This window comes from Bos mutus, chromosome 3 (assembly GCF_027580195.1).
Source record: "Bos mutus isolate GX-2022 chromosome 3, NWIPB_WYAK_1.1, whole genome shotgun sequence".
Classification (NCBI taxonomy): Eukaryota; Metazoa; Chordata; class Mammalia; order Artiodactyla; family Bovidae; genus Bos; species Bos mutus.
Window position 1 is genome coordinate 52,741,990 of NC_091619.1, and position 115,231 is coordinate 52,857,220.

Genomic DNA, 115,231 nt, shown 5'->3' on the forward strand with positions numbered 1-115,231 from the left:
ATTATGTATCTTTCAGGGTTGGGGACTCTGGTGGAGGCCTACGTAGATGCCATCAACAGTGGAGGAGTTCCCTGTTTGGAGAACGCAGTAATAACTCTGGCTGAGCATGAGAACTCAGCAGCCGTGCAGAAGGCAGCTGATCACTACAGTGAGCAGATGACCCAGCGACTGAACCTTCCCACAGACACGCTCCAGGAGCTGCTGGAGGTGCATGCAGCCTGTGAGAAGGAAGCCATTGCCATCTTCATGGAGTGCTCCTTCAAGGATGACAAGTGGATGTTCCAGAAGAAGCTCGTGGTAATGTGTCCTAGAATATATGCTTCCTGATTCCTTTCTTCTGGAATGATATTGAGACTCCCCCTTTTTGACAAAATGGTTCCTGTGCTTCTTATCATAAAAGGAGTTTAGATTCTAATGAGTGATAGGGCTCACAGGCTACAGGTCATCACTTTTCTAAAAATTGGGCTTCTTCTTTTCTGTTGTCGGAGAAGGAAATGGCACCCCACTCCAGTACTCTTGCCTGGAAAATCCCACAGACAGGGGAGCCTGGAAGGCTGCAGTCCATGGGGTCGCTGAAAGTTGGGCATGACTGAGCGACTTCACTTTCACTTTTCACTTTCGTGCATTGGAGAAGGAAATGGCAACCCACTCCAGTGTTCTTGCCTGGAGAATCCCAGGGATGGGGACAGAGTCGGACACGACTGAAGTGACTTAGCATAGCATAGCATAGCATTTTCTGTTGTGGCAAAACAAATTACTCTGCTCTTAGCAGCTTGAAACAACACACATCTATTAGGTTATCATTCCTCAGGTCAGATCCCACCCAGGGTCTGTGGGTATTCTGCTTGGTATACCATAGCTAAAAACAAGGTTCACATTGACTTGGTATCCACATGGACGTTTTGGAGAACTCCCCTCCGTCTTCAACGCAGCAATGGTGCACTGTTTTCTTCTTCTATTTCTAATCTCTCAGACTACCACTTCTGCTACCAACTAGAGAAGAATAACATGTAAAGTGCAAGTGTGACCAGGAAATATCCACCTGAGTAATCTCCATTTTGTAAAGTCAACATGTTCCATGCAATATAGTCTGTACACAGAATAATTGTTCATCATATTCACAAGTCCAGGGACTAGTAGAGTGTGGACCCTGGGAAAGAGAATTCTTAGAGATCACAATTCTGCTTACCATTAGCACCTTCACTGAAAGTCTGACTTTCAGTCTTGCTTTTATCATCATGTTACAAAAATCTCTTACTTCATATTGAGAAAACAAGCCTGATTGGAATTTATAAATACAAGCAAAAATTTCTTTTCCTATATTTTCACACACTCAAATTCTCAATGAAATGAGAATATAAGAAAAGTTGAAAATTCTAATTGGTGTGGTGTTGTTTCACTAAGTCACGTCTCACTCTGAGATCCCATGGATTATAGCCCCCCAGGCACCTTTGTCCACAGAATTTTCCAGGCAAGAATACTGGAGTGAGCTGCCATTTCCTACTTCAGGGGTTCTTCCCAACCCGAGGACTGAACCAGCATCTGTTGCGTGTCCTGCACTGGCATGCGGATTCTTTACCACTGTGTCACCTGGGAAGCCCTGCTCAGTGTATAGTTAATTCATTAGTAGGAACTTGATTTCCTATGTATGTATGTTTTATCCTTACCACCCAAGTTGGCAGAAGAAGCCCTACTTTCAGTCATGATTGTCTTTTCGTTGTTCATTGGTGATGGATAGATCACTATTAATGCTAATGCTGTTAAAGTAGTACTTTGCTTCTGCCAACCTGTTCATTGCACAGATATTGACACTGAGCCCAGGGAATTTAGGGGACTTCATACAAGTCACACAAAGAGTTGGTCAGAACTGGGACTACAACTGAGGCCTGACTCCATGTCTATTATTCTGAGTCTCATGTGCCCTGATGCTGTCAGACTGCTTCTTCCAAGGGAGCACAGCTGGCACACCATCCTGTCTAACAACTTCTTTCTATTGAATTTTCCCTTATTTCCTTGGCAGGACATCATGGAGAAAACAAAGGACAGTTTCATGATCCAGAATGAAGAGGCTTCTGTCAAATATTATGAGGCTGAGCTTAAGCAGCTTTCAGAATCCTTGATGAAAAGTATTTCAGGAGGCACATTCTTTGTCCCTGGAGGACACAGTCTCTATTTAGAAGCAAAGAACAAGTTTGAACAAGACTATAAACTGGTTCCCAGGAAAGGAGTTAAGGTGAGGAGTAATGGGATTGGGAAAGAGCAGCAGATTAGAGTCAGAGGGTCTTTGTTGGTTCATTTGGTTGCCAGATCCTGATTTGCACAGAGGCAGCTGGTCATGAGGAGGCTGACTTGGAACCCCAGGAGGGTTCTGAGTCTAGTGCTTTTTCTGATGAGTTGAGTAAGAGTCCAGGAGATCCCAGGTCTGTTGCTGCCCACTGGTGGGTGAGCCAGGTCCTAGGCCTAGTAACACCCTACTGGAGGAGAGAGCCACATCCTGGGGATGGGTGCAGGGTCCAGGGTTCCAGAGCATGTGTTGACAATGGTAGAGCTGTTAGGCTCCTGGATCTGGGGGATTTTGAAGATTCTGTTGGCCTGATATTGGTCCAGGTGGTCTTGAACCCAGCTGATCCCAGGAATGACATGGCCTGCTAGTGAGTGGACTGGCCCTGCAGACTGAGAAACTGAGGTCTTTTGCACCTGGTATCTTTCCCTGATGTGTCCCAGGGTCTCTGGCTGGAGGGTGCTGGGGTTTCAGGTCTCGTGCTTATGTCCTAGTGAATGGGACTGGATCCCTGGCCCTCTGATAGACATAGCCATGTCCAGAGGCAGCTGTGGGCTCAGGAGATCTGCTGGTGGATGGAGCTGCATGCATGTCTAGTCCGTTGCTTGGCCTGAGGCCTCCCAGTACTGGCATCTGCAGACCATTGCATTAGGGCAGGGCTGGGTCTTGGGGCTAATAAGATTGGGGGAAGATTCCAAAATGGTGCTCGCCAAAACCACTGTCCAAGTGGTAGAATAAGAAGCTCCAGTTGCCTCCAGCCAATCTGGGAGACTCTCCAGGGTCAGCAGGTAGGTCTGACCCAGGCTCCTATCAAGTTAGTGTTTATTCTCTGGGTCCTGGGACACGTGAGATTTAGTGTGCACTGTGTAAGGGCTAGACTCTTATTTACCCAACCACTGCTCATGGGTGTTTGTAGACATGCACATAATTCTCAGGTCTGTAACCATTTTCCAAGCAAATAGTCTTTGCTCCTTGTTGTTTCCTCAGGCAAACCAGGTCCTCCAGAGCTTCCTGCAGTCACAGGCAGGAGTAGAGGAAGCCATCCTGCAGGCAGACCAGGCCCTCACTGATGGGGACAAGGCCATGGCAGGTACAGGGAGGACTGAGCTCTCAGAGGGGAAGGTGGCTCCTGTGCTGCCCTTTGGCAGGTGTGGGAACAAACACTTCCTGACACCAGAGCTTCCTCTTCTTCCATGGAACCTCTCTGCTACATGTGGAAATAAACGGGGGAGTTTGGGTTTTATGTACATCCAATCAGTGCTTCTACATCATATGCTAAAGCATGTTGTCTGATGTGGTAGCAGGAACAGTCAGACTCCTTCCCACAATATTAAAGGCACTTTATCTCTGAGCAAAGGAGGTGACAGCTCAGCATAAGTCTGTTCTCCCTCTTTAAAACTCTTGTGAAACAGCTGAGTGTACCAAAAGGATGCAGCTAAGAGGGAACAGGAGCTGCTAAGAGAGAAACAGAATGAAGAGGAACAAAAAATGGAGGCACAAGAGAGAAGCTTCAAAGAAAAGCTGGCCCAACTGCAAGAGAAGATGGATAGGGAAAGAGAAAACCTTCTGAGAGAGCACAAAAAATGATGCTGGAGCACAAGCTGAAGGTAAGTCTAGATGGGCCTGGGCGGGGCCTGATGGGGAAACCCTAACTCCTCAGGAATAAAGGGACAGGAATTTGACCTTAAGTCAGATCCCAGAGGGAAATACAAAAACATAGGATTCACTGTAACATCAAAGAGATGTGAATCTTGCTGAAGGTTTACCTCTGAAAGACTCAGCACCTTCTGTAGTGTTAGGGTTTGAATGGGACAAATAACATGGCCCAGGCTCCTGGACTGCTGTTCATGGTGATTACAGCATCACATTTGTTCCCAAGTGAATAGGACCTCAGTCTTAGAGTCCTTAGAATTTGGGGACAACCATCAGAGACCTGGAATAGTTCCATCTGCTCTTGAAGGTATCAGATTGTGCCTGGTATGAAATACAGGATACTAAAGCTGTAAAATTTACTACATTTGTTTCCATGTCTGCCTGATTCATTTTATACACCTAGAGTAAATGCATTCTTTGTTTGTCTGGAGTTTGATGGCCAGAGTTCTAAAGCAAGTCAGCAGTGCCATTTTGGTGACATGTGTGTGGTCATTCTACCTCAGTGAAACTGACAAATATTTAGAACTCACTCACATATTCTCCCAAAGTGTATTCTTAGGGCTGGAACCCCTCCTGGGGTAGTTTTCAGGCATGACCTAGACCCAAGTCTTCTGTGCCCAGAAAGATGGTCTTGAAGGAACATGGGAAGCTCTAAACCCTGGATATTCTCTCTTCCCTAGTGCAAATGTTTGCAAATATTAGACTAATATAAAAAAGCATCTAAGGTATTAGAGAAATAGATGCACATGCATATCACCTGTAACTGTTTGATACAAAATGCTAATTTGGGGCATTTTCAAAAAGGGAATCTCCTTTTTACAGATGCAAAAAGAAATACTTACAGAAGGATTTAAAAAGGAAGCTGAGGAGCTAACTAAAGAGATAGATTAGCTAAAAGAAGATATTGAAACAACTGAAAAAAGTCCTTCAACATTTCAAATGTCCTTGATATGGCTGAGCATGGCATTAATTGCAGTACTCCTGGGGCTTATAAAGCACTTGGTCTGGGACTAAAACTTCTCAGTGATCGTATGAAAGGGGCTGAGAAACCCTACTAAGTATATTTTGAAAGGCTTCTTATGTTTTAGTAGTGTAACACTACAGTTCATTTTTAAAATATGTATATCATTATAGTTTTGTTCAGGAGGAGCTTAAAAATAAAAACTACCAAAAAATTACTAATGTTATTACAAAAGTGATTACCAGGGCCTGATATGCAAAAAAAAAAAAATTTTTTGATTAAATTAGTTAATTTTAAAAATGGAAAACAACTTGTAAGATAATGATTAATTCTAGAAAAGTGTTAAGAAAAGCAAGAAACAAATGAGAAGAGGAAGAACATTTGCAGTCTTTAATACAGTCTTGGAGATCAATTCTTTAAGTTATAATGAGCCCTTATAAATCAGTGAGGAAAAAGCAACAAAGACATTTTTAAATGGGCAGAAATATACAAGAAGAACTGTTTTTAACTTTACTGATTATAAATGATGTACAAGGTAAAATTAGAGGGATTTCTGTCACCTCCCAGATGGTCCAGAAAGAAGAGTTTGGACAGGATACTGGCTGGCAAGGGTACCAGGGAATGGGGGTCTCTGATAAATGCTAGGGAGAGTGAAAATTGGTGCAAATATGTACCAAAGATTTAAATGCAAATACTGCTGATACAGAAGTCCACGTTTAGCAATTTATCTTGCAGGTTTATTTACCCAAGTTGAAAATGACATATGTAGCAGTATATTTGCTGCAGGATTGTTGTAATTCCAGAAGAGGAAACAACTTTAAAGTCCCTCTGTCATACAGTAGTGAGATAAATCCTGAGACACACTTACACAGGAATACTCTACAGTCACTGAAATGAAAAGGAAACTCTATTTGTGCTAACATGAGAAAACCTCAAGATGCAGAAAGTGTGTATAGTTGTATTACTGAATGAAAAAATAATGAATATGTGCATATATTATCATCTATCTTTGGAAAATACAAAAGAAATTGGTATCCATGAGCACAATAGGAATGGACTATATTTGATGTAAAACATGAGAGGATAACTAACTTTGCATGACACATTCCTCTGTGACTTTTATACTTTGTAGAAATTCTTACTTATTGAAACATAAATACAGTTATTAAAATTAAAAACAGAAGCTTAACACACAGATTGGAAAAGAGACTTCTCTTCAAGAATATGGGAAATAGCTTCTTAAGGAAGCAGGACTAGGAAGAAAGTGTCAAGTAGAGTCCTTTGGTCTCCTCAGGCTCAGATTTTTTTTCTGTTAATTGTGTGAGCATTGAGTGTAACACAGGCAAGAACATTTAAACAACCAATCTGCAGTCTGGGGAAGCCCTGCTCTATGAAGCAAACACCTGGTCCATGGTTACCAGTTATGGCAGGTCCTCTGGCCTTGAAGTTCTATCAAGGGCTGGTCTTCTCTGGGATGCGGTTAATAAGAGCAGTAGAAGGGAGCCTTGGAACAGCACAGCTGGCAGGAGCCATGGCCCTTCCTACCTTATGTCCTGTTGTGCAAGAGGATTGGGACCTGCTCAGTTTCCCAACATATCACATGTCTTAAGCAACACTGATTTCATTATTACTATTGGCTCTTATGCCCCTTAACAGACTCTTTTTCTTAATTCAAAAAAGACTTCCTGTACAAAAATCACCTTTTCTAAAATGTTACATTCTAGATTTGGTCAATTCACATTCTATTAACCACCCTATGGGTATTAATTGAAGTCAGCATCTAAACATACACAGCACACTACTATTTGAAATATTTTAATGTTAATTACCACATGGAGGAAATACCTTTTTCAGTTACAATCTGCCATTGACTTGAATATTTGTCTCTTACTTGCTCACTAGAATCAAACATCATTATTATACCTGGAACTTCATTACTTGCCCCTGGTTTCTGTCCAAACCAAAAGGACAAATAAAATCCCTCATTGAAGCCTCCTCTTTATGGAGGCAATTTTATTAAGATAATTCATCCATATACATTGGACATGCTATACGACAGGTATTGTGTGATGTCATTAATACTTACCTAGCAAATATATATGTATTGGATTCCAATACATATCACCTAGCAAAAAATTTTCTTTTGAAATAAACGATTTCTCATTTTCAAAGGAAAAGTAGTTTCCAGTTGTGTGTGTTCTTCTATGATTCTACTATGATTATAAAGGAATCAAACTCATGGAAAAATATTCACTATTGACAAAAAAGTATAAAAATAATAAACTGCAACTCTAACAATGAGCTAGAAATGCTTGTTATAATGGAATACATAATTTTCAAGATTCTCAGGTGTTTATTATTGATGTATAAATGTTTTCATAAAAGAACAGTTTTGTTCCTATTATGAATTGAGATATTCACAATCAACATGCCAAAATTTCTCTACAGAGAGTAACCTTGGTCATCTGAAAAGAGGTGTGAAATGTAGGGGAAAATTCCATGCCTTCATATTCTATAGAAAACTATAAAACACTGGTGAAAGAAATCAAAGAGGACACTAATAGATAGAGAAATATACCATGTTCATGGATCAGAAGAATCAATATAGTGAAAATGAGTATACTACCCAAAGCAATTTATAGATTCAATGCAATCCCTATCAAGCTACCAACGGTATTTTTCACAGAGCTAGAACAAATAATTTCACAATTTGTATGGAAATACAAAAAACCTCAAATAGCCAAAGCAATCTTGAGAAAGAAGAATGGAACTGGAGGAATCAACCTGCCCGACTTCAGGCTCTACTACAAAGCCACAGTCATCAAGACAGTATGGTACTGGCACAAGACAGAAATATAGATCAATGGAACAAAATAGAAAGCCCAGAGATAAATCCAGGCACCTATGGACACCTTATCTTTGACAAAGGAGGCAAGAATATACAATGGAGAAAAGACAATCTCTTTAACAAGTGGTGCTGGGAAAACTGGTCAACCACTTGTAAAAGAATGAAACTAGAACACTTTATGACACCATACACAAAAATAAACTCAAAATGGATTAAAGATCTAAACGTAAGACCAGAAACTATAAAACTCCTAGACGAGAACATAGGTAAAACACCCTCCGACATACATCACAGCAGGATCCTCTATGACCCACCTCCCAGAATATTGGAAATAAAAGAAAAACTAAACAAATGGGACCTAATTAAAATTAAAAGCTTCTGCACAACAAGGAAACTCTAGGAAGGTGAAAAGACAGCCTTCAGAATGGGAGAAAATAATAGCAACTGACAAAGAACTAATCTCAGAAATATACAAGCAACTCCTGCAGCTCAATTCCAGAAAAATAAATGACCCAATAAAAAAATGGGCCAAAGAACTAACAGACATTTTTCCAAAGAAGACATACAGATGGCTTGAAACACATGAAAATATGCTCAACATCACTCATTATCAGACAGATGAAAATCAAAACCACAATGAGGTACCATCTCATGCCAGTAAGAATGGCTGCTATCCAAAAGTCTACAAGCAATAAATGCTGGAGAGGGTGTGAAAAAAAGGAACCCTCTTACACTATTGGTGGGAATGCAAACTAGCACAGCCACTATGGAGAACAGTGTGGAGAGTCCTTAAGAAACTGGAAATAGAACTGCCTTATGACCCAGCAATCCCACTGCTGGGCATACACACTGAGGAAACCAGAATTGAAAGAGACACATGTACCCCAGTATTCATTGCAGCACTGTTTATAATTGCCAGGACATGGAAGCAACCTAGATGTCCATCAGCAGATGAATGGATAAGAAAGCTGTGGTACATATACACAATGGAGTATTACTCAGCCATTAAAAGAATACATTTGAATCAGATCTAATGAGGTGGATGAAACTGGAGCCTATTATACAGAGTGAAGTAAGCCAGAAAGAAAAACACCAATACAGTATACTAACGCATATATATGGAATTTAGAAAGATGATAACGATAACCCTGTATGCGAGACAGCAAAAGAGACACAGAAGTATAGAACAGTCTTTTGGACTCTGTGGGAGAGGGAGAGGTGGGATGATTTGGGAGAAGGGCATTGAAACATGTATAATATCATATAAGAAACGAATTGCCAGTCCAGGTTTGATGCATGATACAGGATGCTTGGGGCTGGTGCACTAGGATGACCCAGAGGGATGGTATGGGGGGGGAGGTGGGGGTGTGGGGTTCAGGATGCAGAACACGTGTACATCCATGGCGGATTCATGTTGATGTATGGCAAAACCAATACAATATTGTAAAGTAACTAGCCTCCAGTTAAAATAAATAAATTTATATTAAAAAAAAAAAATATGAGAAGGTTTGTAGGTCTGTTCATTTCCGCATTGTTTGTAATTGCAAAATATTGAAAGCAATCTAAATGGCCATACATAGAAAAGTGGTTAAACTCTGGCATATTGCATCATTACACAAGAACCAGTTTGAAAAAGCTCTAAATGAACAAATATAGTACATATTCAGCAAAAAAAAAAAAAGTGATAATATGGCATCACCAACTCAATGGACATGAGTTTGAGAAAAACTCCAGGAGATGATGAAGAACAGGAAGGAGGAAGCATGGTGAAGTGTTGCAGTCCACAGGGTCACAAAGAATAGGACACAATTTAGTGACTGAACAACAAGAGAATTTAACGTCATTATCCAACATATGAGTTTACATGATACTGGATGCTTGGGGCTAGAATATGGGTCACAAAGGGTTGAATTAAGACAGGGCAATTAAAAGGCAGATTCATTTTGGGCAAAAAATACAATATTTTTAAAAAAAAAAAATGATCCAGGGCAACATTTTTCCTATGATCCTCATTGTCCAAGCTCTGTTCACAGAAGAACCAGTGTTTGTAGGAAGACAGTACATAACACATTTAGATGACCTTGGATTCAGATCACACTGTGGATCCCAGATGGAAACCAGCAAGGGAAGAGAAGTTCACAAAAACAGTGAGTGACAGCAGGTAGTCCAGGTTGCCCAGAACCTAAAGGAGTTAAACTTGCAAGAAATTAAGGGCCCAACAGGAAGAGATATTACTTTCATTTCAACAGACAATCCAAACTTTATACATATAAAATACTGTCTCAAGAAACATTCTCTGTCCGTTATTCACCACATATCTTGATAAGCTAAACTCCATATGTTATAGAATTGATGCAACTTCTATTAACCTATATATTTTTATCAGACTCCCAAGAGGAAAAGTATGCATTCATAAGCAGAATTTGTGAGAAGGCTGAGATGAGAACTCTACATTCCTATTCATGAACATGTAGCACTTCCTTTTCTTACTTCTGTCCATGTGAAGAGGAGGAAAATTAAATGGAGAAGATATCAACATAGGTATCATATCATCATTGAGCTGCCACCTGAGTTAAGTTCTGAAAAAGATTCCCAGTAGCAGAGTAGAGAGGACTGAGTCTTGAAACATAGTTTCTGAATCCATAATGAGACCTTGAATGCCCAGAGAAATAGGCAGGATTTGTTAAGACAGGAAAGTTATTTATGTTTTAATGATGCCCATATGAGGCATGAGAGGAGTTACCCCACATTCTATGAAGACCTACAAGACCTTTTAGAACTAATACCCAAAGCAATAAATGCTGGAGAGGATGTGGAGAAAAAACCCTCCGCAGCACTGTTTATAATAGCCAGGCCATGGAAGCAACCTAGATGTCCATCAGCAGATGAATGGATAAGAAAGCTGTGGTACATATACACAGTGGAGTATTACTCAGCCACTAAAAAGAATACATTTGAATCAGTTCTAATGAGGTGGATGAAACTGGAGCCTATTATACAGACTGAAGTAAGCCAGAAAGAAAAACACCAATACAGTATACTAATGCATATATATGGAATTTAGAAAGGTGGTAAAAACAACCTTGTATGCGAGACAGCAAAACAGACACAGATGTATAGAACAGTCTTTTGAACTCTGTGGGAGAGGGAGAGGGGGGATGATTTGGGAGAATGGCATTAAAACATGTATAATATCATATAAGAAACGAATCACCAGTCCAGGTTCGATGCAGGATACAGGAAGCTTGGGGCTGGCGCACTGGGATGACCCAGAAGGATGGTATGGGGAGGGAGGTGGGAGGGGGGTTCAGGATTGGGAACATGTATACACCCGTGGCAGATGCATGTTGATGTATGGCAAAACCAATACAATATTGTAAAGTAAAAAAAATAATAATAAAAAGAAAAAAAAATAAAGAACTAATACCCAAAAAAGATGTCCTTTTCATTATAGGGGACTGGAATGCAAAAGTAGGAAGTCAAGAAACACCTGGGGTAACAGGCAAATTTGGCTTTGGAGTACAGAATGAAGCAGGGCAAAGGCTAATAGAGTTTTGCCAAGAGAACACACTGGTCATAGCAAACACCCTCTTCCAACAACACCAGAGAAGACTCTACACAGGAACATCACCAGATGGTCAACACCGAAATCAGATTGATTATATTCTTTGCAGCCAAAGATGGAAAAGCTCTATACAGTCAGGAAAAACAAGACTGGGAGGTGACTGTGGCTCAGATCATGAACTCTTTATTGCCAAATTCAGACTTAAATTGAAGAAAGTAGGGAAAACCACTAGACCATTCAGGTATGACCTAAATCAAATCCCTGTGAAAAGAAGAGAAGCAAAGGAGAAAAGGAAAGATATTCCCATTTGAATGCAGAGTTCCAAAGAATAGCAAGGAGACATAAGAAAGCCTTCTTCAGTGATCAATGCAAAGAAATAGAGGAAAACAACAGAATGGGAAAGACTAGAGATCTCTTCAAGAAAATTGGAGATACCAAGGGAACATTTCATGCAAAGATGGGCTCAATAAAGGACAGAAATGGTATGGACCTAACAGAAGCAGAAGATATTAAGAAGAGGTGTCAAGAATACATAGAAGAACTGTACAAAAAAGATCTTCACGACCCAGATAATCATGATGGTGTGATCACTAGCCTAGAGCCAGAATCCTGGAATGTGAAGTCAAGTGGGCCTTAGAAAGCATCACTACGAACAAAGCTAGTGGAGGTGATGGAATTCCAGTTGAGCTATTTCAAATCCTAAAAGATGATGCTGTGAAAGTGCTGCACTCAATATGCCAGCAAATTTGGAAAACTCAGCAGTGGCCACGGGACTGGAAAAGGTCAGTTTTCATTCCAATCCCAAAGAAAGGCAATGCCAAAGAATGCTCAAACTACCACACAATTGCACTCATCTCACATGCTAGTGAAGTAATACTCAAAATTCTCGAACCAGGCTTCAGCAGTACATGAACTGTGAACTTCCAGATGTCCAATCTGGTTTTAGAAAAGGCAGAGGAACCAGAGATCAAATTGCCAACATCTGCTGGATCATCAAAAAAAGCAAGAGAGTTCCAGAAAAACATCTATTTCTGCTTTATTGACTATGCCAAAGCCTTTGACTGTGTGGATCACAATAAACTGTGGAAAATTCTGAAAGAGATGGGAATACCAGACCACCTGACCTGGATTCCTGAGAAATCTGTATGCAGGTCAGGAAGCAACAGTTAGAACTGGACATAGAACAACAGACTGGTTCCAAATAGGAAAAGGAATATGTCAAAGCTGTATATTGTCACCCTGCTTATTTAACTTATATGCAGAGTACATCATGAGAAATGCTGGGCTGGAAGAAGGACAAGCTGGAATCAAGATTGCCAGGAGAAATATCAATAACCTCAGATATGAGGATGACACCACCCTCATGGTGGAAAGTGAAGAGGAACTAAAAAGCCTCTTGATGAAAGTCAAGCAGGAGAGTGAAAAAGTTGGCTTAAAGCTCAACATTCAGAAAACTAAGATCATGGCATTCGGTCCCATCACTTCATGGCAAATAGATGAGAAAACAGTGGAAACAGTGTTAGACTTTATTTTTTTGGTCTCCAAAATCACTGCAGATGGTGATTGTAGCCATGAAATTAAAAGACACTTACTCCTTGGAAGGAAAGTTTTGACCAACCTAGATAGCATATTAAAAAGCAGAGACATTACTTTGCCAACAAAGGTCCGTCTAGTCAAGGCTATGGTTTTTCCAGTAGTCATGTATGGATGTGAGAGTTGGACTGTGAAGAAAGCTGAGCACTGAAGAATTGATGCTTTTGAACTGTGGTGTTGAAGAAGACTCTTGAGAGTCCCTTGGACTGCAAGGAGATCCAACCAGTCCATCCTAAAGGAGATCAGTAGTGGGTGTTCATTGGAAGGACTAATGTTGAAGCTGAAACTCCAATACTTTGGCCACCTCATGTGAAGAGTTGACTCATGCAAAGACCCTGATGCTGGGAAGGATTTGGGGCAGAAGACGAAGGGGATGACAGAAGATGAGATGCCTGGATGGCATCACCGACTCAATGGATGTGAGTTTGAGTGAACTCCGGGAGTTGGTGATGGACAAGGAGGCCTGGCATGTTGCAATTCATGGGGTCGCAGAGTCAGACATGACTAGCAACTGAACTAACTAATAGGATGCATATAATGAAGAGAATGAGAAAGCGAAGGGTATATGATGGGGCCTTGAGAACACGACATCTCAGGGGTGAGCAAAGGCAGGATGTGACATGAAGGAGATGAGAGTAGAGTCAGAAAATCCTCTAGGAGTTTCAAGACACCATGATGTCTCAATAATGCAACAAATATGTGTGGAATACCTACACATACTATGCATTGTTCTAAGTGCTCAGTGTCCAGAAGTGAACAAAGTGGATAAAACCCATGCCCCATGCAGCTCTAGTCTAGGGTCAGGCAGATGATTAATAAAACAAAAACAGTCAAAGTCCATATATGTGTTAGATGATGGTAAGTGGTCTGGAGAAAAATAAGCAACAAATAAAATTATCAGGAATTGGGATAGAGATTGTTGTGCATTAAATTATAAATAGTGTATTCTAAGAAAGAGTCGAGATGAAGCTGATCAGCAACCTTGGTGAGGACAGGTTTAGTGAGATGAGAAGGGAACAGGAGACAGATTGGATAGTGGAGTGACTGGCAAAGGAAGGAAAAAGATAAAAAATGTAGTGTGTCTCCACATGGAAGTGAAAGAGCTGCAATGTGTATAGGTAAAGATATGTATCCAGGATTAATTTATTTAATTGGAATAAAAAGACAGTTCTTGTTTATAGATTGACAAGAAGAGAGAAGATAATGAAGGTGACTGAGGATCTCTCAGGTGGGACAAGAGTCTTGCATCTGAGGGAGGCTATTTTAATCAAAAAAGCAAAATGGCTGTCTGAGGAGGCCTTATAAATAGCTGTGAAAAAAAGAGAAGTGAAAAGCAAAGGAGGAAAGGAAAGATATACCTGTTTGAATGCAGAGTTCCAAGGAAAGATAAGAAAGCCTTCCTCAGCAATCAGTGCAAAGAAACAGAGGAAAACAATAGAATGCAAAGGACTAGAGATAACTTTGAGAAAATTAGAGATACCAAGGGAACATTTCAGGCAAAGATTGGCACAATAAAGGACAGAAATGGTATGGATCTAACAGAAACAGAAGATATTAGAAAGATTTGGCAAGAATATACAGAATAACTATACAAAAAAGATCTTCATTACCCAGATAATCATGATGATGTGATCACTCACCTAGAGCCAGACATCCTGGAATGTGAAGTCAAGTGGGCCTTAGAAAGCATCACTACAAACAAAGCTAGTAGAGGTGATGGAATTCCAGTTGAGCTATTTCAAATCCTGAAAGATGATGCTTTGAAAGTGCTGCACTCAATATGCCAGCAAATTTGGAAAACTCAGCAGTGGCCACAGGACTGGAACAGGTCAGTTTTAGTTCCAACCCCAAAGAAACGAAATGCCAAAGAATGCTGAAAACTACCACACAACTGCACTCATCTCACATTGCATTCATCTCACATGCTAGTCCTGGAGTAGGAAATGATGACCCACTCCAGTATTCTTGCTTGGAGAATCCCGTTGACAGAGAAGCCTGGTGGACTACAGTCCATGGGGTCACAAAGAGTCGGACATGACTGAGCGACTGAACACACACATACATACATAAAGTATGCTCAAACTTCTCCAAGCCAGGCTTCAGCAGTACGTGAACTGTGAACTTCCAGATGTTCAAGCTGAATTTAGAAAAGGCAGAGGAACCAGAGATCAAATTGCCAACATCCACTGGATCATCGAAAAAGCAGGAAAGTTCCAGAAAAACATCTGCTTCATTGACTATGCCAAAGCCTTTGACTGTGTAGATCACAATAAACTGTGGAAAATTCTGAAAGAGATGGAATACCAGACCACCTGACCTGCCTTCTGAGAAACCTGTATGCAGGTCAGGAAACAACAATTAGAACTGAACATGCAACAATGGACTTGTTCCAATTAGGGAAAGGAGTACATCAAGGCGGTATACTGTCATCCTTCTTATTTAACTTATATGCAGAGTACATCATGAGAAACGCTGGGCTGGATGAAGCACAAGCTGGAATCAAGATTGCCTGGAGAAATATCAATAACCTCAGATACTGATGACAGTAGATGACACCACCCTTATGGCAGAAAGTGAAGAAGAACTAAAGAACCTCTTGATGAAAGTGAAAGAGGAGAATGAAAAAGTTGGCTTAAAACTCAACATTCAGAAAACTAAGATCATGGCATCTAGTCCCATCACTTCATGACAAATAGATGGGGAAACAGTGGAAACAGTAAAAGACTTTATTTTGGGGGGCTCCAAAATCACTGCAGATGGTGACTGCAGCCATGAAATTAAAAAACTCTTACTCCTTGCAAGAAAAGCTATGACCAACCTAGACAGCATATTAAAAAGCAGAGACATTACTTTGCCAACAAAGTCTGTCTAGTCAAAGCTATGGTTTTTCCAGTAGTCATGTATGGATGTGAGAGTTGGACTATAAAGAAGGCTGAGCGCTGAAGAATCCATGCCATTGCACTCTGTGTTGGAGAAGACTCTTGAGAGTCCTTTCGACTGCAAGGAGATCCAACCAGTCCATCCTAAAGGAAATCAGTCCTGAATATTCATTGGAAGGACTGATCTGAAGCTGAAACTCCAATACTTTGGCCACCTGATGTGAAGAACTGACTCACTGGAAAAGACCCTGATGCTGGGAAAGATTGAAGGTGGGAGGAGAAGGGGACAACAGAGAATGAGATAGTTGGACAGAATCACTGACTCAATGGACATGAGTTTGAGTAAACTCCGGGAGTTCGTGATGGACAGGGAGGCCTGGCATGCCGCAATTTACGGGTAACAAACAGTTGGACGTGACTGAGAGACTGAACTGAACTGTACTGACTTTCATCTCAATGAGTGGGACATTTCATGACATCAGGAGACAGAAGGCAAAGAGCTTGATGCTCTTAAAGACAGTGCTATTCAGCATTCATACATTCCCACATTTCATTCCAGTCTTTTGCCTAAGGTGGGGTAACTTTTGTTGTTGTTCAGTCACTCAGTTGTGTCCGACTCCTTACGACCCCATGGACTGCAGCTCACCTGGCTTCCCTTTCCATCACCAACTCCTGGAGCCTACTCAAACTCATGTCCATCGCATCAGTGATTCCATCCAACCATCTCATCCTCTGCCTTCCCCTTCTCATCCTGACTTCAGTCTTTCCCAGCATCAGGGTCTTTTCAAATGAGTCCACTCTTTGCATCAGATGGCCAAAGTTTGGAGCTTCAGCCTCAGCGTCTGTCCTTCCAATGAATATTCAGAATTGATTTCCATTAGTATTGACTGGTTTGATGTCCTTGCAGTCCTGGGACTCTCAAGAGTCTTCTCCAACATTACAGGTCAAAAGCATCAATTCTTCAGCACTCAGCCTTCTTTATGGTCCAACTCTCACATCCATACATGACTACTAGAAAAACCATAGCTTTGACTATATGGACCTTTGTTGGCTTTATAGTAATGTAAAAAGTAATGTCTCTGCTTTTAATATGCTGTCTAGGTTTGTCATGGCTTTAGACAGTCATTCAGGCCATCCTGGAGCCCATGTCAGAGGAGCTGTCTTGTCCAAAGGTGCCCCATGGAAAGATCTATTTATATTTATAAAACTATGATTTTATAGTTCAAAATAATCACTATCACTTAGAGGCTTATTTTCCATTTTTTTCCCTGGGATGAATGCAGACTTGGGGGACCAGGATTTGTGTATTTGGGGAGTTCACTTTCAGTGATGCATAAATAAAGACTCAAACTGAATCATGTCACTGTACAGTAGAAATTAACACACTGTAAATCAACCTTACTTCAATATCTTATTTTTAAAAAATAGAATAATTTAAAAATGAATATTTAAGTTTCTGAAATCTGTCAAATCTTCAAACATTTTCCTCTCAGCTTTCAGTTTTTCTTCTTCTGATAATCACTGAATGTTAGCATGAGCAATAATTTTGGAGAAACTAAAACTGTAGGAATGTAAGACACTCCTCTGTGTTGAACTAGTGAACTAGGATTGCACAATCCAATTACTCTTTTACTACATCTGTTGTCTTCTGGATGGTCATAGATGGGAACTGTGCCATGGAATCTCTGTGCACTTTGGATCATCAACCACTTTGCCCAGAATATTCTGAGTGGATGACAAGACATTAAAAGTGTTAATTCCATTTTCAGCAGTATCTTGGTATAAAGTTGACTCTTTGGCAATGGCATAATATGAACCAACACTTAAATATTAGAGATTCATTTTTTGTAAAACTGTCAAAAATAGAGTCTTAAAATGACAGATGAATCAAGAAAGATTTTGACCTATGGCCAATTCATATTGATGTTTGGCAGAAACCTACAAAATTTCTGTAAAGCAATTATCCTTCAGTTAAAAAATAAATAAAGTAATAAAAAAATCTTGACATGGAGAAAATTCAGGAACCAAATTTCTAATTTAAAAAATTAAATATACCCATTTCCTTTGGCATGTGATGACATGCAACCAACCACATTTTTTATGGAAAATCTGTCTCTTAATATGAGTTCATATCCTCTCCTTCCCAATTTGAAGTATTAAAATATATTCTTCTTTTAAGATATCATGGTGAAATTAGAGGATCCATATTTTAAACAGGGGTATTCAAGGTGGGACGTGCCGCGGCTTTCCTGCAACACACCTGCGTATGTTTTACTGGGATCTGTAAACCAAGGGAGTAGGAGGGGAATAAGCAAATAGACAGAGGTGGGATTCTAGGGGTCAGCCCTAATCTGCTGTAGTCATCTAGCAGCTTGTGGAGAAAGAGTTTGAAAGATGTGCTGGGACATGAGTCATGGACTTCAAGACAGGTAGAGTCTTAAAGGTTATTATTAGGCTTGACCAGAGCTGTGCTAGAGGACCATCTCTCTGATGGCAGGAGGAGAGAATAAAGTGGATATTAGAGATAGAGATCAAAAGGCTGTTGCTATGGATTAGAAGGCATGATTGATATAGTTCTAACACTGAAGGCTTATGTGAAAGGGTCATTCAGGGATTCAATTTTCTTTCAGTTTGATATCCTGTACCCACTAAGATATTTTGCTTACCTACAAGGTCAGAACTTGACTACTGTGAAATCTGTAATTCAGACAATAAGAAGGGAAACACAGGTTGGCCAAGTATAGGCTCAGCATTCTACAGCTCCATTCCACAAAGACACACATGTGCTTCTGCTCATATTCCACTTTCAAACTTAGTCATGTCCAGATGTAGCTGTGAAGTGCTGGAAAAATATAATCTCTGCTATTTTTCCATTAGCTCACTTGTAGAACAGAATCACACAATATTTAGAGCTGAAAGGTATACAACAATGCATGTGTGTGCTCAGTTGCTCAGTTGTGTCCAACTCTTGGCCACCCCATGGACTGTAGCTCACCAGGCTCCTCTGTCCCTGGAATTTTCCAGGCAAGAATTTTGGAGTGGGGTGCCATTTCCTCCTCTAGGGGATCTTCCCAACCCAGGGATCAAACCCACATCTCTTGCATCTCCTCTGGTGGCAGTCAGATTCCTTACTACTAGCACCACCTGGGAAGCCCCATATATGAGCATGGCCACTATTAAAAAATAGGAAATAACAAATATTGATGATCATATGAAGAAATTGGAGCTCTTGTGAATTGTGAGTGGAAATGAAAAATTATGCAGTTCCTATGGAAAACTGTACAGTGAGTCCTCAAACAATTAGAGTTATTGTATGAGCCAGAAATTCCTCTACTGGGTACATGTCCAAAAGAATTAAAAGCAGTATCTCAAAGAGAATTATTCACACTGAGCATTTTTCACAATAGTCAATGGGTGAAAATAAACCATATGCCCGTATCCACAGATGAATGGGTAAAAAATTGCTGTAGATACACACAAGGAAAATGTTAGCTTTAAAAAAGAAAAATCTTGCCACATGCTATAACATGGGTTGACCATGAAACCATTATTTTAATTAAAATAGCCCAGCTACAAAAGCGAGCAATACTTTCTGATTCCACTTACATGAAGTATGTTAGATAGTCCAAACTCATATAAACAGAAGGTGAGATGGTGGTTGTGAAGGGCTAGGGTAAGAGGGTAATGGGAAGCTGTTCAGTGGGTATAGAGTTTTGGTTTTGCAAGATAAATAAGCTCTGGAGATCTGTTCCACAATGATGTGAATATAATTAACATTTAAATATATTTAATTTGTACACTTAAAACAGTGTAAAATTTGTTATTTTTAATTACAAATAAACAGGAAAAATAATAAGGCAAATTCTAATTTGAATTTGAAAAGAATGACAGAAAACTACACAATAATACTGAAAGACTAAAAAATGGTTTTAAATCAAGTAGTGATCCATACTCAAATATAAAAACAATTAACTAAAAATAGTATTTATAAGTCATTTGTATTTTCCTGTTATATGTGACATAATCCCAATTATGGAGGAATTTCACAGTGATCTTAATTTTCACTAATAATTTGTGGGTAAGACCAAAACACATATGCCAAAGAATTCACTAAATTATTGAAACAACATATAAATGATGATTATTTGAAGTGTTTTACTGAGTTTACTAGGATGAACAGGCAGGACAGAATAGATGGTCGAGAAATAAAGTTAAATATTAATTAGAACTATCAGGCTATTTTAAAAAATACTTAAAATTCAATCTATTTCCTATAACTAACCTAAAAATAAATTCCTCATGGGGTAAAGCTTTAAGTGTTCTAATCTGAGATCTTGAGACCACTATGTGGATAATAGTGCTCCTCCCTCCTATCCTTTCCATTTCTTTCTTTTTATTATTTGAGTACAAGTCAATCTCACCCACTAGATTAAGCTGTATTTAGGGCTATGACTATGTCTAATTGATCTTTACACACCCATCTGCACCTAGCACAGGTGCACACAAGTACATATGTTTCCTACACATACACATATATTGCAGACTATTTTCTCATGTGCTGTCTTGATTCCTTTGTATATGAGACTTAGTGCCTCCAGCTGAATAACATCCCTGGTATTGAGTACACTAGAACAGGCCACATGAAGTTTTTCACATGTCAAGCACTTTAATATAAAAACATTCCAAACCTAAAATTCAGAGTCTGTTTTATGGAAACTAAAATTTGGACAGCATTTGAAAACATTAAGCATTTATACACATACAAAGTTTAATGCAATAATACTAACCTGCAAATTAACTTGATCTGTGGCTATTTTTAGAATAATGTAAATATTCTAGAGACTGCAACTCCACATATACAGGAAAGTGAGGAATTACAGCTTCCTCCTAGCCAGCATTTAGAAAAAAATGTCCCTAGGAAATATTTCAAGCAGCTTGAGAGACACACACGCACACACACACACACACACAAAAACAAACACAAAACTGCACGTAACCCATTGTGCTAATCAGGAAGGAGCTGGTTTCCTAACATCTAGTCCATTTCTGAGAAACTAAGCTTGCTTTTGCTTTTGACTGGCATGTGTTCAATAGAACAGTTGCAAGCTGGCCTTAACTGACAGAAGAAAGTGCTGTCTCATAAGAAAAAGTAGAGGAGAGTCAGAGACATTTTACTTTATAACATCACTACTCGGAATGTCACAGTTAGTATAGTGAGTGAGGCCACAGCACCACAGTGTTTCAGTGCACTTTTGCAAATACAGAGCCATGGCAGGCAAAGGGTGAGGGGGATTGAGTTACAAACCTCCGTTTATATAATGCATAAACCACAGTAATGTAATATACTGAATAAGCTGTATGGTCAATGATACTTTAATAACTTTGCAAGGGGACTGATGGTTACAGATTTATTGTGATGATCATTCCATAATGTAGCATATGTCAAGTTATTATGTAGTACACTTGAAACTAATGTAATATTGTATATCAACTATATTTCAATCAAAAAGTTATTTTATAAAATGTAAGAAAAATATATCAGCATTCAGTTCAGTTGAGTCACTTAGTTGTGCCCAACTCTTTGTGACCCCATTGACTACAGCTTGCCTGGCCTCCCTGTCCATCACCAACTCCCAGAGTTTACTCAAACTCATGTCCATTGAGTCGGTGATGCCATCCAACCATCTCATCCTGTCTCGTCCCCTTCTCCTCCCGCCTTCAATCTTTCCAAGCATCAGGGTCTTTTCCAGTGAGTCAGTTCTTCACATCAGGTGGCTAAAATATTGGAGTTTCAGCTTCAGAATCAGTCCTTCCAATGAATATTCAGGACTGATTTCCTTTAGGATGGACTGGTTGGATCTCCTTGTAGTCCAAGGGACTCTCAAGAGTCTTCTCCAACACCACAGTTCAAAAGCATCAATTCTTCAGCACTCAGCTTTCTTTAGAGTCCAACTCTCACATCCATACATGATTACTGGAAAAACCATAGCCTTGACTAGACGGACCTTTGTCAGCAAAGTAATGTCTCTGCTTTTTAATATGCTGTCTAGGTTGGTCATAACTTTCCTTCCAAGGAGTAAGCGTCTTTTAATTTCATGGCTGCAGTTACCATCTGCAGTGATTTTGGAGCCCAAAAAAGTAAAGTCTGTCACTGTTTCTACTGTTTCCCCATCTATTTGCCATGAAGTGATGGGACCAGATGCCATGATCTTAGTTTTCTGAATGTTGAGTTTTAAGCCAACTTTTTCACTCTCCTCTTTCACTTTCATCAAAAGGCTCTTTACTTCTTTGTTTCTGCCATAAGGATGGTGTTATCTGCATATATGAGGTTATTGATATTTCTCCCGGCAATCTTGATTCCAGCTTGTGCTTCTTCCAGCCCAGAGTTTCTCATGATGTACTGTGCATAGAAGTTAAATAAGCAGGGTGACAATATACAGTACTCCTTGACGTACTCCTTTCCCTATTTGGAACCAATCCGTTGTTCCATGGTCCAGTTCTAACTGTTGCTTCCTGACCAGCAAACGGATTTCTCAGGAGGCAGGTCAGGTGGTCTGGTATTCCCATCGCGTGAAGAATTTTCCATAGTTTGTTGTGATGTACACAAAGGCTTTGGCATAGTCAATGAAGCAGAAGTAGATTTACATATACATAAAATATAAAATATATAATTTTAAAATGTAAGTAAATTAACAAATAAATGCTTTACATAAGCATTTTAATATTTCTTCTACACTTCAAGTTAGCAAATGGTGTTGTTACTCTCATATTTGAAATTGTTTTATACTTAGTCACATATAATACCCATTGAGCTTATACTGTCAGTCAAACTGTGTTTTAAGTGCTGGAGATACAACAGTTGACACAAGGAGTCAATGCTTTTATGAACCTGAATTTCAGGTAGTCATCAGTTCAGTTCAGTTCAGTTCAGTCGCTCAGTCACGTCCGACTCTTTGCGACCCCATGAATTGCAGCACACCAGGCCTCCCTGTCCATCACCAACTCCCGGAGTTCACTCAGACTCACGTCCATCGAGTCAGTGATGCCATCCAGGCATCTCATCCTCTGTCGTCCCCTTCTCCTCCTGCCCTCAATCCCTCAGGTAGTCATAGGGAAAAGTAAAAAAAAAAAAAAAAAAAAAAAACAGGATGATAGGATGGAGATTAGCAATCATGGAAGACCTCCATGAGAAGATACTATTTAGCTGAGACCAGTAGAACAAGAAGGAACCAGTCTTGCCAAGACCTAGCATAAGACAGGTTCACATGCAGCAAATTGTTATACACAGATTGCTAAGACAAGAGCAACCTGAGTGTGTTCCAACAAGTGAAAGTGCAAGTGTTAGTCACTCAGTTGTGTCTGACTCTTTGTGACTCCGTGAACTGTAGCCCACCGGGCTCCTCTGTCCATGTGATTCTCCAGGCAAGAATACTGGAGTGGGTAACTATTCACTTCTCCAGGGGATCTTCCAGAGCCAGGGATCGAACCGAGGTCTTCCACATTGCAGGCAGTTTCTTTACCATCTGAGCCACCAGGGAAGCCCTTCCAGCAAATGGAAGACCCAGATAAATCATATTTTTCAAAGCAAGTTGAAGTACTTCTTACCCAGAGACACTTTAAAAGATAATAGCAAAGAAGAAAAGAAAATAATTTAACAATAGAATTATTTGTTAAATAATAATAAAACAAAATAATTAAAACAAATAATTCTATTTGTTAAACTTCAGACACTGGCTTCCAGGTGGGGAGAAACACCAATGTACCATGAGATCAGAAGAACTTATAAATATTTCCCTTCCTCCTTGAATATCTCCCTTCCTCCTCACTTTCCTATTCCCTCCTTCAGAAACCCTGTTGAAGAGGAGAAAAAGAAGAGTTTAAGGGCAAATACAGTTTCAACTTCACATCCCACCTCTACAATGTGCTTAGTGAATTTGACCAGGCATATTATTTACCCTCCCTCAAGGCTTCTTGTTTTTTCACTGTGAGATGGAGACAAGACCACTTATTTTGCATGATTATACTCAGGACTGAATTAGACTTGTAAAATGTGTGCCCTTAGAACAATCAAGAAATAAAGCTGTTACTTCTACTGCTATTCACTGAACAGACAAGGAAAGGCAATATATTGAAGAGGTTAATCAGGAGGGGTTGGAAACAAGAATGATTTGGTTCAGATTATTTACAGTGCTCTAATATGAGACAAGATATTAAATATTTCTGTGTCTCAGTTTCTATAAAATGGTAGGGAAATGTCTGTTATGAGATATCAATATTTAACCCATGTAGAGCCATCAGCACAGCGCATGGAACATGTGTGCAACACAGGGAACTCCTTTCTGCCTGGGCAGTTGGTATTAAGTTCCAGGGGCTGTGTGTTCATAAATATGTAAGATGTGTCTTTTTCTTCACTTATGGCATGTATAAATGAGGAGACAGGTCCACTGTGTGTCCATTATTTAAGAAAATTAAACCTAAAAATTAATATGCTTCCTCTTCTAGGTTTCCTAAACTGATCCCCAATTCTGAGACACATTCCATTATACTTAAGTATCTAATAGACACTTTTCAAAATATTAAATGATCTCTAAGATGTCTTTCAAAAAAATAATGTGAAGGTTCTAGTTGAGAAATTATGTGAAACCCATCTTCCCTCATACTAGGATAGCTGCCAAAAATTCCTTTTATGGTTGTTGAGTCATTGCTTTGCTTTCAGTACAGTGCTTTCAGTTTCATATTACTCTAAAGCTGTTAAAGAGTTGCTTTACTTCTGTCTGGTTGCTGAAGGAAAGCAAGCAAGGTCTAGGATACGAGCGGGTGAAACAGAAGTCTAAACATCTAGTGAGAGACAGAGAAGTTGCAGAACCACTCCAACTAAGCTGAGAAAAAAACAGGTAAGAAGTTAATTTTTTCCTCAGAGCATCTTTCTCTCCTGTGCTAAAGGAGCCCTGCTCTGGGAGAAGGAGACCATGATAAGATTAATGCAGGGATGGGAAGGGATCTGCAAGAGTTCATTAGTTTTCTAAAAAATGATCAGCATCGAATAATGCAGGGAACCCAAAGTTGGTGCTCTGTGAGGACCTAGAGGGTTTGGATGGGGAGGTAGGTGGGAGGACAACTTGGCAGCAGAGGGTATGTATACTTATGGCTGATTCATACTTATGTATGGCAGAAACCATCACAATATTGTAGAGTAATTTTCCTCTAATTAAAAATAAAATAAAAATTTTTAAATGAACAGCATCAAGACAGGCTGCAGCTCATCCTGACATGAGACACAAGGTTGGATGACATCCTGGTGTTATCAAGTGGCAGCATGTCCTGGGTCGTGACTGTGCTTGTGTGGAATTATTGGGCTAATCTGATAGCTTGAAATGAATGAGTATTGCCCTTCTCTTTGCTGATGTCGTCTGTGTTGACTGGGGCACAGTTATATTACCAATGTCTTTATTATATTTGTTCAATACTGATTTGACTGCAGTTAAGAAATTGACAGGGTGACAAATATGTTATTTTCATGAGAAGGAAATAATAATAAATGAGATGTAGTGGTAACAGCCACCTGACACTCTGAAGACAGAGAAAATCCTGAAAATCAAAGTGAAAGATACAGACTCATGAAGACACCATATTCTTCAGCCCTACTTGTGAACTTTGTTTCAAAGTGGACTTCTTACTTTAGAAATACCACAGGTTTCACTACATTCAATTTCTTGGTGCCAACTCGAGGATGTCTTATGTCTTAGGAGCAGAATTCAACCTCACTACTTTACTAAAAAGCTTCCTCTTTAAAGACTTTACCATGGTGCAATGCTAAAGGCACCATCATTGTTTACTTTGCCCTCTCTGGGCTCTCAAGGAGTTATGATCTTGCCTTCTAGAAATTCTTCTGCTGATTTCCTTGACTTGGCACTAGTTCCATTTATCACCTATCCTGACAGCTCTCTCTCTCCTTTTCAGCTTACCCCCTCCCTTTTTGCCTCCCCATCCCTCTCTCCTTACTTCTACCCCTCTTCCTTCTCCACTTCTCTTCCACAACATGGGGAAAAAGAACAAAACAGAAAACTTAGAATTGTATGGCTGGAAATATAGCTAGTTCCTTTCAACAACTTTCTTCTCTAGCTCTCCTGATATGCTTCCTGATCTTTTAATCTTTATTTCATTTTCCTTTTTCCCTTACACACACACACACACACACACACACACACATATATATAAACAATTTTCAGCAACATATAGTATTTGCAGTTGTAAGGTTTACCCCCATGTTGTTGTAGGCTATTTATTCTGAAGGTAATAAATTTTAACTTTCCTATCCCTTGCTTCCACAAGCCCATACCAAGGTTTTGGAAGGGTCTTGAGCCATGTGTTTCACAAGGTTACATATTTTTTATAAAACTTGCTAAAGTAAGTTCCACTTCTAGAATAGCAGTGTGAGAAGTTCTGTGGACACTTATTCCAGTAGAAATAAGGAAAACTCATGAGAAAAACATGCATTTCAAATCATTAGAAATTGTTCAGAGATATATATATCAAGCAATGAACATTTATTCATGAAATTCTTTATTCATAGTAAGAATTAGTGAATAAATAAATAGCAAATCTCTCATACATAGTAAGTACAACAAATCTCTCTGAATCCTATTCTATTTTACACTTATTGTCTAGTATAAATTTTTAAATGAGAATCCAAAAGGAAAGATTTACATGTAAACTAAATGGAAGATTTTGTGCATGAGGGTGGCTGAATGTTGGCTGGTAAGTCATTGTCATATCAATATTTTTAATGGACTACTCTGATTGGACTTCTGTAACTTTCTAAAAGGAGCAGATCTTTCTCTCGTCTCTCTCACTGTTGACAAACAACTTTTGGCCATGTTGGGGGATTCTATGATTCCTCCTTCTGAATGCAAAATAACCTCATGAAAGTTCTTGATCTGTTTAGACTGGAAATTCTAATTCATCCCATATCTTCCCTTGCAGACAAAGGGACATGGCCTCAGAGATCCACATGCCAGGCCCAGAGTGCCTCATTAAGAATATTAATGGGCCACTGCTGGTTAATCCAGAAGCCCTGAAGATCCTGTCTGCCATCAGGCAGCCTGTTGTGGTGGTGGCTATCGTGGGCCTCTACCGCACAGGCAAGTCCTACCTGATGAACAAGCTGGCTGGGAAGAACAAGGGTGAGTGACACCAGCAGAGCCCAGCCAAGTCCCTTCTGTCCACCCACACTCCCAGCGTGCAGCACAGTGATGTGAGGAGAGGAAGTGAGAGACCCGGAAGGAATATTGAAAGCTAACTTTCAGTCCACAGTTATGTTCTTATCATCACTATGACCTGAAAGAATCAGCTCACCACTCTTTACACTTTGCCTTAGTTTCTGTTTTAAAAGCATAAATTGTTCCTTTCCTAGAAAGACTAATGTGGTAATAAAAATAGGTAATGTATATAACAATAAACTACAAGACTCTTACAAAGATATTCATATAGTAAGAACATTTTCCACTGATTTTTAAGATTTAAAAAAATGTTTAAATTTGTATTGGCTATCCTTTTTTTTTCTTTCCTTCAACTGTTGTAAGATATATATAACATAAAACTTACCACAAAATTTATCACTGTAACTGTTTTTAAAAATTCTGTGGTATTAAGTTAATTCACACTGTTGTGTAAACATCATCAACATCCATCTCCATAAACTTCCTCCAACAGGAATTCTGTATCCCAATAAACAATAATGCCCCAACCACCTTAACAACCACTCGTCTATATTGTATATAAATTTGACTGGTCTCATACAAGAGGAATTAGACATGAGTGTCCTTTAACGATTGGCTTATTTCACTGAAGATTATGTCTTCAAGGTCCAACAATGTTGTAGCATGTATCAAATTCTCTTCCTTTTAAAGGCTGAATAATTGTATGTGATACTAATTTGTTTATCCAATCATCTAGTTGATGGACATTTGGACTGTTTCCTTGTTTTGGCTACTGTGAATAATGTTACTAAGAACATGGGTACACAAACATCTGTTCATGTCCTCACTTTCACTTTCTTTATACACCAAGAAGTGGAACTGCTGGATCATATGACAATTCAGTGCTCATTTTTTAAAGAAATGGCCAGACTGTTTTCCACAGAAAAGTGAAAGTGGAAGTCATTTAGCCATGTCCAACTCTTTGGGACCCCATGGATTGTAGCCTGCCAGGCTCCTCTGTCCATGGAATTCTCCAGGCAAGAATATTGGAGTGGGTAGCTGTTCCCTTCTCCAGCAAATCTTCCCAACCCAAGAATCAAACCCTGTTCCCTTCTCCAGCAAATCTTCCCAACCCAAGAATCAAACCCAGGTCTCCAGCATTGCAGGCAGATTCTCTACCAGCTGAGCCACAAGGGAAGTCCCATTCTGGTGCTTACATTCTGATGGAAATGTAAAACTATACCATTTTACATTCCCACCAGAAACACACAATGGTTCTAATTTCTCCATGTTCTCATCAACACTTGTTATTTTCTGGATTTTTCATAGTGGCCATCCCAAAGGGCATAAATTAGTATTTCATTGTGGGTTTTTTAAAATAAAAATTATTTAATATTGTCAAATTCATTCAGTGTTAAATTTTCCAACTTTCTTATAAATATTAGTCAACTTTCAGGATTCACTAAGATCTACACTAGTGCTTTTTTTTAAAGTACAATTGATTTACAATATTGTGTTAATTTCAGGTGTATAGCAAAGTGACTCAATTATATCTATACATGTTTCTGATTGCTTTCCAATATTGGTTGTTACAAGACACTGTGGTTTTGCTTGGTACATCTCTAATGACTAGGAATGTTGAGCATGTTTTCATGTTTATTGATCACTTGAATAATTTCTTTGGAGAAACGTATATTCAAGTCCTCTGCTCATTCTTTTATTTGGGATGATCTTTGGTTTGCTTATTTGTGTTGCATTGTAGGACTTCTTTATATATTCTGGATATCAATCCCTTATCAGATTCATAACTAGCAAATATTTTCTCCCATTCTGAGTTATGTACCTAAATCTGTAAAAAGTGTCCTTTGATACACAAAAGTTTTAATTTTGATCAAGTCCAACTTCTGTATTTTCATTTTGCTATTTATGTTTTGGGTATCATATCCAAGAAATCATTGCCAAATCCAAAATCGTGAAGTTCTTCTGTGTGTTTTAGCTCTAACATGTAGGTCTTTAAGGGCTTCCCTGGTGGCTCAGAGGTTAAAGCGTCTGCCTGCAATGTGGGAGACCTGGGTTCAATCCCTGGGTTGGGAAGATCCCCTGGAGAAGGAAATGGCAACCCACTCCAGTACTCTTGCCTGGAAAATCCCATGGATGGAGAAGCCTGGTGGGCTACAGTTCATGGGGTCGCAAAGAGTCGGACACTACTGAGCGACTTCACTTTCACTTTCATTTTCTTGTAGGTCTTTGGTTAATTTTGGTTAATTTTTGTGGAAGGGATGATTTCTGTCTTTCACCATTCAATATAATGTTGGCTGTATCTTTTTTTAATACAATCATTATTATTATTATTTACTATGTTGAGATCATTTCCTTTTATTTCTAGCTTGTTGATTGCTTTTATCATGAAAAGTATTTAATCTTTTCATGTATTCAACATTCTAATTGCCCTATTTCTCTGATTGTAAGTAAGATTAATACTTGTTGTGGTTTCAGTTCTCCTAAACTTGATTTAAGAGATGTTTTAGGACTTGTTAACTGTCATCTCAACTTCCAGAACCACCTAATATTAAAACTCTACCCTCTCTTTTCCCCATGCCCCCTTGCAGGCTTCTCTCTGGGCTCCACAGTGCAGTCTCACACGAAGGGCATCTGGATGTGGTGTGTGCCTCATCCCAAGAAGCCAAACCGTACTCTAGTTCTGCTTGATACTGAGGGCCTGGGGGATGTGGAGAAGGTAAGGAATGAGGTTCCAATTTGGACTAAACCCTCATGTCTGTGTATTTTCTACACTATTTAATTTTCCTTTAAATAAGACCTTTACTTGTCCATGTTTTTTCATTTCTGTTTACATGTCATGAAACCAAGTTTAGCAACCAGGGGTCAGGAAAATATTCATAAGGCAGAATCCTAGAAGAAGAGCATGGTGGTCTATAGACAGTGTTCTAATTAATAAAAGGCTATAACCTGAGCCATATAACCCAGATGCATAATGGTAGAACAAATAAATTCAATGTAATGAATAAAAAATTCAATGTAGTGAAAAAACAAATTCAACCTAATATTATCCTGCAAAGAACTTTAGTTAAGGATTTAGCTTCTGAAGTGCCATACTCATGGATTTAAAGTCTATCAGTACCTCAATGACCTTAGCAAGTTATTCTGATCTATAAAACAGATGTAATAGATCTACACTTGCCTCTGATATTGTTTGGAATATTTAGAAGGTAAGAAGTGGAAGGTGTTAGGTGAACAACAATTGTTTAATGAGATAAATACAATTATTATTGCCCCCATATTAAGACAATTGTCTGTAAAAATAAAGAGAAAAAATTAAATTTGAATTATATTTAAGTCCTTAGAATGTCCACCTGCAATGACTATTTGTTTTGCAACTACCTGCCAATGATCATAAGAGTCCAGTGAGAATCAGGGTAAACCAAAAACACTAATTACAAAACTATTCAAATTTCAAGTCCTATTAACAGTCATTTTTGTTGGATTTAGTTTCTTCTTACAGGTCATTTGTCTAAAAAAAAAAAAATGTCTAGTTACATGAGCATCCTTTTACTACTGCTGATCAGGAAAGTGCCATAAGAATGAAACACAATCCTGGTAAAATATGTTCTGATTTTCAGGGTGACAACCAGAATGACTCCTGGATCTTTGCCCTAGCAATACTCTTGAGCAGCACTTTTGTGTACAATAGTATGGGAACTATCAACCAGCAGGCCATGGACCAACTGCAGTATCCTTTTGGGATCCAACCTACATCAAAATCAGAGGGGAGACCAATATTTAAAAAACAGCTGACTAACTGTGAATCCTGGTGAAACAAACATGAGAAATATAAAAAAGAATTCAATGGCAAGGGGAAAATCCTATAACCTACTGAAGAATTGATACTTGGGATACTTGGGTTAAGAACAAAGGAGAAATAAAGGTTTAGTATGTGGAACTAATATAGGATTGGGGAGGGGTTACTGTTCATTCATGCCAGTTTTCCTTATTTGGCTACTCAGCTATGTGACGGAGCTGACAGATAGAATCAGGGCAAAATCCTCACCTGATGTGGATGGGGTTGAGGATTCAGCTGACTTTGTGAGCTTCTTTCCAGACTTCGTATGGACACTGAGGGATTTCTCCCTAGACTTGGAAGCAGATGGACAGTCCATCACAGCAGACGAGTACCTGGAGAATTCACTCAAGCTGAAGAAAGGTAAAGGGGACTTAGAATTGGTAAACAGATGAAAAAACACTAAAAACTATTGTTCCTTAGTTTTCTGTCAACAGTTGTCTTCTACTTGTAGTTTCTATTTCTTCTCAAGGGGTGATTACTAAGAAGTAATGATTGTTACTAAGAAGTTACTAAGAAGTAATGCTGAACTAATAGATTTGGCTTTAGATTATTTTTCTCCCTGTTCTAAGAATAAATTTCTTTTTCTTTCACCTTTCCCTGTGGTGTGATTAGATTGATATCTCCATGCTTAGGGCTTGTGGTGCTGTAATTAGCCAAAGAGTAGGAGTAGAATGGTCATTTATTTGAAGAAAAGAAATACAAGCACAAACCATGCACAGTTCAGGGCTGGTAAAGGATAGCTACAGGCAAATATTGTCTATTCTAGCCTGCCAGTTGGTTTTGTAAATAAGATTTTATTGGAATAATGTCATACCCATTCATTTATAGTTTCTCTATGACTGCTTTTAGGCTACAATAGAAGATTTGAGTACTCAGAAAAGAGACCATCTGGCTTGCAAAGTCTAAAATATCTATTGTTTGACCCTTTACAGGAAGTGTTTGCAAGACCCTACAGTAGGTAAATTCCTTTTTTCTTCCTCCAGGTACCAGCCCGAAAGATAAAACTTTTAATCTGCCTCGACTCTGTATCCGAAAGTTCTTCCCAAAGAAGAAATGCTTCATCTTTGATCAGCCCACTCATAGGAAGAAATTGGGCCAGCTTGAGGAACTGTGTGACGATGAACTGGACTCCGAATTTGTGCAACAAGCTGTGGTCTTCTGTTCCTACATCTTTAGCAATTCCAAAACTAAAACTCTTTCAGGAGGCATCAAGGTGGATGGACCTCGTGAGTCCTCTTCCCAGTCTTCACTCTCACTGTTAAAACTAGAGGATGGTGTGATAACATCCATGTAGCTTCAACTTTGAAAAATGCACATCTACTGATATTATCGTGATAAATTCTAGATGGCACCAACACTTCTGATAGGTTTTATTAGTCAGACTTCATAATTGAGAAAAGATACATAAGGCAAAAAATAAAAGCTCTGAGAGCGGACAATTGTCCTAGTAAACTGGACCTGCCCTGTCCAACATGGTTTTCACCAGACAAGGGTGCCTATCTAAATTTAAATGTAGCTAATAAAAAAATATAGAAATTTAACATTCTGATCACACAGCCATGTCTCAAGGGCTCACACTACCTGAGGCTAGTGGCTCCCACCCTGGACAGCACACACAGAATACTTCAATCATCACAGAAGATTCTCCTGGACAATGTTCTGCTAGAATAAACAAAATGGAGGACTCATTTTGATTTGCTCCACAAATATTAATCAAATGTTTCCCATGGACTTACCAGGGCTGATGATACAGACATAAATGAGAGAAATATGGTTTCTGGCCTAACAATGCCTGCTGCTAAAGTGAATGCACTGAATGAATGCAGGACTTCACTATCTAGAACAGAGGTTCTCAACCTCTGATATATTTATGCCACTTGAGGATCTTGCCAAAGAGGAGGGTCTAAGTCAGTCAAACTGGGACAGAGGCTGGGAGTCTGCATTTTTAGCAGGTTTTCAGATGCTGCTGAGGCATTGATGCTGTAAGACAAATGGTTGGTAATAGACATTAGAATTCCACAGAAGAGAAAGTTTCCTCACTCTGCATAAAATAAACATCATCATTTGTTCTCAATTGTAGGTCTAGGGACCCTGGTGCAGACCTATGTCAATGCCATCAACAGTGGAGATCTGCCCTGCATGGAGAATGCAGTCCTGGCCTTGGCTGAGATTGAGAACTCAGCCGCAGTACAAAAGGCCATTGTCCACTATGACCAGCAGATGGGCCAGAAGCTGCAGCTGCCCACAGAAACCCTCCAGGAGTTGCTGGACCTGCACAGGGCCACTGAGAAAGAGACCATTGAAGTCTTCATGAGGAGTTCCTTCAAAGATATAGACCAATTATTTCAAAAAAAATTAGCGGTAATTTTTTTCTCAAGTTTATACAGCTTAGGTTCTTAGAAAGTAAAATAATAGAGGAAAATGAGATGGGTGCTTACTTTGAGAAAAGTAATACTCACTAGATATTTAAGTGGTGAAAACCAATCTATGTTACATAAGAAGAACCAGTTTTATTATGATATATCTTATTATGCACTGAAACTTTTTTCTTTCATGAATAAACAAATATTCTTCCCTATAGTTTCATTACATGCATATATAAGTAGCAGAGCTTCTAATCAAATTATATGCTCATTGTTATCAGACTCACTGGATATTTTGGCAATAAAGAAAATGTTAGTTTTAGTTATCACAAGCAGACTTACATTGAGCCACATTAATTTCATATGCAGTCACTGATCCAACGTGAAAAGCCAGAGTTTATCTCCAAAGGTGTACCATATAGCTAGTAATCACTGCTCTGAAGGTTACCCCATGGTGAAAGGGCTTTAGTAGAAAGTCAGACTCTGGAGGAAGGATATGGTCCTGTTGAGTGCCTATAAATCTGTCTAGGGGTCAGAGACCTTTTTACTTTTATTTTTTTGAGAAGCTTTTCCAGAAATTTCAACATCAAGCTAACATCTTTTCACTCCTCTGTTTATTAACACTTCCCATTGTTTTGCATTAAAGGCCCAGCTAGACAAAAAGCGAGATGACTTTTGTGATCAGAATCGTAAAGCATCATCAGATCGTTGCTCTGCTTTACTGAAGGATATTTTCAGTCCTCTAGAAGAAGATGTGAAACAGGGGATTTATTCGAAATCAGGGGGCTATCGCCTCTTCATTGAGAAGATGCAAGAGCTGAAGAAGAAGTATCTTCAGGAGCCCAGGAAGGGCATACAGGTAAGCAAGGTTGATACACTCTCATTCAATAAACACTGCAAGGAGCCTGTTACACCAGGTATAACCTATGTGCTCATCCAAGAGTCTGCACTCAATTAACAACTGAGTTATAAACTGGATTACCAGATGTATCCAAAATTTCAAATAACATCATCATTTATCTCTCTGACTGTGGCTCCCCTCAACCCCACACTTCCCTCCCTCCCATTCTCCATCTACCCCCTTTATTCAGATCCACTTTCTCCCTGATGCCTTTATTCTCCAACAAGCTCATGCCATATGGGACCACAGCACCAACAGCTCCAAAATCAGAGCTCTCAGTCAAAAGAACAGAGGATTACTATTTACATATATATCAGCCTCTTATAAAGGATTCTGCTTGGAAGGGCACCTTGCTTGGCCAGTCTGGAGCACGTGCTCAGCCCAGTGAAAGGGAATCTGATCACCAGGCACACCAGGGCCAAGAGGAGCAGTTCCTAGAGGGAAAGGTGGTGGGCAAACAGGAATAAGTGCTTACAGCCATTTCCTACTACTAACCCCATTTTTTCCGGGTCCCAGGCTGAGGAGATTCTTCAGGAATACTTGAAGTCCAAGGAGTCTGTGACTGATGCAATTCTACAAACAGACCAGACACTTTCAGAGAAGGAAAAGCTGATTGAAGGTGAGGAGCTAGTCAAGAGACTAGAGAGCCCTGAAAGCTCTTAAAAGTTCTAACTAACTCCGCTGGGTGAACCTAGGAGCCTCAAACTGTAGCAACAGGATAAAAGATGCCTCTTACTTGCCAAAGTCATTTCTGAGTAGGGCATATGAAGTCAGTAGCAACAGTGATAGGTAACTTTAGATGGAAGTAAGAAGCAACTTGGTCTCCACATACATTTTTCTTTTTCCTCTTCCTCCTGACAGTGGAACGCATGAGAGCTGAATCTGCACAGGCTGCAGCAAAAATGCTGGAGGAAATGCAAATAAAGAACCAGCAGATGATGGAACAGAAAGAAAAGAGCTATCAGGAACATGTGAAACAGCTGACTGAGAAGATGGAGAGGGATAGAGCCCAGTTACTGGAAGAGCAAGAGAGAACTCTTGCTCTCAAACTGCAGGTATTTAACTGCAACACTGTGTGGTTCCTGTTATTCTGTTTTCCCTCCACACTTCCTGATCACAAACGTGGCCCAGCAGTGAACTTGAAGCCCAGAAGAAAGACCTTGCTTGCTCACTTGTACTTTTCAGTCTTTTTTTGCCTGCCTGAACTGGCCCCTATAATATCTCGTTGTTAAAAGATTTTATTGCAGCTATGTCATACCCAGTCCTTTTTCACTATATCTGTCAATCAGTAATAGCTATTATCTGCCAGGCATTATTTTTTAAAAATGGTCTTATCCGTATCTCTTACTTAGTACTATACGAAGCAAGAACTGTTATGTCTCTATTACTTTGGAAATTAAACAGAGGTTCAGATAAGACTAAATAATTTTATTATGTCACAACGCTTGGAAAGATACCTGAACTGTCTTCACTACTTAGAGGAATCTATAATTTCTTTTCCTGTCACACCTGGGATGAATTTTAGCTCTAAGGGAACCTTCATAAGTAGAAGGATTCCTTAACTTTTACACCACAACTTTTACACCACTGTATCCATCTGTTACTCCTACTTTTTTTCTGTTCCCTGCTTCTAGTATGTGTTAAGTTGGGAATTATGTGGAGAAATTCACTATGGTCAAGTCTGGTACCCTGATACTCCCTCACCTATATTTTGCTCCCACCGCCACCAAATTGTGGAAGCTTAGATCAAATTTCCTGATCTAAGATTCAGACTGCATCAGATTTTTAAAATTCTTCTTTTATTTCTATATTATATGTGTATGTGTGTGTATTTAAAAATCAAAATGCATAGATTTGAAGTCAAACATTTCATTAAGATTGCCCACAAAGCTTGTATACAATTAATGGGAGAAAAAATTAGAAGGATAATTGAGATTCATCACCATATCAGGAGATATGAGTCAAAATATTTCTTAACTCAAGAAGACTCAGGAAAAGTAATCACAGAGCTAGAAGGCTCAAGAGAAAGAATAATGAAAATTAATGATGGAGAAAATTTCAAGAAGACATTAAATTTTTTTTTAATCTATGAAATGTGGAAACTAGACAGAAGTTAAAGATTTTCTTAATGATACATGTTATTCAGTCTCCATTTGTATTTTTTTTAGGAACAGTCCCGACTACTAAAGGAAGGATTCCAAGAGGAGCAGAGACGACTTCAAAATGAAATACAGAATCTCCAGAAGATGATGAAGGAGCCAAGGCACCCATGTGTCCTATGCTAAAGAATTAAAGAATAGAGCTTTCCTGGTAACTCTTATCAAAGGCATTACTCAAGAAGTTTAAAACTAAGAAAAGTGTCACCATATTTGATAATATTTAGGTTTTGCATTTTTATTACACTAAAATTTGCAAAGACATGCCACTCTATAATTGAAATCACATGCATCTTCCTCACAATATTGTCAACTGTGTAACAAGATGCATTTTACCTCTGTGCCAGCACAGGAGACATCATAAACTAATACCATCAGGAACTTCTTCTTCCAGATGACCACTAGTTAGACAAGTGGATATTGAGCAAAGTCTTAGGTCAAAGTCTTGGGACATAGTTGGTCATGACTTTGACCAAATACACAAGAGGTTCCAATATCAGGGACAACCATTCTAGCTTCTTAGAGAAGATAGTATATGGTGTCCCCTTGTTTCCAGACTGCACAGTCTTTCAGCAGTGATGTGATTCCTGGGCCTGGGAGTGGGCAATGCTTAGTGGTGAATTTCAAGCTAAAGTAAATACCTTACATAGTGATCTAGAATCTCTACAAAGTTTTCACAGGAAGACAGAAGAAGCCTTTAGTATGATTATAACTTGGATCATAAATAAATGGGCTAGAGAAGGAAACTTTTCCTTCTTGCTCAATTCACTCAGATTAGAATTTAATGGGACTCTTTAGAATTTTAGGTGACACTAAACATAGTAACAGGATGACAACTATACATTGTGTGTGTTTGTAGCAATTTATAACTTGCAAAGATGAACTTAAAATGATGACAATGTGTTAGAAAACTGAGCTAAATTAATTATTAGATTGTTTATAACCTTAAACTTTAGGCTATCTTTTCCCAATTCTTAAGAGTCATACTTGAAATCCTGCTTATTTTTCCCCAAGACAATATGGGTTGTTTTTTACTTCTTTTGATCAGTAAAATACTGCTCTTGGTATTACTTAGAACTTTATCACAGTTGTCTTTTTTTTTTTTTTTCTTCTAACATAAATTTATTTATTTTAACTGGAGGCTAATTACTTTACAGTATTGTATTGGTTTTGCCATACATCAACATGAATCCACCACGGGTGTACACGTGTTCCCTATCCTGCACCGACCTCCTAGGTATGTGGTTGAAGTTTCTTAAAGCGATGAAGAATTATTTTCAATCTGGAAATAAATTATACTTCACTGAACTTTACATTCCTGATTTTTTAAATTATTTCACCAAGAAAATAATGTTTTACTTTATATAGCCATATATTGGCTAACTTTATTGTAAAAGATGGGATAGTAACTATTCATGACTTTGTGAGCCATATGGTCTCTGACTCAGCTGCTCAACTCTGCCATAAAGCAGTCATCGACCATACATAAATGGATGGCATGGCTATGTTTCAAGAAAATACTGTTTTCAAAAACAGCTGGTACCCATAAGCCATAGTTTGCAGACCCTTGCTTTATGTAATAGAAATACTAGTCAAAATTCTATGAACCTGCCTTATGTTTCTTGCATTTGTAAGGAACATATGAATTAGATCATATATGTGAGCATTGTGAAAAGATTATGCAGTGTTTCAAAATATTACATGATAAGAGAAAAGCAGGGACGCAGCTAATGCCACTGAATCTACATAATAAACCTGCTTGTTTTGGGACTTTTACTCTACTGAATCCCCTTTGTTCCCATCAGGATTGAGAATGCCTCCTTCCATAATTGGGCAAGTTCTGATAAGCAGTACTTCCTTACTCAAATTGCAACTTTATAGGAAACCACATGAGACTCAAAGCATATTAGAAGCAGTATTTATGTAGATAATTCTTTGTACTTTCCAAGCTGAGCTGCAACAATGGAGTAAGTCAAATACATTTTTATTAGTTGAAGAGACTTCATGATAGAAAAGAATAACTGTTCCTTCAAGATCAAATAGTGGTTTCTTTACTAATCATTTAAAAATCAAAAACTAAAGCTAAACTAAATTAGGTAACTTCTTCTCTAGAATGGTAGCAAGAGTTTCTTTAACAGATTCCAAATCATCTAACCTCTGGTTTAACACTTTTTCTATAATATCTCCAGGAACAAAATCCAGCTGTCTTCCCAAGGAGGCATGTTACTTTCACCAGTGGTCCTTAATCTAGCTAGGCATTAAAATAAATGTATTAAATATAAGGATTCTCAGGTCCCTACCCTTCCCCTGACTTTGTGATATAGTAGATCTGATATGGGTCATTGAGAAGTATAATGACAAAGCCACAATTCAAGGTGATACACTTTCAATCTGCCAAAGATACCATATGTTAGAGCCCATATTTGCTGACCCTTATGGGGTTTCTGTGTCAAAATTCTTTTTAGCCTAGAGAAGTATATTTTCTCTAAGTGATACATTATTACTTTTCCTTCTATGAGTTTATATAGGAAATACAAGTTCCACTGATCTAGAGGAAGGGAACATACCATAAAGGGATCCTGGCAAAATATTAACAGCAGAAATCCCTGCCCTACTTTGTCCAGAGTCAATAATCTATTAGGCCAATGAAAATGTATTTACTAAAACACACAAATATAAAGATTTAAGAAATATTTTGAATATTTGATACATAAAGAGATAAATTAAAAAAACATTACCACAATAAATGCATAATTTCAACAACTTGGTTCAGTTCAGTTCAGTTCATTTCGGTCACTGTCATGTCCGACTCTGCAACCCCATGGACCGCAGCACACCTGGCTTACCTGTCCATCACCAACTCCCAGAGCCTACTCAAACTCATGTCCATCGTGTTGGTGATGCCATCCAACCATCTCATCCTCTGTTGTCCCCTTCTCCTCCCGCCTTCAATCTTTCCAAGCATCAGGGTCTTTTCCAGTGAGTCAGTTCTTTGCATCAGGTGGCCAACGTATTGGAGTTTCAGCTTCAACATCAGTCCTTCCAATGAATATTCAGGACTGATTTCTTTAGGATTGACAGGTTGATCTCCTTGCAGCCTAAGGGACTCTCAAGAGTCTTCTCCAACACCACAGTTCAAAAGCATCAATTCTTCGGTGCTCAACTTTCTTTAGAGTCCAACTCTCACATCCATACATGACCACTGGAAAAACCATAGCCTTGACTAGATGGACCTTTGTTGGTAAAGTAATGTCTCTGCTTTTTAATATGCTGTCTACATTGGTCATAGCTTCTCTTCCAAGGAGGAACAACTTAGTGAAACAGACAAATTTCTCAAAAAGCGCCAACTACCAAAACCCACCTAAATTGAAGTAGTTGACCTGAATAATCCTATAGCTTCTAAAGAAGTTTATTTTTATAGTAAAAATTTAAAAACTCTGATGTGATATCAGTAACATAGTGAAATAGGAGAACCTAACCCTTGCTGGGAACATTTTAAAAATGCTATTAGGGCCAAAATACCTTTCTGAGACCTCCAATCAAGAATAATATGCTCCAGAATCAAGTTAAGAATTTGCAACAGCTCAGATGAGCGTAGGAAACTCCCAGGTTGTGCTAATGGTAAAGAATCCACCTGCCAATGCAGGAGTGATAAGGGTTTGATCCTTGGGTTGGGAAGATCCCCTGGGGAAGGGCATGGCAACCCACTCCAGTTGATAAGAGATAAGGGTTTGATCCCTGGGTTGGGAAGATCTCCTGGGGAAGGGCATGGCAACCCACTCCAGTTGATTGGCTGGGTGGATTTTTCTAGGTTCTGAGCTGTTCTGGCTTAGTGGGGAGGCTGATGTTATTAAAGGAAAAATGCTCCTCTTACCTATTTCAGAGAGACTTCTCAGTTTGTGCTCATCTGCATGCTAAGGCAGTTCAATCGTGTCTGACTCTGCAATCCCATGGACAGAGGAAACTGGTGGTCTACGGTCCATGGGGTTGCAAAGAGTTGGACACAACTGAAGCGACTTAGCACGCAGATGAGCACCAACAATAACCTAGAGAAAAGAAGCAGGAGGTTATGGTGGGCTGCACAGCTCTGTGGAATTAGGAGGTGTACAACCCTGCAGTTTCTCCCCCAGGAAAGAGGGAGAGGACAGAAGTGGGTGGTGTCTAACACAACAGTCCATCAGAGCTCTGCTCCAGGGAAAAGGGAAGCCAGCTTACAGGCACTGGCTGGAAAACAATGCTCTGTGAAATAGGAGTGTATATAAAGTTGAAACCGATAGCTTTCAGTGAACTGTGTCGGATTCATGATCTCTGAAAAAGAGGTTCAATTCAGTTCAGTTCAGATCAATCGCTCAGTCGAGTCCAACTGTTTACAACCCCATGGACTGCAGCACACCAGGCTTCCCTGTTCATCACCAACTCCTGAGGCTTGCTCAAACTCATGTCCACTGAGTAGGTGATGCCATCCAAACATCTCATCCTCTCTCGTCCCCTTCCCTCCTGCCTTCAATCTTTCCCAGCATCAGGGTCTTTTCCAATGAGTCAGCTCTTCACATCAGGTGGCCAAAGTATTGGAGTTTCAGCTTCAACATCAGTCCTTCCAAGGAATATTCAACTGATTTCCTTTAGGATGGACTGGTTGGATCTCCTTGCTGTCCAAGGGACTCTTAAGAGTCTTATGGTGTCTCAAGCTTACGGTGTGTGGTTTCGGATTCATGATCTCAGAAGAAGAGATGGGAAGGAGTTTATGAGAGGTGTTGGAAATGTCAACTGTCTTGATTGTAGTGATGGTATCATCAGTATTTGCATATGCACAAACTCATCAAGATTTACACATTAAATGTATGCAGCTCTCTATAGGCCCATTATACCTCAATAAACTTTTGAACTTTATACCTCAATAAACATTTGAAAACTTCTGGGAAACAATTCTATAGGTCCAGATGGTCCCTTAAGAATAGTGAATTTTATCAAGAATTTAAAGAAAAAATAACACCAATTTAAAATGGAAGAGAAAAGATTTCCCAATTTATTTTACAAACAGCATTATTCTGATACCATGATCAGACAAAAACAGTTCAAAAAAGAAAACTACTGACCATTAACCTCATGAAAAGTCAAATCCAGCAATACATAAACATAAGGAGCCTCAATCAAGTGGGGTTTATAATGTGAATGCAAGAGTGGTTCAAAAATCAATTAATGTAATTTGCCATATAACAGTATGAAGAAAGAAAATCACTTAATTATAGAAATAGATGCAGAAAAACCTTGACAAAACACCTATCATGATAAAACTCCCAGCAACCTAGAAGTAAAAATCAACTTCTTCAAACTGATCAAAGCCATCTACAAAAAACCTATTGTTAACATCAGGTTTAATGATGAAAAAACTGAGTGCTTGGCCCCTACTAAAGGATAAGGCAAAGATGTCTGTTCTCACCACTCCAGTTCAATGTTACACTGAAAGTTTTAGCATAATATGGCAAGAGAAAGAAATAAAAGGCATATAGATCAGAAAGAATAAAATAAAATGTCCTTATTCTCAAACAAGATCATCCACATAGAGAGTCCCAGGAAATCAACATCTTAGAACTAATGTGAGTTTATTAACAAGCTTGTAGTATACAAGATCAACACACAAAAATCTATCTTCAACTGTATTTCTACATACAAGCAATGAACACAGAGACCAAAACTGAAAAATTAATGCCATTTATAATAGTTACCAAAAAAAGACACTTAAGGTATAAATCTAACAAAACCTGTACATGTTCTCTGCATTAAAAACAAATCTAATATCAAGAGATTACAGCATAGATTCCATCTACCTAGGAGTTTTTACAATGATCCTTCCACTCACTGCACAGAGAAGGTTTAAGACGCTTTTCTAGAGTCAGCCCTGACAAAAGCATGTGCCTAACACTGGCAGCTAAGTTCCAATGGGCACTAAAAATTGGTCCATTGTTGTGTTGGGCTTTTATCCAAATAAAAAAGGAAAAATATGGGTTAGAACTCAAAATGCCAAATTATTTGCCTGTCATATACAAACACACATACCTTACTCTTCCCATCCCCTGGGGAGGTCTTTGACAGAGAACCATTCATAGAACACAAGACAGGCAAACTCACCCAGTTTTTATCATGGAGATTTTTTCCAACCTAACTCCAAAACAATCTCTCTAGACAGATTTTTTTGACTAACTTTATTTTCTTGGGCTCCAAAATCACTGCAGATGGTGACTGCAGCCATGAAACTATAAGACACTTGCTCCTTGAAAGAAAAGCTATGACAAACCAAGACAGCGTATTAAAAAGCAGAGACATCACTTTGCCAACAAAGGTCCATATAATCAAAGCTATGGTTTTTCTAGTACTCATGTATGGATGTGAGAGCTGGACCATAAAGAAGGCTGAGCACTGAAGAATTGATGCTTTTGACCGCAGTGTTAGAGAAGACTTATGAGAGTCCCTTGGACTGAAAGGACATCAAACCAGTCAATTCCAAAGGAAATCAATCCTGAAAATTCATTGGAGGGACTGATGCTAAGGCTAAAGCTCCAATACTTTGGCCACCTGATGTGAAGAGCTGACTCACTGGGAAAGACCCTGATGCTGGAAAAGAATGAAGGCAGGAGGAGAAGGGGATGACAGAGTATGAGATGATTGCATGGCATCACCAACTCAATGGACATAGGTTTGAGCAAGTTTGGGGAGATGGGGAAAGACAGGAAAGCCTGGGGTGCTGCAGTCCATGGGGTCACAAAGAGTCAGACATGACTGAGCAGTTGAACAACAACAACAAGAAAGTTAGATGACATCATGTGGAAAACAGGAGTTGCTCAGACTATAGGGATTCATCCATTCAAAATATTTGTTGAGGACCTAGCAGGTATGCTGCCAAGGACTGCAAAACACAGTTGAAATTTCTCTCCTAAGGAGAAAACAGTCTAATGGTGAATACAGATATTAAACAAATAAATACAGAAAATTAAATACCCAGGAATTTGAGGGGAGAGGATTTCTATGATTTGAAAGGAGTTGATCTAAACACCTATACCAACATATCTCAGATGATGCCTTCATATGTCTAGTTGATAAGGTTTTCCCTTATCAACTAGAAGGAAAAAATTCAAATTGGGAAGGAGAAATAGAAAGAGAAACAAACTTAGGAAAGAAAGAGTCTATGGATCTTTTCAGTTACTCAGTCTTGTCTGACTCTGCAACTCCATAACACAGTGTGTCATGCCAGGCTTCCTATCTTTTCAGGCACACCCAGAGTGAAACCAAATGTCATCCCCTTCTCCTTCTGCCTTCAAAAGGCAACGAGCCCCATCTAGTGGCCAGTATTTTAAATTTTCTTCTTCATATTTTATCACTCCTGAAACCTCTTAATTTTGTACATATTTATTGCCTAACTCTCTCAGTAAAATATAAGCTCCATGTGGCTTTCTCTATTTTGTTTATTATGGAATCATCAGGATCTAGAAGGCTGTCAAATACATAGTAAACCCTCCCATACAATAAGAATTTTTAAACACATGAATGAATATTTTATACACAGCATTTATCATCCCAACTGCATTTCTGATGTTTTTCCCTGAAAGTTTACCATTTGATTATTTAGCATCATATGGAATGTTTCCAGGCTTTGATAGCCATTTGTATCCTTGTACCATTTAGGAGTGAATCTTCTCCTTCTTTCTCTCCACAAAGGATTTCTTCATTATCCCTTCTTTAGAGACCTAGAGAACTAGGTGTCAGTTTATGTCTGCCATCGCTCTGGGGAACTACCTGGCATAAAGCATGAAGTACTGACTTTGGACCAGCAGCATTGCCAAAAGGACACTGCACACCAGGACAAATTGAGGGGAAAAGGACAGGAGCTGAGAACCTGCCGAGAGCCCTTAAGAGAGGGGCCTCTGAAGGCTGACAAGCTCCAGTGTGATCCAGGAATTCCAGAGGCAAAGTCAGACTGAGAAAGGAAGAAAAACACCATGCTGAGAAAAGCAATTTCTACCAGGGTCTAACACAGTGATACTTGTGTAGCAGCATTTTCTAATATTTTAATTTTTCTTTCATCATGTTTTAGAAGCCACACACCTAACCATATGTCTTGAAGATTATAAAATATTTCTCTACCAGCAATCTTTTTTCTTGTTATACCTTCATCTGGTCCCTCAAATGTTTTGAATGAATTTTAAAAAAAATATTTATTTCTGCCTGTGCTGGGTCTTAATTGCTGTCTTGACAGGCTTTCTTTAGCATCAATTTGGAACCAGTCTTGTATCCTTGTTGCATGTCTGGTTCTTTGTTGTTGCACCTGCACAGATTTCTTTAGGAGCACGGGCTTCAGTAGTTTTGGCATTTAGGCTCATCTCTTGACCATAATTTCCATGTTTGTTGCAATCTTCCCCAACCAGGGATCAAACCTGTGTCCTCTGCATTGGCAGGCAGATTCTCAACCACTGGACCACCACGGAAACCCTGAATGAATTTTTATTACCCAACTGATTTGTAAAGTCACAATTCATTTTTGCTTTTTAAAAATTGTCCACAAATGTGAAGACTTTCTCATCCTCAGTAACCATGTTAATAATTGAATTGTTATTCAGTTCAGTTCAGTTCAGTTGCTCAGGTGTGAGTGGGGACTACGAGTTGTGGTTGCAGGCTTCTCCTTGCAGTGGAACCGTTGTTGCACAGCACAGGCTCTCTGTCCATCACCAACTCCCGGCATTTTAGCTCAAAGTCATGTCCACAGGCTTGATGCCCATGGCATGTGCAATCTTCCCCAAACAGGGATCCTCTGTGTCCTCTCCTCCTGCCCCCAATCCTCCCAACATCAGCCCTTTTCCATTTTTATTACCCAACTGATTTGTAAAGTCACAATTCATTTTTGCTTTTTAAAAATTGTTTACAGCTGTGAAGACTTTCTCATCTTCAGTAACCAATGCTAATAGTTGAATTGCTATAAATCCAGTCAAATGTGTATTTGAAAAGGTTCACAGGTAGACAAACAAATACAAAAAACAGATACATAGTTACACTGGCCAATATTTCTACTACAATTTTTGAAATGCTTAAGCTAATGTTTGTACAACTATCATAATCTGGCATGAAGAACACTAATTTACTGTAATAATATATATGCACACTCAAAGTATTCCATTTAAAATAGCTGCATGAGACTGAAAACTAAATGTAACTCTTTTTTTTTTTTTTATGGATATACTTATATAGAAGCAGACAAGATGGTGATTCCATATACATATACATTGTAGAATGATTAAGGAGATCAAGATAATTAACACATACATCTATCCACAGTTAACATAGTTAATTCCTTGTGTGTGTGTGTGTGTGTGTGTGTTGAAAATGCTTAAGATTTACTCTCAGCAACTTTCAAGAACATAACTCTTTATAGCAGGAGGAATGTAAGATGGGAAAGGTTCTAGAAACTTGCAAACTTAGACTCAGTTGTCATTTTCTCCTGGATCAGGTCCTTCCTAGTAGTGCTCTAGGATTATGAGTAAAAGAAGAATGTTAGTTCTGCCTGCCTGACCCTTAGTACCTACAAGGGACAAATGCCACTTGAGAAGCATTTCCAGATTATAAGGCATTGCTAATATCTTCCACTTTGTTCTCCCCTCTGTTACTCTGTGGTCATCTGGAAGGTCCATGTAAAGTGAAGTGCCTTTGGTCAGCAAACAAGAGGGGTCAATAAACCATCACAGCAGTACTATGACTGCACATCAGGAAACCTATATGAAGGAGTTAAACAAAATTGAGGTTGATTTCTCTCCTATGTCAATATAAGAGGTCTAGAGCTAGAATGGTGGCTTCATGATATTAAAGCTCAGGTTCCTTCTCTCCCACCCATTTTTCTACCATCTTCAAGTTGAAGATTCCACCTCGGTGGTCCAAATAGCCAACATTTCTGACTCAACCTGTCAGAGAAACCACTAATCTAGGGAGTAATAGGAGCGTAAGATCACTTAAGACATTTCCTAGAAACAGCACAGACAGCTTCCACTTATATCCTATGCATCAGCTACAACAGAGACTGGGAATGCAGTCTTTAAGCAAGCATCCAAATACTCTGCTGAAATTTGGGAGTAGTACTGCTACAGAAGAAAAGAACACTAAATATTTGGGCATAACTAGCAGCCCCATCCTAAAGACTCTCTTTCCTTTTATCTTAAGGAACAATTGTACAGAACTTAGGAAAAACAGTTCTAAGTTTTTTTTTTTTTTTTTTTTTTAGGTCTATGGAGTCATTCAATCCTCAAAATAGCACTATAAGTAAAGATTCTATAATCTACATCCTACAGATAAGGAAACTGAAGCATAGAGATATGAAGTAACTCGTCCAAGGTTATACAGCTAGAAAACTGCACAGTTGAGATCTGATCCACACAGTTTGGCTTAACAAGCAGGCTATATTGCCTTCTCTCTGCTGTATCTCAGAATATTTTTAGTCTTCTCTATGAGGCAATGGAAGGAGAAGGCAATGGCACCCCACTCCAGTACTGTTGCCCGGAAAATCCCATGGATGGAGAAGCCTGGTAGGCTGCAGTCCATGGGGTCGCTAAGAGTTGGACACGACCGAGAGACTTCATTTTCACTTTTCACTTTTCACTTTCATGCATTGGAGAAGGAAATGGCAATTCACTCCAGTGTTCTTGCCTGGAGAATCCCATGGACGGAGAAGCCTGGTAGGCTGCAGTCCATGGGATAGCACAGAGTCGGACACGACTGAAGCGACTTAGCAGCAGCAGCAGCAGCAGGAGGCAATGGAAAAGGCTTTATCTCCATAAAGGAGATGAAATAACATGAAGTGAATGTCGTTCAGTCGTATCCAACTCTTTGTGACCCCATGGATTATACAGTTCATGGAATTCTCCAGACAAGAATACTGGAATGGGTAGCCTTTCCCTTCTCCAGGGAATCTTCCCAAAATAGGGATAGAACCCAGGTCTCCTGCATTGTAGGTGGATTTTTTACCAGCTGAGCCACAAGGGAAGCCCTTGGGAGATACTGCCTTTTTATTCAGAAAACAAATGAGCATAAGATATAAGTACACTCATTAGCTATATGTGACTCCTTTCTAGTTCAAAGGAGTAACTTATATAGCTCTTTCAAAAGGCAACATGACTACAAAGAATAATACACGGCTTGCTGCTGCTGCTGCTGCTGCTGCATTGCTTCAGTCGTGTCCGATTCTGTGCGACCCCATAGACGGCAGCCCACCAGGCTCCCCGGTCCCTGGGAGTCTCCAGGCAAGAACACTGGAGTGGGTTGCCATTTCCTTCTCCAGTGCATGAAAGTGAAAAGTGAAAGTGAAGTCGCTCAGTTGTGTCCGACTCTTAGCAACTCCATGGACTGTAGCCCACCAGGCTCCTCCATCCATGGGATATTCCAGGCAAGAGTACTGGAGTAGGGTGCCATTGCCTTCTCCATATACTGCTTAACATATCACAAATATTTGAATGCCCAGCATTTGGTCTTTCAATCACTTAATGAACCTGCATAAAAACCAGTAACAACAAATCAAACATACTTATGCTCCCTCTCTACTTAGTCACTTCAGTCACTCAGTCCTGTCTGACTCTTTGTGACCCCATGGACTGCAGCATGCCAGGCTTCCCTGTCTTTCACCACCTCCTGGAACATACTCAAACTCATGTCCATCAAGTTGGTGATGCCATCCATCCATCTCATCCTCTGTTGGCTGCTTCTCCTCCTGCCTTCAATCTTTCCCAGCATCAGGGTCTTTTCAAATGAGTCAGTTCTTCATATCAGGTGGCCAAAGTATTGGAGTTAAGCTTCAGGATCAGTCCTTCCAATGAATATTCAGGACTGATTTCCTTTAGGATGGACTGGTTGGATCTCCTTGCAGTCCAAGGAATTCTCAAGAGTCTCCTCCAACACCACAGTTCAAAAGCATCAATTCTTCGGTGCTCAGCCTTCTTTATGGTCCAACTCTCATATCCATAAATGACTACTAGAAAAACTATAGCTTTGACTAGACGGACCTTTGTCTGTAAAGTAAAGTCTCTGTTCTTTAATGTGCTATCTAGGTTTGTCATAGCCTTTCCTTTAAGGAGCAAGAGTCTTTTAATTTCATAGTTACAGTCACCATCTGCAGTGATTTTAGAGACCAAAAAAATAAAGTCTCTCACTGTTTCCATTGTTTCCCCATCTATTTGTCATGAAGTGATGGGATTGGATCCCATGGTCTTAGTTTTTTGAAGGCTGAGTTCTAAACCAGCTTTTTCACTCTCCTCTTTCACTTTCATCAAGAGGCTCTTTAGTTCCTCTTCACTCTCTGCCATAAAGACGGTGTCATCTGCATATCCGAGGTTATTGATATTTCTCCCAGCAGTTTTCATTCCAGCTTGTGCTTCATCCAGCCCAGCATTTCACATGATGTACTCTGCATATAAGTTAAATAAGCAAGGTGATGACATACAACCTTGACATACTCCTTTCCCAATTTGGAACCAGTCCCTTGCTCTGTGTCTGGTTCTAACTGTTGCTTCTTGATCTGCATACAGATTTCTCAGGAGGCAGGTCAGGTGGTCTGTTATTCCCATCTCTTGAAGAATTTTCCACAGTTTGTTGAGATCCACACAGTCAAAGGCTTTGGCATAATCAATGAAGCAGAAGTAGATGTTTTTCTGGAGTTTGCTTGCTTTTTCTATGATCCAACGGATGTTGGCAATTTGATCTCTGGTTCCTCTGCCTTTCTAAAGCCAGCTTGAACATCTGGAAGCTCATGGTTCACCTACTGTTAAAGCCTGGCTTGGAGAATTTTGAGCATTACTTTACTAGCGTGTGAGATGAGTGCAATTGTATGGTAGTTTGAACATTCTTTGGCCTTGGAATGAAAACTGACCTTTTCCAGTCCTGTGGCCACTGCTCAAGTTTTCCAAATTTGCTGGCATATTGATTGCAACACTTTCACAGCATCGTCTTTTAGGATTTGAAATAGCTCAACTTGAATTCCATCACCTCCACTAGCTTTGTTCATAGTGATGGTTCCTAAGGCCCACTTGACTTTGCACTCCAGAATATTTGGCTCCAGGTGAGTGATCACACAATCGTGGTTATCTGGTCATGAAGATCTTTTTTGCATAGTTCTTCTGTGTATTTTTGCTATCTCTTCTTAATATCTTCTATCTTAACATCTTAAGATAGATATTAAGATATCTATTATATATAACAGATATATTATATATTAAGATAATATCTTAATATCTGTTAGGTCCATAACATTTCTGTCCTTTATTGTACCCATCTTTGCAAGTTTCCACAAGCCTCATATCCTTACCCATCAGAGGGCAGAAAGAATGGAAACTACAATTATAGAAAACAAACCAAACTGATCACTTGGATCACAGCCTTATCTAACTCAATGAAACTATGAGCCATGCCATGTAAGGCCACCCAAAATGGACAGGTCATGGTGGAAAGTTCTGACAAAATATGGTTCCCTGGAAAAGGGAATGGCAAACCACTTCAGCACTCTTGCCTTGATAATCTTATGAACAGTATGAAAAGGCAAAAAGATAAGACATTGAAAGATGAAATCCTCATAGCCCAATATGCTACTGGAGAAGAATGAAGAAATAGCCCCAGAAAGAATGAAGAGCCTGAGTCAAAGCAAAAACAACACCCAGTTGTGGATGTGACTGGTGATGGCAGTAACGTCCTATGCTATAAAGAACAATATTGCATAGGAACCTGGAATGTTAGGTCCATGAATCAAGGTAAATTGGAAGTGGTCAAGCAGGAGATGGCAAGAGTGAACATAGACATTTCAGGAATCAGTGAACTAAAATGGACTGGAATGGGTGAATTTAACTCAGATGACCATTATATCTACTACTGTGTGCAAGAATCCCTTAGAAGAAATGGAGTAGCCCTCATAGTCAACAAAAGAGTCCTAAATGCAGTATTTGGATGCAATCTCAAAAACAACAGAATGATCTCTTTTCCTTTCCAAGGCAAACCATTCAACATCACAGTAATCCAAGTCTGTGCCCCGACCAGTAATGCTGAAGAAGCTGAAGTTGAATGGTTCTATGAAGACGTATAAGACCTTCTAGAACTAACACAAACACACACACAAAAGATCTCCTTTTCATCACAGAAGACTGGGATGCAAAAGTAGGAAGTCAAGAGATAGCTGGAGTAACAGGCAAGTTTGGCCTTGGAGTACAAAATGAAGCAGGGCAAAGGCAAACAGAATTTTGCCAAGAGAATGCACTGGTCATAGCAAACACCCTCTTTCAACAACACAAGAGACAATTCTACACATGGACATCACCAGATGGTCAATACCGAAATCAGATTGATTATACCCTTTGCAGCCAAAGATGGAGAAGCTCTATATAGTCGGCAAAAACAAGACCGGGAGCTCACTGTAGCTCAGATCATGAACTCCTTATTTCCAAATTCAGACTTAAACTGAAGAAAGTAGGGAAAACCACTAGACCATTCAGGTATGACCTAAATCAAACCCCTTACGACTATACAGTGGAAGTGACAAAATTTTCAAGAGATTAGATCTGATGGACTGCCTAAAGAACTATGGATGGAGATTCGTAACATTGTACAGGAGGCAATGATCAAAACTATCCCCAAGAAGAAGAAATGCAAAAAGGCAAAATGGTTGTCTGAGGAGGCCTTACAAAGAGTTGAGAAAAGAAAAGTGAAAGGCAAAGGAGAAAAGGAAAGCTATATCTATCTCAGTGCAGAATTCCAAAGAATAGCAAGGAGAGATAAGAAAGCCTTCCTTAAGTGATCAATGCAAAGAAATAGAGGAAAACAATAGAATGGGAAAGACTAGAGATCTCTCTACTTAAACCCCACTGAAATAACAATGAGGCAGTTCTGTTAAGCCATAACCCTGTAAGAGCCAAAACAGGGGGAATACAGTGACATGACAGCAAGACTAAAGATGTTAGAAAGCAAATAGGCAGGTAGACGTTTAGAGCAGACTAAAAACCTGAATCCCAGAGCAGTCACAAAGAAAGTCAAGAAAGCAACTACACTTACCCCCCCAGAACTCTCCAAAGATTCAGGATTAAACACAGGAGGGTCATTTAAAGTCCTTTCTAACAAAGAACTAGATCCCCAGATCCCCACAGCAAGTTCATTCACCCCCAATAACCGGTTCTCCTTCACTTCAGCAAGAGATTGGCAGTTTATACTCTGAAGAGTGTAAACAGAGAAGATCCAGGTCAGGAGAAACTAGGCAGAGGTGACTGTAGTGGGAATTCCTAATAGTGTACTTTCACATCCTTGGGAAATTCCACAGAATTAGCACCTGGAAAAACAGCATATATTAAGAAACTATGTTAATGATTATCTTTCATGCTTTTCTTAAGAATAATCTCCTTGTTACAAACCCCAAGGCCAGACCCAAAAGGGAGTATGACTGGGATCATGAAAGCATAGACCTTGGAACACTGGGTCGGCATCAGGCGTGAACGCTGCCTACCCTCTTGCTGATTGTTCCCGAGACTAGCCCAAAAGGGAACGGCCTGGGGTAAAAAACAAAGAGATCTGGACTATGTCAGTGTAGTGTCTTGGGAAAGATAAGATTAAAAAAAAAGTCTTGCAGTCTGCAATTAGGAATAAAAGCTGGACTCAGAGTGGACTCTGCACCTCAGTCCAATAGAGGCTGCATGTCCCCTGATCCATTGCACCAGATTTCGTGTTCTGCCTTCATTCTCATCGCTTGCTCCTGGACCGTTAGGGCCACAGGTGACTGTGGAGGGTAGAGCTGACATAGAGGAGTAAGTAGATGTCAGCAGAACAAACACCGTGATCCTTAGCGCTCTTTCCCTCCTTTGCCACCACTTGAGCCCAGAAAATATCATCTCTCCCTCTAACAACCTCCACAGATCTTTCTGCTTCTGCTCTGGGCCCAACGACAAGTCTCTTCTCCAAAGGAACTGGAGTGTTTATTTTAAATGTGACTAAGATTACTTTATCCCTCTGCTTAAGGTTTTCCAATGGCTATGTCAATATAAAGTCAAAACTTTCTGTGGTCTTCATCTGCATGATCTGGTTCCTGTCTTCCTCTCCATCCTAATCTGGAAGGACTTTCCCCTGGATTACTGTGTTTTAGACATACTGGCCTCTCTCCTCACTTGCTAAGTTTACTCATATATCAGAGCCTTTTCAACTGCTATTTTCCTTTCCAGAATTACTTTTGGCAAGGCTGCCTCTTTATCATTCAGTTCTGGTTCAAATGTTACCTTCTCAAAAAGACTTCCTGACTATCATATTTAAACTATCTGCAGTATCCAACCCTCATTGTTTCTTTCAGAGTACTTATCACCATCTGAAGTCAATGTATGTATTTATTTGATTATTGTCTGTTTCTTCCTCTTTAACGTCTGAGACACTTTCTGTGCCCCATTACCCCCAGAAGGCTCGGCATCTATGCTGTCAATTCATGTATTTGTTAAATCTGAGAAAAACAAAAAACCAGTACCTGTTATAAGGGACTGAACTGAAACTTACCCTTAAGGTTTCAGTGTTGTTAGGAACTAGCCCAGATGTTTCCCGGTAAAATATAGCAATCTGACAGAATACTAACATCAGACAGTCACTCTCCAATTACGACAAAGTGACACAACAGACAAGCTCAAGCAATAATTGCGCCTAAACTCAGATAAAACAAGGTCACTGCCAACTACCAAAACAGCAAACCTCCTCCTCTCCTGACTAGCAAAAACACTGCTTTTTATCAATTATGAAATTAGCTTTGAAATTTTCCTCCCTTCTTCTACATGAGGTATGATACCCAATCTAATGATTATGCCCACTTCCTGACAGCACCCAAAACAGCATAAATCTCCATTTCCTTGGACCCTCCCCCCAAATCACTCAGTATAAGCCCAAATCCTCTAGGTCTCATCTACCAGTTTGTTATTGAAACAACCCACAGTTGCCCAAGATGTAAGCTCTCCCTCTATGCAAGGAGTAATAAACCCAAACTTTTAACTACAGGTGTGTTCCTTGTGGCCTCTTGGTGGAGAGTACTGACAAACCAATGTGCCTCACAGTAGCTCACAGTTTGGGGTAGATTCCCTACTATACACAGTAATTTCTCCAACCACCTAATCAACTTCAGAGTCTCCTGGTACCTAGTTGCAGAGTAGATTCCCTCAACCAAAGATTATCTTTGTTCTCCCCTCTGTAGTTGAATAACAAGCTACTGCCTTTCCCACTGGAGAAGGCAATGGCAAGCCACTCCAGTACTCTTGCCTGGAGAATCCCATGGACGGAGGAGCCTGGTGGGCTGCAGTCCATGGGGTCGCCAAGAGTCGGACACGACTGAGAGACTTCACTTTCACTTTTATACATTGGAAGGAAATGGCAACCCACTCCAGCGTTCTTGCCTGGAGAATCCCAGGAACGGGGGAGCCTGGTGGGCTGCCGTCTCTGGGGTCGCACAGAGTCGGACACGACTGAAGCGACTTAGCAGCAGCAGCAGCCCTTCCCACTCCTTCTATCCACTCGTTTTCTTAAATTAGGAAAGGAAGAAAAATCTAGTTATGAAACTCAATTCTTACCAGAACCTCTCCTTTCACTAAACACCGCCCTCAATAGATGAGTAATTCATGGTGTTCCTTTTTCTTTTAGCCGATTTTTCTCCTTCACCGTTGTGTCACTTTCCTTTTCAGTTTCATATCACATTACATTTTCAATTCTCTAATCGAACTAGTTTTACTGTTCAGGAAGGTGAAGTTCCTTTGTGCTTTTTTTTGTTCAACCCTCCACCCCACCCCCACCCCCACAGGTGATAAATACACGTACAAACCCTTTTGCACACTCTCTTTAGCCTTGCCTTCTCTGGCACCTTCTAATACCATTCTAACTACAGCCTTCCCCTCATCTAAGTCCTGCGGCCCCACCTCTCGCCCTTTCTTCCAAATCAATCCTTCCCTAGAACCCGCCCCAAACCAATCGGTCACATACATCCAATTAGAGCTGTGGACCTAAATTACATACCCAATCCCGGCCTTAGACAACCCCCCGCCCCATCCCACCCCTTAACCAGAACCGCCTCTATTCAGCAGCTCAGATCTGGCTCCGCGTCTCCACCTGCCTGGTCCAGTCCCCAGTCCCGGCTGTCCTCATAGCAAATCGCGTCCGAATCCAAGCCCCACAGACAATCCTGATCACATCGCAGCGAAACTCCATCCTGCGGGCTTACTCTCCCCTGACCTTTCGCCGCCCACTTCACCCCCGCCCCTACACAATTGCTTCCAGTCCGCGACTCCAGACAATCTCCGTTCAGGCTCCGCCCCTAAGCCCGAATCCCGCCCCATCAGGCTCTCGAGCCCTCGCGGGACTTGAGCTCCGGAAAGCGAAGTGTTCGCGCGAGAAAGGTCAGTGGGGCGCTAGAAGAGTATTTCGGGGGTGATGGTTGCCGTTTTGGCTCAGAGCCACGGGGAGCGAGATGAGGCGGGAGGCCGGTTAGGGTGCGCTGCCGGGCCGCGCGACTGGCGAGGTTGGAGGAAGAGCAGGGGTTGGATTTCCTTCAGGATTCGGACTTGCCTTCCCGAACTGGGGCGGGAGCTCGGAGTTGGGCCTCTTGACTCCCGGCTTCGGTGGACTGCGGGCCTCGTTGCAAAAGTCAGCGCTGGAGTTAAGAGTTCGCTACGGAGAGGGAATGGCACCGAAGTGCTGTCCTTCTAAAGTGGGACCCCGGGACCCCGGGACCCCGGTCCTCGTCTGCCCTTTTTGCGCTTGATTTTGCAATGTGGATGTTTTGTAAACGGTGTAGGAAGCTGATACCAACTCCAGTTGATCCGTAACCGAGATTCTCAATAAAAAAGGAAACAGGCTGCTAACTTACAACATTTGACTCTAGTGGAACCCATGGTTTTTAGATAAAAGGAAAACGGTCCAATCTGGTGCTTTTGGAGCCCCGCGCCTACTACGGTCTTGCCGGCGCTCGTCTCCTCCACCTCTACGTGAGCCGGGCAGCAGGCTCCTTCCACACCTGGCTGCGCACCCACCGTTACTAAGTTTTAACTCACGTGGGCCTAAAACCGAACTCCTGCCAACTTAAACCAAGCACCATATTACTGCCCTCTGCACAAGTTTATAATTACTAGAATTCCGTTTTCACAAAACAGCTTTTCAACAATTTCAGGCTCATGTCTCCTGTCTTATACCGGCTCTGTATGGCTGATTTTTCCATTCTTGGTTCAGGCTTTGAGGTTTATTATTCCCACTGTACTTTCCCGGCCAGTACCTTATTCACTCACCTCCTACTTTCCTTCTGTTGTATCAGTAAGCCTTAGAAACATTCTAGAAGTGAACTAACATGCAGAGCAAGAAGTGGAAATAAACTTTTGATCAGACTCTTAACCTGTTTTGTACATTAATTAGCACTAGCTCTTTTGGCAGGCATACATTAATCTTCCTTGAGCTTGCAGTTAACCTGAACTTTCTGGACTTGTGAAATTCACTGCATCTCTTCCTATCTCTCCTCCCCAGTATATAAAGTGGTTACAAATTCATCATTTGGATTTTAAGCCCAGAGCTTCAAACTTTTTACCATTCATTTGGATTGCTTTACTCACCTTTTGGAGAAGGCAGTGGCACCCCACTCCAGTACTCTTGCCTGGAAAATCCCATGGACGGAGGAGCCTGGTAGGCTGCAGTCCATGGGGTCGCTAGGAGTCGGACACGACTGAGAGACTTCGCTTTCACTTTTCACTTTCATGCACTGGAGAAGGAAATGGCAATCCACTCCAGTGTTCTTGCCTGGAGAATCCCAGGGACGGGGAGCCTGGTGGGCTGCCGTTTATGGGGTCGCACAGAGTTGGACACGACTGAAGTGACTTAGCATACTCACCTTTTGGCTCTGGATTCTGTAGCAATTCATCAGCCTTCTCAACTTCAGGTCACTTCCAGATGCACCACACATACCTTCAGTATCTTCATTTTAAGCAGTCTACACCAAAGATAATAAATAATTGAATTTTCTATTGATCATGCCTACATTACAGTGGAATTTATCTTATGTATAATATGCCATACTCACATTTACTAGATGACACTGATTCACAATTTCCTGATTTTCTTCACAGAGCATCGTTTTTAAGTATAAATGAGAAAAAAAGTGAAATGTTTAAAAATAAAAGCCATATGGCGTTTAATTTTTTATTTTTATTTTAAATAAAAATAACCTTTTTATTTTTTCCAACTTTTCAGTGATATCTCAGGTGTTTTTATTAGTGAATATGTATAGGGAAGGTTAATTGCTTTAAAGTGTTGCTCAAAAAGTGTTTGTTTAAAGTACGAAAGAAATAATAAGTCTTAGAGATTCTGAATATGTGTCTATTAGCCTGCTTAGATTTCTTTGGAGCCAATTTTTCATTGATGCTCCCACGATTCCTTCTACAACGAAATTACCTAGTGAGAGTAATGAGTGAGAAGAAAATCGAGCCTGTATCTGGGCACTGAGGAATTTCGTCATTCGACGTGGGAGGAAAAGGAGATTGTAGTGTGTCAAAAGCCAAGGGAACAGGGTGTTTCTGGAAGGAGATAGGGCTTAACCAGCAGATATAAAGCTGCAGAGAACTCAAGAAAAGTAAGAATTTCACAATGTCCACTGAATTTAACAATATGAAGGTCAAAATTGACTTAGGCCAGAGCTGCCTCTGTGGAGTAATCAGTACAAAGGTTAGATTGCCCTGGGCTAAGAAGTACAGATTCGGGAAAAGGGACAGTCAATAAAATTACATCTTTTTAACTAGGAGAGATGAATATATAGAAGAGAATGGTAATAGTCAGTTGAGCAAGGGAGAGAAATAGCATCCAAGTCATGGGAGGAGAGACTGTTCTTTTGTAGCAGGATCACTTTATTATAATAGGAAGAAAAAAAGGGAATTTTTCAGTTTAGTTTTTTTAGATGTGGGCAAGTTGAAAAATTCCCATCTGATGGCTTCTGTTTTCTCTCTGATAGAAAACATGGTTATTTGCTTAGACTACAGAGGGTTATCTGTTAGAGGAATGTTGGAAAAATTAAAATAATCATTTTGTACTATGGGAGAGAAATATTGCCTGTTCTCTTAATGGCTTTTGGCTGAGGCCGAGAATTAAACTGACATAAGACAGATTAACAGGAGAAAAGCACACATTTAGTTTAAGTTCTGTGTGACACAGACGCTTTTGTGAGAAAATGAAGACCCAAAGAAGTGACAAAACCAAATGGTTTTAAGGCAGGTTGAACAAAGAGAGACCATTGTGGAAAAGTAACCAAAAAATATGGGGAGATTTAAAGGAAGATAAGAATTATTTTAACTAGGTCTGTTTGTACAGAATTCTCTCAGCTTTAACTCTCTAAGAATGTCTCTCTCCCCAGGCATTTCTTGATGTAAGAAAACTTTGACTTGAAAGAGACTTCCCTGGTGGCTCAAATGGTAAACCATCTGCCTACAGTGTGGGAGAGACTTCCCTGGTGGCTCAAATGGTAAACCATCTGCCTACAGTGTGGGAGACCCGGGTTCGATCCCTGGGTTGGCAAAATTCCCCGGAAAAGGAAATGGCAACCCACTCTTGCCTGGAAAATCCCATGGATGGCGGAGCCTGGTAGGCTAGAGTCCATGGAGTCCTAAAGAGTCAGACATGACTGAGCGACTTCACTTTTATTTCTTTTTTGACTTGAAAGAAACATAAGAAGTCGTTATTTACAAAGGAATCACTATTTCATAAAAGGACTTATTATAAATAGTTCACTTAAATCATTAATTTATAAGGTGATTTTATGTATTCATTCACTTGACACATTTATTTATAATATGCCTCCTGTGTACCAGAGAAGTGAACTAAACACACCAGGCCCCTACTCACGGCACTTACATTAAATTACCAAATGAGTGAGTTGTCAGCCAAAGTGCTTTGCAGAGTTAACCTAGGCTCATGTGATGTAGAATGGCTAAGAGGCTGTCATTTAAGCTGAGATTTTGTTGACAAGGTCAGGATTTTCTATTTTACTTTTTTAGAAACATCAAATATGTTATTTTTCACATCTAAAGCTTTCTGTAGCCTTCAAATTTTGGTAAATTAAGGAGATTCATAATTAGTTTCAGTAGTCGGTTTGAATCCATAAAGTATGTCTTTTTTTTTTTTTTAAGCTTGATTATTAGATATAAAGGAAATGCCCTCCACTGATAGAATATTGTTGGAGTAAAACCTTATGGGAAGTTTCTACTGCCCTGAATTCTTTCACTTGTACGTGGCAGTATGATAAGAGAAGTCCGTTTTGCTTTGATTTCCTTCTATTGACCCATAGTGATAATAATTTCCTTATAGGTAGAGAAATAATTCAGAATCAGGTAGAGAAGTAATTCAGAATGCATGCCTGCTAGTCATAGCTGGAATCTCTTAATGGGGCTTGCCAATTATATAATTGTTGAGGGAAGTACCATCTGAATAAATAAGGAAAGATTCATTCATATAATCTTTTTATTTCTCAAGGATCTACTATAGTCCTTTTCAAACAGCTTTCTAAATAACCTGCTTTTAACAATGTTAATTTACTGTTATGAATTGTGCTTTTACTAGTGACTTCTCCAGATAATTCTGAGTTTCAGTAGTTCTTAGATTGAAACGTTCTGGATTTTATGGCTACTAGAAATGGAACTTTTACTTCCTGTAGTTTAATGCCCTAGAGTAAAGTAGGGTAAAAAATAATTTAAATTATTTTTTAAATTCATCATATCCTTACAGATCTAGTTTAAAATGACACATGTATAAATTTGTATAAGGAAGAATTCTGTTGGAATAATTAGAACATTTCTCGTGATAAGAGATTATATCATAGAAAGAAAACTCAGCTATAGAAAAAGTTAATTTCTGTTTTATACAAGGTTGTGGTCTGTCAGGTAGCTGTGTTTAATAGTGGTATAAGTATACGTTTACTCCCTTTAAATTTTTGTCTTTTATTCCGTAGCATGTTTTTGGCCTGGGAGAGACTCTGCACCCTTAGCTGTAGACCTAAATTCCTGAAGACAGTTTGGGCTTCAAAAATCCTTGGACTCTCTACTTCTGCTGTAGGTATTGCTTAATCACTTATAGAAATAAAATTGCACATATTCTGCAGTGTTTGAAAAGGACAATTTTTCATGGCTATTTTGTAATTATTTTATTAAAATGAGTATTTGTGTTATATAAGCTGAAATGATCTCTTGTCATTAGCTAGAACTGACTTTCACTAGATAGCTGTTTCCCTGTCTGTGTCAGGCATCAGTTCAGTCACTCAGTCATGTCCGACTCTTTGCGACCCCATGGACTGCAGCACGCCAGGCTTCCCTGTCCATCACCAATTCCCGGAGTTTACCCAAACTCTTGAGTCAGTGATGCCATCCAACCATCTCATCCTCTGTTGTCCCCTTCTCCTCCCGCCTTCAATCTTTCCCAGCATCAGGGTCTTTTCCAATGAGTCAGCTCTTCACATCAGGTGGCCAAAGTATTAGAGTTTCAGCTTCAACATCAGTCCTTCCAATGAACACCCAGGACTGATCTCCTTTAGGATGGACTGGGTGGATCTCCTTGCAGTCCAAGGGACTCTCGAGAGTCTTCCCCAACACCACAGTTCAAAAGCTTCAATTCTTCACCACTCAGCTTTCTTTATAATCCAACTCTCACATCCATACATGACCACTGAAAAAACCATAGCCTTGTCAGGCATAGTGCAGAGCATTTTATTCATTATCTCTATTTTTTTTTTCAATTGAAATATAGTTGATTTACAATATTGTGTTAGTTTCAGGTATACAGCATAGTGATTCAGTTTTTTTTTTTAAACAGGTTTTATTCCATTATAGATTATAATGGGATATTGGGTATAATTCCCTGTGCTATACAGCAAATCCTTTTTGCTTATCTATTTTCTGTATAGTGGTTTCTGTCTGTTAATCACACACTCCTCATTTCACCCCACCCACTTTGATAACCACAAGTTTGTTTTTAGATTAATTAGTTTTTAGATTCCACATATAAGTGCTATCATATAGTATTTGTTTTTCTCTGTCTGATTTACTTTACTAAGCATAATATTCTTTAGGTCCATCCACATTGCTGCAAATGTTGGTATTTCATTATTTTTTATAGAGAGTTATATTCCTTTGTATATGTACCACATCTTCTTAAGCCAGTCATCTGTTGATGGTGCTTGGTTGCCATCCATGGCTTGGCTGTTATAAAGAGTGATACTATGAACGTTGAGGAGCATGCATCCTTTTGAATTAGAGGTGTTTCCGCCCACCCCACCCCCCGCCCCGCCCCCCAGGTATACACCCAGGAGTGGAATTGCTGGATCATACAGTAGTTTTATTTTTAATTTTTTAAGGAACCTCCATACTGTTTTCCTTACTGGCTATAGCTATTTACATTTCTACCAAAGGGTACAAAGCTTCCTTTTTCTACACATTTATTATTTATAGACTTTTTTGATAATAGCCCTTCTGATCACTATTAGTTGATAGCTCATTGTGCTTTTGTTTTACATTTTTCTGTTAGCTAGTGATGTTGAGCATCTTTTTATGTGCCTAGTAGCCATCTCTCTATATATCTTCTTTGGAAAAATATCTATTCAGGTCTTCTGCCCATTTTTTGATTGGGTTTTTGTTTTTTTGATATTGAGTTGTGTGAGCTGGTTGTATATTTTGGGTGTTAACTCCTTGTTGGTTTCATCATTTGCAAGTATTTTTTCCCATTCTGTAGGTTGTCTTTTCATTTCATTAATGGTTTCCGTTGCTGTGCAAAAACTTAATATTGATTAGGTCCCATTTGTTAATTTTTTCCTTTATTTCTTTTGCCTTGGGAGACTAAGGAAATATTGCTCTGACTTATGTCAAAGACTGTTTTACGTATGTTCTCTTCTGAGTATTTTATTGTATCGTGTCTTAGATTTAGGTCTTTAAGCCATTTTGAGTTTGTTTTGTATATGGTTTGAGAGAATGTTCTAATCTAATTATTTTACATGTGGCTGTCCAGTTTTCCCAGCACCACTTATTGAAGAGATTGTCTTTTCTCCATGTATGATCTTATCTCCTTTATGTAGATTAGCTGACCAAAGCTGAGTGGGTTATTTCTGGACTCTCTAGTTTCTTCCTTTAACCTGTGTATCTGTTTTTGTATCAATACCACACTGTTTTGCTTACTGTCACTTTCTAGTATAGTCTGAAGTTAGCAGGGTTATACCTTCAGCTTTTTTCTTTTTTCTCTGGATTGTGTTGTCAATTCTGGATCTTTTGTGGTCTCATGTAAATTTAAGATTATTTGTTACAGTTCTATGAAAAATGTCATGTATATTTTTGATAGAAATTCTATGGATTGCTTTGGGTACTATGGCCACTTTAAGAATATTAAGTATTCCATTCCGAGAGCTCAAGATATCTTTTCATTTAATTAAATCATCTTCAATTCCAAGTCTCCACCTCCTTGGTAAGTTTCTTATTAGGTCTTTATGTTTTTGATGTGGTTTTTAATGGGAGTTTTTTTACTTTTGCTTTCTGATATTTCATTATTAGTGACTAAAAGAGCAACAGATTTCTGTGTATTAATCTCGTATGCTGCAACTTTGCTGAATTCATTTTTTAGTTCTAATAGGTTTTGTGTGGAGACTTTAGAGTTCTCTGTTACAGAGTATCATGTCATCTACAACTATTGACAAATTGACCTCTTCCCTTCCAATTTTTTATTTTATTTTTCTTGTCTGACTGCTGTGTCAATGACTTTCAATACTGTGTTAAATAAAAGCAATGATATTGGGCATCCTTGTCTTGTTCCTGAATTTAGCAGGAATGCTTTTGGCTTTTCAGTGTTGAATATTACATTGGTTTGTCACAAATGACCTGTATTATGTTGAGATATGTACCCTTTATACCCACTTTAAGAAGAGTGTTTATCATGAATTCATGTTGTGTTTTGTCAAATGCTTTTTCTGCAGCTATTGAGAATACATGTGGTTTCTGTGTTTCCTGTTGTGGAAATGATGTATCACATTGATTTGTATGTGTTGAATTATCTATGTAACACTGGAATAAATCCAACTTGATCATGGTGTGTGATCCTTTGTATGTATTATTGGATTCTGTTTGCTAGTATTGTGTTGAGGATTTTTGCCTCTGTATTCATCAAGGATCAGATCAGATCAGATCAAATCAGTTACTCAGTCGTGTCCGATTCTTTTCGACCCCATGAATTGCAGCACACCAGGCCTCCCTGCCCATCAATACTGGCCTGTAATAATTTTCTTGTTTTGTTAATGACTGTCTGGTTTTGGTATCAGAGTAATGGTGGCAATGTAGAGTGAACTTGGGAGTTTTCCCTCTTCCTTTCCTTTTTTTTTTTTTTTTTTTGGAGTGCTCTGAAAAGAATAAGTTCTTCTTTATTTGATTGGTAGAACTTCCCACTGAAGCCATCAGTTCCTAGACTTGTTTGAGGGGAGGTTTTTTCCTTTTTAATGTAATTTATTTGTGGCTGTGCTGGGTATTCATTGCTACATGCAGTTTTGCTCTCGTTGCAGTGAGCAGGGGCTACTTTCTAGTTGTGGTTCAACGGCTTCTCGTTGTGGTGGCTTCTCTTGTTTCAGAGCATAGACTCTAGAGCGCCCAGACTTCAGCAGTTGCAGTCCCTGAGCTCTGGAGCACAGGCTCAGTAGTTGTGGCACATGGACTTAGTTGTTCTGCAGCATGTGGGATCTTCCCAGAACGGAGATCGAATCCTTGTATCCTGCATTGACAGGTGGATTCTCTACCACTGAGCCACCAGGGAATGAAGGGAGTTTTGTTTATTACAGATTCTGTTTCACTTCTAGTGATTGGTCTGGTTAAATTCTTTTTGACTCAGTCTTGGCAAGCCATGTGGGTCCAGAAATTTGTCCATTTTTTTCTAAGTTGTCCAATTTGTTGGCGTATAACCATTCGTAGTATTCTCTTTTGATTTTTTTTTTAATCTCTGTGGTATTGAGATTTCCTGTCTTTGATTTTGTATTTTATTTGGGTCCTCTGGCTATTGATAGACGTGAGTTTGAACAAGCTCCGGTAATTGGTGATGGACAGGGAAGCCTGGTGTGCTATAGTCCATGGGGTTGCAAAGAGTCGGACACAACTGAGCAACTGAACTGAACTACCTGTTGATAATCTTATAGGTGTTCCCTTGTACATGATTCTTTCTTTTTCCCTTGCTGCCTTTTGATTCTCTCTTTTGCTTTTGCCATTTAATTATCTGTCTTACTGTGTGTCTGTATAGGTTCATCTTTTTGGGGATTTTCTGTGCTTCCTGTACCTGGATATCTGTTTCCTTCTTTAGGGTTGGAAATTTTTCTGCCATACTTCCTTAAAATACATTTTGATCCCCTTCTGTTTTTCTTCACCTTCTAGAACTCCTGTTATACAAAGGTTGGCACACTTTATATTTTATTAATCTTGTATGTTGCTTTCTTTTTTTTCTTTTTTCTTTTTCTGTTTGTTGTTTGGGTGATTTATTCTATCTTCCAGATCATTTCTTCTTGTAATTTAAGACAGCTATTCATTGCTTCTAGAGTGCTTTTTATCTCAGAAATTCACTTATCTATTTTTGATTGGGTCTTCTTTATAGGTTCTATTGTTCTTTGTTGAAATATCTGTGTTTCGACCAATTCTCTTTCTTAATTCAGTTAGCATTCTTATACTAACTCTTTGAATTCGGTGTCTGGTAGACCGACTATCAGGCTTCCCAGGTGGCCCAGTGATAAAGACTCTACCAATGCCAGAGATAGAAGAGACACAGGTTTGATTCCCATGTGGCGAAGATCTCAGGAGTAGGAACTGGCAACTGACTCACACTGGTGAGCTACAGTCCATGGGATTGCAGAGAGTCGGACGTGACTAAGTGACTGAGAACACACACACAATTGTCTTTTTCATTATTTATTCTGTTAAGGAATTCTCTTCCTCTTTTAATTGGGAGAATTTCCTCTACCTTTTCATTTTACTTAACTTTCTCTGTCTCTGTGAACTGAAACGGTTATCTGTTGTGGTCCTGTAGGGGTATTTTCATGTTGGAGCAACCCTGTGTAGACTGTCTTTTGGTGCAGGGGCTGGTTTTGATATGGATATCAGGTCTCTCCTCCTGGTGTGCTGGCCTCTATCTCTTTGTTAGGGATTGTGGTTGAAGTTGGATCTAAAGCCTGTGCAATGTGTGACACAGGACTTCCTGTTGCTCTGCAGCTTTGCCACCCTGTCAGGGGCAGGGTCTGCTCCCTAGTTGTTAGAGTAGAAGCCCTGAGGTTTGGGCTCAGTCAGACTCCATTCCCCTGAGTATGTGCCCTGCCCTACAGGAGGGGATTGCTGGAGAAGGTGAGGCCTTCTGTGTACTCAGAGAAGTCTGGCGGGCCTCCTGAATAGGTATCCAGTGTCCATTCCCCCTTGTGATCATCACTGATCTAGTGCAAGGCTCTGGCATGGAGTGGGCAAGCCAGGCACTCACTTGACTGGAACTGGGGTCAAGGCGTTGTGGCTGTAGGAAATGAAGTGACAATGCTGCCACCAGAGACCTGGGCTGCCTCTGTGGCAGTCTTCTCTTGGGACGTGTCTGCCCCACATCCAGTGCTGAGTTCTGGTATGGTGGGTAGTGCTGGTATACTCACGTGGCTAGGAAGGGGACCCCATCATGCTGGTCACATAGATTCCCAGGTGCTGCAGAAGTAAGCGCTAACAAGGGCCACCATTCTAGTTCAACCATGCCCCAGGCCCCTACACCATCTGTATTCCTAAGTAAAGTCTTCTCCCAGGACCTATCTGTCCCAGATCCAGTGCTAGGCTCTCATGTGGAGTGGGTGGGGCTGACGTCTTCTTCCTGCTTGGGTTAGGAAATGTCGGGAGCCAGCAGCCACCAGTGTGGAGGTCTCTCTGCCCTGCTTATTGACAGGTCACCACCATATACTCTTCATGGGTAGAGTCTAGGCTTCTCCAGCCCTTCTGTCTGTTTCAACAATTCTCCCTGTAGCCAGGGGGCTTGTCTCCTCCATGTAAGATCCTGAGACTGGGACACCCAGTCTGTGACTCAATATGCTTGCTCCGCTGGGTAAAAGTTCTCTCAGATCGTTCAGATCCCTCACTGTCGCAGAGCTCCCAACCCTAAGCTTTTTTTCCATCCTACCCCATTAGATGGAAATCTTTCTTACAGCTTTGGTTGTATAGGTATTCTTTTGTCAGTTTCCAGTTAGTCTTCCATGAGAATTGTCCCACATGTGGATGTATTTTTGATGTGTTTGTTAGGGGAGTTGAGCTTCATGTCATCTTGATCCAGTCCCCTTATTATTTCACTTTTTATTTACAAAATTCTTCATGTTATGATTTGCTATAATCCTTTTTACATGTGGAGGGTTAAATAGGTTTAGTATCTTGCCCAAGGTCAAAATACCACATTTATCTCTTTCTAGCTCTGGCATGCATTGTAAACGTCTGGCTCCGTCTGCTCAAGAAAGAATGTAATCTAATGACTGTAAGTGCAGGCCTCATGACTTCCAATTGTAGGAAATACAGTGGATTGAGGACCAGATTATATGATGAATTGGAAAAGCAAACAAATCCAAGATGTGGGTCGTAACCACAGGGTTTGATTCCTGACTTGGTTTCTTCAACAAGTCAGTAGCATGGGGAAAAAGTGGGGGTGGGTCGTATTTCAGAGGGACTGCTCTGAGATGAAAAGAACATTAAAAAGCACAACCACCAGAATGATGTATGGACCTTGTTTAGGGACTTGATCCAATCAACAGAAATGTAAAGAGATATTTTTAAAGACATTTAGAGACTGAGCCACTTCACTTTCACTTTTAACTTTCATGCATTGGAGAAGGAAATGGCAACCTACTCCAGTGTTCTTGCCTGGAGAATCCCAGGGACGGGGGAGCCTGGTGGGCTGCTGTCTATGGGATCGCACAGAGTCGGACATGACTGAAGTGACTTAGCAGCAGCAGCAGCAGAGAAATATGGTGGATTGGGTATTAAATGATATTAAGGAATTACTATTAGTGTGATGATGACATTGAAGTTATACAAGAGAATATCAATATTTTGTATAGATATGTGCCAAAGGAAAGGAAAAGGAGGAGAGATGAAGCAAATGAGGCAAATCTTGATATCATTATTGAATCTGGGTAACCTGTATAAGTGTTTTATATCATGTTGAGTCTTTTAAGTCTATGTCTTTACTTTTCATTTCCACTTTCAGTTTTTCTGTTACAGAAACATTTTGTTATTTCCCTATGCCATTTAGTAGCAAAATAATGTAATTTGTCTGCTTCTTTAAATTGAGAGCCATATCTTAGAAAACATTTAATATCTGTGAGATAATTCTGTTAGTGTCTGCTTACTTGGGCAGCATTTTGTCCAAAGGGAGAAAGAGGAAATGATTTAACAATATCCTGGCAGCTCTTTTTTTTTAAAATTTTTTTAAAAATTTAATAAACTGTATGTTTTAGAGCATTATAGTGAAGTAGGTGAAAGTTGCTCAGTCATGTCTGACTCTTTGCAACCCCATGGACTATATAGTCCATGCAATTCTCCAGGCCAGCATACTGGAGTGGGTAGCCATTTCCTTTTCCAGGGGATCTTCCCAACCCAGGGATCGAACCCAGGTCTCCCACATTGCAGGTGGATTCTTTACCAGCTGAGCCACCAGGGAAGCCTTTATAGCTTCAGATCAAAATTGAGCAGTACAGAGTTCCCATGTATCCCCTGGCCTGATACATGCATAGCCTCCCCTACTATCAACATCCCTCACCTGAGTGGTGTATTAGCTACAAACATTGAAACTACTTTAATACATTATGTTCACCCAAAGTCCATAATTTACATTAGGGTTCACTCTTGGTGTTGTGCGTTCTGTGTGTTTTGACAAATGTATAATTACACGAATCCATTTTTACAGTATGACACAGAACAGTTTCACTGCCCTAAAAATCCTCTGTCTTCTACCTATTCATCCCTCCTTCCCTCTTAAGTTCTCTAAACCACTAATCCTTTTGCTGTCTGATTTTGCCTTTTCCGGAATGTATACATTTGTGATCATAACACATGTGGCTTTTTCAAATTGGCTTCTTTCACTTAGTAATATGCATTTTCCTCAGTGTCTTTTCTTTGCATGATGGCTCATTTCTTTTTTGCATGGAAGGGTATTCCATTATTTGGATGTACCACAACTGATCCATTCATCTATCCTGGTTGCTTCCAAGTTTTAGAAATTATGAATAAAGATGCTATAAACATCAGTGTTTAGGATTTTATATGGACTTAATTTTTCAACTCCTTTAGGTAAATACCAAGGAGAGTGATTGCTAGATTGTATGGTAAGAGTATTTTTAGTTTTCTAAGAAACTACCCTGTCAGCTTTCTAAAATCAGCTTTATAATGGCACAGTAAACCATAGTGTATACAACTCAATAATTATTTTTAAATGTATATACCATAAAGCCACTGCCACAATCAGCATATAGAATATTTCCATCACCCCTGAAAGATGCTTCATGTTCCTTCACAGTTCGTTTGTCACTCTGCTAATATGCTCTTTGTCACCATAGATTATTTTGCTTTTTAAAAATTGTTATTTTATCTAAGTGGATCATGTGCTATATACTCATTTGTGTATGGGTTCTTTCACATGCATAATGATTTTAAAGTGACCCGTGTTGTTGTTTTTTGAGCTCATTCCTTTTTATTGGTGAAAAGAATCCTATTGTATGGATGGATTGTTTGTTTAACCATTCATTCACCTGTTGATAGACTTATGTATTATTTCCAGGTTTTAGCTATTTTGAGTAAAGTTATTATGAACACTGAGTACATGTAATTGTGTGGACATAGGTTTTCATTTCTCTTGTTTAAATACCTAACAGTGGAATCACTGGGTTGTGTGGTAGCTTTATATTTGTTTTTAAAGTAATTGTTAGGCAGTTTTCCAAAGTGGTTGTATCATTTCATATTTCTTCCAGGGTTGTACAAGTCTCAGGTTGTACAAGAGTTCTAGCTGCCTCACATCCTTGTCAACATTCAGTATCTATAATTTTAGCCATTTTGATGGGTATCTAGTGGAAGCTCATTGTGGTTTTAATTTGCATTTCCCTGATGACTGATGATGTTGAGCATCTTTATATGTGCCTTTTGGCCTTTCATATGCCTTTTGTGAAGTGACTATCAGAATTCTTGCCCTTTCTCAACTGAATTGTTTGCTTTCTTATTGAATTGTCTATTCTTAATGTGTATTTATGTACTCTAAATAAAAGTCTTCTGTAAAATAACATGTTGCAAACACTTTAATTTTGTGACTTACCTGGCAACTATTTAAGAGGTATTTGAGCCTACTGAAAGATATTATAGGGGAGGGGGAAATCAACTTTTACCTCTATCCTAGGTTTTCTGACTGAGGCCCTAAGAATTACACTGAAAAGAAAGATTAAAACAAGAGTAAAACAAAAAGTGTTTATCATACATGTTGTGTATACACACAGGAGAACGCAGTGAAATTAGTACCTCAGAGGAGTCATTAGAAATTGAGCTTATAAATAGCATCTTAACAAAGAACAGTAGATTTGTAGAGAAGGGACTCGACAAAGGAAAAAGAGTTTAGGAATAAAAACAGGGGTTACATTAACAAGGTTTGTCTTATAGAGTCTGGTGCTATCTCAGCTGATGAGAGTCTACAGTTATCTCTGGTGATTAAGAATTGTCCTGTTCATCCAGGTGGAAGGGAGAGGGCAAACGTTTTCTTATGTGTGTATGCTCAGTCACTTCAGACTCTTTGTGGCCCTTTGGACTGTAGCCCTCGAGGCTCCTCTCTTCATGGGATTTCCCAGGCAAGAGTACTGGAGTGGGTTGCCATTTCCTCCTCCAGGGGATCTTTCCTACCCAAGAATCAAACCTGAATCTTCTGAATTGCAGTCGAATTCTTTACTGCTGAGCCATCAGGGAAACCCTTTGTTGTGTGTGCCTCTTCACGATTTCCTTTATTTCACAATGATCCTTATGCCAAAGTAGCATGGGTTGGGTTGACATATCTGATCTCCTATAATATCATAATAGATTTTATATATTTTTAAGTCAAGCAATAATAATAAACATTTTAGGTGATCACCATGTGCTTTACATGATATCTCATTTAATCCTTGTAACAACTGTATATTGTTAGCACTGTTTTGTTTTCTCCAATTTACTGGTAAGAATATGCAGCCTTGGAGGGTTTGGTAATTTTCTTTAGTCACACTGTCAGTGTCTTCAATCATTGTACTGTATATTCCCAAGCAAAATTATTGATAACTCAATAAATATATTTTACTGAGAATCTAAGACTTGAATATAAATATATAGATACATATACAGATATATGTGTACTCTTTTTCTAGGCAACCTGAAAGATAATACATGAGACACAGTTCAGGTTCTAAAAGAAAACCTGAGAACAGACATTACACATGTACCATAGAAATTGTGATGAGGAGGAGAGAGGTCAGAGGGAGAATAGAGGAAGGAAAAGTTACTTAGAATCTGAGAACATTGCTTAGATGTTCAATCTAAGGTCTGTCTTGTCAGCTATAACAATTACCACAAACTTGATTGTATTACAGTGACAGTTACTCTCACAGTACTAGGCTCCAGAATCCAAGATCAGAATCCACTGAGTCAAAATTAAGCTACTACCAGGACTACAGTCCCCCCAGCCCCCTAGAGAGAGTCCATTCCTAGCCTCTTCCAGCTTCTGATACCTGCTGTAACTCCTTGTCTTATGGCCATATCACCCTAATCTTCATGGCCGGCATCTCCAAATAAGTCTCTGATCCATCTTTACGTGGCCTTCTCTGTGTGTGTATAATCTACCTCTGCCTCCTCTTACAAGGACACCTGTGATGAAATTTAGGGCCCAGCTGGATAATCCAAAATTGTCTCCCCATCTTCAGATCCTTAATTGAATCACATCTTCAAGGATGTAAGGATATGTATCACCTTATAACGTACCATTCACAGATTTCAAGGATTAGGATGCAGATGTCTTTGGGAAGGTCGTTTTTGAGCCAAGCATAGTGGGGATTATTAAGTAGATCATCTCGAACAGAGGAAAGAACTTGATTGCAAGCAAGTGAAAAGAAACACACTGAAGATAATTAGAGTGGCAAGAGGTCCTGTGCTCTTGCATCACTGTGTATGAAACAGCAGGGCAGGGGGAGAGAAGGCTGGAAGGGATTAAGGGCTTTGAATGCCAGGTTGGAATGTGAGGTACATTCCATGGACTGAGGAGAGTCTCTGGAGATTTTATAACAAGCTAGTGGCATCCCCCAGTCTGTGCTCTAAGTATGTAAAAAAAAATTATCATTTGACTGCATCCCCATTTCTGTCATGATCTTCCTCCACACTGCTCTCTCTCATCTTTTCATCATTGTATTGACAGGCATTTTATTATAGTACTTTTTAAATGGGAGGGAGGCAGGGGAAAAGGCCATGATTCATTAGCCAAAGGTAAGCCACTCAGTGCTTTTCCCTGGGATTTTTGAGACTGGCACCAGAGAAAGCTCTCAGTCACTCTATGGTGGTGAAATTGGGAAGTCTAAACATGTATTGTTTCTTGTGGAGAAAAGTGGGCTGAGATTGTGTGGAAAAGTGGATAAAGCGGAACCCTGATGAAGATTAAGTTTCTGGTTTCAATGTTACCCTTGAGTCTGGCTGCACCAATTACCATCTCATGGTAACATGAGCCTTCTAAGAAATTTCGCTTTTCCCCTGAAGTGTTCAGATTGAGTTTCTGTCTCTGCAACTAAGAGATCTGATTGGTATAGTTTTGTGGCAACCCACTCCAGTACTCTTGCCTGGCAAATCCCATGGATAGAGGAGCCTGGTAGGCTGCAGTCCATGGGGTTGCTAGGAGTTGACACGACTGAGCGACTTCACTTTCACTTTTCACTTTCATGCATTGGAGAAGGAAATGGCAACCCACTCCAGTGTTCTTGCCTGGAGAATCCCAGGGACGGGGGAGCCTGGTGGGCTGTCATCTATGGGGTCACACAGAGTCAGACACAACTGAAGCAACTTAGCAGCAGCAGCAGAGCATCTCTGCATTTGTCTGCTTCTCATTTTCTAAGCTAGGAAAGAGCATAACCAAGTATTTTATTGTTGTTGTTGGGTTTTGTTTTATTTTTTTAAGTCATATTGGGGAACAACCAAATTTCTAATGGACTGTCAAACTTGTACTGTGTCAATAAATTAATCTTTCCAAAGGGAAAGACACAAAGTTTTTTTTTTTTTAAACAGATCTGTGTTTAAACAAAAGACACTGAGGAAGTTGTATAAGTGCTAAGAAATGAAGGCAAATGATACTGTGTCATCACCATAGTTGTTGTTTAGTCGCTGTCCAGCTTTTTGTGACCCCATGGACTGCAGCATGCCAGGCTTACCTGTCCTTCACTATCTTCTGGGGTTTGCTCAAACTCATGTCCATTGAGTTGGTGATGCCATCCAATCATCTCACCCTCAGTCACCCTCTTCTCCTTTTGCCCTCAATCTTTCCCACATCAGGGTTTTCCCAATTAGTCAGCTCTTCAAATCAAGTATTGGAGCTTCAGCTTCAGCTTCAGTCCTTCCAGTGAGTATTCAGGGATGATTTCCTTTAGGATTGATTGGTTTGATCTCCTTGCAGTCCAAGGGACTCTCAAGAGTCTTCAGCATAACAGTTCGAAAGCATCAATTTTTCAGTGCAGCCTTCTGTATGGTCCAACTCTCACATCTGTACGTGACTAACTAACCCATAGATCTAAAAGATAATAGATTTTTAGGCTACCCCAGCAACCTGGCGTCACACTAAGTGGTATGCATTGCATGGGTGCTTCCTTTCTGGTCCAGCCTAGTCTTAAAATATTTGAATCCATCTGCTTCTCATGCCTGGTTATTGTCTTCACCTCTCCATCCGTTAACTCTGTTATTTCTGTTTCTGGCTTTTTCTTGCATTCTTTCTGTTTTACACTTGACTACCCTGTGAGTCATAGTTATCAGCCACCTTGATTTCACACTTTGAGCTCACCATTTTTTTTTTTTTCTACATTTGTCCTATCCCACTTAAATGCATCCGATCTTCCAATCAGGACCCTCAAATAATATACAGTTGACCTGAGCATCTTTGAGTCTTAGGATAATGGGTTAAGTTTTTTTTTCTTCTTTCCAAACTTTCCTATTCCAGTACCATTGCAATAGACATTTTTTTTTTAAGTTGAGCTGTATTTGACATACACTATTGTGTTAGTTTCAAGTATATTACATTATGATTTGACATATGTATACATTGTGAAATGATCGCAACAATGTATAGTAACCATCTGTCCCCATACAACATTATTACAATGTTATTGACCATATTCCTTACGTTGTACATGACATCCTCATGATTTATTTACTGCATTACTGCAGGTTTGTTCCTCTTCATCCCCTTCACCTATCCTCTTCTCCCTTCTGGGAGTTCTTTGTGTCTATGAAACTGTTTTTATTTTGTTCATTTGTTTTTTTTTTTTTAGATTCCACATATAGATGGGGTATTTGTCTTTCTTGGTCTGATCCCATGGACTGTACCCTCTGTCTGTGAAATTTTCCAGGCTAGAATACTGAAAGGAATTGCCATTCCCTTCTCCAGGGGATCTTCCTGACCCAGGGATCGAACCCATATCTCCTGCCTGGTAGGCATATATATTCTTTACCATATGAACCACCAGGGAAAACCCTCATTTAGTATAATGCCCTCTAGATCCACTCATGTTGTTATAAATGACAAGATTTTATTTTTTTATTGCTGAGTATATTCTATGTGTGTGTGTGTGTGTGTATTCACACATACCACATCTTATTTTTCCATTTATCTATCAGTTAGTTCAGTTCGGTTGTGCCTGACTCTTTGTAACCCCATGGACTGCAGCACGCCAGGCCTCCCTGTCTATCACCAACTCCTGGAGTTTACTCAAACTCATGTGCATTGAGTCAGTGATACCATCCAACCATCTCATCCTCTGTCATCCCCTTCCCCTCCTGCCTTCAGTCTTTCCCAGCGTCAGGGTCTTTTCAGATGAGTCAGTTCTTTGCATCAGGTGGGCAGAGTATTGGAGTTTCAGCTTCAGCATCAGTCCTTCCAATGAATTCAGGACTGATTTCCTTTAGGATGGACTGGTTGGATCTCCTTGCAGTCCAAGGGACTTTCAAGAGTCTTCTCCAACACTATAGTTCAGTTCTCTGGCACTCAACTTTCTTTATAGTCCAACTCTCACATCCATACATGACTACTGGAAAAACCATAGCCTTGATTAGACGGACCTTTGTTGGCAAAGTAATGTCTCTGCTTTTTAATATGCTGTCTAGGTTGGTCATAATTTTTCTTCCAAGGAGCAAGCGTCTTTTAATTTCATGGCTTCAGTCACCATCTGCAGTGATTTTGGAGCCCAAAAAATAAAGTCTCTCAGTGCTTCCCCATCTATTTGCCATGAAGTGATGGGACCAGATGCCATGACCTTAGTTTTCTGAATGTTGAGCTTTAAGCCTCCTTTTTCACTCTCCTCTTTCACTTTCATCGACAGGCTCTTTAGTTCTTCACTTTCTATCAAGGGTGGTGTCATCTGCATGTCTGAGGTTTATGTATCAGTGGACACTTATCTTGGCCATTGGTAAATAATGATGCAGTGAACATTGGAGTACATATATCTTTTCAAATTAGTGCTTTTGTTTATTTCAGGTAAATACTCATAGGTGACTTGCGGCTTTAGTTTTGGGGCTTCCCAGGTGGCTCAGTGATAGGAGATGCAGGTTTGACCCCTCTGTTGGGAAAATATCCTGGAGGAGGAAATGGCAACTCACTCCAGTATTCTTGCCCAGGAAATCCCATGGAGAGAGGAGCCTGGCAGGCTAGTCCATGGGGTCCCAAAGAGTCAGACACAACTTAGGGACTGAGCATGCACACATATATGAATGTGGTATGGTAGTCCTATTTTTCATTTTTAAAAGAAGCTCCTAACATTTTCCATGGTGGCTGTGCTAATTTGCAGTCCCACCAGTAGAGCACCAGGGTTCCTGGTGAGAGCTGTTCTGACAGGTACAGTAAATACTTTACAGACTAACAGTGAGCTGTTTCTTATCTCTGCCAAGAGTGACACCTAGTGGTAATTCTATAGAACTGCAGTTTTTCGGCTTTACATTAACAGCAAAAGATACTGCTTTTACCAGCAGCTTTGCATTTATTATGTAACATTCGGTATATGTATACCAGGCATTCATCTATCTGGGAACAGAAGTCACTTCGTGAAGTTAGCTGTCCAGAAATGATACAGGCCCTATAGATGTTCCATTGTACAACGGGGGCTCCTGTTTAATCTCTGATAGTATTTCAGGTTTATTTTATTTTCCTAATATTGGACCTAATCTGGACAATAACTCTCAGACAGTGAGCATTGCCCCTACTGCTGAATCTTGACATTTCTGGGCATCGTTGGGTATCTTTTACTTTTTCCCTGCTATAATTGTTTCCTCAGGCTACCTTAACAAAGTAGCACAAACTAAGTAGCTTAAACAACAAAAATGTATTACCGAACAGTTAAGGACACTAGAAGTCCAGGATAAAGGTGTTGGCAAGGTTGGTTTCTTCTGAGGGCTCTGAGGAAGAATCTGTTCCGTACTTGTCTCCCAGCTTCTGGTGATTTGCTGACAGTCTTTGGTGTTTCTTGACTCACAGGAGCATCACCCTGACCTCTACCCTCACCTTCAGGCTCCATTCTTCCTGTGTGCCACTCTGTCTCCACATTTACCCTTTTCTTTTGGATACCATTGGTGTTGGATTGGGGCCCACCCTAACACCCCCCAAAGACACTCAGCGGGCTCAAATATACCTTGTGCGCACCAGGACACAGAGACCCCACAGAGACTGAGACAGAACAGTATTTGAGTGTCTCCTGAGGAGGTACGGGTCAGCAGTGGACTGCTGCAGGGGCAGGGGCTCTGGGTGCAGTAGACCTGGGTGTGGCATAAGCCCTCTTGGAGGAAGTGGCCATTAACCCCACCATAGAGCTGCCAGAACTTACACAGGACTGGGGCAACAGACTCTTGGAGGGAACACACAGAAATTTGTGTGCACCAGGACCCAGGAGAAAGGAGCAGTGACCCCACAAGAGACTAACCCAGACTTGCCTGTGAGTGTCCAAGAATCTCGGGTGGAGGCATGGGTCGGTGGTGGCCTGCTACAGGGTTGGGGGCACTGAGTGTAGCAGTGCATGTATGGGACCTTTTGAAGGTCGCCATTATCTTCATTACCCCCACCATAGTTTGGCCTGAGGTCAAATAACAGGGAGGGAACACATCCCCACCCATCAACAGAAAATTGGATTAAAGATTTGCTGAGCATGGCCCAGCCCATTAAAAAAAGAGCCAGTTTCCCCCTCAGTCAGTCTCTCCCATCAGGAAGCTTCCATAGGTCTCTTACCTTCTCCATCACAGGGCAGACAGAATGAAAACCACGATACCAGTCTGATCACATGGACCACAGCCTTGGCTAACTCAGTGAAACTATGAGCCATGCCATGTAGGGCCACCCAAGACAGATGGGTCATGGTGGACAGTTCTGACAAAACGTGGTCCACTAGAGAAAGGAATGGCAAACCACTTCAGTATTCTTGCCTTGAGAACCCCATGAACAGTATGAAAAGGCAAAAAGACAGGACACTGAAAGATGAACTCCCCAGATCGGTAGGTGCCCAATATGCTCCTGGCAATTAGTGGAGAAATAACTCTAGAAAGAATGAAAAGATGGAATCAAAGCAAAAACAGCACCCAGTTGTGGATGTGACTGTTAATGGCAGTAAAGTCTGATGCTGTAAAGAGCAATACTGCATAAGAACCTGGAATGTTAGGTCCATGAATCAAGGCAAATTGAAGTGGTCAAACAGGAGATGGCAAGAGTGAACATCAACATTTTAGGATTCAGTGAACTAAAATGGACTGGAATGGTGAATTTAACTCAGATGACCATTATATCTACCACTGTGGGCAAGAATCCCTTAGAAGAAGTGGGCTAGCCATCATAGTCAACAAGAGAGTCCGAAATGCAGTACTTGAATGTAATCTCAAAAACGACAGAATGATCTCTCTTTGTTTTCAAGGCAAACCATTCAATATCAGAGTAATCCAAGCTTATGCCCCAACCAGTAATGCTGAAGAAGCTGAAGTTGAATGGTTCTATGAAGACCTACAAAACCTTCTAGAACTAACCCAAAAAAGATGTCCTTTTCATTATAGGGGACTGGAATGCAAAAGTAGGAAGTCAAGAGATACTTGTAGAGAAAAAGACTGAGGATCCCCAAAGAAGGGGGAATTCTGTCTCTGTTTTTGGACTTCAGCTGCAACACCAGCTCTTCCTTGGCTGGAGCTCTGCAGGGCTTGAACTTGCTGGCTCCCACAATCTTGAGAGCCAATTCTTTAAGATAAATCACTGTATATATGTGCATCCTATTGGTTCTGTCCATATAGAAAAATCCAATTAATACACACATCAGTGCAAACAAGCTATAAGTAGTCCTCATGAGGACTTAACAGTCTAAGGGACGAAAATCAGAAATGCAAACAGATAAAAAAGACCATGCTTTGTAGTAAATGCTGGATACTCCGTGTCATGGGAGCACAGAGGAGCATCTGACCTTGACTTGGGGAATCAGAGAAGGTCTCTGGAGGAAACGGAGTCTAACTTGAGAACTGAAGGTGGCAGGTGGAATAGGAATTAGTGGAGTGAAGGGACAAGGTTGTGGAAACCAGGGATTAGATTGAATGTAAAGCATGCCTTATTAACAGGGGCATTATTGCCCCCAAGGGGGAGAAAATGCTGCTTGGCAGGTGAAAGCAATCTTGGTTATTGCAGTGTTTTCTGATCATCCAAAGCTCAACTCTGTCTGACAAAATATTATTCCTTTACATTTAATGAGAGAAATGGGGAGGCATGTTTAGAAAACATGTCTAAAAAGTCTCCGTGATTGGAAAGTGGTGACCAGAAGAAAAAAAAGGACTGAGAAACATTTGTATAGAAAGCTCAGTTGTGTGGAGGAAGGATCACATATGAACCTTGTGAGAGAAGACTATAGAATATTTGATAGATCAGAATGTTCTAGACACAAATTTTAAAGAAAATTAAATCTGAAATGCATTTTGACTTTATCTAGATAATTTAGGTAAAATTGGACTTTTTAGTCTAAATTATCTACTATAGACTCTGCTTACTTCTATGTATGAATCTTTACTTTGTAGGCACATGCTGAATACATCATTAAGATTTAAAAATTTCTTAGAGGGATCTCCTTGGTGGTCCGGTGGCTAAGACACTTCCAATGCACCAGGCCTGGGTTCGATCCCTGGTTAGGGAACTAGATCCCACATCCTGCAACTAAAAGTTCATGTGCTGCACCTAAACATCCCCAGTATCGCAAAGAAGATGGAAGACCTGGCACAGGCTAAATAAATAAATACTAAAATTTTTTTTTTTTTTCTTAGAGATGGAAAAAGACAGTTGTTGAGATATCTTTTTCTGGGACTTTCCTGGCAGTCCAGTGGTTAAGACTCTGCCTTCCCAATGCAGGGTGAAGATTCAAACCCTGGCTGGGGAACTAAGATCCCACCTGCCACGCAGCACGGCAAAGTTAGTCTTTTCTATTTATCTTTCTGGGCGTTTTTAGTTGTATAATTGTAGTCTCTAAAATAGCATCATGTTCAGGTGGGCACTTAATCATAATGCCATTGTGGAAGGCACATTAGCCTCTGGAGAATCTGCATGTGATTTACTTCAGTGGAGTTTCAAAGATTAAAAAAAAATATGTGAGAAAAACAAAAAGGTATATTTCTTGGTTCCAGTATTGGAATAGAATGAGAACAATGGTCTATTTAATAACTGTTATCACCATCTTCCTTCTAGATTGGATTCAAATTACTTTACTATTCTATTAAGAAAATCTTTGCAAAAATGCTGCCAATCATTTTTTATTTCAGCAGCTTATTAACAATGAAATCAAAGATAGCTCCATGCTTCTGAGAGATAATGTAAACTTCCTTTTAGAATCTTAAAGAACTAAAAAATTGAATGCTTTGCTGTAATTTTAGCTTTTAATATGTCAAGCTTGCTTAATGTGAGTAGACCTGACCTAAATGTCTGATATACTTTTTTTTTAAAAGGCAACATTCTAGTAGTCTCTTTTAGAATGTCTTCTGCAAAAGGCAGTGTGCGGAAACAGTGCTGAGTATGTGTTCTGAAGTCAGACTACCTGGGTTCAGATCTTGAGTTGAATCTGTTTAGGTTTAAATGCTACTTGCTTTCATGAACTTGGGCAGATGTAAAGTTACCTGATCTTATCCTCTCTGTACCTCACGTTCCTCATGTGTAAATTACGGCTAGTGATAGAACCATAACGTGGGGTTGTTGTAAATATTAACGGAGTTAATTACTTAAGACCCTTAGAATAGTGCCTGGTACACACTCAATAATGTTACCTATTATTACTATTATTTAGAAATCCTTATTGAGTAGTCTTGAAACCATCTGTTTTGGTGCTTCCTGTATGCCATATAAGGAACTTACTTGAGAAAGTGTTGATACCCCTGACCTAAAATGATCTTCAGAGCATGACTCAAGATATTGTTTTAACTGACTTCTTTTTAGTACCATCATTTTTCTCTTCAGTACATTTCAGGCCTTTAAATTGATTTATTTAGAACAGTAGATGGGAGATGAATTCCTCTTGGGGATTTTTTAATGGCATCTAACATTTTTCTCAATGGTACTGCTTTTTCTATGGTGCCAGTAGTGAAGAGAAATAGTTGCCCATGATTTTCTGGCATTATTGTTTGATGAAAAAAATTCTAAAACCCCTTCAATTTTATATATTTCAGAAAATGTCTTTGAGATTCAAAAATGCAAAACGAATTGAAGGCCTTGATAGCAATATATGGTGAGTACCTTACAGTGAACAATAATAATTGGGTAAAGTTTTTTTGCATCCATTCATTGGAAATGGAAGTAATGATTCATACACTTATTTATTCTCTTAGCCAATGTGCCAGTCCCTGTGCTAGGCACTGGAAATGGACAGAGAAAGGGACAAATTGGGTGATGACCTTGTGAAACTTACCTTCTTAATGCATGAACTTTTCCTGTTAGCTTTACTCTCTAATGAGAGAACCTAGCCGGAGAAAGCAACGGCAACCCAGTCCAGTACTCTTGCCTGGAAAATCCCATGGACGGAGGAGCCTGGTAGGCTGCAGTCCATGGGGTCGCTAAGAGTTGGGCATGACTGAGCAATTTCACTTTCACTTTTCACTTTCATGCATTGGAAAAGGAAATGGCAGCCCACTCCAATATTCTTGCCTGGAGAATCCCAGGGACAGAGGAGCCTAGTGGGCTGCCGTCTATGGGGTCGCACAGAGTCAGACACGACTGAAGCGACTTAGCAGCAGCAGCAGCAGCAGCAGGTGGTTGAGGAAAAAAAAATGTGATTAAAATATGGGCATCATGGAATTGAGATTTGTAAGAAACATTAAGTTTATTGGTTCAACTATCATTTTTCTAGACAAAGTCATTTTGTAGATGGTAAAATTGTCTTGAACTCATTAATTTTATTTTGATCTATAAGACTAAATCTTATTTTTCAGTTTTATAAGACTATGAGGTATAAAAGGCTAACTTTGTAATCATAGTTCTTACTAACACTAGTCTTTTTTATCTTAGGATTGAATTTACCAAACTGGCTGCAGACCCTTCTGTTGTGAATCTGGGCCAAGGCCTTCCAGATATATCCCCTCCTGTATATGTAAAGGAAGAATTATCCAAGATTGCAGCAATTGATAATCTGAATCAGTACACACGGGGCTTTGTAAGTATATGAGCACCATGTGTGGTGTGAGTGTGTATTTTGTATTGTATTGTGTGTGAACATACTTCTATCACTTCTCTGTAATTGGCTTTCTAGAACTAACTATCCTAACCTGATGGGCAAAGGAACCCCCACCCTTGCCCTTATATCTGAGGATAAGCTGTCCCCTAATTCCAGCTTCTCCACAGTCCTGTCTCGGCCCCTCCTTTACTACTATTCCAAGATGGGGTTCCCATGGCAACAAAGGAAGGAGAGTATTCACTTGAGACATGTTTTCTCTCCTTTCATACTTATGCAGCCTCATCACTGGTCTCTTCATTAATATCATTTATTTCCAACTAGTTACTTTCTCTCTGCCTCAGCCCAACTTCATCCTTCTTGCTACATACAATGCCTACTAGAGCCAGAGAGTTCCCAGTACCACAACTTACTAAGTGAATTGAACAAAGCTTCGGGACACAAGGCCAATGTACAAAAATCAGTTGTATTTCTGTCGTACTAAAAGTGAAGTTAAAAAGTAAAATTATTTAAAATGCCATTTACAATAATATCTAAACACACTGAAATTTAGAAGTGATTTTTTAAAGATATATACAACGTTTGTTCACTGAAAACTACATCACTTTGCTGAGAGATATTAAATGATACCTAAATAAATGGAGTGATATATGATGTTCATAGATTGGAAGACTAAGTATGGTTAAGGTGTCAGTTCTCCCTAAATTGATCCATGGCAAGGAGTGGCAAGCTATAGTCCATGGGCCAAGTCCAACCAATCCCTGACTTTGTAAGTAAGGTTTTATTGGAACATACCTATACCCATCGTTCATATATTTTCCAGCTTTTGTGAATATATATGAGTGTATATATATATGTGTGTGTGTTTATATCGGTGTAGCAGTGGGGATGGGGTTGTGGTGTCAGCAGGCTGTGGATGTTGGTCACCTCAGGGCATGGGAGGTAAGAGATTTTGAGGAAAGATAATTTTTCTTTATGTATCTTTTGCCTAATTTTACTTATATGAATCATGAGTCACTTTGTAATTTAAAAATTTAAGCACAAATCCTTATTACTGTAAGGGCAGATGTATAGTGTTTATAGTTGCTTTCATATCACCCTTTGCTAGAATTTGTTAAACCTGTTATTAAAATGAATTCAAAGAGAATTTTGGATTTCTGGGAGGGGTGACAACTGTCTCTTGCTGCTCTTTCAACAATTTGTGTATATTTTTTGACCTTCTATTACTAATTACAACCAGCTTCTCTAATACTATACTACTTCCTAATTTCAAAATATGAAAAATGTGCTCTGGCTTCACTTTTATTGATTTTAACCAGGTGAGGCTCTGGGACATACATGCCACTGTTACAAAAGAAATAAAAAGACGACAAGTAAATACATCCTTAACAAAAAAATTCCGCCTTCTCTTCATATGAACTGGGATGGACAACTTAGAGGGAGCCGTACTCTTTTACCTCAGTAACCCAGGATATAGCTAAGCAATCTCCCTCTTCTCCTGCATCCTGACCCAGTTTATTACTCCAGAGCCTGGTGCTTTCCTAACAAAGTCACAAGACCTGCACTTGGACACTTACTAATATTTTCTGCAAATGACTGAAAATCAAGGTGGTTACTGAAAGCAAAAAAAGGATGCAGACGCTGGGCAGAAAAAAGCAAATATCAAGATATCAGATAACAAAGCTGATACCTTGAAATTTTGTATTCAAAAATCAGTCATTTAATAGGGAAGTTTTTAATCATTAGCAAGTCATCATGACCATTCATTCATTCAGGAACCTTCTGAAAATAAGGGGAACGATTTTTTTGTTTTTAATTTGTTGCCATAAAAATACACGTTAGAGAATTGTAAAACCTAAATGTTAAAAAATTTTTAACATTTCAGAGCCAAACTATCTCAAAGAAGTAGGTCTCATAATTAAATTCAAGGTTTTGTTCTTCCTTTTCACTCAACAGGGTCATCCATCACTTGTGAAAGCTCTGTCCTGCCTATATGAAAAGTTTTATCACAATCAAATCAATCCAAATGAAGAAATCCTTGTGACAGTAGGAGCATATGGATCTCTTTTTAATGCCATTCAAGGATTGATTGATGAGGGGGATGAAGTAAGTATATTAACATTATCGTGCTGCCTTTATATTTTCACTTTTTTCATGCTTATTTTAAGTATTTTTCAAATATAGTACATATGCAGTCAAGTTCACAAAAAACTGTTAAGTACAACTTAGTAAATGTTTACTTGTGTGTGTATGTTTGTCTCCCTGTAACCACAAACCAGATGAAGATAGAGTACATTTCCAGCAACCTGGAAGGCTCCCTCTTGCCCCTTCCTAGTCTGTATTCTTCCAGAGGTAACAGTCTTCTGTATTCTGTCAGAGATTCATTTTACTAGCTCTTTAACCTGATGTAATAGAATATACAGTATATACTCTTGAGTCTGACTTCTCTCATTTATCATTTTGTCTGTGAGATTTATTCACTTTTGTTGCGTGTTGTTTATTCTTCTGTTTACAGCCTGTTTACATAAGGGCAGGTAAAAGAGGCTAGCAGTAGTATGGGAAGATGAACTCAATCAACAAGTATTTGGTTACTGTCTTTTTCTGCCCTGTATTGTTAGCAGCACCATGTGAGGGATGCATAACAAGACAACTGAGTGACTTTTTAATTTAGTGAAGTGATATAAAACCCACTTCAGCACTGACCTCAGTAGCTCTGCTCCTGCTTCCCCATTATCATTCCAGGACCCTTGCTTTCATATTTACTCACCTCTTCCATTTATTCAAAATTTACTGAGGATATGCTAGACGATGTGGGAGAGATTTTTTTAAAAGACTGTTTCTATGTGGAAGAGGTTCCCTGTTTAGTGAAGGAGATGAACTTGTAAACAGATACAGAAGGATGCAGTGTGATAGGCAGTGGTGGGGAATGTGTAAGTTACCATGGTGACAAGAGGAAGAAGTGATGAACTCTGCTAATATAGGTCCAGAAAGCTCCACAGAGGTGTTGGGTAAGCCCAGTCTGAGGAATGAATATTTGCCATGATCTGTATTGTTAATTCCCTTCTTTGAACTCTGCCAGCACTTTTTTTTTTTTTTTTTTAATTTTGTGGCTGCACTGGGTCTTCATTGCTCAGTGCAGGCTTTCTTTAGCTGTGGTGAGCAGGGGCTAGTCTTCGTTGCTGTGTGTGGGCTTCTCATTGCAGTGGCTTCTCTTATTGTAGAGAGGGCGCTTCAGTAGTTGTGGCGCAGGAGCTTCACTGCTCCAGGGCACGTGGGATCTTCTCGGACCAGGGATCAAACCTGTGTCCCCTTGCATTGGCAGGCAGATTCTTAATCAGTGAGCCACCAGGGAGGTCCTGAACCACCACCCCCCCAGCACTTTATCTGTACCTCCTTTATGAAAGATACCTCTGTGACTTTGTGTTACCTTTTCTATTAGATCTCTATTCCCTCTGCTCTGCCAAACAATAAGTTACTTAAGGAATCATGGTAAGGAAGTATAGTCATACTTTCATATATGTAATTTCCTTTATTCCTGTAACTGAAAGTTTCAGCTCAGGCTTTGATCGTGTTACTCCTTTGCTGCTTCCTCCTTCTCTGCACTCTGTTGGTGTGTCCCAAGGCTCAGCCTTTTGCCATCTTTTCTCTATTCTTCTTCACCGATCAACTTATCTAATATTTTGAAACCACACACATCACTTTGCATCATATAGGCCTATTATTTTCCTTATAATATTTATTACTATCTGAAATTATCTAATTTACTTCCTTGTTTCTTATTTATTATGTCTCTCTCTGTAGAATTTAAGTTCCAGAAAAATTAGTTTATTGTTATAGAGCCAGCAGTTGAAATAGCGAGTGCTCGGTAAATATTCGTCAAAAAGAGAGGGGAATCATTTCCATTGTAAAAATAAGGAAATTTCAGGGAAGAGTGTCAGGTATATTCTCAGTTCCACCTCGCTGCCTCCCCCGTTTCCTTTCCTTCGTGGAGCTCTCACTTCATACCAGGCATGATGTGTCTCATCAGGGCTGCAAAGATGGGTCATCTTAGTCCCTAAGAATTTCACAGTCTAATGAACTTCAGGAAAACATCCATTCCTGGCTCATGTCTTGTCCTCTGCAATACCCAAAGCCTAACATAGCACGTTGTGTAGAAAATATTCAGTGTGAATTAGATGGCCAGTACAAAGGAACTTTAGAATGTAAGGGCCTCCTGTAACTCAGTGAGACAAGCCTTGAACAGGAAATATAAATAGTAAAAAGTAGAAATCTAGGATGATAATTAGGTGCCATGAATTTAACCAACACAAACTTAAAGGCAGTTTAGTGTTCAGTTCAGTTCAGTCGCTCAGTCGTGTCCGAGTCTTTGTGACCCCACCGATGGCAGCACCCAGGCCTCCCTGTCCGTTACCAACTCCCGGAGTTTACTCACACTCATGTCCAGTGAGTCGGTGATGCCAGCCAGCCATCTCATCCTCTGTCATCCCCTTCTCCCACCTTCAGTCTTTCCCAGCATCATGGTCTTTTCAAATAGTCACCTCTTTGCATTGGGTGGCCAAAGTATTTGAGTTTCAGTGTCAGCATCAGTCCCTCCAAAGAATATTCAAGACTGATTTCCTTTAGGATGAATTGGTTGTATCTCCTTGTAGTCCAAGGGACTCTCAAGAGTCTTCTCCAACACCACAGTTCAAAAGCATCAATTTTTTGGAACTCAGCTTTCTTTATAGTCCAACTCTCACATCCATACATGACTACTGGAAAAACCATAGCCTTGACTAGACAGACCTTTGTTGGCAAAGTAATGTCTCTGCTTTTTAATATGCTGTCTAGGTTGGTCATAACTTTCCTTCCAAGGAGTAAACATCTTTTAATTTCATGGCTACAGTCACCATCTGCAGTGATTTTGGAGCCCAGAAAAATAAAGTCTGTCACTGTTTCCACATCTGTTTGCCATGAAGTGAAGGTACTGGATTTCATGATCTTAGTTTTCTGAATGCTGAACTTTAAGCCAACTCTTTCATGCTCCTCTTTCCATCAAGAGGCTCTTTAGTTCTTCTTCATTTTCTGCCATAAGGGTGTTATCATCTGCATATCTGAAGTTATTGATATTTCTCCCAGAAATCTTGATTCCAGCTTGTGCTTTATCCAGCCCATCGTTTCTCATGATGTACTCTGCATAGAAGTTAAATAAGCAGGGTGACAATATACAGCCTTGACGTACTCCTTTTCCTATTTGGAACCAGTTTGTCATTCCATGTCCAGTTCTAACTGTTGCTTTCTAAACCTGCATACAGATTTCGCAGGAGGCAGGTCAGGTGGTCCGGTATTCCCATCTCTTTCAGAATTTTCCACAGTTTTTTGTGATCCACACAGTCAAAGGCTTTGGCATAGTCAATAAAGCAGAAGTAGATGTTTTTCTGGAACTCTTTTTTGCTTTCTTGATGATCTCCAATGGATGTTGTTAATTTGATCTCTGATTCCTCTGCCTTTTCTAAATCCAGCTTGAACATCTGAAAGTTCACAGTTCATGCACTGTTGAGGCCTGGCTTGGAGAATTTTGAGTATTACTTTACTAGCATGTGAGATGAGTGCAATTGTGCGGTAGTTTGAGCATTCTTTGGCATTGGCTTTCTTTGGGATTGGAATGAAAACTGACCTTTTCCAGTCCTGTGGCCACTGCTGAGTTTTCCAAATTTGCTGACATATTGAGTGCAGCACTTTCACAGCATCCTCTTTTAGGATTTGAAATAGCTCAACTTGAATTCCATCACCTCCACTAGCTTTGTTCGTAGTGATGCTTCCTAAGGCCCACTTGACTTCACATTCCAGGATGTCTGGTTCTAGGAGAGTGATCACACCATTGTGATTATCTGGGTTTTGAAGATGTTTTTTGTACAGTTCTTCTGTATATTCTTGCCACCTCTTCTTAATATCTTCTGCTTCTGTTAGGTCCATCCCATTTCTGTCCTTTATTGAGCCCATCTTTGCATGAAATGTTCCCTTGGTATCTCTAATTTTCTTGAAGGGATCTCTAGTCTTTCCCAATCTATTGTTTTCCTCTATTTCTTTGCATTAATCACTGAGGAAGGCTTTCTTATCTCTCCTTGCTATTCTTTGGAACTCTGCATTCAATTGGGTGTATCTTTCCTTTTCTCCTTTGCTTTTCGCATCTTCTTTTCACAGCTATTTGTAAGACCTCCTCAGACAACCATTTTGCTTTTTTGCATTTCTCTTTCTTGGGATAGTGTTGATCTCTGTCTCCTGTACAATGTCACGGACCTTCATCCATAGTTCATCAGGCACTCTGTCTATCAGATCTAGTACCTTAAATCTCTTTCTCACTTCCACTGTATAATCGTAAGGGATTTGATTTAGCTCAGAACCTGAGTGATCTAGTAGTTTTCCCTACTTACTTCAATTTAAGTGTACACTTGTAAAATTATACATTGTTGGCAGATTTTTCAAAAGCAGTTTGAATATATATATAGAGAGAGAGAAAGAGTACCATAAAAGGTATTTATACTCTTTAGTCTAGCAGTAACAAGCACTAAAATGGAGAAACTGTGCAGTCACTAATTCACTGTACTGTTATTTATACAAACTATAACAAAATTATCCTAGAATTCAGTAGACTCTCAAATAGCCATTAAAACAATGCATTAAAACTAAATAATATTAAATGTTTGTGAAGTATTGCTGCGTGTAAAAAAAGATAGAAAAACTGAATGTCGACGATGAATATAAATCACGTGTTTAAACTCATAGAAAAGCAAAAAGTCAGGGATACTAGGTCCAGACTGGCATATTGCAGAAGAGATACCAACTGGACAGGTTAGTCTGGCCCACTGACCTGAGAGACAGGCCATGAGTAGATTGAGAGAGCCTGTAGTAGCCTACAGGACCTTGTAGGAGCAAAGGAGCTAGGAAAAAAGAATCCAGATATAAGTCACCTGGAGGAAAATTGTGGGTATCAGACATTAATGGTAGCATCCTGTCTTCTTGCATTCTCTCTCTGTTTGGTGATGTTTTTGAAAAAGAAATGTCTTTGTTGTTGTTGTTCAGTCGCGCAATCATGTCCAGCTCTTTGCGACCCCATGTACTGTTGCACGCAGGCTTCCCTGTTCTTCTCTCAGGACGATACTTAGAAATTACTACACCATAACAGAGAGAATCCCTGCAGTGCTCTCTTTCCTTCTGGTCTTGCTGTGCTGCTGATTGTTTATTTTCTAATTTGAAATTTAAACTCACTGTTTTTGGCTAGATCATCCCTTTGAGAATGTAATGAGAGCTATGGACCCTTTTCCCAGAAAAATAAACCTATGCATGTAGAAAATTTTGCATACGATTTGAAGGGTCCCACTGCAAGCCTATCCACAGAGCTCCCTAGGAAATCAAGGGGTCCAATTAAGGCTCCTGACAAGTTTGTTCCCAAGGTCTTTTTCACTCAGGTGTGTGAAGACAAAGTGCACTGCTGCATCTTAGCATGTTGTATAGTGCTTCACACATAGTATGTACACTGCTGCTGCTGCTGCTAAGTCGCTTCAGTCGTGTCCGACTCTGTGCGACCCCATAGACAGCAGCCCACCAGGCTCCCCCGTCCCTGGGATTCTCCAGGCAAAAACACTGGAGTGGGTTGCCATTTCCTTCTCCAATGCATGAAAGTGAAAAGTGAAACTGAAGTCACTCAGTCGTGCCCGACTCTTAGCGACCCCCTGGACTGGAGCCTACCAGGCTCCTCCGTCCATGGGATTTTCCAGGCAAGAGTACTAGAGTGGGGTGCCATTGCCTTCTCCGTATTTGTTAAATGGATTAATTATTGATTGATTCGTTATTTGGTTTGATTCCAGGTCATAGTGATAGTGCCTTTCTTTGACTGCTATGAGTCCATGGTGAGAATGGCTGGAGCAACACCTGTTTTTGTTCCCCTGAGATGTGTAAGTCTGCCCCTATGATTTACATTTTTTAAAAAGTTTTGAAAATGCCTATTACTTTGTTGTCAATAAAGTTTCTACTTTGATTACATTTTGGGATTTACTGTATATCTCTACCATGACTGAAGGTAACAGCTATTTAAGGGGGGATTTTTATTACTTCATCATATGTTTGCCATGTATCTAACAGCTTCTACCTTGTATGTAATAGTATTTTTTGTGGTTATGTATCTCCCCTACTGACTGAGCACCACCAGGTCAGAGACCATTTCTGACTCACTTTTATAGCTCTAGTCCCCAGTAACTAACAGTGCAGGGTATGTGCTGGTAATCATTAAGTCATGGCTGACTCTGTGACCCCACGGATGGTAGCCCTCCAGGCTCCTCTCCATGGGATTTTTCAGGCAAGAATAGTGGAGTGGGTTGCCATTTCCTCCTCCAGAGAATTTTCCTGACTCAGGGATTGAATTCGGGTTTGCTGCTTGGCAGGCTGATTCTTTACCATTGAACCCCCTGGGAATCCTAGGGTGTATGCTGGGTATTCAATAAATACTTACTCAATTCTGAATAAAGTGTTTTGGTTTTTTTACTCTACTTTTATCTTTAGGAATACAGTATAGTTTAATTGTCTTTTTAAAAAATCTTATTAAAATAAGTAACACACTAGGGTGAATCACAGAATCTTCTATTAGCCTTATAGAATCAGACGTGTTAACCATAATCAGACGTGTTAACCGTAACCATATAGCTGGCTCCTCTGAAGGAATTTAGGCACTTTTACAGCTGTTAATGTTGACAGAGTTCATGTTTCCATTTAACAGGTATGAGCATGGGACTCAAGTCCTGTTGGGCTCTTAAGGCAGAAGTAAATCTTAGTTATTTTTGTTTCTTTTCTTTGTTAGTTATCTATTAAGTTACCTTTGCCATGCCTTTCTCTACTTTTTTTTCCTTATTAGGTTATTTATTTATAATACAGCAAACATGAATTAACTGATTAAATCACATCTTCATTCTTCATGCTTAGAAACCTGTTGATGGGAAAAAATGCTCTAGTTCTGACTGGACCTTAGATCCTCAAGAACTGGCAAGCAAATTTAATTCCAAAACCAAAGCTATAATACTAAATACTCCGCATAACCCCCTTGGCAAGGTGAGTCTTTGAACTCTTTATGCATCTTCTGATCCATCATTCTCTCACACGTTGAATAATTGGCTCTGCTCTTTTGTTTCCTTTCGTATGTGTAGGTGTATACCAAAGAGGAACTCCAAGTAATTGCCGACCTTTGCATCAAATATGACACACTCTGCATCAGTGATGAGGTTTATGAATGGCTTGTATATACTGGAAATAAGCATTTTAAAATAGGTACCAATTATTACGTAGAGTCACAAATCTAAATGTGTTTGCACACATGTGGAGTATCTGGAAAGAATCCCAGAACAGCTTTAGAATAGTCTTTGTAATGGGTAGATGTCTGTGAGCACTTAAAAACGGGACTTGAATGAATGATGTTTGAGTGGATTTATGAACAGGTTGAAGGACAAGCAGTACAAACTTAGGAGACAAGGTTTTAGATCACAGTATACAACTAGGAAACCAGAGAAGTAGTACTTTTGCCTTCATTCTTAGCTTTTTTTTTTCCCAATAATCTAACTATTACTTTGTATATAAGACATAGGGAATTTACTTATTCCTGAACTGGCCTGTCCCTACTAAGGGAAATGCTGAAATGCCAGATGAACAGGAAAGAAATTGCTGTGATAGTAAGGTATTGCTGCAATGGATTTCACCATTACTACTACATCTCAGGCTTCCCCAGTGGCTCAATGGTAAAGAATCTGCCTGCAATGCAGGAAACGTGGGTTCAATTCCTGGGTCAGGAAGATCCTCTGGAGGAGGGCGAATCTTGTGGACAAAGGAACCTGGTGGGCTATGATCTATAGGGTCACAAAGAGTTGGACATGACTGAAGTGACTGAGTGTACACACACACACACCCACCCAGGCCATGTCACAGATACCATGGTGTCTTCTGGGGTGATCCAAACTTATATCACCTATAGGGTTATAACTGTGCTTCAATCTTTGGGTCTTTGCACTTTCCCTTCCTATACTTGGAAACAGTTTTCCCTCAGATATCCAAACGACTCAGTGTCACCTCCCTGGGGTATTTATTCAGTTTTCAGATTTTATGACCACACATTTAAGATTTAAACCTCTGTGCATTTTCTTTGTCCTTTTCCTGTTGTTTTGTTTTATTTTTTTTGGCTGTGATGGGTCTTTGTTGCTGCACTCAGGCTTTCTCTAGTTACGGGGAGTCAGGGCTACTCTTCATTGCGGTCTTCGGACTTCTCATTGCAGTGGCTTCTTTTGTTGCAGGACAAGGCTGTAGAATGCAGACTCAGTAGTTGTGGCACACAGGCTTAGTTGCTCTGAGGCATGTGGGATCTTCCTGGACCTGGGATCGAACCCATGTCCCCTGCATTGCAAGGCAGATTTTTAACTACTGAACTACCAGGAAAACCCTTCTGTCCTGTGTTTTCCTGTATAACAAATATCAGGATCTATATATTTTTACTTCTAACCTGCAAGGAGGTAGGAATTTTTAAATGTTTTGATCTCTTCTGAATCATCAGTTCCCAGAATAGGGTCTTGTGCATGGCAGACAATCAGAAAATAATTGTTGAATAAAATGAATAGGAAGTATGAAAGGGTGAGGGAAGAATAATATCACTGGCAGGAACCAATAAATTTTAAAATTAGTGTATTTATACATAAATAGTTGTTGCACACATCATAATTATCTGTGGTAAATTACAAACTGCTGTGGAGACACAGAGGAGATCAACAAAGTGGGCAAAAGATGGAATTAGTCAGAGAAGTAGAAAGAAAAGTCTTCTCAGATAAACTTGTGTACTAAGGTGAGATGGCATGAAAGACCAAGATATACTTAACTGGCTTATAAGAGTGTGTTGTAGTAACTGGCACAAATGAGAATGGAAAAGTAGGGTGATTCTGAAGGACTTTATATATGAATATAAAGAATTTAAATTTCATTGAGGTGGGGCCAATGGTTCTTAAACTTTTATTATATTTTAGTGATAGAGTATCATGAAGTCACAGTGTTCATCTGATGAATTAGTGACAATATATACTGTATTTCATCATGAAGCTAGAGGTAATTTTCTTAACAGAAATTTAATAATTAGAAGTCAATATAAAAATCACAAATCTGTGTGTATTCACCTGTAACAAAGTGTTACTGAAATAAATACATCTGAGTCTTTCTGATTTTTGCCATTATTGTTCATTTCCTGATGCTCATTTGTTTCACTATTGGCAGCATTCACCATCAGATAACCAGTTGTTGTTTTAGTTACTAAGTCATGTCCAACTCTCTTTTTGTGACCCCATGGGCTATAGCCCACCAGAATCCTCTGTCCATGGGATTTTCCAGGCAAGAACACTGGAGTGCGTTGCCATTTCCTTCTCCAAGGGATCTTCTCAACCCAAGGATCAAATCCATGTCTCTTGTGCTGGCAGGCTGGTTCTTTACCACTGAGATAACCAGTAGCAGTTTGAAGTGCTAAAGAAAATTTTGTGGAAAACTTAAAATCAGTTTTTTTCAAGCTCTATTAAAAAAAGTCAATAATTAATTTGATCATCAAGGTACCAGTGAGCGTACTTTGAGAACAGCTGCAACAGGCAATGACGAGGTGTGATGAGGCAGGGTAATTGGTTCTGTATTGGATTTGTTTTATAAAGGTAAGAATGAGCTGCAGGTGAGGATTTTAAGTCCGATCCCCTGGCAGTGGAGATCATATGCTGGGGTTGTTTAGAAGTATAAACTGTAGGGCACAGAATATAGCATTTGAAGGTGGGAAGGCAAGCAAGTATGATTCTGAGATCTCTAGCCTGGACCACTCAGCAGTGATGAGGCCTTAATCAGGGATGGAAATGGAAGGAGACAGGTCTGTGGGAAGAGCTGAGCAAAGGAAATTCCTGCTTCTCATGCTAAGTTTCAGTGTCTTTGAGACATAGAGGAGGAGATGTCTACAGACAAGTAGAATTATAGGCCTGATTGTCAGGATCAAATTGTGAAGGGATTCATTTTTGAAAGTCACCAAAATTTTGTTGATAGTGGAACACATGGAAGACAATGTATCTTCTAAAGGAGAATGTATAAACAAAGAAGAGAGCCAGAAATTTGTAAGGTGTGGTATCTTAGCACAGCCCATTTTGTTATTTGTCAAAATTGCATCAGAGTTCACCTCCCCACATCTTTTTGATAATCTCTGTCTCAGGTCATTAACTACTCCCCAGTTGAAAATCAAACCAACATGGACAATTTCATTTTTGATAATTTTTTAGAAGTAGAGAGAGGAAGAGGCATCTATCTAATGAATAAATATAATTTTATGCTTAACATTTTGTACATTTTACAAATGTTCATGTCTATGCAATAACTCAAAGCTTTTAAATTTTATTTAACTCATTTTAGCAATATTCTTTTCAAAATATTGCTTTAAATGATCTTGAAACTTCTTGTTTAAACCTTATAAATACTTTATGGTAAAAGTGTAAATGATATTATTTGCTAAAGATATCAAGACATATATTTTTAACTCAGATTTTTTAGTTGTAACAACTCAGGATGTTAAAACAAGAAAAAAATGAATTCATTATTCATTTCTGTTTCATTATCATTATTATTCATTTCATTATTCATTCTATTTCATTATTTAGAGAGTACAAACATGTGAAAACGTATTCTGTTAAATACGGTGGACTTTGTTACCTGAAAGATATGAAATGGCTATTCCATCAATTTGCAGAGTGCAATAGTAGCTCTTTAATACAATAAGATTCTGGCCACACATCATGAAATTAGCATCAGCTTCATGTCACAGAGACAGTTTTCCCAGGTGTAGCTTGCACTCTTCATCATGTCTTAATCTTTATCTGACTTCTATTGAAGCCTAAGTCACCTGTAAATAACTGTTATAGCTGCTGTGGTTGATTTAAGGAGGGTGGGTCATACATGAGAAGTGCAAAGACCAGTTGCCTTTCATGTGTAACTGCAGGCTAAACTTACCAGTACTCAAACTAGATATGGTTTTTCTAAATCATCCGATCTGTAAAGACTTTTTTTTTCTTTGTTGCTATATGCACATGCAGTGTTGTGGTCATCTACTCTGTTTAACTTCTGTAGCTCCCCAAATCTCTGAGACAGAGAGGGCATGATTATCTAGATGTTCTTAAATTACTTGTGCGTCTGTGTGTTTAGTCACTAAGTCATGTCTCTTTTGCAACCCTGTAGACTGTAGCCCGCCAGGCTCTTCTGTCCCTGGGATTTTCCAGGAAAGAATATTGGAGTGGGTTGCCATTTCATTCGCCAGGTTTTAAATTACTTAGGACTCTTTTAATTGGAATTGTAGAATTTGTTCATACTGGGTCACATTCTTGACTCAAATGGTGTCTCCAGTTTTCAGTAAAATGACATTACATTCAACAAAAGAAACCTCTGTTCTGGAAGAGATTATACTAATACATTGGTATTTATATACTAACCCCTTGATATTTGGAAAATTAGTATAGAATTTCTCATAAATTATTTAGCTGATCATCTTACTCCTTGAAAGAAAAAGCAAAAAGATTCAGTTTTATATGGCCAAAATAGCCATCAAGAAAATACTTAGCTTTTAAATACTTTAATTAGTTTTGATATTTTGTGAATGTAACCTACATTTGATGTGTACATAGTTTTTATTGACTTCATGTTTAACTTATTGTTAGAACATGCTAGGTTTGTATTAGTTTGGGTAATTCTTATTTTCAAAGAATTTATTTCTAAGTGTTGTTCTTAATAATAGATGTTCCTGATTTGGGATATTTATTATTACTTTAAAGGGACTGATACTCTGCCTTATACATAGTTTAGATATTTCTGTGGTCAAATAGGAAAGTAAAACACGCCATGTCCTTTGGAATATTTTGGAAGAATAGAAATGTCTCAAAACTTGAGAGGATATATCTTAGAATGTTCTGTCTTCAAATAGACCCTCTAAATATTTTTCTAATTTGTCCTTTTGGGATTTCTTTTTGGGTTTCACAGAGAATACAATGGTAACTCTTCCAATTTATATGGCTTTCCTACCTTTATAAATATTGATGGATATTTCATGATAGGCTGAAATTGCATATGTTTACATTTTGGAACTTTCTTTAGCTACCTGATATCTTAGTAGACACTTTACTTGCTATGAGAAGATGACTTCAAGATACATCATGGATTTACATCTCAGTGTGCTATTTCTAAAATGCACACCCTCATTCTTGCACATGCCTGTGAACTGCTGGGCCTTCCCCAGAGTTTCTGAGGATCCAAGAATTTGCCTTTTTTATGACTTCCCCAGTGATACTGATTTTGCTAAGTGGGAAGTGTATTTTAAGAACCACTGCCTTAGGAATCCTGTAGCAATCAGACTCAGAAAAAGGACAGAGTAGAGGTGAGCTAAACACTACCGGAACCACAACCAGAACTGTGCCACAGAACGATCGTGCTGGCCGCCAGCTACCACTAACACTGAGAGCCGGGTGCTGTTGCTCCCATGACCACTGCACTGAACCGGCCCGGAGCGCTGCCGGCTGCAGCTTCTGACCATTCCTGCCCTGGGAGATGATTTGCCATTTAAATGTTTTCAAGCTTGGTAATATTTTCAGCTGAGTTTCAGTTAAAGCTAAATTATCTCTTAAAAACCTATTGAAATAACTATACTGCCTATATTATAAGGCATTTTTGTTATTAGATTATACTGAGTGTAGACGGATCATAAAGCAATTAACTAACCTTTTCCCCCGCTTTTTTGCTATTCAGCCACTTTTCCAGGTATGTGGGAGAGAACAATAACCATAGGAAGTGCTGGAAAGACTTTCAGTGTAACTGGCTGGAAGGTAAGATGAAAAATTTAATTGTTTGAAAACAGGCACATATCTTATTTCTTGTAGAGTTTTTTGTGTGTTGTAAATGCATAAATACTCAGTTTACACAGGTTTTTATACTTACTGATCTGCTTTCTTATTCAGTTTTCATGTTTTTATCCTTTTTGAGATGTAATCATTCTTTTGAAGTAAGAAAAATAGGGTAATTTGCTTATTTATAAGTAACCAACTGATGATACTCTTTTCTTTGCAATGCTTGGATTACTGTATATTAATTAAAAGGAGAAAAAATAATAGCTAATGGGAAGAACTGTACAAAAAAGATCTTTATGACCCAGTTAATCGCAATGGTGTGATCACTCACCTAGAGCCAGACATCCTGGAATGTGAAGTCAAGTGGGCCTTAGGAAGCATCACTACAAACAAAGCTAGTGGAAGTGATGGAATCCCAGTTCAGCTCAGTGGCTCAGTCGTGTCCGACTCCTTGCGACTCCATGAACCGCAGCATGCCAAGCCTCGCTGTCCATTACCAACTCCCAGAGTCTACCCAAACCCATGTCCATCGAGTTGGTGATGCCATCCAACCATCTCATCCTGTCGTCCCCTTCTCCTCCTGCCCTCAATCTTTCCCAGCATCAGGGTCTTTTCAAATGAGTCAACTCTTCTCATCAGGTGGCCAAGTATTGGAGTTTCAGCTTCAATATCAGTCCTTCCAATGAACACCCAGCACTGATCTGCTTTAGGATGGACTGGTTGGAGCTCCTTGCAGTCCAAGGGACTTTCAAGAGTCTTCTCCAGTACCACAGTTCAAAGGCATCAATTCTTCAGTGCTCAGCTTTCTTTAGAGTCCAACTCTCATATACAGACATGACCACTGGAAAAACCAAAGCCTTGACTAGAGGGACCCTTGTTGACAAAGTAATGTCTCTGCTTTTTAATATGCTGTCTAGGTTGGTCATAACTTTCCTTCAAAGGAGTAAGCATCTTTTAATTTCATGGCTACAATCAACCTCTGCTGTGATTTTGGAGCCCAAAAAATAAAGTCAGCCACTGTTTCCACTCTTCCCCCATCTATTTGCCATGAAATGATGGGACCAGATGTCATGATCTTAGTTTTCTGAATGTTGAGCTTTAAACCAACTTTTTCACTCTCCTTTTTCACTTTCATCAAGAGGCTCTTTAGTTCTTCTTCCGTTTCTGCCATAAGGGTGGTGTTATCTGCATATCTGAGGTTATTGATATTTCTCCCGGCAATCTTGATTCCAGCTTGTGCTTCTTCCAGTCCAACATTTCTTATGCTGTACTCTGCATATAAGTTAAATAAGCAGGGTGACAATATACAGCCTTGACGTACTCCTTTTCCTATTTGGATCCAGTCTGTTGTTCCGTGTCCAGTTCTAACTGTTGCTTCCTGACCTGCATACAGGTTTCGTAAGAGGCAGGTCAGTTTTCGCAAGAGGCAGGAATCCCAGTTGAGCTATTTCAAATCCTGAAAGATAATGCTGTGAAAGTGCTGCACTCAATATGTCAGCAAATTTGGAAAACTCAGCAGTGGCCACAGGACTGGGAAAGGTCAGTTTTCATTCTAATCCCAAAGAAAGGCAATGCCAAAGAATGCTCAAACTACCACACAATTGCACTCATCTCACATACTAGTAAAGTAATGCTCAAAATTCTTCAAGCCAGACTTCAGCAATACGTGAACCGTGAATTTCCAGGTGTTCAAGCTGGTTTTAGAAAAGGCAGAGGAACCAGAAACCAAATTAACAACATCTGCTGGATCATTGAAAAAGCAAGAGAGTTCCAGAAAAAGATCTATTTCTGCTTTGTTGACTATGCCAAAGCCTTTGAACTGTGTGGATCACAATAAACTGTGGAAAATTCTGAAAGAGATGGAAATACCAGACCACCTGACCTGCCTCTTGAGAAACCTGTATGCAGGTCAGGCTGCAACAGTTAGAACTGGCCATGGAACAACAGACTGGTTCCAAATAGGAAAAGGAGCACATCAAGGCTGTATATTGTCACCCTGCTTATTTAACTTCTATGCAGAGTACATCATGAGAAACGCTGGGCTGGGGAAAGCACAAGCTGGAATCAAGATTTCTGGGAGAAATATCAATAACCTCAGATATGCATATGACACCACCCTTATGGCAGAAAGGGAAGAAGAACTAAAGAGCCTCTTGATGAAAGTGAAAAAGGACAGTGAAAAAGTTGGCTTAAAGTTCAACATTCAGAAAACGAAGATCATGGCATCCGGTCCCATCACTTCATGGCAAATAGATGGGGAAACTGTCAGACTTTATTTTTGGGGACTCCAAAATCACTGCAGATGGTGATTGCAGCCATGAAATTAAAAGACGCTTACTCCTTGGAAGGAAAGTTATGAGCAACGTAGACCGTATATTTAGAAGCAGAGACATTACTTTGCCAACAAAAGTCCATCTAGTCAAGGCTATGGTTTTTCCAGTAGTCGTGTATGGATGTGAGAGTTGGACTATAAATAAAGCTGATCGCTGAAGAATTGATGCCTTTGAACTGTGGTGTTGGAGAAGACTCTTGAAAGTCCCTTGGACTGCAAGGAGCTCCAACCAGTCCATCCTAAAGCAGATCAGTGCTGGGTGTTCATTGGAAGGACTGATGTTGAAGCTGAAACTCCAATACTTTGGCCACCTGATGCAAAGAGCTGACTCATTTGAAAAGACCCTGATGCTGGGAAAGATTGAGAGCAGGAGGAAAAGAGAACGACAGAGGATGAGATGGTTGGATGGCATCACCAACTCAACGGACATGAGTTTGAGTAAACTCCGGGAGTTGGTAATGGACAAGGAGGCCTGGTGTGCTGCGATTCATGGGGTGGCAAAGAGTTGGACATGACTGAGTAACTGAACTGCACTGAACTGAACTGAACTGAATGTTTTGACACTTACTATGTGCCAGGTTCTAGAGATTTACACATACTGATTCCTTTCATTCTCATAACCATGTTATAAGGTGGGCATAATTTATTATTCCTGTTTTACAGACAATAAAACTGAAGTACAGAGAATCTAAGTAACTTGCCTAAGGTTTCATTGCTAATAAAGTTGAATTCCACCCAGGGCAGGAAATCTAGGTTTAGAATCCATGCACTTAACCACTGTATTATGTAATACAATCACAGTTGTTCCAATTGAAACTTGATTGTCTTCCAGTTTCACTTCTCCTAAACTTGGCTACAAAGGAGGGAGTATCAAAAATGAGCCTGGAGAATGAAATTGTGGAAAAGTCCCTTAAGGCCCTCGTTGAAAGTTACTTTTATCTATATCTAATTCAAAGAAGCTTTGTTACCAGTTATTAGACTTTCAGAATATCAAAAATAGCAAATTCAAAGAGAGGGGTAGATAATAATGATTGCAAGCACTCTTTGCCTTCTGAAGGCAGAATTTAGTGACTTCAGTTGGAAACTATTCCACAAAAAGATCAAGGTTGAAATGTTTCTAACTACTAAGACTACACAGCTTTCATAGTGTGAACATTTTAGAAATGCATATATTTAATAATTGCGTTAAGCTTAGCTACTCTATCAGATCTGGTACGTACAATTAGATTCATTTTTAAATCTTTTCCTTTTGCAGCTTGGCTGGTCCATTGGTCCTAAACATTTGATAAAACATTTACAGACAGTTCAGCAAAACACCGTTTATACTTGTGCAACCCCTTTACAGGTATGTGTTACAGTAATTTAGGGCTGCTCCATGGTCTTTGGGCAGAGGTGTTATATTTATGTTGTGTACTTCTGTCTCAGACTTCCCTAGTGGCTCAGATGGTAAAGCCTCTGCCTACAATGCGGGAGACCCACATTCAATCCCTGGGTCAGGAAGATCTCCTGGAGAAGGAAACGGCAACCCACTCCAGTACTCTTGCCTGGAAAATCCCATGGATGGATGAACCTGGTAGGCTATAGTCCATGGGGTCGCACAGAGTCGGACACGACTGAGCAACTTCACTTTCTTTCACTTTCAGTTGGCTCAGTTCCTTCATGTCCTTCCAGTATAATTTGGAAACTTAGAAGCAAGCACATACTCATTGCTATCAAGAATGGTTTTGGTTTTAACACAAAAATTTTAACTTTAATCACTCATACATTGCTGGTGGGGATTGCAAAATGCTGCAAATTCTCTGGAGGATATGACAGCCCCAAGCAAAATTTCAGGTATGTGTGCTCTGTGAAGCAGCAGTGTATCCTCTGAGCACTTACCTTATAGCTGTTCTCTGCAGATCAAAGAAGCTCTATGTGTACGTGGTCATTGCAGAAGATGGGGAATAGTTCATCTATAGACAATGGATTAAATAGACTATGGTCTATCTAAACATTTTAATGTTATATGACTGTATTGGTTTCCTAGTTCTCTGTACCAAATTACCACCATGATGACTCAGATGGTAAAGAATCTGCCCATAGTGTGGGAGACCTGGATTCCATCCCTGGGTCAGGAAAATTCCCTGGAGTAGGAGATGGCAGCCCACTCAGTATTCTTGACTGGAAAATTCCATGCGCAGAGGCTATAGTCCATTGGGTCACAAAGAGTTGGACATGACTGAGCAACTAACACTTGCGTACACTTAGTGGCTTAAAACAACACAAGTTTTTTATCTTACATTCTGGAGGTCAGAAGTCCATAAGGGTCTTTCAAGGCTAAAAGCAAGTGTGGACCCTGCTGCATTCCCCCTGGAGGCTCCAAGGCAGAATCTGCTCCTTGTCTTTTCCAGCTTCTGGTGGTACTCGCATTCCCATGGTCACATTACTGCCACCTCTGCCTCTATCAACACATAGCCCCTGTAACACTGACTCTCTTGCCACCTTCTTTCTCTTAGAAGAATCCTTATGATTACATTAGGCCCACAGATAATCCAAGATAATCTCTCTATCTCCAAGGTCTTTAACTTAAATCACATTTGCAATGTTAATTTTACCATGCAAGGTAACATATTTACAGGTTCCAGGCATTAAGATGTGGACTTCTTTAGGGGCCATTACTCTATCACGATGGCTGTTTAAAAGTGAAAAGAAAGGAAAGGGAAAGGAAAAACAAAAAAGAATGAGAAAATTCTATAATTACTGATATGGAAAGATATCCAAGATACATTGTAAAAATAAAAGCAAGATACAGAGCAGTATATATTATTATTTATGTTGTATTCTGTATAAGAAAGGGAGAAAACTATTTGCTTATACTTTCTTAAAGAATCTCTGGAAGAACCATATGAAAATAGTTAAAGTGGCTATCTGGGGTAAAGGGAACACATGAAACTAGTATAGATAGGGTCTGGGGTGGGTTGCAAGACTTTTTAATGTATATTTTTTTTGTATTGTTTCTAGTTTTTTAATATCTATAAAACAGGGATCTATGTATTATCATTCTGTGAATAATCAGAATACTGAAAACTATTTGTTGGGAAGCAGTTAAAAAGCCAAAACTGGGAATATGTTGGCTACAATAAACTTTTTTGTTTCCTATCAAAAATACCTACTGAATAAGAAAAAAAATCCTAATAATTTTTTTTTTCAAATGACTATAGAGTGATATCATGATAAAAGCTAGTTGGATGTTGATTTTATTGTATTCAACTCTTTTCATTCTCAAAATAAATCTATTCAGTTATTAAACAAATACTTACTGAGTGTCAGAGATAAAGCAGTCAAGAATTCCTGCCCTTTTGGAGCTTATAGCCTGTTGGGGGAGCACAGATAATAAACAAGTAAATGTTTTAATAACATAATATGTCAGATGTTGATAAAAGCAGTGGAGAAAAAATGTGAATGATTAGTACAGGGATTCATATACTTATGAAGGGTGACACAGTGGATCGATCAGCTTTCATTTACACTTTTCTTGTCCTGAAAGGTAATGGGGAAACGCTGGTTAGTTTATCATTTCTCTGATTGTCCTTCAGGCTTAGATCTAGCAAATCACTCTAATGCTAATCTTAGTAGAAAACACCATTGTCTTTTTCATTTCCAAGTAAGGCATCTTTATATAATACAGTTGGCCCTCCCTATCCACAGGTTCTGCATCCATTGATTCAACTAAAGATTGTGGATCTAGGGTTGGTTGAATTCACAGATGCAGAGCCCATGGATGCATTTCATATAAAAGACTTGAACATCCTTGGATTTTGGTATTTGTGGGGGCCCTGGAACCAGTCACCTGTGTGAAGAGTAAGGGACAACTGTACCTCTATTTCAACTTGAATTTTCGTGGTTCATCCTCAGTTCTTCACATTAGATGTAATCATTTCCATGTAACTTATTCTTCCATTAGTGTGTAGAATCTCACATAGGTTCACCTGTAATTCCCTGAATGACTTTCTTGTCAGTAACATTACTCTGCTGCTGCTGCTGCTGCTAAGTCACTTCAGTCGTGTCCAACTCTGTGCGACCCCATAGACGGCAGCCTACCAGGCTCCCCCGTCCCTGGGATTCTCCAGGCAAGAACACTGGAGTGGGTTGCCATTTCCTTCTTCAATGCATGAAAGTGAAAAGTGAAAGTGAAGTTGCTCAGTTGTATCCAACTCTTGGTGACCCCATGGACTGCAGCCTACCAGGCTCCTCCGTCCATGAGATTTTCCAGGCAAGAGTACTGGAGTGGGATGCCATTGCCTTCTCTGGTAATATTACTCAGACAATCTTTATTTATTATACCAATAAACTTGGCAGTACATAACATTGCCATATTTCCTTTCCATATTTTTCAATCTTAATATACAGGAAGCCTTGGCTCAAGCTTTCTGGATTGACATCAAGCGCATGGATGACCCAGAATGTTACTTCAATTCTTTGCCAAAAGAGTTAGAAGTAAAAAGAGATCGGATGGTACATTTACTTGAAAGTGTTGGCCTAAAATCCATAGTTCCTGATGGGGGATACTTCATTGTTGCTGACGTGTCTATGCTAGGTTTGTAAAGGTTTTTATTATTCAAATATGCAGAAACCTAGGTGTGGAATTATATCAAATTTATGAAGAAAATATTGGTACCAAAGCCAATATCAGCCTTTCATTTATGGGAAAATGGATTTCGACAGTGTCAGTGTTTTTCTGCAGTCATCTTGATGATTAGGCCATTGACCTTGAATATAACTATTATGGAGTTATTTGTTCTAGGTATTCTAATAAACATAGAATTTTCTGTTAACCTTGTTCTGGTATGTAATTTAAAACAGGTACATGAAAAAATATATGTCCCTTGTGTTCCTTTCAGTAAAATTTTAGTTTCCTTTTTACTCAAGAAAAAAAATATTTCTAAAATATTGATGCTATTGGAGAATACTTGTCACTTTAGAGTATACAGAAATGAAGTCAAGGAGCAAAGTAATATTTATTGAGGGTCTACTGCATGCCAACGCTTCAAATACCCTTTTTTTAAAAAGCATTGTTATCTCTGTTTTTAAAGACATGGAGACTTAGGGAGTAACTTGCCTAAAGTCATACAGCTAGATTCCAAATAATTTTGTCTCCAAAAAACGATGACCTTTACATTACTTGAAGCTATGATATGGAATTCTGACATGCCGTACAAATCTAAAGTTAGAAGCATAATAATATTTTATGTATAACATATTTCTTCCCCAGATCTGTGGTGTTAATCACAGTAAATTTAAGAGCATAATTTATTTTGACAGAAATTACAGCAATTCTGCATAGTTTTAAATGTTTTTAAGGTTTTATTACAGTGAAGTGATATGCCAGTGAGCTTGAAAATTCTTTTATATATACTAAATTTTACAAAGCTAGAAACTTTTAACATTATAACAAAACAGTGATTATTATTTACTCATTTGTTATAAGAAAAGCAGAGTGACCAGGAGTTCTTGGCTCTGCTGTTGCCAGAGAGGTATATTTGTCAGGCTTCTAAGATCTCTTCTTAAATAAAAACCCTTATGATGTTCTATAGTCTAAGGTTTAGAAATCACTTTTCTTGTATTGGGCTTAAATGTGTAGCTCATTTCATGAAACGATAAAAAGAAACAGCACAGTTTTCATCTATTCAGAAGAAAATTATTTTACTTTTATCTGCTTCCAATAAAACTTTGAGCTAATTCATACTTAAAGTCTTCTATGCAATAACATGTAAGTAGAAATATTCCTATGTTAATGTAACATGGAGTAGGGGAAGCAAATATTTTAGTCACCTGGGTTCATATGTAGTTGACCCTAGAATAATGCAGGGGTTGCAAGATGGTGACTCTGTTCAGTTGAAAATCCATGTATAATTTATAGTTGGCCCTCCATATCTGAGGTCCTTCTGTGTATGTAGTCCCTCCTTATCTAAGGTTCCACAAAAGTGGATTCAACCAACCATGGATTGTATATACCATGGTGTTTGCTGTTGAAAAAAAATCTGTGTAAGTGGACTTAAGCAGTTCAAACCTGTATTGTTCAAGGGTCAGCTGTATTGTAATTAGCCTTAACTTGGTTCCAAGCTTGATGGCAACAAAGACAAATAGAAAAATGGAATTAGTTACGTGATTCTTATAAAATTAAACTTAACAGCTTTTTAGATAAGAGTAAGTCTTTCCTGGAACCAAACTTTTCCAGATAGTAAATTCTAAAAGAAATTTATCAGATTTTGACATTAAACATCAAAAAGACAGTAATGCAACTTTTGTTTGCATTAAGCTCTTAAATAGTTTCCCATTTCATCCTCAGTCGATCCCAGCCTGCATGCAGTATTGGTTTAGGTCCTAGATCTTGAACAAGTATGGTTGTAATAGGAAAAGAAAGGATTTGGGCTAGAAAACAACTTTTATGATGATGGGGGAAAAGATGTGTGTTCTTTATGGTCCTTCACCTGTGTGAGAAAGAATGTTAATGTCTATAAGACCCTTCTATATATGAAGACAAATTTATTTTATTTTTCTCTTTCATCTGATTATTTTGAATATAGAAATTCTTCCATATACTGGAGGTTGGTCCCACCTTTTTCAAAAGACAGAAGCAAGAAACAAAACTTTCATTTGATGGTAGCTTAAAGATAAAAATGAACCATAAAATTCATGGACATAGTAATTCTCTTTATAGCTCATAGCAGTGACTAACTGGTTAATATTTTTTGAGCATTATGATACAGTAATTTGCTTTACAAACATCAAAGTCTCACAAAAGCCCATAAGATTGGTGCTGTTATATCCCCATTGATAGTTGAGAAAGATGTCATTAAAAGTCAAGAAATTTACTGAAGTTAATCAATTAATAAGTAGCAGAGGTAGACTCTGAATGCAGAGATCCATGTACTAACTGGTAAACTTACATATTTTCTGCTATACTTAGCAACTTCCCTGACCAGTGAGCATCATCCTAGAACTAAAAAGGGAAACATTTAATCAGAAGACAAGATTACAAATAGGAAGATAGTAAGACAAGGTGTGAAATTAGGGAGGAGATAGTGGGAATACAACAACCAATTTTTGTTTTCATAGATTACTTAAATAAGCTGCTGCTAGTGCCGCTGCTAAGTCGTTTCAGTCGTGTCCGACTCTGTGCGAGTGATATTGTAATATGGTTCAAACTCCTACCTCCAGTAAACAAATATTTTCTTTAGTTTGTTTCAACATCTCTAACTGAAGCATTGAAAAGAAGTAGATTACAACTTTCTCCTAACTATAAAATATTTAGAATTGTATTTATTCCCTTCCTTTTCTTTCAGTACCATGGCAATAAATTTCTCTTTTCTAAGTGTTAGAGGAATAAATGAGTGGTTACCATACTGAGTGAAACTTATGTTTACCAAGGGGGAAAGCTGGATGAGGGGGATAAATGGAAGAACTGAACATACACACACTACTATACATAAAATAGATAACTAATGAGGACCTACTGTGTAGCACAGGGAACTCTTCTCAGCACACTGTAATGACCTATATGGGAAAAGAATCTGAAGAAGAGTGGATACATGTGTGTGTATAATTGATTCACTTTGCTATACTGCAGAAACTAACCCAACATTGTAAATCAGCTATTTGCTGTTGCTGTTCAGTTGCTAGGTTGTGTCCAACTCTTTGCTACCCCATGGATTACAGCACACCAGGCCTCCCTGTCCCTCACTATCTATACCTCAATAAATTAAAAGAAAAAAAAAAAAAAAGAATAAATGAATAGTATGCTGCTGCTGCTGCTAAGTTGCTTCAGTCATGTCTGACTCTGTGCGACCCCACAGACGGCAGCCCAGCAGGCTCCCCCTTCCCGGGATTCTCCAGGCAAGAACACTGGAGTGGGTTGCCATTTCCTTCTCCAATGCATGAAAGTGAAAAGTGAAAGTGAAACTGCTCAGTTGTATCTGACTCTTAGACAGTGTTAATTACAATCTGTCAGTACCCTCCTTTTTTTCCTTCTACTGTTGTAATCAGTACTCTCCAGGTTAACTTTTAGTATGCTGCTGCTGCTACTGCTGCTAAGTCTTATGTAATTGTCACTTGGAGTTTTCACATAATTTGCAATTAGACTCTGTTTTAAGTTGTCATTTTTTTAGAGTCAAATCTGAATTAAACACACATACATACATATGACTTAAAGTAGTAATTTAACTTCATCTGTAAAATGAGAATTGTTGCATCTCACAGAATTATAGGACAAATGAATGAGAGAATCATGTAACGTGTTTAACAGATAGTAATAAATGGTATAATATTATTAGCATTATTACATGGAAATTTTACATTCTTAAATCACAGGAGAAAATTGAAATAAAATCATTAAGGAAAGCCATATTAAGTCATTTAAAAAAATAAAAGTGAAACTTTCTTTAGTGTCAAGGTTTTTACACTATTAATTTGAAGAAACCCAGAATTTAGTGAATTTAGTGAATAAAATTTAGTGAATAAAAATTTAGTGAATAAAATTTAGTGAATAAAAGAAAGAAGATAACTGCCTTGATTTATTTTGAGCAATAAAGTATGTGTGTGTTAGTTGCTTAGTCGTGTCTGACTCTTTGCGACCCCATGGACTGTAGCCCACCAGGCTCCTCTGTCCATGGAATTGTCCAGGCAAGAATGAATACTGGAGTGGGTTGTCAGTCCTTTCTCCAGAGGATCTTCCCTATCTAGGGATCATACCTGGATCTCCTGCATTGCAGTCACGTTCTTTATGAATTGAGCTACCAGGGTAGCCACAATAAAGGATAAAATAATTGATTACAGTGACCATCAGTGTTTGTTGCTTTGGGGCATTCAAAAAGATCTTGAGTACAAGTCAGTACAGTTGAAACAATATGAAATGTAGGTTTCTGAATCCCAGTGCCAGAGAAATATCTTGTCCAGACCTTAAAGCAAGATTGGAACAAGAGATAAATATAGGAATGTGTATTTGAAGTTTTTCACCAAATTTTTAAAAAAATTAAGCATAATATTTAGAAGAGGGAAACAATAAATACATCACTTGGGAGAACTATATAGATGTTTTCTCTTCATAAATAGTGAATTATATTAATTTACTCATTCCACAAACATGCTTTTCAGTACTTACATGCTAGATACTGACCTAGGAGATGGGGATAGTGATAAATTGCAATATCCCTGTGGAGCTCACAATCTAATGACGAATTACCATTTGGAAATAAAATTCTTATAGATGAATACGTTAAAAATTGAGGTTATTTCCTTAATAATGATCATAGAGGCATATATTATTTCTAAGTGGAAAGGTAACACTGCTGTTTGTCCTGCCTCTTCCTACTGTCTTCCAGTGCTAAAACACAAACATGATCAACCAGATGTATATGTGAGTAGTGCCTTAGAGTATCATATCTGTAAAGCTTCTCTGGGAATTCCTTACTTCCCACCATACCATGCAGTATGAATCCAGCATGAGGAAATCTTGAATCTTAGTAGACAAATGAAATACACTTTGCCTCAGATATAATACATAGCCATCCAATTTTTATTATTGTTTTAGATGTAGACCTCTTCGATATGAAGGACAGCAATGAACCTTATGACTATAAATTCGTGAAATGGATGATTAAAAATAAGGTAATGTTTATTGGCTTTTGCAATATTGTGCTGTATGTTATAGTTGATTTATGAAGGAAGCCTGTTGACATGCTTTGAAAAATGTGAACTGTAGTTTTATTCCCTGATATTCTACTCACAGTTATTTGGAAGATTTTATTTATTTATTTTTATTTTTTGGCCACACTATGAAGTTGACAGGATCTTAGTTCTGTGACCAAGGATTGAACCTCGGCCCTTCTCAGTGAAAGCAGAGAATCCTAACCGTTGGTTTACCAGAGAATTCTCTGGAGGATTTTAAAAATACATTTCTTTTGGAAATTCTTGTGGATATTTGGAAGTATCTATTTGCTTTTAATGTTTGTGCTCTAAAAATCAATATTTAAAGTGTACGTAGTTTTTATATTTTTCTTTTTGTTTTTCAGAAACTGTCAGCCATCCCAGTTTCAGCATTCTGTAATGCAGAAACCAAATCACAGTTTGAGAAATTTGTGCGATTTTGCTTCATTAAAGTAAGTTCCCTGTTCTACACATTTATAATGTCCTTCCTTTCGGTTTATAAAGCACCATTTTTTTTTCTATTGCTAGGCATGATGCACTCATATGCAGTTTTTAAGTTTTGGCTTGCTACCATAAAATTATCAAAACAAAACTCAGCACTTTTTGAAGCTGAGTTTATTGGATTACAACATAATTAGACTCCTTACCTTTAACATTAAAATATCCAGACACATTTGAAGACACAAGAAAATGCAACCTTTAATGAAAAAGAAAAAAATGTGACTTCTATACAATCAATAGAAACAGATCTTAAGGGTTACTTATATGTAGGAATTAGTAGACAAGGACTTTAAAGCAGATATTATAAATGTGTTCAGGGAAATATGGTTATAATGAGCAACTAGATTAAAGCAATTAAAAAGAGAACCAAATGGAACTTAAAGAATTTTAAAATGTAATACTTGGAATGAAAAATATATAGTCTTAACATACAGAAGATTGAGGATGTGAGGAAAAAAAGTGTCCACCTTAATACAGATCCATAGAAATCATCCAATCTGAAAAAAGAGGGAAAAATTATTTTTGAAAAATAAACAGAGCCTCAGAGTCAATGTCAAGTAATAATATACATGTAACTGGAGTATCCAAAAAAAAAAAGAGAGAGAATGTGGCAGAAAAAAATATTTTAATAAAGAACTAAATTTCCCTATATTTGGTGAATAGCGGTTTGGAGATCTAAAAATTCAGTGAACCACACAGGATACAAATAAAATCACAACTTGACACATCATAATTAAACTGCTGAAAGCTATAGATAATGATAAGATCTTGAAAGCAGCCAGAGAAAAACTACACTTCACATGCATGGGAGCAAAGATATGAATGTTGACTAATTTCTTATCAGAAACAGTAGAGACCAGATTACAATGAAGTGGCACCTTTAAAGTGCTGACATAAAACATATGTCAGCCAGAATTCTATATTCAGGAAGATATCCTTTTACACTGAAAACAAAATATACGTCCCTGATAAATTAAAGCTGAGATAATTCAGCACCATCAGATCTGTGTTAAAAAAAATAATCTGAATGTATTGTTGCTATTTTTAAGATGTTATCACTACTGAAAACAGTCTTATCAAAATTAAGGCACTCTCTATACCAACACACTCATCTTTAAGTCTGGTCAGAATGATGTAAACACTGTTTTCAACTTTTAGAGACACCATATAGACAAACTATGGGAGACTTATTTAGAATAGAATATAAATTTTAACAGTCTAACAGTGTCAACATTTGATTATCTGAAATGTGGAAGAAAGGGTAAGGCCATTAATACTTGTATCTTATAGTGGATTTATAGAGGAATAAATATATATTGTTTGAAGTTATAAGCATAACTAATAGAACAAAAAAGTAACATAAGACTTTCAGTTTTAGAAATGGTCAACAGGCCTTCTCCCATTCTCTTCTTGGAAATTATTTTTTAAAAAGAACAGCTAGGAAAATGGGAAAAAAATTCCAAATCCCCCAGTAAATGAGGAAGAGTTGCCAAATACAGTGAAGGAAATGGTGGAGGGAAGACATGGAGAAAAGCTCCTGCTTCTACAGCCTAATAGGCAGAGCCAATAGGTAGCCTACTCATTATCCAGAACAGCAGGAACAGTACGTGTACTGGGAGTGGAAACTTCTCCAAACCCATTTGGCAGCATGGACAAGGCAGAGTAGAAACATATGGTCATGTCATCCAGTACCTATGCGAACCAAGTGGAAAGAAAGGGCTATAGATTTACTCTTTCCTCTCATTTTTTCTAAAGCTGTGTTGAGGCAGGGTGGATACATTAAATTGGAGGGAGACAGTTAAATTAGTTAAAAAGAAATAAAGTCTAAAAGAACTCCCCTTCACTGAACTCTCCATCAATCATTTAACTTTACTGTGAGCCAAAGATAATTTCTACTCCCTTCTACTTCTTTCCTGTCTCCTCCTTTATACAAATCTACAAATACATGTTCAAATCATAGAGCCAGCAAGTAGCTTAGTCATCTTACAAAGAGAATTCACCCAAAAATGAGTAATAAAAAGGAACCAGCTATGAATCTATAAAGATGCTATTAAGGAGAAGGAGAAAGATATAATGAAAAATAAGTATCAGAGAATATTCAACAACAAAAAAAAAAAACAAAAAACAAAAAGAACTGTTGCCATAGAGCAAAAAAAAAGTGTTACATTTCAAATTCAAAGCATTTAAAACAAGAGTTAACAGCAGAAGTTTTTTTTTAAAATTCAGGGAAGCTAGAGTAAGATAATGTAAGAAGATGAAATGGTAGCTGTAAGAGATCAGATAAGAAATTGAAGGGGAAAAAATATAGCTATTGGTAACTGTAGTGACATTGGAAGCAGCAAAGAGAACACTAAATTCTTCTATAAGCACACCGAGGATTGAGGGAAGTGGGTGAAAAGAAGTGAAGGGAACAAAGAATTTCTTTTTTTTTTGCTATACCATACAGCTTGTAGGATCTTAGTTCCCGACCAGGAATTGAACTTGGGCCCTCAGCAGTGAAAGCATGGAGTCCTAAGGACTGGGCTGCCAGGGAATTCCCAGGAACAAAGAGTTTTTAAATGTTAGAAAAAGTATAAATGTGGAAGACAAATGATATACCTAGAGTTCCTGGAGAAGTGGGGGGTCGGGGTGAGGGGGGCAGAACAAATAGAATTGGGAAAGAATTTTATAGCTTTGAGAATCCTTTCCATTTGAAACAAGGAAGGAAATGGCTTGCCTCAGGAATGTCACAGAATGTCACAGAAAAACGCTGAGATGTACCTTGTTTAATATATTGGACTTCATAAATGATCCTTTGGTATCTACACAAGGTGATCGAGGCCTCCATGGAGACAGGAGAGGAGGAAGATCAGTGTAGACTCACCTCCTTTCCATCAGCATTCAGTATTGGAGCAACATCAAGCCCCTAGGGAAAGCTGACACACCTAACCCAATTGCTTGGAAAAGCGAAAAAGAAAAGGATGGCAAAACATGCCAATAAAGTGGAAGCTGAAAGAAAGCAGGTCGAATTTTAGGACAAAACAAACCAAAGGCAGCACTTTACAATGGTTATTAGTAAAATCCTCAGTAGCTGTCAAATATATAAAAGGATACATCTCAATAATAAGAGAAATGAAAAATAAAACTGCCATGAAATTTTATATTATCTGTTAGATTGGAAATAACCAAAACAACTGGAAAGTTTCCTAAGATACTCTCATGCATTGATTGAGAGTACAAGTATAATTTGTAAAATCTCTACAGTGGTTAGTTTGAAAATTATTTAAATGTAGATGCACATGTCTTTTGGCCCACCAGTTCTGCTTGTAGGATTTTTTCCTGTGGATTTACTTGCATATTGAAGGTCTATATTCAACGATTTTCAATGCAGCATTGTTTGTAATATCAAAAAGTTATAATAGACAACCACAATACTCACCAGTGCAGACTGCTTAAATAAATTATGGTACATTCACATACCTAAACGAGTGAAGCAAGGAGCAGACTAGTTTGTGAGGAACGATATCATTTACATAAAAAGGAAAAGAAGGAAAGGGAAGGAGAAGAAGCTTTTAAATGCCTCAACTGTCTCTCTGGAAGGATACATAATAAAATCCAGTGTTGCTTCTGGGGAGGAAAACTGAATGGCTGAGAGAGATGGATGGGAGGCTGGATTACCTAAAGAAATATATGTTTAAATAGTCTCAGTAAATAAGTTTTGAAACCTGTTTTTCCAAACAATTGTAGGGCAAGTTCCTAACTTAATTATTGATGCCTCTGTTACCACCAAATACCTTATTATGCATTCTCCATTATACAACATTCTTCTACAATATAACCATCAACATTATGAACTTAAGAGTGCTATATTATTCTGTCTAATCCTCAGATCTAATTCAGGTTTCACTGATTGCCCCAATAATGTCCTTGTTTATAACAAGCAAATAAATAAATAAACCCAGGCCACAATTGTGTCAATCAACCAGTCATCAGTCAGTCCAAGCCAGAATCATGCATTGCATTAAGTTGTCATGTCTTCTTCAAGCTGGGAAGTTTCCTCAGATTTCCTTGATTTTCATAATCTTGATACTTTTGGAAATTATTGACCAGTTATTTTGAAGAAAGTCCCTCAACGTTTGTTTGACATTTACTCATGGATAGATTCAGGTTATGCACTTTTGGTAGAAACTACAGAAGTGATATTTTGTTCATTGTTTTGCATCCTATCAGATAGCACATGATTTTAGTTTTATCTACAACTGGTGATGTTAAGTTTAATAAGTTTATTGAGGTGGTGTCTGCCAGGCTTCTCTACTGTAAAGTTTCACTTTTTCCTTGATGAATAATGAATGTTTTGTGGTGAAGTACTTTGAAACTATGAAAATATTCCATATCAAATCAAATAATTTATTCATTTAACCATTCATATATGTAAGGACTCATAGATTCTTGTTTTATTCAGTGGGTTAAAATTTATTATTATTACTTATTTTGATGCTCAAATTTTCCAAAATTTGGCCATTAGGAACCCCGTTAAGCTGGTCTCTGTTTCCTTTGACACGTCTCCCATCATTTTTTGAGCATTTTCTTACTTTCTGGCATTTCAAGATGCAGTAGGTTCACTTTGTCATTGTCCAGCTCAACCTGAAATCACCTTTTACTGGAGAATGGTATTAAGAAACCAAGATCTGGGCATGACGAGTGCTCATTGGGGTATTAGCATTCCCAGGCCCTCCCAGAAGACAGAGATAGGGAACATGTAAATGTATGTCCATCCTTTCTATGTCTGTATCTATTCTACTTATTCCTATGACTATCTAAATACATTGAAACCACCTCCAAGTTTATTCTAGCTTTCTCCCTATACATGTTAGTCACAACCTTCTTTGACAGTATTGACAGTAGAAACACCTTGCTCATCACTTAACCACTTTTTTGATCGGTACCTCTGCATGTGACCAGTCTCCTGTCCGTGCTACTGCCCCTCCACCCACCACCCCGACAGACACCCTTCACCCTACTCAGGCTTTGACATTTTTACCAGTCTGCCGGCCCTTCGCCTGTATGGTCACCGTCCTCACCTCACCTGGGCTTCAGCACCATGTGCTGACCTGCTTCCATCACCTTCCTGCAGAGATACTCTCCTCAGTCTCCAGCACCACATACAGAGCCACCACTGTCACCCACTGCATAGAAGCGCTCCTCTTCCCTTACAGGCTCTGACACTCCATACCCGTCTGCATTGGCAGATGCCTGCCTCATCCCCTCCAGGCTCCATGCTGCCTGGAACTACCCTGCCATACAGATGCCTTGCTTACTTACCCCTCGATTCTGACGCCCTGATCCTGATCAGTGCCACTACTGTCATCACCACCACCTCGTGCCACCCATGTTGGAAGGTCTTCTTACTTACTCTGCCTGTAGCATCCTGCACCAGGCTGATGAGGCTCTCCCACCCCCATACATGATCTGTTTCCCTCCTAATGGCTTTGGAGTAAGTCATTCTGTAGAGATGGAAGAGAAAGGAAAAGAGTAGAGAAAGCAAGAGGAAGTTTATCCATCAATTTAATTCTATACCATATGTACATATTACCTATTCAAAAAACAAATAAATTATATCATTACAGTTGGCCCTCTAACTGTGGGGTTAGGAGCTTATAACTGTGAGACTTCAATAGGAGGGAGCAGAGTAGTATGAAAGAACCAATTTTTCCTCATTCAGAGCAGAGAATGGTAAACATTGTCTGAAGTTGATAAATTAAAAAATTAGGAGTATACATTACTTAGATTTTGATGGTAATCACTAGAACTAAAATCACAATTGCCTTAGGAAGTTGACTTAGAGGATGATGGGAGTAGTAAGAAGGCACAAGAAGGGAAGAAACAGATGACTGTTTTTCAGTGTAAACTCTTCTGTATCCTTTGACTTTTTTCTGTAATTGTATATTAATTTATTATTGTAGTCTCACTCCGCCTGGCATCCTCTTTGTTGAGAGCTAAGGGAGGGGTTTCCTTTTGTTGTCTACAAGGCTCTTTGAGAGAAGTCTGTGATTTTGCGCTCTTCCTACCCAAACGAACTAAACCGTAAATATGGATCTCATCAGTACATCCTTCAGGCTCTCCTGCATCAATGTCATTTATAAGTCCGAGTCTTTGGCAGTGAGGGCATCCGCACTGATCTGACAGACATGGTTTTGGCTGGAATTAGGTTAAGCTGTTTTCAGACTGAGCTGTATATACAGATTGTTGATCATTTTCTTGGTAATGTTCCTTGGCCCCATATTAGTTAATTTGCAAAGTTCTTTTGGTGTCAGGATAGTAGTAATAAAGTGCTCTGAACTGGCAGCCAGCATCACAAAATAGTATAATGTAAATGACTGCTGTTGACACTTCTATAGCTCCCCTAACATTGAATTCTTGTGAGGCTCATTCACTTTTATAGCCCAACAGCAATGGGATAATGGCATTATAAATATTCGGCCTGTTTGATTTGCTGCTGGGCTCCTTAAAGAGCTTGTGACTTGTGTATTTGGCCACCAAGGCAAAGGATGATGCTGTAGATGCCACTTCCCAGTTTCTGTGTTCCTGCTGAAGTTAAGTGGTTTAAAATGGGGTAGAGCTTCCAGTGACACCACTCAAGGTATCCCCCATCCCCATACCATGGTCCTGGACTCTGTCTTAGCTGCAGAGGCTAAGGACCAGCTAAAGCCTGGCTCAAGTTATCAGGGGTTGAGGACCACTCAGTTCCCAAACCACTACATGACTCTTACAGATGGACTGACTTTGGTTTACTTTTTGTATTTAAATCTTTACTTCATCTTGAATTTATTTTGATTTGTAATGATAACTATTTCATTAATTTACAGAAAGACAGTACACTGGATGCTGCTGAAGAAATCATCAAGGCATGGAGTAGACAGAACTCTTGATAAACGCAGAGTGTGTTGTTTCTATTAAATGATCTAATATAAAATTACTTGGTGCTGCCACTTGCTGGATATTGAAAACAAAAAATCTTTCAGTAAAAATAAAATTTAAAGGAATATTTCCATTGGTAACCTCACCCCTAACAATATTCTGGAGATTTTTTTTTTTTTTTTTTTTTTTGCTAAACTGTATTAAAACAGCTTCTGTTTCCTCATAAGAGTGGAATAAAAATAGCACCTACTTTATTTATATGACTTCCCTGGTGGCTCAGATGGTGAAGTGTCTGCCTACAATGCGGGAGACCTGGGTTCGATCCCTGGGTCGGGAAGATCCCCTGGAAAAGGAAATGGCAAACCACTCCAGTACTCTTGCCTGGAAAATCCCATGGATGGAGGAGCCTGGTAGGCTACAGTTCATGGGGACGCAAAGAGTCGGACACAACTGAGTGACTTCACTTTCACTTTATATGAAGTTTGTGAGTTGTTGGTGAGAGTGAAATGGACTGATGTAAGTAAAGCCTGCCAGATAATAAGGGCTCACCTACTATTGGCCAGTTTCACTTCTCTGCCATTGCATAAAAACTCAGGTCCTTCAACTTCATATTTTGGCTTGGTCTCTACCCACCTGTAGTTCCCTCCCCTCATTTACTAATGGTTTTGAACTTTGCTCATAGTTTTGCCTGTGGCTTACA

General features: G+C 39.1%; 3 protein-coding genes and 1 long non-coding RNA gene across 10 annotated transcripts; 3 read left to right on the forward strand and 1 right to left on the reverse strand.

Moving 5' to 3' along the window:
* The first annotated feature begins 3 nt into the window (after positions 1 to 3).
* On the forward strand, positions 4 to 4,808 carry LOC102277655 (guanylate-binding protein 7-like). The gene is made up of 4 exons (XM_070362047.1): positions 4 to 297; positions 2,021 to 2,233; positions 3,269 to 3,429; positions 4,757 to 4,808. The coding sequence occupies exons 1-4, from the start codon at positions 4 to 6 to the stop codon at positions 4,806 to 4,808; spliced, it is 720 nt and encodes a 239-aa protein (XP_070218148.1).
* A 17,588-nt stretch (positions 4,809 to 22,396) lies between these two features.
* LOC138987234 (uncharacterized) lies at positions 22,397 to 41,595 on the reverse strand. The gene is made up of 3 exons (XR_011463677.1): positions 41,468 to 41,595; positions 31,045 to 31,187; positions 22,397 to 23,394 (listed from the first exon to the last, which is right to left on the reverse strand). It is a non-coding gene; the product is annotated as an uncharacterized lncRNA (long non-coding RNA).
* LOC102277645 (guanylate-binding protein 1) lies at positions 24,515 to 41,260 on the forward strand. 2 transcript variants are annotated; one of them, XM_070367739.1, is made up of 12 exons: positions 24,515 to 24,674; positions 26,764 to 26,963; positions 29,588 to 29,715; positions 30,617 to 30,726; positions 31,001 to 31,197; positions 31,821 to 32,063; positions 32,918 to 33,198; positions 33,847 to 34,059; positions 34,618 to 34,720; positions 34,963 to 35,156; positions 36,270 to 36,411; positions 37,415 to 41,260. In XM_070367739.1, the coding sequence occupies exons 2-11, from the start codon at positions 26,774 to 26,776 to the stop codon at positions 36,384 to 36,386; spliced, it is 1,776 nt and encodes a 591-aa protein (XP_070223840.1). In that variant the 5' UTR covers positions 24,515 to 24,674; positions 26,764 to 26,773; the 3' UTR covers positions 36,387 to 36,411; positions 37,415 to 41,260. The 2 variants fall into 2 exon arrangements, with proteins under 2 accessions (XP_070223840.1, XP_005888511.2); XM_005888449.3 differs by having other exon boundaries at positions 36,270 to 41,258.
* A 12,762-nt stretch (positions 41,596 to 54,357) lies between the features above and the next one.
* Positions 54,358 to 114,676, forward strand: KYAT3 (kynurenine aminotransferase 3). 6 transcript variants are annotated; one of them, XM_070367745.1, is made up of 15 exons: positions 54,358 to 54,667; positions 59,248 to 59,347; positions 77,825 to 77,969; positions 79,214 to 79,272; positions 80,049 to 80,193; positions 82,168 to 82,317; positions 88,059 to 88,145; positions 89,167 to 89,292; positions 89,388 to 89,508; positions 95,020 to 95,096; positions 98,705 to 98,794; positions 101,839 to 102,025; positions 107,018 to 107,094; positions 107,499 to 107,585; positions 114,480 to 114,676. In XM_070367745.1, the coding sequence occupies exons 3-15, from the start codon at positions 77,904 to 77,906 to the stop codon at positions 114,540 to 114,542; spliced, it is 1,335 nt and encodes a 444-aa protein (XP_070223846.1). In that variant the 5' UTR covers positions 54,358 to 54,667; positions 59,248 to 59,347; positions 77,825 to 77,903; the 3' UTR covers positions 114,543 to 114,676. The 6 variants fall into 6 exon arrangements, with proteins under 6 accessions (XP_070223846.1, XP_005888479.2, XP_070223848.1 ...); XM_005888417.2 differs by lacking the exon at positions 77,825 to 77,969; XM_070367744.1 differs by lacking the exons at positions 54,358 to 54,667; positions 77,825 to 77,969 and adding an exon at positions 54,711 to 54,914.
* The last annotated feature ends 555 nt before the right edge of the window (positions 114,677 to 115,231 follow it).

Coding starts and splice junctions, on each gene's coding strand:
- LOC102277645 (XM_070367739.1), top strand. CDS start 26,774: ATGGCCTCAGAGATCCACATGCCAGGCCCAGAGTGCCTCATTAAGAAT. Junction 33,199..33,846: donor TATTTCAAAAAAAATTAGCG/GTAATTTTTTTC, acceptor TTTGCATTAAAG/GCCCAGCTAGACAAAAAGCG. Junction 35,157..36,269: donor CTCTTGCTCTCAAACTGCAG/GTATTTAACTGC, acceptor TATTTTTTTTAG/GAACAGTCCCGACTACTAAA.
- LOC102277655 (XM_070362047.1), top strand. CDS start 4: ATGTATCTTTCAGGGTTGGGGACTCTGGTGGAGGCCTACGTAGATGCC. Junction 2,234..3,268: donor TTCCCAGGAAAGGAGTTAAG/GTGAGGAGTAAT, acceptor TTGTTTCCTCAG/GCAAACCAGGTCCTCCAGAG. Junction 3,430..4,756: donor CCTGTGCTGCCCTTTGGCAG/GTGTGGGAACAA, acceptor TCCTTTTTACAG/ATGCAAAAAGAAATACTTAC.
- KYAT3 (XM_005888417.2), top strand. CDS start 59,249: ATGTTTTTGGCCTGGGAGAGACTCTGCACCCTTAGCTGTAGACCTAAA. Junction 80,194..82,167: donor ATCAGTACACACGGGGCTTT/GTAAGTATATGA, acceptor TTCACTCAACAG/GGTCATCCATCACTTGTGAA. Junction 89,509..95,019: donor AAATAAGCATTTTAAAATAG/GTACCAATTATT, acceptor TTTGCTATTCAG/CCACTTTTCCAGGTATGTGG.